The sequence below is a fragment of the Heloderma suspectum genome, chromosome 3 (assembly GCF_057233095.1).
Source record: "Heloderma suspectum isolate Gila_16-S chromosome 3, 16-S_ref, whole genome shotgun sequence".
Taxonomy (NCBI): Eukaryota; Metazoa; Chordata; class Lepidosauria; order Squamata; family Helodermatidae; genus Heloderma; species Heloderma suspectum.
Genome location: NC_139460.1, coordinates 21,250,174 through 21,391,483, shown reverse-complemented (window position 1 = coordinate 21,391,483; position 141,310 = coordinate 21,250,174). Strand labels below are relative to the sequence as shown.

Sequence of the window (141,310 nt, the reverse complement as noted above, 5' to 3'; positions counted from 1 at the left end):
CGCATTAGGTGGCCAAAATATTTGAGCTTCAGCTTCAGTCTCTGTCCTTCCAATGAGTACTCAGGGTTGATTTCCTTTAGGATGGACTGATTTGACCTCCTTGCAGTCCAGGGGACTCGTAAGAGTCATCTCCAGCACCACAGTTCGAAAGCATCAATTCTTCGGCGCTCAGCCTTCCTTATAGTCCAGCACTCACAGCCATATGTTACTACTGGGAAAACCATAGCTTTTATTAGACGGACCTTTGTCGGCAAGGTGATGTCTCTGCTTCTTACTATGCTGTCTAGGTTTGCCATAGCTTTCCTCCCAAGGAGCAAGCGTCTTTTAATTTCATGGCTACAGTCACCGTCTGCGGTGATCTTGGAGCCCAAGAAAGTAAAATCTGTCACTGCTTCCATTTCTTCCCCTTCTATATGCCAAGAAGTGATGGGGCCAGATGCCAGGATCTTCGTTTTTTTAATGTTGAGTTTCAAACCAGCTTCCTCTTTCACCCTCAACAAGAGGCTCTTTAGATCCTCTTCGCTTTCTGCCATTAGGGTGGTATCGTCTGCATATCGGAGGTTGTTGATAATTCTCCTGGCAATCTTAATTCTGACCTGTGATTCATCCAACCCGGCGTTTCTCATGATGTACTCTGCATATAAGTTAAATAAGCAGGGTGACAATATGCAGCCTTATCGTACTCCTTTCCCAATTTTGAACCACTCGGTTGTTCCATGTCTGGTTCTTACTGTTGCTTCTTGACCCTTGTACAGGTTTCTTAGGAGACAGGTAAGGTGGTCTGGTACTCCCATCACTTTAAGAATTTGCCACAGTTTGTTGTGATCCACACAATCAAAGGCTTTAGCGTAGTCAATGAAGCAGAAATAGACGTTTTTCTGGAATTCTCTTGCTTTCTCCATGATCCAGTGAATGTTGGCGATTTGATCTCTAGTTCCTCTGCCTCTTCGAAACCCAGCTTGTACTTCCGGTAGTTCTTGGTTCGCATACTGCTGAAGCCTAGCTTGTAGGATTTTGAGCATCACCTTGCTGGCATGTGAAATGAGCACAATTGTGCGGTAGTTTGAACACTCTTTGACGTTGCCCTTCTTTGGAATTGGAATGTAAACTGACCTTTTCCAGTCTTGTGGCTACTGTTGAGTGTTCCAGATTTGTTGGCATATTGAATGCAGCACTTTAACAGCATCATCTTTTAGGATTTTAAATAGCTCAGCTGGAATACTGTCATCTCCGCTAGCTTTGTTGTTAGTAATGCTTCCTAAGGCCCACTTGACTTCACTCTCGAGGATGTCCGGCTCAAGTTCAGTGACCGCACTGTCATGGCTATCAGGGACATTAATATCTTTCCTGTATAGTTCTTCTGTGTATTCTTTCCACCTCTTCTTAATCTCATCTGCTTCTGTTAAGTCCCTGCCTTCTTTGTCCTTTATCATGCCCGTCTTTGCACAAAACGTTCCCTTGAGATCTCTAATTTTCTTGAAGAGATCTCTAGTCTTTCCCATTCTGTTGTTTTCCTCGATTTCTTTACATTGTTCATTTAAGAAGGCCTTCTTGTCTCTCCTTGCTATTCTCTGGAACTCTGCATTCAGTTGGATATATCTTCCCCTTTCTCTCTTGCTTTTCGCTTCCCTTCTTTCGTGAGCTACTTGTAAAGCCTCATGAGACAGCCACTTTGCTTTCTTGCGTTTCTTTTTCTTTGCGATGGATTTCGTTGCTGCCTCCTGAACAATGTTACGGACCTCCGTCAGAGTTCCTCGGGCACTCTGTCTCTCAGGTCTAATCCCTGAAATCTATTCCTCACCTCCACTGTATATTCATCAGGGATATGATTTAGGTCATACCTGAATGGTTTAGTGGCTTTCCCTACGTTCTTCAGTTTAAGGTGAAATTTTGCAAGCAGCAGCTCATGATCTGAGCCACAGTCAGCTCCAGGTCTTGGTTTTACTGACTGTATAGAGCTTCTCCATCTTTGGCTGCAAAGGACATAATCAATCTGATTTTGATATTGACCATCTGGTGATGTCCATGTGTAGAGTCGTCTCTTGTGCTGTTGGAAAAGAGTGTTTGCTATGATCAGCGTGTTCTCTTGGCAAAACTCTATTAGCTTTTGTCCTGCTTCATTTTGTACACCCAGGCCATGCCTGCCTGTTATCCCGGTGATTTCTTGCCTTCCTACTTTAGCATTCCAGTCCCCTATGATGAAGAGGACATCTTTTTTTGGTGTTAGTTCTAGAAGGTGTTGTAGGTCTTCATAGAACCGATCAACCTCAGCTTCTTCGGCCTCAGTGGTTGGGGCAGAGACTTGAATTACTGTGATGTTGAATGGTTTGCCTTGGATTCGTACTGAGATCATTCTATCATTTTTAAGATTGTACCCCAGTACTGCTTTTCCCACCCTTTTGTTGACTATGAGTGCTACTCCATTTCTTCTAAGGGATTCTTGGTCACAGTAGTAGATATGATGGTCACCTGAATTAAATTCGCCCATACCTGTCCATTTTAGTTCGCTGATTCCCAAGATGTCGATGTTCAATCTTGCCATCTCATGTTTGACCACCTCCAGCTTACCTTGATTCATTGATCTGACATTCCAGGTTCCTAAACAATATTGTTCTTTACAGCATCGGATTTTCTTTTCACCACCAGACACATCCACAGCTGAGTGTCCTTTCGGCTTTGGCCCAGCCGCTTCACTCTTTCTGGCGCTACTTGGAAATTCCCTCTGCTCTTCCCCAGTAGTATACTGGACACCTTCCGACCTGAGGGGCTCATCTTCCGGCGTCATCTCTTTTAGCCTTGTGATACGTTCCATGGGGTTTTCTTGGCAAGAATACCGGAGTGGGTTGCCATTTCCTCCTCCAGTGGACCACATTTTGTCAGAACTCTCTGCCATGACCTGTCCATCTTGGGTGGCCCTGCACGGCATAGCTTATGGCTTCACTGAGTTACGCAAGCCCCTTCGCCACAACAAGGCAGTGATCCATGAAGGGGTAACATAGGTATTTCATATGTATTCATTGCTATGGATATATACAAATCCATGTATGTATATTTTAAAAAGGGGAATGTGTGTTTTTTAAGTTTTGCGGTGCCCGCAGCCACTGTGTTGGGAACCCCTGAGTTACACATTGCCCAAACAGAGGAAATTCATTACCAAAAAAGGAGAAATAAGAAGACATGGATTTGCATAAGGATTGTGCATGTGAAGGCTGAGATTCTCAGGGAGCTGAATTCTGCAACCCATGCCTCATCCTGCGCCTTTTATTTTACACTTCCACAGAATTGTAGCATACACACAGCCCAGGGCTAGAGCAAAGCTAGCCCAGCTCATCTGCTATCAGCCCTCTTTGTCTCCTCTCCTCGTGCTCCTGCCGTGCTGCTCTATATGCTTGAAATAGCCTTTCTTGTTTTCTCAGGGATGCTTCACACATGCATTCCTCACTCCATAGTATCTCGTCACTTGATGACTTACCACCCAATACTATGTATGTTTACTCGGGAGTGAGTCCTGGCATGTTTAGCACATAGGATGGCGCTGTTAATCTCTCAGTGATTTTGAACCAAGCGTGTGAACTGCCTTGACCAAAATACAGCATCTGGAATGCCGAGCAGTGTGGGTCATCCTTCTGTAGTGATATGAGCTGTGAGAACAGGCACCTGTATCTTTTCCCACACACAGAGAAAAACAGTTGGGTGTGTGTTTTGCCATTTTGAACAGACAAGTGGCAGAAAGGAAAGGATTAAGCTACATCACCACTCCATCCCCTCTGCTATTTCTCCTCTGAAACTTGCAATCTCCAGAAGCTGCTTTCTGTTTAAAAAATAAAATGCTGAAGAAAAGATAACGTATATAAATGTGTTGTCTGACCTTTGGAAAGAAGGTGTAAAAGGAAGCACTTTCCCATGAATATTCTTCTGCAATAAGAAAAAATAAATACAAAATCGAAGCGCTACACAGAGATTTGTTCAAAGGCAGTTAGTCCCATATCTCTTTAATTACAAAATGACTTCTCTAACCACATCCTCTTTCTAAGACCCATGATGTGAATCACACTCTGTAATCGCTCCTGCATAGAGGACATTATAGTAGATCCAGCATCTTTGGCAAGTTCTGTTTTAAAAAATTGCATAAAAATAATTCCCATCTAGCTGAGACCTCTGATAAGCTACTGGCAACAAACAACCCATGAAGAGAACCCATGGCTTGCTGCTGGGTTGTGAACTGTGGTTTGGTCATGGTTAACAAACCATGGCTTGTTATCGCGGCTGGGTTCAGACATGATAACCGACATTTCAACAACAGCCCATGGTTCATCAACTGCCCACACTCAACCCTTGAGTGTGGATTATTGGGTTGCCTGAACCCAGCCTTTGACTTGGCAGCTCATGAAACAGGGGACACCTTCAAATAGAGGACTGACCCTCTGACCGCTCTTCAAATAGAGGACTGTCCTCTGTAAAGTAGGACACCTGGCTACCCTAGGAAATTGTGAACGATACCATTTTAGCCTGCAGCTGGAGGAATTCATGCTTTATTTAGGGCACAATCCTATTATTATTATTATTATTATTATTATTATTATTATTATTATACATTTCTATCCTGCCCCATAGCTGAAGCTCTCTGGGTGGTTTACAAAAGTTAAAACGTTAAATACAACATAAAAAGTTTAAAAACCATATACATAAAAGCACACAGACAATATACACAAACAATATATAAGTAAAAACAACTTTGAACTGCCAGTCATAACTAAAGACACATCCAGGACTGATTAAAACTCATCATGTACTGCCAAACGCCTGGGAAAAGGGATATGTCTTAGACAACGGCTAGACGGCCAGACGACTGTTCAGTTTCAAGGAACCAACCTTGGAGCCCGCGCTCAGAGGCCGGTTCCTGGAAAACTGCCTCCCCACCCCCAACCACCTCGTAGGTGGCACAGCTCATCCCTGGGCTCAATGCTCAGAAGAGCAACGCGGAGCAGGGCAAAAGGGGGAGTTCCCAGGGACGGGGAGTGCGGAAGTGCTGGTACAACACTTCCTATGCATCATCCAGCCCACCCGCCCCCGCTCTGCAGTCCTGCAGCTAGACAGCTGAAATCAGCTGTCTAGCTGTGAGTGCAGGGCAGCTGGAGCACAGAGAAGATCCCCTCTGCGCTCCGCCCGCCCTGCATTGGATAGGTGGTCGCCTCCGGGATTCAGAGGCAGCCGCCTATCCTGATAGGATTGCTCCCTTAGGTATTTAAGGCTGAAATCCTATTTACACTTACCTGGGAGTAAATCTCATTGAACTCAATGGAACATAATCCTGAGTAGACATACGTAGGATTATGCTGTAGATTTTTTTTAAATGTATCTATATCTATACCACCCTTCAGCAAAATTTCCAGAGTAGGATAAAATACAAACTCTCAAAATGTTGTAGAATGTTAACGTTTGATTGCAGCCCCATAGAAAAAAGTTCTCTGGATAGACAAAATCAGCTTTTTAGGGAGAAAGTTTCCCAGGCATGTTGGTGTTTTGTTTTTCTTTTACAGGAGGGAGCATTCAAACATTCAGCCCCCAGCCTGTTAAGAAGAAATGGCATAGTCCTCGCTACTCTTGACTATGTGATTTGTCAGCATGTGCAGATCACCTGGGAGTCTTGATTCCAGGTAATCAGTGCTGGCATCTGGCTTTGCAGGATGGCCAGTTCATCCTTACCTGCCTGTGGTGGATTGATGCCTTTCAGAGCCTGGAATTATCATGCATTTGCCAGAACAGGCAATGTTCTCTGGGCTGTAATCATTCTAATTCCCTGCTATCAGTCCTCTGTGTACTTTTTACTGTGCACCTTCATCATTAGAGCACTTTCTAACAAGCCCAGAAAGTTCCTGACAGTTTTCTCTGGCATAATAGCCATGGGAAAGAACAATTTGGCTAGCGATTCAGAATAAGTATCTCTGCAGTAGAAGCATAAATTGCAATGATTGTCAAAGACACACTGGGTACCATTTAAAGAGCTATGACTACAGGTTATTTTCATATTGCTTGGTTCATTTGGCCCTGTACATGGAGCTAAATCCTTAACAACATAAGAAAGACCCTGTTGAGTTAGACCAAAAGCCAGTCTATTCCAGCATTCTGTTCACTGGAATAGACTGGCCCTTAGTGAGCCTACCTTCTCACCACCACTGGAACACCACTGTTCTTGCTTCTCACCGTTGCTATCACTTTCTTGGCAGGCAGGGAGCCAGCGAGCAAGTAGGCAGGGGCATCTGCCGCTGCTCCTCCTCTCCCGCATGGTTGTCTTGGCCAGAGTGAGAGGTAGGTTGCAATGAGATTGTAATGGTGACAAGGAGGAACAACTCCGGGGCTCTTGTCAGTAGGCCCCTGGTGGGGGGTGGGCCCTTGGCAGGTGTCCAGCCATGCCTACCCTTGATGCCAGCCCTGCACTGAGTGATTTTCATGCATGTTTGAATGAGCCCTGAGCAGTTAAATCTTGGTAGGCTGGTATTTTCCTCCATGAAGAATAGAGGAGGAAGTGATGATTTACATGTGACTCTAAAAAGCCCTTAGTTGCTTGTACGTTTTTGTGTTGCTTTATGAAACAGGCAGGACTATCAAGTCACTGTCCAGCAGCTGTGAAAAAAAGCACATTCCTTATAGAAATCCTAGTAATGTCTATGTTTTTGGAATACAGTGTAGAGTTTTGGTTGTCCCCATTTCAAAAAGGGTATTTTAGAGCAGGGGTGGGGAACCTGTGGCCTGCCAGGTGTTCTTGGACTACAATCCCCATCATCCCTTACCATTGGCTATGCTGGCTAGAGCTAATGGGGGCTGGAGTCCAAAAACATCTGGAGGGCCAGATTTGGCTTAGAGCCTGAAAAGGCGTAGAAAAAGGCAACCAAAAGGATCAGGAGATTGAAGCACTTTCTTTCAGAGGAAAGGCTAAAGCAGCCTCTCACCAACCTGGTGCCCTGCTGGCTGGGGATCAGAGGAGCTGTAGTGCAACAGATCCAGGAGGCACCAGGTTGGGAAAAGCCGAGCTAAAGCAGTGCAGGCATTTTAGTTTTTTTGGGGGGGAACAACTACAGGTGAGAAAAGTGGGGGGAGAGAGTTTTTCTCCTGCTCTCATAATGCCAGAACTCAGAATTATCCAGGCTTCAGGATAGGCAAATGGAAAGCGGTGAAGGCCACTGGCTTAAACTGGCTTTAAAAGGGGATTAGACAAATGAATGGAGGGCAGGTCCGCTCATGGCTGTTAGCCTTTATTGCTAAATGCATGGGGTGCATAACCTGCAGCCCTCCAAATGTTGTTGGATTCCAACTCCCATCAGCCCCAGCCAGCATAGCCTGTGGTCAGTTATGATGGGAGTTGTAGTCCAACATCTGGAAGACTGCGGGTTCCTCACCACTTTCTAGTAGATTCAAATCTACCTGTTGCTCACACCTGTTCCAAGATGTCGAGCAAAGGGCTGGATGCGCCCTATCTCGTCTGATCTTGGAAGCTAAGCAGGGTCAGCCCTGGTTAGTACTTGGATGGGAGACTGCCTGGGAATTAGGCTTCCTGCATTGAGTGGTTGGACTCGATGGCCTTGCAGGCCCCTTCCAACCCTGTGATTCTGTGATTCACTTTCTCAGTTCACAAGCTAACAGACCTGGCTAGTATCTTATGTGAACAGAGCATGTGTCCAGTTTGCGGTGAACCAAGAACCACCTGCATGCAGAGCATGTGCTCTGCCACTAAGCTATGGTTCCCTCACAAAGTGTGGCCCCTCTTCCCTTGACTACATGGAACTGAACCCGGGTCCTCTTGCTGCCTAAGCAAGGAGTGTACTCCTGGACCAGGGGTGCCTTCCAGGTGTTTTGAATAGTTTGGAGCAGGGGTGGGAAAGCTGTGGCCCTCTTTCTTGGACTACAACTCCCATCATCCCTAACCACTGGCCATGCTGAGTGTGGCTGATGGGAGCTCAAGTCCAACAGCAGACCACCTTCCCCTATATAGACCCAGCTGACTTTTAAGTTCTGCAGAGGCGGCCTTGCTGGTCATTTTGCGTCCAACAAAATGTCACCATGTAATGTCTCAATGGTGGGTCTTCTCAGTGGTGGTACCCACCCTCTGGAACACCTTCACCCCCACCACCCTGGTGCACTTTGGGAGGCTGAAAATGTGGTATGTCTCAAATGCCCCCCGAAAACACACTTGTTCACCCAGGCTTTCTGTGGCTTGTAATTAATTGCAATTAAACATATGCTGCTGCACCTTACCATTTCTTGCATTGTTTTGTACTGTTCTCATAGTTGGAAATGTTTTTAATAGTGTATTTTAAATGCAATTTGTATTGTTCTCATAGTTGGAAATGTTTTTAATAGTGTATTTAAATGTGATTTTAATATTTATCTGTGAACCACTTAAGATATTTTATTATATTAAGCTGTATATACGTTTTACTAATAAATGACTATGAAACTGAGCACACTCCGGGAGAGAGCGGAGGACAGGAAGGCCTGGTGTGCTATGGTCCATGGGGTCACGAAGAGTCGGACACAACAACTGAACAACAATAAAATTACTTGAAGCCCACATGGATTTGTCAAGAACAAATCCTGTCAGATGAATCTGATCTCATTTTTTGATCAGGTAACTTCCCCTGTGGACTGTAGGAATGCTGTGGACATAATATACCTCGACTTCAGCAAAGCTTTCGACAAAGTGCCCCATGATATCCAGATAAGCAAAGTAGCTCAAACAACAATCCAGTGGATCCAATCAGACCCAAAGAGTGCTTATTAATGGGATCTTCTCAAACTGGGGAGAGGTAACAAGTGGGGTACCGCAGGGCTCAGTCCTGGGCCCAGTGTTCTTTAACATTTTTATTAATGACTTGGAAGAGGAGGTGCAGGGAATGCTGATCAAATTTGCAGATGACACAAAATTGGGCGGGATAGCTAATACCTTGGAAGACAGAAACAAAATTCAAAGTGATCTTGATAGACTGGAGCGCTGGGCAGAAAACAACAGAATGAAATTTAACTGGGATAACTGCCCAGTTCTGCACCTAGGAAAAAGAAACCAAATGCACAGTTACAAGATGGTGGATACATGGCTCAACAACACTACAAGCGAGAAGGATCTTGGAATTGTTGTCGATCACAAGCTGAATATGAGCCAACAATGTGATGTGGCTGCAAAAAAGGCAAATGCTATTTGGGGCTGCATTAATAGAAGCATAGCTTCCAAATCCTGGGAAGTACTAGTTCCCCTCTACTCAGCACTGGTTAGGCCTCATCTGGAGTACTGTGTCCAGTTCTGGGCACCGCACTTTAAGAAGGATGCAGACAAGCTGGAGAGGGTTCAGAGGAGGGCAACAAGGATGATCAGGGACTGGAAACAAAGCCCCATGAAGAGAGACTGAAGGAACTGGGCATGTTTAGCCTTGAGAAGAGAAGTCTGAAGGGAGATATGATAGCACTCTTCAAGTACTTGAAAGGTTGTCACAGAGAGGAAGGCCAGGATCTCCTCTCGATCATGCCAGAATGCAGGACACGGAATAGTGGGCTCTAGTTACACAAAGCCGGATTCTGGCTGACCATCAGGAGAAACTTTCTGACTGTTAGAGCAATATGACAACGGAACCAATTACCTAGGGAGGTAGTGGGCTCTCCCACACTGGAGGCATTCACGATGAGGCTGGACAGCCATCGGTTGGGGACGCTCTGACTTGGGTTCCTGCATTGAGCAGGGGGTTGGACTCGATGGTCTTGTGTATGATTCTATGATAAGAAATAAAACATGTGGAGAACACCACGTTGCCTACCCCTGCACGGGAACCAACAAGCCTGAGCTCCCTCAAAGTTTCCTCAAGGTAGAAAGTCTGAGAACCACTGCCATGAAATTGGAAGGCACTAAATGCAGTTCATAGAAAACAATTCCACTTGGAGTGAATTAACACCATAACACATTCGCATGCAAATGCTTTATTATTGCCACATTGCACATTTATACACTTTATTAAAATGTCATCACCGTAATACTTCTTACACTTCAAGTTATCAACCTCCAACATTTATTTTACAGTTCGGTATCGCCCAATAGCTGAAGCACTTTGAATGGTTTGCAACATCACTTGCCCCCTCCTGCTGCAACTATTCCATGAATTCTAATATACTAAATGAACATGATCATATCATACATGAAGCTTATTCCTAGTCAAATCCTTTAACCAGAGAGCTGAGGTCCTTTAACTGAGATCCTTTTACCGGAGATGTTGGGACTTGAGCCTGGGACTTTCTCCATGCAAAGCATATGCTCTGCCACTGAGCTATAGTCCCTCCCTATATCATATGAGAAAGAAGAAATGCAAGTTAATATCTACACTGTTGCATTTCTTTTAAAAAAGACTACCACCACATGAAGGCAACAATTGGTAGGGCAAAGGTTGCTTTTAGCCCTATCATAGATTTCTATCAAATTCTCATACAATCTTAGAGCTGGAAAGGCACCTCAAAGGTCACCAAGTCCAACCCCCTCTGCTTTAAAAAAATGTAATGAAGGTCCACCACCTTCTGAGGCAGTGTGTTCCCGTTGGAACAGCTTGCACCATCAGGAAATTCTTCCCAATGTTTACTCAAAATCCTTTTTCTTGTAATTTGAACCCAGTGGAGCCAGAGAAAACAAATTTGCCCCATCAACTTATTTGAAGATGGCTATCATCTCTTCTCCAGGCTAAACACAACAAACTCTTCTAACCTTTCCTTATAGGATTTGGTCTCCAGGCCCCTCATCATTTTTGCCACCTTCCTCCTAACATAGGTAGCAATGTTGCTGAAGTTTGAAAATATCAGGATTGGAATGCTAATTTACACAGCTGGCAATGCGCTAATGTTTTCAAGTTGAGCTGCTTCCTTTGAAAATGGTCTTCTGCTTGTGATTTAAACTAAGAACATTATGAGTTTATGTGCATTATCTGTAGAAAGCAGACTGTGCAGGTGCGAATTATGCACTCAAAAAGGCAGCTGCTGTGTTGGTGATTGTTCACTGATTGTTGAAGTGGACTTGCATTTTGTTAAGAAAAAATAGGCCTGTGATTTATGGAACAATAGCTTGGCTTTATGGAACAATACCATGGCTTCTCTGTCCTCACTCAAGCAAATAATCCATAAACTAAGAGATACACTGCAGTGGTAGGGCATGCTTCATGTAAATGTAACCTTTTTAAAAAAAGAGCACAGATATTTTGGTAAAATCCAACATGAGTCCTACTTAGCATAAACTCACTGACATTACTAACTTAAGTCTCATTCATTTCAATGGGTCTACTCTAAATAAGACTTTTGTTGGCTTTAACCCTATGAGTCTAGTTGCTTGGAAAACAAAATGCACTACCTCTCAACCCCAATAAAACAGTCCCAAGTAGCATTGTAATAGGGCCAGTGAAGACATTTTGGGCCTAAGGTGAAAAATACAATGGTGGCCCCAACCCATTTCACATACAGAACCTGTCTAGAGCAGCCTTCTGCAACCTGGTGCCCTCCAGATATTTTGGGCTACAGGATTTTTGACTATTGGCCATGCTGGCCGGTGTTGATGGGAGCTGAAGTCCAAAATATCTGGAAGGCACTAAGGGAAGGCTAGACTAGAGTGATAACTGAATCTTACTTCGGTGCTGATACTGGGACGGCTTTGCCCTTCTTCACTTCAGTGCTGCCTCAATGCCACCCAGCATTTGCTGCCTAAGATGGCTGTCTCTTTTCTGCCTAATGGTAGGGCTGGCCCTAAATTGCAAGAATGCACATGCATCCAGGAAAGGACGCATGAATGTGCCATAATTAGGAGCCAATTTAGAATTCTCAGGAAAAATCTTCCCCTTCCAACACCACGTTTTCTGATGCTGCATTTCCAATCGTAGCCAAGAAGATGATTGCCCATCTCTAACCATATGGCTGTTTGTTGACATCTACATTAATAAATGTTTTCTGCCCAGGTGTGAATTAATGTACATGTGTTAGAACACATGCACAGTTGGACACTGAAATAAACTTCTCTACTCTTTGAAGTAGAGAAACGGGGAAGAAGCCCCAGCCAAACTGCCATCAGAGGAAAAACATCCAGACCAGCAATTGATACCTTCCCAAAACAGTAAACTGGTCTTGGACAGGCTGTAGGGCTGTCTTTACTGTATTTTTTGATAAGGGAACAGCAAAGCACTCTCCCTAGAAGAATGTAAGAAGAGCCATGCTGGATCAGACCAAGGGTCCATCTAGTCCAGCATTCTGTTCACACAGTGGACAACCAGCTGTGGATCAGGAACCCACAAGCAGAACACAAGAGCAACAGCACCTTCCCACCCATGTTCCCCAGCAACTGGTGTACATAAGCTCACTGCCTCTGGTACTGGAGGTAATACATAGCCATCAGGACTAGTAGCCATTGATAGCCTCCTCCTCCAGGAATTTGCCCAACCTGTAGCAAATGCCATAGTTTTAACTATTCTCTGTGTGAAGAAGTACTTCCTTTTATCTGACCTGAATCTCCCACCAATCAGCTTCATGGGATGACCCCAGGTTCTAGCATTATGAGAGAGGGACAAAAGTGTCTCCCTATCCACATTCTCCACACCATGCATAATTTTGTACACCTCTAGCATGTCTCCCCTCACTCTCCTTTTTTCCAAGCTAAACAATCCCAGCTGTTGTAACCGTCCCTCATAGGGGAGATGCTCCAGCCCCTTGATCATTTTAGTTGCCCTTTTCTACACTTGGTACAGTGCAGAATTGGTACAACATGTTCTGAACACTCGGCCCCTACCACCGTTTTTGCTGCTGCATTCTGTGCCAACTGAAGTTTCTGAACTGTCTTTAAAGCCAGCCCCGCGTTGAGCGCATGGTAATCCAGCCTGGATGTAACCAGAGCATGTACCACAGAGGAGAGGTCTACTTTTTGTAGATGGGGCCACAGGCATAGCTGGATTTACCACAGGGCTAAGGGGGCTGCAGCCACCAGCCCACCATCTGAGGAGGCCCACTAGCTACCCTAAACAGTCTCAGCTATTGTAACCTTCTCTCACAGGAGAGATCCTCAGCCCCCTTGATCATTTCTGTTGCCCTTTTCTACACTTTTTCCAGGTCTACAATATCTTTTTTCTTTTTTTTACTGACAGCTGTCTGGTGGAAGTCCTAACTATTCTCCATGCAGAGGATTACAGGAAATTCCTTTGTGGTTTGCAGAGGGATCTCTTGCATATATGTGCCTTGAACATTTACATCACCAAAATAGAGTACAGAATACAGGTATAATTGGAGAACTGTTTATCTGAGATACCTGAACTATTGCACCCCTACTGATCACAGTACCCCCATAGCTCCATGTTATCACATCAGTCGTTAGTGATGCTGTAAAATATTTAGCAGGTATATATTTAGCAGGCTCACATATGTGCTTCAATAAGAAACTGAAAGAGAATGATCCCTCTGCCCTGAAGGTTGTTTTTTTGCAAAGATCATGCAAGGTAGGGCAAGACTACAGACCAGCCTATCAAGTGGGGAGGGCAGCATCCAAAAAAGCATCTCCCCCATCTGCATGGTACACTCTGCCAGTTCGTTCTGCATCTGTTGACTGAAGCCTGTGAAACGGTTCCAATTGAAGTGCTCTAGTGGTTCAATAGCTTAATTTCAAGAGTACAGCAATTAAGTGCAGAGAAAGCAAGTATGTACATGCATGTAAGAACCAGACTCATGCTAGGATTTCCACCCGTCCAGCCCCACCATACCCCACTGGAGCCTGCTTGCCTTGACAGCATATGAGGGGCTGCTTGGTGGAGAGCCCGAGTAATATCAAAATTTGTGAGTGTAGGTGGGGCTTGAGGGAGAAGCAGTGGAGGCTGGTTGCTCCAATGTCAGCAGAGTGGTGAATCCGCTCCAGTTCAGTCAGAACTGGTCAGAGCTCTAAAGGAGTTATCCAAGGTATGAAAGCACCTTGGATAGCTCCTTTAGAGCTATGACTGAAACTCGGAGCAGATTCACCACGCCACTGACATCACAGCCACCAGTCTCCACTTGGGAGGAATGGCAATCTTTACCTCCCCAGGTGAGAGATGGAGAAGGGACTGTGAGGGGAGACCCAGGTTTGAGCTGGGTGGAAGACTGCCCTGAGTGGGAACTGTGGCTGCCAACCAATTTGTGGAGGTTAATTATGATGAACCTCATGTTGCCTTTGTGGAATACAGATCTATTTGACCTTGCAGGCCATGAATTTTTTATTCCCATGGTATTTTTTAATTTGTTTAATTATTATTATTTTTCCATGCTAGGCCTTATTCTCTCTCCTGTTTAGCTTTAAACTTGGATTAGGTCACTTTATTTGTACTGTTTCATACACAGTTATATGGACCAGTCAATATTTTTTAATTACGTGTTTAGTTATTTACCTGATGGCTATTTGTAATTGTTCCTGCTGTGTTTTTTAAATTGTTGTATTGATTGCTGGGCCTTTGATATGCCGTGAACAGGTTCTGGGCAAAGAGGTAAACAAACAGATGAGAGTGACAAGGAGTAATTAAGACATGGATATTCATTCACACATGTGTGAAACTGGTTCCAAGCTTGTATTACTCCTTTTTCCTTCATGTCTGTTTACTTCTCCCAGTATATTTCTCTCTCTGTCCCACTTACATCATGGTCTTTAGCTTTTTTCCACCCCATGGTTTGTCTCTAAAAGAGGTAATATAAATCACCTCAAAGGTATGTCTTTAGACACGGGAGGCTGGATAGGCATGTAAACATAGGCATATAAAAAGCTTGTAAACGATTATTTGCCCTCAGGTACAAGCTCCTGTCCTCTCAACAATAAGACAATCATCCTGTGTTTGATATGGCTTACACTGCAGTGTGTCTCATAATCAACAAATCACCAATTGGGTCCATCAGCAAGAAGAATCCAGAAGCCTCTGGCGAAGCTTGCCATCTTCTTTAACTGTTCTTGCTTCCTCGCCTGACGATGTTGGCTCTGTCAAATCTGAAGACCGGCAGGCAATGACAAAGGGAAACACGCTGTTATTCTTTTTGTATAATCACAAACAAAGCATCTTGTTGCTGTGAAACACATTGGCCAAATATGTTTTTTGCAGGGAGGGGGCGGTTGGAGTGGTGCTTTCAATCCCCTAAATCGGAGCCATATGAACATAATAAGGACCCAGGGTACGGGATGTAATACCAGCACTGGAGTAAGTGTGAATCAAGAGAAAGAAAGGACAGATGTGTAAGAGGCCTATGTGGCAGTCCACAGTGGTCTATGTAAGAGTTGGTATTTAAAATTAAAGATGTTAGGTTGGATCCAGACTTAGTCATACGTAGAGTAGACCCACTGAAATTAATGAGAGTTAAGTTAGTCATGACTGAATTGTCCCACTGATTTCAGTAGGTCTACTCTAAGTATTAGTAAGTCTGGATCCCCCACATTAGGGTTGTGAACATGCATAGGATCAGACTGTCAATTAGGAAAAATTGGTTCATGTGCATGTCTGATCCAGGATTTCAATTCCCAAACACTACCTTGAGCAAAATGCAGAACTTTGTGTTGCCTTTGTGTACCTGTGGGGTATGGTACTTCAGACCTATGGGCCAAAACTGGCCTGCCTGGGGTCCCAATCCAGCCTTCTAGGGTTCCTCAGATGGCCAAGTCCCTTCCCTGGCCCACCATCTTTCCTCCAACCACCAGTCATTTCGTGTTTTCCCAGCTTTTGTGTGTGTGTTTTTCCCCTGTTCCAAAAGGTGGAAATCCCTCTCCTAAGTCTTAGTTACTGGCAATAAGAACTTTAAGCTAAAATATGCTGTTAATTTTTTTGTATTTTTGCCTTGCCCTTTTGCTCCACCCATCACTGGAATGCGGCCCCCAAGAACTTCTCTGAACTTGAATTTTGCGCTTGGGCTGAAAGAGGTTCAACACTGTAGTGTAATATTTTAAAATACATAAACCACTGTGATAGATTTTATGGTATACAAACAATTGTTTAAGGGTGCAATCCTATGCATGTTTAGACAGAAAGAAGTCCCACAACTCTCAGCATTCCCCAGCCATGGCTGACTAGGGAATGCTGGGAGTTCCAGGATTTTTTTCTGTCTGAACATGCACAGGATTGCACCCTAAATGAAATTAAAGCAAAGCAGTCTTACCCTGTAATTCTGTTGCATTGTTGGCCACTTCTGCTTCAGCTTTCTTTCCACAGTCATTTTTGACAGCGGGCAACTTGCCATCTACAGCATCCATTTTAATTGAGCCAAGGTTCACCAGCAGCTGCATGGCATCAAACCTCTCTCCACTGCCTTTCAGGTTCTCCAGAACTTTGAGGCACTTATATGATTTAAGCTCGCTCACATTTTCCTCGAGGAAGAGGAGGTAGAGGCTCAAGTCATCATAGCGCTTGGTTTTGATTTTGAGAACGTCAAAGGTCGGCAGAAGCTCATACACTTGCAGGATGTCTGAGCTCTGCCTGAATGGCACCAGCAATGCATAAATCACAAGGGGTGTGAGCAGCAGGTACACGATAAAGTTGATATAACTGAGCAGCTGGAAGACACCGACGGCAATCAGTTTGCACTGAAACCGTTCCGGAATGGTTGTGTCATTCTTTAATATCCCGGTTTTGATGTTGCAGATAAACTCATCTGTCATTGAGGAAAGACTGATATAATAGCCCAGGCAGAGGCAAGCCAACAGTACAATGGTCAGTGTTAGCAAACGGCAAACAATGTACTTGATTATTAGTCTCTTTGAGCCTTTCTTCGACTTCAGGTACTGTTCCACAATGGGGTACTTAAAGTAGCTGTCAGATATCTCCCAGAAACTGAAAAAACACAAAAAGCCAGAATCCAGAGCTATTACATCAGGATTTTACGTGCCTTAAACACACACACACACACACACACACACACACACACAAACACACACACAAACACACACACACACACACACACACACACAGGAAACTGGGAAATGGCTCAAAATTCCTAGGCATCAGTGTCATACTTTGAGATACATTCTCGAACACCAGCTCTGTTAAGTCTTTGGCAGTGCAAACAACAGAGTGTATTCCAGCAGCTAAAAGGCTAACACCTTTATTGTGGCGAGCACTTTTGTAAGGCAGGGCCTATTTCATTCAATGAATGTGGGCAGCAAAGATGATGATGGTGGGTGAGTGAGTGTATTGTCGTTGGACTGCAGAACGGAGTGGAAGGACACACTGGCTTTGGCCACTGGCCATTGAGAGGTTGCACCTCCTCTCTCCATGGCAAAGAAAAGACTAGAAAACAGGGTCCTTCTCCTTCTCACTCATACTAGAAAGAACTCAATGGCTTGGGATTGCAGAAGATTGGGGAAGGACATTCTGGCCCCAGGGAGTGATTTAAAAAAAAAAAGTAAGCTGCCTTGGCAATCATGTGATCAAAAGCACAAAGCATACACATGCACAGTAGGTAGGGAGGACTCTTTGGCAAGGTGAGCTTAAAAAAAATGAACAGCTCATGAAACTAGAGATACCATATGTGAGGCAATCAATTAAAGTAAATGAAAGTCAACAAGCCCAAAGATGTAGATGGGTTTATCTACATCCATAGCTGGATTTTATTGCTGCAGATGGAGAAAACAACAATATTCCCAAGCAACGGTATTACATTTTCAGATGGATCTGGTACTTTCTGGCATATAACAACGGTGCCAGCATCCGAGAGGCATATATACAATTGCATGATGTGAAGGCACAAAAGACATTTTTTTCTTACAGAGGTAATGCAAAAGCTTTTTAGAATCATAGAATTATAGAATAGTAGGGTTGGAAGGGGCCTATAAGACCATCGAATCCAACCCTCTGCTCAATGCAGGAGTCTTTTTACTGTTATGAAGAATTTTACTGGCCTTGACTAGCATGAAGAACTTAATTTGTTTTTAAAGTCTGATCCTCGGAGGATTGAAGTAATGGAATCCTTGTTAAATCCAGGAAGACGTTCCAGGGATCTCGGCCTTAGCCTTTTGTAAAGTCTAACTTTTTTGCTCATACCTGCTGTAAGCAATTCCCCCTTTTTAACTAGGCTTTTTAAATACATGTAATTCTGGTTGATGTAATTTTTTTACAAGTTCCAGTAGCTTTTAATGTTTAGCCTCTCCTCCTGTCTTGGGAGGAGATAGGAGGCATTGGGACAGGAAACAAAGCCCTATGCTTACAGAAAACATGCTTAGAGAGATTCCTAGATGTTTAACTTCAACAAGTAGAAAAATAAAGGTGAGCCTGTCCTTAACAGTGGCCTGATGTCCGGACACCTGTTTTCTTTTGGAGAATGAGCTGCCTGTAACAAGCTCCATTTTGTGAGGAGGGGCTGGCCTGCACTCATTAAACCACCTGCGTGCGTTGTTATGTTATTCTAGTCTTCAGGCCCAGAAAGGCCAGAATGGAACTCTTGCCAAATTAGACTCAATGATGTCAGGTGGGCTGTGGCGGGAGCTCCCCCACACTCCCCTCCTAAAAGCCGAGGAAGTTATTTAGCCCGACAGTGACTAGCTAAGGAGGCTTGTCTCTGAGGAAACGATCCAGCCAGGCGCTTACCTCTGAAGAAATTGTCCAGCCAGCTATGGAGGTTCATCTCCAGGGTGGGCCCAAGATATTTTGCTGCCTGAGGCAAAGAACAAGATAGTGCCCCCTCCCATTCTATGTAGAAAAGCCAACTGGACTAGCAGCTGAATTCAACACGGGTGATGGGACAGCATCCTTCCCTGCACCTAAGGCCATCAGGCTAGCTTAGAGAGCACAAGGCAGGCCCAGTGGCATACAGTTCTTTCCTCCAACGTCGTGCTGCCATCTCCCAGAACCAGCTGCCTGAGATGACCGCCTCACTCTGCCTAATGAGAGGGCTGGCCCTGCTCACTTCACATTTGTCAAGGGCCTTGTGGGGGGAGGGGGAAAGTGAGGGCTACTGTTGCCCCTTGTCTTTGGTTTCATCTTCAACCCTGGTCTTCATTTTTGTCTTTGTCTACCTGTGCCAACTTGCTTCTGGGCTTGTGGAGTTCTTGGATCCTGGATTGGTTCCTGTCCTATTGGAAGACCCTTGCCTAGGTAAAGTATAGGATAGGTTTAGGTACTGCTTTGTTATTTTTGCTTGCAATATTGTTCCAAAGGGTGTTCCTGTTTTTTTCTGATATTTGTACACATTTTTACCCCTTTCCCTTCCCCCTATGTAAAAAAATGTAATCTCTAGATTGAGAGCTGTGTGTGCTTTCTTCCAGGTAAACCCTCAGTGCTAATTCTAGAAACCTTCTGTTTGGTCCAGCTACTGGTTAAGGTTTTAGGCCTAGAGTTCGGAATAGAGGGTGCTCACTTGGCTCCTTATTTCTGAAGCCCTAGATGGGTCCTGCAAGGTGTGAGAGTCCCCTAGCTCAGGTTGAGATGGATGTTAAGGGACGATGGCAGTCTACCGGTAACTGTTTGACCCTGCTTACACTGCAGGGAGTTGGGGCAACCCCCACTTCCTCCCTTCACTCCTGAGTATGAGTGACATGCCTACAACATACAGTCTTAGAAATGCTTTCCTTCTTCCCAAGAAGCCCTGGGAAGAATTACAGTTCTGTCAGGAGCACTATGGACATCTAATAGAAAATTATTAGCACCTCAGCAAACAACAATTCCCAGGATTCTTTTTGAGGAAGTTGTGACACTTAAAATAGCTCAACACTGAGTACATCCAGATGGACAGCTCCTAATGCTATCAGTCAAAAGATACCATGTAGCTATTCTATCTTTCCCTCCTTAACAGATTTTTTGTGATAAGAAAAAAAGATGGAAGAAGTGGTGGGAAAATATGAGAGTGTTATGGAAGACAACATCATCTTGACCTGTAAAATTCCATGAATGAGGCAGGGTGATTGCATGAAAATAAATAAATAAATAAATAAATACACACACACACACACACACACACACACACACATACACACATAAAAAAATAAAAAATGCATGTACGTACACACACACACACACACAGGTGGCTTATACAGATTAAGAATAAAAAACAAATAATAAATAATAAATAAGCAACAATGCAAAAATACAACCATTAAAATCCTTTATAACATCCAAAATCAGCAATCACAAAAGGAAATAATAATAAATAAAAACTAAAGCAGGAGCAGCAAATTTGCTGAACATTAAAAACGTGGGTAAAGGGCCTTAGGCTGGCCTCTGAAATTCATTTGAATGGGCTGCTAGGTATGCAGCCCTGAGGAGAGTATTCTGAAGTTGAGGTGCCACAACTGAGAAGGCCCTTTCTCTGATCACCACCTGCCTGAGCTCTGATGATGGGAGCAGCTGAAGAAAAGCCTCCGATGACCTTTGTGGAAGGCAGGCTCATGTGAGAGCAGGTCGTCCTTTAGATATAAGCTCATACTATAGCTAGGGTCCAAGTGTGCCTTTTGGACGCAAAAGTGACCAGTCACAAAACCTCTAGATGCTGTATCAGATCTTATGCTTTTTTCCCCATCTTGTGGTGCTTTCCATAGTAACTTTGGGGGAAACAGGTTTGCAACTCTCATCAGTGCTGGCTCCAGGTCTTCCCTTGGGCACAACACCTCCATGGGTCCCCTCCTTCAGGCAGTCTACCTTCTCACCACTATTTCCACCAGATGCTATCACTCCCCATCCTCATCCTCATTACTTGCTTGATTGACAGGCAAGAGCCAGTGAGCAAGTAAACAGTGGCATCTACTGCTCCTTGCCACCACTGTCTGGGCCAGAGAGAGAGGCAGGTGAACAAGCAGGTTGCAATGGTGCAGAGCAGGAGCTATTAGAGGGCTGCAGGGCTTTTGTCAGCCAGGCCCCTGCTGAGGGGTGGGCCCTCAGCAGGTGCCCAACCATGCCTACCCTTGACCCCAGCCCTGCCTCTCAATAGCTATCTGGCCACGGTTATCTACTTATTTTGTAATGTGGATGTGAGTGGTTTACATATTTTTCACTTTGTGTATTTTAATTTTTGTTTTAGACCTGGAAAATGGAAAGGAATGAGACTTTACCTCTGAACTACATTCTCATTAACGACTGGTGCTGAGCTCACAGAGTCTCTCATGTCACCGTTGCGGCAGCTGTTAGCGGCTTTGATTGCTCTGTTATAGGCCTTGTCGAGTTCTTCCATAATAAATTTCAGGTCTGAACAAAGGTGGGGTGCTGCGGTGAAGCGCCAGAAGAGACAGGGCAGGTACAGTAAGATTGCAACTAGCAGAAGGATGTATGGGAAAAACTGGGGAAGAAAACAATCAGGACAGGGGTTAGGATCCATCTACAAGACAATAGGACTGCTGTGACATTTTACAAACTGAACTCACATTCTAGCTAACGTAGGGTTCATTTCTTCAATGCAGATTTGGAAAATGCAACAACAACAAAAAGATTTTAGGTTTCAGTCCTATATACATCTTGTGGCCCTCCAGATGCTTTGGCCTACAACTCCCATCAGCCCTAGCCAGCATAGCCAATGGTGAGGTATGGTGGGAGTTGTAGGCCAAAACATCTGGACAGCGGTGGTGTAGCGGTAGATTTTGAAGTGCAGGTGCCCATCATGACAGCCCCCATAGCTACACCCCCCAAGAAGAGTCCAAACATTCATGCAGCTATGTCAATCCATATCAACAAACAAGTTCTAGCAGTTTTCACCTCCATCAGGAGCAGGTCTTTTCTACTTTTTAATACAAAAATTTATTGAATTTCAATAATATTAACAAAGCAAAATAAAACCAAACCAAACCAGAAACTAAAATAAAACAAATTCCATCAAGATTACATCTTCTTTCCATACAGTTATATCTTAATGGGTGTACAGAGGTCACAGTTAATTCTTGTCAGTGCTACTAGATATTTTATCAGACGGACTCAGGATTATTCTTCATCTGTTTTCTTCCTTATAAAAGCCATAGGGTTTTATAGTGCGAGGGAATCAAATATTGATGTTCTGTTCGTATATGCGAACAGGGCCTATTTTAACAGTTGGCCACCCTAAGTCATAGAAGGAAGACTGAGAATATAAAAATTGTGCTAGTAGCATTTTTATATTGCCTGAAGATCTATGCTGGGGCTGACTGGCGATATTCCTGTATCACGTTTGGTTGCTGATGACACGGCGATAAAGAACAAGACACGAAGCGTCAGGATGATAGATCACGAATGTGGGTAGTAAGTGCCAATTCGAATCTTCAGCCATGCCTTGAGAATTCTGGAGAGTGTGGAGCATCTGATGAAGCGGGCTGTAGTTCATGAAAGCTTATGCCGGGGTGCACAACCTTTTTGGCTCTGAGGGCCACACGTACTGAGGTGACATGCACACCATGCACTCCCTGCTCGGAGTGGCAGGGAAAGAGCAACTTGTATGAGGATCTCTGGGGGAGGGAGTGGAGAGTAAATGTGGCAGGGGAATTGGTGGCATCGTAAAGGCTTCATGGGGATCCATAGTAAAGGCTTCATGGGGGCGGCGTCCATGGGCCATGGGTTGTGCCCTCCTGGCCTATGCCATAATAAATCTCGTAGCCTTTAAGGTGCCACAGAACTCTTCATGGAGAATTCAGATTTCACTACCGTATAGTGAGATTGGCCTGAGGAGAGGAAAACATTAAATGGGGAGGACTGCTGCAATATGGGAATGCAGGAACGTACTGAAGAGGAGCAAAGGCCAGCCTGGAACCACTTTGGCTGGCTTACTCACACATTCTTTATTCCCCTGAGAAACAAAGCCAGGAAATGAGCCTGTCTCTGGGAAACAAGCTAACTGATCTCTGCAGCAGCCAAGAAATCAAATTAGACTCAAAGAGCTCATGCTTCGACCACAGCCAGGAGGATTTAAAAAAACGGAAGAAAAAGAAAGCCAGCATCTAGCTAGAGAATAAGATGATGAGAAAGCATTCACTCACAAACTTGCTTTAGCTCTAGATATGACCTGTTTTTTCAAGCCTCACCCATCTGCCTTTTCCTTAATTGCTTTAGCTTAGACATATCTGTGTTTCTTTGCTTTTGCATTCTTTATCCTTCTGACACTTGCTGCTACAAACTTGTCATCTCATATGAATAATGATGTCAGAATGAAGGCACTCCAAAAGGAAAGCTGGCAAAACAAACTGAGGGTCCTATGACCTCATGTGATGTAAGTTTTTGTGGGCTAGAGCAGCTTCCATTACGCACAAACGATGGTCCCTACACATCTCAAGGTACCAGCTCTTCAGTTGAGGAATAGTATAGGAGTCTCAATAGGAGTCTCCTCTTGTTCCAACAGGAGCTGCTGACCCGTATTGTCTACGTTGGCCTTGCCCAACCTGGCACCTTTCAGGTGGTGTCTGGACTAGAGTTCCCACCACCAGCCATGATGGCTAGAGACGATGGGAACTGTAGTCCAGACACCACCTGGAGGGCGCCAGATTGGGCAATGCTGGCTCTGACTGACAGTGGGCAGCTCCCCAGCAGAGGTCTTTCAAATCATCCTTTTATAAAAGGAGATTCCAGGGAATGAAGCTGGGAAGCTCTGCATGCCAAGCATATGCTCTTCCAGATAGGGAGGGATGCTGGAATCCTCGTGTGTCTCCAAAGTTAGGCAATGCCACATCTCACATTTTGTTTTCCCTGAAGTGCTTCTCTCTGGCCATTATGGTGCATTTAGCTAGGGCTACCAGATGGTGTTGGACTAGAACTCCCATCACGCCAGTTGCAATGGCCAATGGACACCAACGATGTGAATTGTAGTCCAACAACAACTGGAGAACCTAGGTTAGGAAAGGTGGACCTAAAGGTTTTTTTTTATTTTCTGTTGCATTAAGAATAGAGATGTTCATCGCTGGGAAATCTGGTTCTTCTTTTTGACTCAACAGAGATTTGTGTTTGTGAGCTGAGCTGCGGGGTTTTCCCTGAACTCCAGGAATTTTTTTGTGCATTTTTTCCACAGGTTCTGCAACTCGTGCAAATCTCTGAGCAATCCACTCAAATTTCTGAGCAATCTGGCAAATCACAGCTGAATTTGTGCAAATTTGGCAATAATTTGTGCAAATTGCTTAGACATTTGCACAAATTACAGAACCTGCAGGAAAAAAATGTGCGAAATGCCCAGAAAATCTGCAAACTGGCCTGATTCACTGCAGACCGAGTCAGGCACCACAGCGGGAACTGGAACGAAGCCCAGGGGGTGAACCTAGGAAAACTCATCAAATTCCACCCCCAAATGGATTTCTCCGACATAGCTAGTTAAGAACATAAGAACCCTGCTGGATCAAACCAAAAGCCTATCTAGTCCAGCATTCTGTTCCCTTATCTCCACCAGATGTGTGGCTGAAAGATAGGAAGGGCTACATTTCCCCCCATAGATATGATGGGGCAACCTGCTTTCTGCAGTGCACATCAGCATATGGATAGTACTTTTGGGGAAAAAGCGAACAGTGCCTACAGTTAGGGGCTGCCTATAGCCAGCAAGCGACAGCTGGGAAGGGAGTTCTCTTCCTCTTTCATGCTGCCAAAGTGTTAGTGGAGAGCACTCTTCTCGACAGCTGGAGTGTAATTCAAGTGCAGACTATATGAACAGCAGATGGCAGCATAAAACTTCATCTGCTTCTTTTCTACATGTCAGAGGATGTATAAGGGATAAGAGCAGAGCCAGTTAAAAAAGCTGGCCACCCACGGTCATAGGAGTAAGAGTGGGAAAGTGAAGATTGTGTTGGCAGAGTCATGTTGCCTGAAGACCTATGCTGCTGTTAAGTAGGACTCACTAGTGATAGTCCTGCATCAAATGTGGTTGTTAATGACAATGTGATAAAGGACAAGACTTGAACATCAGGCTGATGGAACACGAATGTGGGTTGTAAGTTCCAATTCAAATCTTCAGCCATGCCTTGAGAATTCTTGAATGCTTTGAACATCTGGTTCCTGGAGCTTTGAGGTTCCTGGATTGCACCACTTCAGAGAACAGATAGGGTCAGGGTCGCATGGCAGGGTGTGCTGCACACAGAGAATGGGTATGTCAGGGAGAAGGCTCAGGCTAAAGCTCTTCTCCCTGGTATTTTATTTCTATTTCCAGGGAGAGATAGATGGAGAGACAGATGTATATTGGGATACTCAATCATGCAATTCTTTCATCTACAATCTTAAGTGGTGCAGATTAGGAACACTTTTACCCCATAATTTACTGTTTGTGCAACTCTCAGATGGAAACAAGCAGATAGCATTGCTATGTGCCAAGGATTTATTTATTTAAGTAAAATACATCTTTTAGTGGTGGCCCCCTGATTATGGAATGATCTCCTTGATGAGGCCGGCCTGACACCAACATTGTTATCTTTTCGGTGCTGGGTCAAGACCTTTCTCTTCTCCCTGGCATTTGGCAGCATGTGATAAGTTTTAATCGATCCTGGATTGACTTATGGCTAACTGCTTGGATTTGTTTTTAGATATATGTTGTCTTTGTGTATATTGTCTGTTCGTGTGTTTTCTATGTAAATGGCTTTTGACTTCTGTATACTGTATTTTTAATGTTTTAAATCTTTGTTAACTGCCCAGAGAGCTTTGACTATGGGGCAGTATAGAAATGTAATAAATAAATAAAATAGATACGTTAGATTGACAGGTACTAGGAACAGGGCCTTCTCAGTAGTAACCTCCACCTTAAGAAACTCTCGCCCAAAGGATGTATATGCAGTTGGATCCTTCAACTGCAGTATTCAAAATGACTTTGAAAAACACCTTTTTAAAGTGGTATTTAATTGATGTGATTGCTGGATATGCTGCTGTTAAATAGTTTTAATTGCTGTGATTTGGAAAGGGTGTCATACTGGTTTATATTTTAATGTACTGTGTTCTCTCTCTCTCTCTCTCTTTCTCCCCCTCCGTCTCTCTCTCTCTTTCTACATTTTATTGCGAATGTTTTACTGCAACCTGTTTTATATTTATATGGGGTTAGATCCAGGATCTGGCATTGGTTGACGGAAGGGCTCTGCTCGCAGAAGGTGCCTCCAACCAATTTTCGGGGATTCCCCCCTCCCCACTGCAGCACAGCTTACTCATTTCAGCAGGGGTCACCCACCCGCTCTATGTAGCATTTTCAAGGGAGTGGAGGGGCTGCCGTAGGGAGGAGGGGACAAGGAAGTTACTCGTGCCTAAATCTGGATCCAACCCATAGTTGTTAGCCACCTTGATGGACATGGTCCAGAATGGCAACTTATACATTGTTAAATAACATTTAACAGTACCATATTTAGTGCACAATCTTATGCATGTTTAGACAGAAAAAAGTCCTACAATTCTGAGCATGCCCCCAGCCAGCTTGGCTGCTTAGAGGGCTGCTGGGAGTTATAGGACTTTTTCTGTCTAAATATGCATAGGGTTGCACCCTCTGACAGATTTAAACAAGACTATGCTTAATCAAAACACATGCACAAGATGGCTCATATATTACCATGAGACAACTGGAGGAGTGTTACAGCCTCAGATTTCTGAGCTGGATTTTCATGGAGGAGGAGGACGAAAAGCAAAATATAAATAGATCTATACAAACCTTATGCAGCCAGAGTGGAAGGTGACCCGAGTCACTCTGTGAAAGCTGCTTTTGCTGTACTGCTGCCCAGCAGTAGGAGTCCACATAAGCAGCCTGGCGCCAAGAAAATGAACTTGGAGAAAAGCAGCTCATCTGGGTACCTAGGAAGCAAAGCAGAACGTATTGCCTAAAAAAGGGTCAACATAAAACATACAGGGTGCAATGCAATGATGGAGGACTTAGAACTAGTTTATATAGAGAGCAGAATCAAATTGAAAAGTTTTCCCCGAAAGCACCATTTTATGCTGCAGGCACAGTGTGTGTGTGTGTGTGTGTCTGTGAGTGTATGCATGCATGCAAATTCCTGGAGAAGGCTATCCGTGGCTACTAGTCTTGATGTCTCTATGCTACCTCCAGTCTCAAGAGGCAGCGAGCCTATGTACACCAGCTGCTGGGGAACATGGGTGGGAGGGTGCTGCTGCACTCATGTCCTGCTTGTGGGTTCCCGTCGATAGCTGGTCGGCCACGGCGTGAACAGAATCCTGGACTAGATGGGCCCTTGGTCTCATCCAGCATGGCTCTTAAGTTCTTATCTGTATATTTGAACACTCCTCAAAGGCGGTGGCAGCAGCAGCAGCGGGAGAGGGGGGGAGACGAACCATACACAGAAAAGCAAGGTTCCTAGCCTTCTTCCTGACATGTATTTTTTCTGCACAGGGAGTTTGGCACTAGGAACCATGGTTAACCACCCAGAATCCGAAACCTAGGACCAGCCCAAGACATTCCGTTGCCTGAGGCAAAGGACAAGAAGGAAAACCTTCAGAAGCTGACTGGACTAGCAGCTGAATCTTACTTCAGCACTGGTGATGGGGCAGCTTCCTCCGTCTCACTTGAGGGCAGCAGAACAGTTTAGCGGGTGCAGGGCAAGTTGCCTGGAACTCGTAGTTCTATCCTCCAACAAAGAGGAACAGCCAGGGGACTGCCACTGCTGCCCTCCCCACACTACCCAGCATCTGCCATCTGAGGTGACCACTTCACTCTGCCCCACGGTAGGGCTGGTCCTACTGAAACCCACTATAAACCAGTTTGCTTATCATGAGTGTCAACTAACTGCTTGACTGTGATTAAGCAGACGAGGCCAATATGGTCTAAGGAGGGAAGGGACTATGAAGAGGGAATGCATATTCCTGAGTCTTGGTCCCAATTTGTTAACAGGGGTCAACAGGGAAGTAGTACTGTGACTGCACTGGTTAAATCATTTCCTATTGCCCTGTATATTCTCTTTCCCTCTGACCACATATTTCTAGTTTCCGCCTGCAGCCCACTGCAGCTTTACACACTACTCCCAAATGGAACCTAAGGGAGCAATCCTATGCATGTTTAGACAGAAAGAATTTCTATAATTCCCAGCATCCCACAGCCAGCATAGCTGGAGGGGGAATGCTGCAAGTTATAGGACTTCTTCCTGTCTAAACATGTATAGGATTGTGCCCTAAATGGGTCATGTTCTATAAAGGAAGGAAGCCATGTTGACTTATGAAGCTGGCCAGTTCCTGTGCCTGTTCTACGTAAATATTTTGGGGCTTTTTAGTTTAAAGAAAAGGCAATTGGGTGGGGGTGGGGGGGAAGGGGATGAGAAAGGTATTGGTGAGTGTGAAGAAAAAGGGTCAGTTTTTCTCCCTCTCTCATAGTACTAGAACTCATGGTTGTCCAATGAAATTAAGTAACAGTAGATTCCAGTCAGACAAAATGTTGCTGGGGGCCAACAGTGGGCAGACCCTTCATGTCCTGCATGTGGGCTTCCCAAAGGTATTTTATTTATTATTACATTTATATCCCAACTTTTTCCCTCTTGCATGGTACCCAAGGCAGCTTACGTGGTCCTCCTCTACATTTTATCCTCGCTACAACCTTGTGAGAGTCAGTGACTGGCCCAAAGTTACCCACTGAGCTTCATGGCCGAGTGGGGATTAGAGCCCAGGTCTCCCAAGTCCCAGTCCAACACTCTTAACCACTACACCACTCTGGCTCTCACCTTAGTTGGCCAATGTGGGAGGCAGTGTCAAGAGCTCCCTGGCGGCCTCTTTCAGTAGACTCTAATAGCCAACTCAAGACACAGACGAAAGGATTCTGTTCAAAGCTTTAATCCTTTTACAACTTAATGACTCTTTCAGATGCTAATCACCAGCAACTAAAGCAAGGAACAGCAGAGTGGCCTATGCTCCGAGTAGGCAGCTGATCCCCGTTTGAAGGACAATCACTTGAAGACCCTGAACTTATGGGCTAGGGAGAGATCCTCCCTCTTTCCCTTGGGTCCACAGGAGGTGGCCATTGCTTGCGCGTCAAACGGGCACTACGCCTCCTTTCCGTGCCCTCCTTCGCTCGCCGCTTCCTGCATCGAGCGTCTAGAAAGCCCCATTCCCGCACTTTCTCACTGCTAGGATCACTATCTATCTCAGGAATGCCGACAGGAGGAATCTCTGCCAGCTGCTGTGCCTGTGAGGGTTGAGCTGGCTCCTCTCCCGCAGATTGCTGATCCTCCTCAGAATCAGAACTGCTCTGGGGCTCTATCAGCTCAGTTTCCACCCTGACAGGCAGGATGGTGGATTTGATGGATGTTTATCTGATCCAGGACAACTCGTTCTTTGTGAGTTGGTGCTATACCTCCATGCCCTTGAACATGTAATACAGCCTTCTCTAACCAGTGCCCTCCAGATGTATTAGACTGCAGGTCCCATCATCCACACCAGCATGGCCAATGATAGGGTGATGGGAGTTGAAGTCCATCACATCTGAGGGCACCAGGTTGGGGAAGGCTGATGTGGTATATAAAAACAGAAACACCCCTTTTCACATTATACTACCACAAGGGTCTGCCAGTGTTTTCCATACAGTCCCCTCATCTCTGCAGTGCCTTGCATTTCTGGAACCATTATTGCTGGCAGTGTCAACACAAATCCAGATATGTTTATGGGCAAGATGATCCCCTTTTACAACAAAGGCCGAAGTCACTAAGTCATGGCTTAGTAACTGCAGTAAATATCCAACATCTGGTAAATATCAGCATTTGTGTGTACATAATGCCACAGTGTGAAACAAAGAATGTTTAGGATTCCTGTTGACAATGTGGATTAAAAAAACAGTGTGAGTCATGGCTGTCATTTATTCCAAAGGCTGCTATCATGCCAAAGTTGGAGTGGTCACAGGGGCTCCCTTATGAAAACAGTAACTTGATTATCTGAGTCACAGAGGGTTAAAATAGATCTAGCTAAGTTGGCAAGGACCCCAATAATTCTTTTCTTCCAAAATGTCAGGCAGTGTGGGGAAGGGAAGGGGAGCTTGCTACAAGCTTTGCTTTCATTCCAGGCATCAGCGTAAGAGCTAAACCATCAGAGTTGCCAAATACACAGAAACCCTCTTGTTAGTGCCAAAACATTAGAACAGTTACACTGCAACTCTACGCATAGTACTGCAACTAGGTAACATAAATCAATCCAAGAGAGAGCAGCAAAGGAAACAGAACATTTTAAAATATTATTGAACTGAACGACTGGCTCCTGTTACTCCAAAATAATAATATTAGCACAATCCTATGTGTGTCTACTTAGTCATAAGTCCCACTGATTTCAGTGGGACTTGCTTGAGTGGGACTTTGCCTACAATCCTATACACACTTCCCTGGGAGTAAGTCCCACTAAACTCAATGGGACTTACTTCTGAGTAGTCAAGCATAGGACTGTGCTAATATTAGTTTAGGGTGCAATTCTATGTACGCTTAGACAGAAAAATGTCCTATAACTCCCAGCATGTTGCAGCCAGCATGCTGGGAGTTGTAGGACTTTTTTTCCTGTCTAAACATGCATAAGTTTGCACCCTTAGAGTAATAGAAGCCAAATGTTCAGTTCAATTAATATTTTTAAATGCTCTCTTCCCTTGGCCTCCCTCCCTTTGTTTCAATTATTTATTTATATTTAAAACATTTATATACCATCCTTCATCCCATCTAGGGTTTAAGGGTGGTGTACAACCAAATGTGTCACAGTACAAATAAAAATAAGAAAAGAACAGATAAAAATCCTTGAAACAACTAAAATTACTACAACAAAAATGCCTGCCTTAATAAGAATGTTTTTGCCTGGCACTGTAAAGATTGCAGTATAGGTGCTAAGCGAGTCTCTCTAGGGAGGTCGTTCTGCAACCAGGGTGCCACTGCTGTTTTTGTAGTTAAACAGTGTACCTCGGATAAAGGAGGCACTTGGAGAAAGGCGTCAGCAGACTGATATGGGAAGAGGTAGTCCTTCAGGCATTTCCGTCCTCCCTAGCTGTTTTGGGGCTTTAAAGGTAAGTATCAGCAACTTAAATCGGGCCCAGAAATGGGATATGCATAAATTTTGATCGTACCAGTCAAAATTCTGGCGGACATATTCTGCACCAATTGAAGCTTCTAAGTCATCTTCCAGGGAAGCCCCACATCTTGCAGTAATCTGATCACTGTAACCAGACTATCCCTGCCCAGGAATGATTGCAGCTGGCAAACCAGCTGAACCTGACAGGGGCATTCTGTGCCACTGAGGGACCTGGTCCTCTATGGACCAAGCTGGATCTAAGAGTGCCTGAAGATATTTATATCCTGCCTTCCTTCCCATGCTACGACTCAAAAGGGCAAACATGAGGTTCCCAGGCAAGCAGACCTCTTAGGGTGGGCATTTGACCAGTCAAAAAAGATTTGCTCAATTGACCGGTTAAATGTTGGACAAGTATTTTTAAAGCACTGACTGTTAAAACATTTTTTATTTTTGGCTTTCCCTCAGTCCCTATAATTTAGGCTGCAATCCTAGACACACTAGCTTATGTAGGAGTAAATCCCACTGAACTTAGCGGGGCTTACTGTTATAAAGCAATCCTATACTCGTATACTCAGAAGTAATCCCCACTGAGTTCAATGGGACTTACTCCCAAAAATGTGCATATAGAATTGCAGCTTTAATGTGTTATTCACAGCACTGTTGTGTGTGTTTAACGTCACCACTATTTTCCATTATTTCAGCAGCAACTGTTTTTCTAGACCAGAGTCTAGGAGCTCTACGAAGCAGAGAGAGGGAGGTATTCCCTGGTACCCAAACCAAGCAAAATGGAGCCATGGGAGGTCTGAGGCAATGGCCTTGGCTACTAACAATGGTTTGTGTTCCTCCTCCTGTTCGGAGATGCCTGAAGTTATAGCACGTGGCCAGTAGGAGAAGTTTACCTATGCTGAGAAGTTTGTCCCTGATTGCTACTTGGCTGGGGAAGCAGCCCTCATTTCTGCCCTTGCTAGTGAATAATGCCACTATGAAATTAAACGGGAAGCTGCCACGGAAACAGTGGAAGGCTTGGTTATGGAATTTTTGACTGCAGTAAAATAATAGGTAGTCATAGGAACATAGGAAGCTGCCTTATACTGAGTCAGATCCTTGGTCTATCTAGCCCAGTATTGTCTACACTGCCTGGCAGCAATGGCTCACAAAGAGTCGGACACGACTGAACGAATGAACAACAACAACCTGGAGAAGCCAGGGATTGAACCTAGGACCTTCTGCATGCGAAGCTCGTGCTCTGCCACTGAGCTATGACAGTATTTGCATCATGTATTATTATACTATGCCCTGAAACCACAAAGTGCCCATTGCACTGTGATTCTGAACCCGATGAGGCTGCCTAACAATTCCATGTAGGCCTAAACACACCTAAACAAGCACACAGCCCATCTTTACTAGCTTGCCTGCCCACACTCACATATTATAGCTGTTGTGCTCTTTAAGAAAAAAGAGCCAACACATGTGAAAAAAGAGCGCTTCTGGATCAGATCATCTAGTCCTGTATCAGTTTTTTTTCCATACTGGCCAACCAGATGCCCACAAGTAGGACGTGAGTTCTAATTATAACACTCTCTTGCTCGTGTTCCCCAATAACTGGTATTCAGAATCATACTTCCTCTGATACTGGAGATAATATATAGCTGTCATGATTAGTAGGCACTGATAGCCTTACCCTCCATGAATGTGTCTAATCCCCTTGTAAGGGCGCAATCCTATGCATGTTTAGATGGAAAAAAGTCCTACAATAACCAGCATCCCCAACCAGGATTGCTGGCTGAGACATGCTGGGAGTCGTAGGCCTTTTTTCCAGCTAAACCTGCATAGGATTGTGCCCTAAAGCTATCCAGGTTGGTGGCTATAACTACATCTTGTGGAAACAAATTCCACGGTTTTGGCTCTGTGCTGTGTGAAGAAGCACTTATTTTTGTCTGTCCTGAATCTCCCACCAATCAGCTTCATGGGATGACCTGGGTTCTAGTATTATGAAAGAGGGAGAAAAACCTCTACCTATCCACTTCCTTCACACCGTGCATACTTTTATACACCTCTATCATGTGTCCCCCCACGCCGGGTTGTTCGTACAGATGGTACCAGTACAGTTGACTATTCCACTGGCTATTTACAAGCTGGATATAAGGAATATAAAACCAAAAACAGCTAAACAATTCCCCAAACAGCTGCAGCTCTATCAGTTGCACTCACTGCAGAGTTGGGTATTAACTATAGATACGAATGTGAAGCTCCTAAGAAACAGAGGCTGTGGGTATGAGGGTGAGAAGAACAGGCTAAGCACGGGCCACTGGAGAGGGAGGAAAAGGCAGCTTCGGTGAACTGAGTGTTGAGAAAAAGGTGGCCGTTATCAAATGTTGTGAAACATGGGAGCAGCTGTGGTTCTTAAGTCAAATGAAGAGTTTTGTTTTCTATCTGTTGGACCCTGTCTCCATGACAACAGAAGGAGAAGCAAATGGAGGAGTACCAGATTTTTTTAAAAAAAGTAATAAGTTTTGCTGTGCTTTGGTCCACGCAGGAGTCCATGAGCAAGTGCTCCGCGCCAGTAAAAACCACTTCACAGAACATACTTCCGGGTGGGGTTGGGGGTTGGAGTGAACTTCATCTGACTGGCAGGGGCTGCTCAACCAATAAGAGAGTCTCCCACCCCAGCTCCCCCCACTTTCTCCTTTCCCTTGAAGCTCCAGATGCACCTGCATTTCAGGAACAAGCCTCATTGAGCACAATGGGAGTTCCTTCTGAGTCGACACTAATTGTTTGTGCAGGGATGGGAAACACACAGGAAATACTCCTTGACCGGGGTCACAGTGAAAGGCACACCCCTGAGCAGGGCTAGCATACCCAAAGTCAGTGAGGGGGTTGGGGCACATAGCAACTATACCAGGGAGAACCTGCCTTAAGGAAAAGAATCGTACTTCAAGCAGTCTCAGAAAATCCAGTTTTTCTGTGATGAGCTCCGGGGTGATTGCTGGATGGCCACGACGTCATAAATCCCTAACCACCTCCAAAAGCAACCAGCTCAGAGTAAATCGCTCATGGAGACACCCCCTTGGAATCTGGAATTTCAGCCTCTCTCTTATGAAATATACACTCTGGCAGCTTCATCATTCCTAAATGATGGAAAGTCCCACTGCTTATTCTAAGCAGAGTTTTTAAAAAAAGGAAGTGAATATAAAAGTGAATTGGGCTTTCCATGTTTGCATGTTTATATATGCTTCAACTGAAAAATCAACTTTTGGAAGTGGAAAAAGTTTCCAGTGTTTTGGTGATTGCAAGGGCATCTGTGGTGATGTGGGACACATTGTTTCAGCAAGTTCTCCCTGAGCCCAGCAGACTCGCATAACCCAAAGCCTAACCCAACGTGGGCAAAAAAGCTGAACTGTTTGGGCAAACATTTTAGGGTAATTTCCCTCTGCCTGTTTTTTTATTGCTCTTCTGCCATTTGTTTGTATTGCTGTTGGTGTATCGGTTGATTATATTTATATTGTTTTCTTACTGTTTTGATGTTAAGATACACTTAGGGTGCAATCCTATGCATGTTTAGACAGAAAAAAGTCCAACAACTCACAGCATTCCCTTAGCCACCTTGAGGTAAGTAGGCATTTTGCCTAGAGCTCAGTAGGCTTCAGCTCAGTAGGCTTCAGCCTTTTCAGATCCTTATTTAACTGCAACCTGCAACATGGGACCTTAAAAAAAAACGTATCTCGGTTGTTCTCTACTCTTCTGCACCTCAGCATCTCTTTCTTCTCTTAAAAAAGCTTGAGTAAAAACAAAGTAAATGGTGGTGGTGACACTGGTGTGACTGGTGTCAGGGTTCAGCTCAATTGTGTGTTACAATCTACTGACTCAAGTCCAATGGCTTGACTCAGCCCCTCACCCCAACTCCCATAATTCCCAGCTACTGGCTTGACTCTTTTTACAGGCACCTGCTCTCTTCTCCTCATAGGCTAAATACAAAAGACAGACTCGGATGAATTGTTAGAAGTGTTTAGGTAGCTGTGAAATCCCACTTGGACTGGATTTGTGATTCCCCCCTCCCCAAGTGATTGGTTGAGAGCGCCATAAGTGAGTCACCAGAGTCTTGGGGGTGAGTCACTGGGGAGAATTGCAAACAATGGGGCTACCGTATCATATGATTTCTAAATCATAGGGAGGGACTGACAGCTGGTTTTTGAACAAAAACAAAACTTTTCGTTGGTGAGGCCATTGAGTCTGAGTAACACTGGACTAGATTCCCATTAGTAACCTGATAATCCTATGGTTTCCCACATTTTTGTCTCCATCTGTCTTCTATTTCAATATTTATTCATTTCTGTATTTAAAACAGACACCTGCTTCTCGTTACAGTAAAGGTAAGCTCCCTGTAGTATCAGTCAACAACCATTTTAAAACTAATAAAAATTTATCACTAGAATGATGCAGTTAAAACACCAAACTTAAGCTCGTTACTGGTGTGAGCTTACTGATCACTGAAGTCATCAAACAACAGCCCTGCCTGGCATTTACCCAGCACACAAGAAATGGCCTTATTAGAACCAGCACCTTGGCTCTGAAATGCCCTCCCATTTGGCTACCTCACCCTGCTGTTTCAGAGGACCTTTGGGGTCAGTGATAATTATTGTCCCTTTCTGTCTCGTGGCTTTAGTGCTTACATATAGAAGCTACAACAAAACGTGGCAGTGTGAAGTGCTCCTGTTCAGGGTTCCAGCCAGCCATGCCCTCCAGAATATTCCATTTCTACCCCCTCTATACCCACAGCGCATGTTCAGTCCTCACTGGGCTGTTGTTGGGGGAGGGGTCCCCCAAAGTGAAACTAAATGCAAGCAAAATCCTTCTCCAATGACATGAGGAAGAGGAGAGGGGGTGTTTTTTTTTTGGTACTTCTGCAAACTTCTGCGTTCTCCCAAAGCTCTCTTATCATCATGACCACTTATACAAGCCTGTGAGGTAGGTTAGGCTGAAAGATAGTGACTGACCCAAAGTTTCCCAGTGAGCTTGATGGCTAAGTGAGTTCTAGAACCTGGATCTCCCAAGTCCTAGTCCAATAGTTTAACCACTACAGCACGGTGGCTCTCATGCGTGGCTCTCATGCACGGTGGCTCTCATTCTCATGCTGCATAAGAATTGGCACTTAGAGAATTTAGATCACTATTAGTATATATGATTCGTGTGATTGTTTTAAATTATTTGTTTTTAGTGTTTTGTTGTTAACTGCTTTTGGGGTCCTTGATGGACAGAAGGACAGAATATAAATGTGATATTTACATAAATAAACTAATCTGTAACTGCACATATTTAGTGTTACTTTTTTTAATCCACACATAATCCTGGGAGGAGGAAGCAAGTGTTATGCAGAAATCATGTGAAGATATTAACACTAGGACAGAGAAGAGCAATTGTTGAACTGAAATTGTTGAACTGAAACAATAAGGATCACAACAAAGGATGCTGGTGCAGACATTCCCTGAAATGTTAGAAGTATTTGAAGCAATGAATTTGTTTTTGGCTTTATCAAGATGTTGATGTATATCTTCTTCTATATCTGTTCTATAGCTTCTATATATATAAATAGAAGTGTTTGTTTGTATGTCTTTGATGGATTTGAAAACCATACATCCGATTGTTATGAAACTTTTAGGATTTGTTCTACCTCTATCTGGGATGGATTTAGGCATAGTGAAAATTCCATCCACCATCTTGAAACAAAATGTCGGCCAATCAAAATTTGTACAGATTTACTGCTTCAATACCATTTGATTGATTTCAACCAAACCTGGCATGACGATTCAGCATTGCAGTGAGCAGATTTTAACCATACAAAATTGTGTCCGCCCTCTTGAAACAAAATGGCAACCAACTGAAATTTTAAAATATTTATAGCTTCAATACCATTTGATTGATTTCAACCAAACTCGGTATGATGAGTCAGCACTGCAGCGAGCAAATTTTAACCATACAAAAAGCACTACAAAATTAATAGCAATTAGTAGACAAAAACTGAAATTGGCTGAAAAGTAATATAAATACAATACACAGGTAACTCCATGGCAGAGGCCATGCCTAGGGGTTCCAGGTGTGGCTTCACTCGGATGGGGCAGGCACAACGTCTCCAACTCTGACAGGTGTGTAAAGCTTTGTTGTATCAAACTAAGGGTTCTTCCCAACCCAGGCAAAGCCAGGGCCGTTTGCTATACACACATTTTGATAAAGCCAAAAGCGTGTGTGTGTGCGCGTGCGTGCGTATCTCTCTCTCTCTCCTTTTACCCATTTAAAAATTAAAATGTTACAATATAAGCCCAATGTATTCATTAGCTGGAATCTGCTGTGATGTTAGAAATGATTGGTTAATAATGTAAATTAATGTAAATTAAAATTATTTATAGACTATCTTTCACTGTAAAAGATAACAAGGTGGTTTACAAGAAAAATCCACCGATACAATAAAAATGCAACAAAATATCTAGAATTCAATAAAATGACTGTGAGCGGAACTAGACTTTAAGATCAATGGGCAGCTGTGGACAGCAGCTGCTGCTGAAAATGGTAACTGTGCATCTAGTCCAGTATCCTGTTTCACACAGTGGCTGTCTCAGTGCTTCTGGAAACCCCACAACAAGGCATGAAGAGGTGAGCAGGCATCCCCTGTTCTTTGCCCTCTTCCCCAACAATTCATATCCGGGGAAATACTGCCTTCAGATCTGGAGCTACCATGGCAAATACTCACTGATAGGCCTGTCCTCCATAAATCCATCTAATCCCATTTCAAAGCCACCTAAGCCCATCACCCCATTTTGGCTAGAAAAAGAATACATGTGGATGCCATTTACCATAATGCCCAGTTTGGCCCCAGATGTGCCCACTAACTGTTCCCTCCTGGGCATGAAACATATTTCCAACCTGACCCTTAGCTCAGAATACATTGCATATCTCTTACCTATGTTATTATTAAAAGCAATTCACTCTTTTATATATTACCTGATTTACAGATTGCCTGTCAGGGCACAATTGTCCTTCCAAGGCAGTATAAAAAAATCATAAAAATACAATAATCAAACACAACAGTATAAACAACCAATGAAAACCACATTACACCCCCTTAAGATTGAGCAGTGGCAATTAATACTTCAGCAGAAAATAAAAAAACAAAGTGAAATAAAAGTTTCCAAGATGGGGCGACTTGTATTTCCTGGGGAAGAGATTTCCACAAGACCGGGGTCACCACTGAAGAGGTCCTGTCCTTAGTAGCAATCAACCTAATATCTCTTATCAATGAGCCAGAGCGGAGAGCCTCAGCGGCTGAACATACAGTCCAGGCGAGCTGGTATGGATACAAGTGGTCCTTCAGATAACCTGGTCCCAAACCATTAAGGTTTTAAAGGCCAAATCCAGCACTTTAAACTGCGCCTGGAAATGAAAAGGCAGCCAGTACAACTTGTTCATAAGAATATAGGAAGAGCCATGCTGGATCAGACCAAGGGTCCATCTAGTCCAGCATTCTATTCACACAGTGGCCAACCCAGTGTCGACCAGGAACCCACAAGCAGGACATGAGTGCAATAGCACCCTCCCACCCATGTTCTCCAGCAACTGGAGTACATAGGCTCACTGCCTCTGGTACTGGAGGTAGCACATAGCCATCAGGACTAGTAGCCATTGATGGCCTTCTCCTCCAGGAATTTGTCCAACCCCCTTTTAAAGCCATCCAAATTGGTGGCCATCACTACATCCTGTGGTAGCGAATGCCATAGTTTAACTATGTGCTGTGTGAAAAAGTCCTTCCTTTTAACTGTCTTGAATCTCCCACCAATCAGCTTCATGGGATCACCCCAGGTTATAGTCTTTTGAGAGAGGGAGAAAAATGTCTCCCTATTCACATTCTCCACACCATGCATTATTTTCTATCATGTCTCCCCTCATCCTCCTTTTTTCCAAGCTAAACAATCCCAGCTACTGTAACCTTCCCTCATAGGGGAGATGCTCCAGCCCCTTGATCATTTTAGTTGCCCTTTTCTACACTTGGTACAGTGCAGAATTGGTACAACATGGTCTGAACACTCGGCCCCTACCACTGTTTTTGCTGCTGCATTCTGTGCCAACTGAAGTTTCTGAACTGTCTTTAAAGCCAGCCCCGCGTTGAGCGCACAGTAATCCAGCCTGGATGTAACCAGAGCATGTACCACAGAGGAGAGGTCTACTTTTTGTAGATGGGGCCGCAGGCATAGCTGGATTTACCACAGGGCTAAGGGGGCTGCAGCCACCAGCTCACCATCTGAGGGGGCCCACTAGCTATCCAGGTTCCCAGTTTTCAAATAAAAAAAGAGTAAGTCTCTAGTCCTTGTAGAACCTGAGATATGAGACAAAATGTTCAGGCCTATTCCAATCATTTTGTGAGAAATGGACAATTGCTTTTTTCCAATCATTTTGTGAGAAACCTGCTACCACCTTTCAGTGTGTTTAGCCAATGTGTGAAGGGACTTCACTCACTGGGATTTCATTTTGAACCCCCCTCCCCTTTTTGCCTTCCCTCCAGGAATAGTGATTTTTGTTGTTCAGTCGTTCAGTCGTGTCCGACTCTTCGTGACCCCATGGACCATAGCACGCCAGGCCTTCCTGTCCTCCGCTCTCTCCCGGAGTGTGCTCAAGTTCATGGCATCGGTGATGCTATCTAGCCATCTCATCCTCTGCCGTCCCCTTCTCCTTTTGCCTTCAGTCTTTCCCAGCATCAGGGTCTTTTCCAGTGAGTTTTCTCTTCGCATTAGGTGGCCAAAATATTTGAGCTTCAGCTTCAGGATCTGTCCTTCCAATGAGCACTCAGGGTTGATTTCCTTTAGGATGATTGGACCTCCTTGCAGTCCAGGGGACTCGTAAGAATAGTGATTACCACCCATAGAAAATAACTTGGAAATGCAGCATTTTAGTGTAGCTTTGACTGGGCAGTAGCATATCTAGACCCAAACAATGGGTTGTAGGAATGACAGGAGTTCATGTTCTTTCTAGCTCGGGTCTTATTTCATACCCACCACCACCACCAGTTGTTTTTTTACTGTGTTTGTAACCATTAAAAAAAAGACTCACCTGCAAAGGTAAATAAAGTCTGCCATTACATCCATATTGTGAGTCAGCACCTATATTAAAGGTGCTATGGACTTTGAAAAGGGGCCGTGGTGGCTTAGTGGTTAAGATGCTGAACTGCAGACCGGAAGGTCGACAGGACAGCAGTTCGAGACCCGAGTGCTGCGTGATGGAGTGAGCTCCCGTCTTCAGTCCCAGCTCCTGCCAACCTAGCAATTCAAAAGCAAGACATTGCAAGTAGATAAATAGGTACCGCTTCGGAGGGAAAGGTAACAGCGTTCCGTGCGCCTCGGTGTTCAGTCATGCCGGCCACATGACCACGGAAGTGTCTTCGGACAACGCTGGCTCTTCGGCTTAGAAATGGAGATAAGCACCACACCCTAGAGTTGGACACGACTGGTTGGGGACACATTTACCTTTTTTTTTAATGGACTTTGAAAAAGCACGAGTACAGAGTACAGAAGCACGAGTACAGAGCAAAAGGGAGAAACGAGCTCAGAGGAAGGCACGTCAAGCAAAACCTCACCGTGACCACCTTCCACCTGGAAACCTATGTCCTCACTGTGGGAGGCTGTGTAGATCCAGAATCAGCCTTTACAGCCACCTGCAGACCCACTGCTAGAGATTAATGTGTTGATTGACCTATCTCCTATGAAGCTGTCTAATCCTTTTAAAGAGTTACCTATATAGACTCTAACTTTGGACGAAAATCTTACTCGGTCATGAGTGATTGCCATGATGATGATGTGAGTGTGCGTGCGTGCGTGTGTGTGTGTGGGGGGGTGTTGGCTGAATATGAGTTATGTCAGCCCTGCAAAGTAGTCCGTGGTTGTTATACTCTTATTGCTGGGAGGGAGAGTAGTATATGACAGCACTGCAGTGTAGTCCAGAGTTGTTATCTAGTCTGTGGGTATTGTTGTGTTTAGGGAAATGCAGTCTGGGCTGGCTGTAAAGCTGAGGGCTAGGAGAATGTTTGCACAAAGGATAAGGCTATTAATGGCTGCTAGTCCTGCTGGCTATATGCTACCCCCAGTATCAGAGGCAGCATGCCTATGTACACCAGTTGCTGGGGAACATAGGTGGGAGGGAAATCTGTTGTGGGAGGGTGCTGTTGCACTCGTGTCCTGCCTGTGGGTTTCCTGCGGGCAGCTGGTTGGCCACCGTGTGACTAGATGGACCATTGATCTGATCCATCATGGCTCTTATGTTCTTAAAGTTTAGTAACAGTGCAATCCTCTGCATAACCAGTTCAGAGCAGAAAGTCCCACTGAGTTAAATAGGGATAGGGGGGAATTGGTCACTGCTGACCAATTGCACCTCTATTCATGATTTACTTAAAGCATGAAAAAGTATTGGAAAGAAGTAAAGCCTACAAGCATGGTGTAGTTAAGAGCATTTTTTTCCTTTCTCTCCCTACCATTATTCTCTAGCAAAAACAAAAACGCTGCTTCAGGGCGTCTAAAATGCTAAGACGGTAGTGTTTTTTTGTTGTTGTTTTGTCAGAGGGAAGAACAGCTCATTGCCACCCACAGATATAAAAACAGGGAAACAGAGCTTTGAACTGTCATTGAAAGTGTGAACAAGGAGGGGAGAGAAGGAAAGCCATAAATGACCTAGGATAGGTAGTACTTGCAAAAGGCTAACAAAAGGCACCTCCACCTGTTTGAAATATGCTCATATCCATGTGCCTCCCAGCCCCTGACAGTTGCAATTGAGTAGAATGTCAACAAGGAGAGAGAATGATACAGCCATTGATTTCTCTACGCCACTTGGAACCCACAGTAATTTTTCCTGTCCTCCATTGAAGTGCCTAGCTTCTTCTTGTCTAATCACCTAACTTTTTCTTGTCCTCCAATGAAACACTTCTATGCTCATAATACTGTCAGAATCAAACATATTTATGGGCCGCTTTTAAAGGTTAAAAAACAACAACAACCCTCTCAATATGGCTTCCAGAATAAAAGACAGATAATAAACTTCAAACATTAATAAGAACCAGCGATGATGGTGATGCTGCTGCTAACTAACAACAATAACCAGAACAAGACTATCCAGCCCAGAAAAATACTAAAATCCAATAAATAATTACAGCTAAAACCACCAGCAACCCAAGAAAATATATCTTATGAGAAAGCCACAGAAATCAAAGGAATCTTTAAGCTCCCCTAAAAGCCTGTAGCAATGGGGCTTGGCTTACCCCAGTTGATAGTGTGTTCCACAGATGTGGGGCCACTGCCGAAAAGGCCGTGTTCCTCATGCCGGCAAGCCTTGTTGCTCTCACAGGCAGGTGTGTGAGAAGGACTTCAACTGCTACTCTTAGAGCACAGACAGGCTGATATGGGTAAAGCTGGTCCCTCAAGTAACTTGGTCCCACATTATTTAAGGCTTTAAAGGTGAAAACCAGCACTTTATTTATTTACTACTATGCTTATAACCTGCCCTTCTTCCAGGGAGCTCAAAGTAGCACTTTGAGATTCTCTTCTCTCTCTCTCCCCTCCCCACCCCTACCCCATTTTATCCTCACAACGTGCTTGTGAGGTAGATTAGGCTGACAGTGTGTGACTGGCCCAAGATCACCCAGTGAGTTTCCAGTGAACTGACTAGGGCTTGAGCCTCGGTCTCTCCAGTCCTAGGCCAACATCCTAACTGCTACATCATACTGGCTCAGAAAGTCACTCCGTCACAGGTGTAGCTCCTGCAGTACAGGGGTCACATGATCTGACTACCTGTTGTTGTTCAGTTGTTAAATAGTGTCCGACTCTTCGTGACCCCTTGGACCATAGCACGCCAGGCCTTCCTGTCCTCCGCTCTCTCCTGGAGTGCGCTCAATTCATATTCATTGCATCGGTGATGCTATCTAGCCATCTCATCCTCTGCCGTCCCCTCCTCCTTTTGCCTTCAATCTTTCCCAGCATCAGGGTCTTTTCCAGAGAGTTTTCTCTTCGCATTAGGTGGCCAAAATATTTGAACTTCAGCTTCAGTATCTGTCCTTCCAATGAGCACTCAGGGTTGATTTCCTTTAGGATGGACTGATTGGACCTCCTTGCAGTCCAGGGGACTCGTAAGAGTCTTCTCCAGCACCACAGTTCGAAAGCATCAATTCTTCAGTGCTCAGCCTTCCTTGTAGTCCATAAGGAACTTCCCATAACCATACGTTGCTACTGGGAAAACCATAGCTTTGATTATGCGAACCTTTGTCGGCAAGGTGATGTCTCCGCTTCTTACTATGCTGTCTAGGTTTGCCATAGCTTTCCTCCCAAGGAGCAAGCGTCTTTTAATTTTATGGCTACAGTCACCGTCTGCCGTGATCTTGGAGCCCTCCAAAATAAAATTTGTCACTGCTTCCACTTCTTTTCTCTTTCTTTCTTTCTTTCTTTCTTTCTTTCTTTCTTTCTTTATTTTCATTTTATTTTATATATATGCCACGAAGTGATGGGGCCAGATGCCATAATCTTAGTTTTTTTAATGTTGAATTTCAGACCAGCTTTTGCACTCTCCACTTTCACCCTCAACAAGAGGCTCTTTAGATCCTCTTTGCTTTCTGCCATTAGGGTGGTATCGTCTGCATATCTGAAGTTGTTGATAATTCTCCTGGCAATCTTAATTCCAACCTGTGATTCATCCAACCCGGTGTTTCTCATGATGTACTCTGCATATAAGTTAAATAAGCAGGGAGACAATATACAGCCTTGTCGTACTCCTTTCCCAATTTTGAACCACTCGGTTGTTTCATGTCTGGTTCTGACTGTTGCTTCTTGACCCTTGCACAGGTTTCTCAGGAGACAGGTAAGGTGGTCTGGTGCTCCCATCTCTTTAAGAATTTGCCACAGTTTGTTGTGATCCACACAATCAAAGGCTTTACCAATACTTAGGTGGTTGCGTTCTGCACCAGCTGATGTTTCCAAACCACCTTTAAAAGGCAGCCCTTATATGCAGTACATCACAAGTGAACATGTACCAACCTTCTCTTCCAACCTGGGTCCTGCCCAATGTATTACGTACAACATCCACCCATTGGCCATGCTGGCTGGGTATGTTGGGTATTGTAGTCCAACATATCCGGCAGGCACCAGGTTAGAGGAAGACTGGCAGAGAAAAACAAGGCAGGGTTATGAATTTATCCATTCATTCTAATAAACTTATCTCCTGCACCTGTTTGATTCCTGCTCCTTTACGGTCTCTGAAGAGGTATTCTTCCTTCCCTTTCACACAGGAGAGAACACCTGTTCTACGACCACCCCTGCTGCAACATATCCACACGCCATCAAAAAGAGAAGGAAGTATGCTCCCCTCCCCACCAAATTTGCTTGATTTATATACCAATTTGTAACTTGTCAGATTATATTGCCTCAATTAGAGCTCATCAGATTAATCCACAGAAACTGCCATCCTTAATCCCATTTACGAGGCAGTAAATCCCACTGAACGCAGTCAGGCTTACTTCTGAGCGCACTTGTTTAAGATTGCACGAATCGACTGCAACCCTGCGCCGCCTTACCTGTGACCAAGGCCTGTTGAACTTAATGGGGCTTACTTCTGAGTAAGCTTGTATTGGACTATTATTATTATACGGTAAGATTCTGTGAAGAAACTGTAAGACTCCACTGCAAGACTCCTTTGGCTGGGTGACAAGGCGCCCCGTTTTCAATCATCTAAGCACGCGCTGAGATGTTTCAGGCCCCGGCACCACCACTAACCCCCCCCCCCCGCAGTCTGAAGTGGTACAGTCCCCTCCCTGCCACCCCCACCTGAGGTTTACCCATAGAGGCTTACCTACAGAGATCTCCTGGGCGAACGCCAGCGAGATGAGCAGGAGAGGGAGGCCGACCGCGATGCAGGCGACCAGCTTGTCGACGGCCAGCTCCAGGCGCAGCCCCTTGTACTTGCTCTCCGACGGCTCCTTCAGCAAGAAGTCCGAGAAGACGTACTCGGTGGCGATGTGGGCGATGGCCATGGTGGCGGCGAAGGCGGCCCAGCGAGGCGCCTGGCGCGCTCCCTCACGCCTTCGGCCAGCTCGCCCCCATGCAGGCTGCGGCCGCGCCGGCTCTCAGCGGAGCAAGCCAGCAAACGTGCCGAGAACGGGAAGCGAGAGAGAGAGCCGGGCTCCGGCGCGGCCGCGCACAGCCCGCCTTTGTTTGGCGCTCGCCCAGGGCCCCTCGGGAGGGGGCGGGGAGCGCACTGGCGAGGCCGAGGAGGGCAGGGCGCCGCGCGCGCCTCCTCTCTCGCCCCGCTCGCTCGCGCCCTCCGCGCGCCTTTTGTTCAGAAGCGGGGACGTGCGGGAGGAGAGTGTGTGGCGAGGAAGGAACCCAGGGCAAGGGGCCTCGCTCGGCCTCCGATTGGCGCGTTCGCCTTGCTGTTTAGATTGTAAGGTCCTCGGGGCAGCGGCCCTGCATAATCCCAGGGCGGCCTGGTGACCTACGTTACGGAGCAGAGGACAGTCCTCTGTTTGAAGAGCTGTCAGAGGGCATAAGAGTACAAGAAGAGCCATTCTGGGTCAGGCCAAGGGCCCATCCAGTCCAGCATTCTGTTCATACAGTGGCCAACCAGCTGCCCATGGGAAACCCACAAGCAGGACAGGAGTGCAACAGCACCCCCCCCCCCAGCCCATGTTCCCCAGTAACTGGTGTAGGCATACTGCCTCTGATACTGGAGGGAGCATATAGCCATCGGGACCAGTAGCCATTGATAGCTTTCTCCTCCATGAATTTGTCCAAACGCCTTTAGAGCCATCCAAATTGGTGGCCATCAGCACATCTTGTGGTAGCGAATGCCATAGTTAAACTCTGTGCTGTGTGAAGAAGGCCTTCCTTTTCTCTGTCCTGAATCTCCCACCCAATAGGATGACCCCGGGTTCTAGTATTATAAGGGCACAATCCTATGCATGTTTACACAGAAAAAGCCCTATAACTCCCAGCCTTCCCCTGACAGCATGGCTGTCTGGGGAATGCTGGGAATTGCAGGACTTTTTTCTGTCCAAACATGCATAGGATTGCACCTTAAGAGAGGGAGAAAAATGTCTCCCTGTCCACTTTATCCCCACCATGCATAATTTTGTACACCTCCCTCATGTCCTCTCTGATGGACTGCCAAGTCAAAGTGTGGTTTAAAGTCAAAACCATAAGGAGGGAGAGCAGCAGAGGCCTTCAAGTTGCCCATCCACAGTTTGCCAAAACAAAATAGGAAATGCATTTGGTTTTGCTTGCTACTGGTTACCCCTGGTATTGTGGGATATTACAGTACAACAGTATTATATTTTTCTCTGTTGTGTTTTAAAGTTATGTTTGTAGCTTGCATAGATAACATAGTATTATCATATTATTTTCTATTTTTTATATTCACTATTTTGCCTCCCCCAACTGTTTTATCACCATCCACAGTTAGCAGCTGGATGGCAGACTGAGCAGGCACACAGGTCACCTGGTCACAGTCTTCCCCCGGACGGTGAGATGCATTGTATTTCTATTTAAGTTATAGCTATTATTTCTGCGTTTGCATTTGTACATATAAATTAGCATATGCATATGTAGCACCACTGCACAAAAGCCTGGAGGTACATTGCGCACACAGTTTGGTCAATATCTTTGATTCTAACATTTTGTTGTTGTTGTTGTTGATGTCCGACTCTTCGTGACCCCATGGACCACAGCACGCCAGGCCTTCCTGTCCTGCGCTCTCTCCCGGAGTGTGCTCAAGTTCATATTCATTGCATCGGTGATGCTGTCTAGCCATCTCATCCTCTGCTGTCCCCTTCTCCTTTTGCCTTCAGTCTTTCCCAGCATCAGGGTCTTTTCCAAGGAGTTTTCTCTTCGCATTAGGTGGCCAAAATATTTGAGCTTCAGCTTCAGTCTCTGTCCTTCCAATGAGCACTCAGGGTTGATTTCCTTTAGGATGGACTGATTGGACCTCCTTGCAGTCCAGGGGACTCGTCAGAGTCTTCTCCAGCACCACAGTTCGAAAGCAACAATTCTTCGGCGCTCAGCCTTCCTTATAGTCCAGCTCTCACAGCCATACGTTGCTACTGGGAAAACCATAGCTTTGATTAGACGGACCTTTGTCGGCAAGGTGATGTCTCTGCTTCTTACTATGCTGTCTAGGTTTGCCATAGCTTTCCTCCCAAGGACAAGCGTCTTTTAATTTCATGGCTACAGTCACCGTCTGCGGTGATCTTGGAGCCCAAGAAAGTAAAATCTGTCACAGCTTCCATTTCTTCCCCTTCTATATGCCAGGAAGTGATAGGGCCAGATGCCATGATCTTAGTTTTCTTAATGTTGAGTTTCAAACTGGCTTTTGCACTCTCCACTTTCACCCTCAACAAGAGGCTCTTTAGATCCTAACATTCTAACATCCCTCTTTCAAAAGAGTAGCATGGATGTTTGTATGGATGAACACCATCGCACTGAAAAGTGGACACAGTCCCAAGGCAGATGTTCAGTCTTTGCCATGCCACATGTGTAGGGCCTTAACACTGGGTTGCGCATCTGGGCCCAGCCCATGTGTACAGTTGCAATGATCATCATGACTGCAGCAATTCAAAAACCTCCAGACGTTCCAACCTTCCACCACGACAGCTAAAACTGGGCAGAGAACTAGACTGTTTATTCTTTCTCTGGTTGGAACGAATGGGTTAGAGTTTCTCTTCCTCTGTGGGCTGCGTATGTCCACCCCCCAGTCTTTTGTGCAGCCTGCCACTGAATTTGTTGCTTTTTTTGCTGCCAGATTTGGTGGGGGCAGGAGTGTGGCCCTGGCGAATTGGGGGGTTGCAATGCAGCCCCCTGATCCTCGTAGACTGCCCACTGCTGTGTGCAAGGAAGAAAACCCTTGGATCCACCCCACTGACTTTTCCCTCTATTCATTATTTTATTGATTTGTAAGAAGCGTTTGTTGAAAAACACAGGAAAATTAATAAAACCCTATAGAAGGTGATTTCTCACTACAGTTGATACAGCTATAAATGTTATGCATTTATGACTCTGATCTTGAAACAAATCACACATGGATAGCCAAGAAACGTTTAACTTATGCAACTTTATTGATGCTGTTTAGTGGTTACTAGCTGTACTTACAGCATACAGGTAATATATACACACCCATAATTTGATACTATTGAAAATTTGAGATTTAGTGGTTAACAGAGGGAAAGAACCTGTGTTTGGAACCCACACTGCTTTGAATGTTACTGAATTATGAAACCAGTCTTACAATAATTGTGATTTAAAGTGTTTATGGTTACAATTGCTATTTGTTACTTTCATTTCAGTCCTGTAGCCATACCACACCCACATTGGTGATTTTGGGTTGGATCCAGACTCAGTCATATTTAGAGCAGACCCACTGAAATCTATAGAGTATTTAAAGTAAACCCACTGTTTAAAACAAGTCCACTCTTAAGTAAGACTAAGTATGAATCTAACCCATTGTGTTGAATCAGTTTGTTAGTGAAAAAGTATGCAAGTTTTTCCAGTTACAGCAATATCTTAAATCAGATGGAATGGAAATGTAAGCTAATGTTTAGCTATATGCAGAGTTAGGCTATATATTTAAATTATTAAAAACAATGGTCTAAATATCATGGCCGTAATTCAGTGAAAAGACAGGGACACCTAAGGCGCAATCCTAAGCAAGTTTAGACAGAAAAAAAGTCCCACAACTCCCAGCATTCCTCAGCCAGCCATGCTGCCTGGGGCATGCTGGGAGTTGTAGGCCTTTTTTTTCTGTCTAAACATACATAGGATTTTTTTAAAAAAAATATTTATTTATTTACAATATTTGTATACTGCTCCACAGCCAAAAGATTTTGGAATGGTGAACAGCAAATAGGATAAAACAATAAAAACACCATGCTAAAATAATTACTATTTTTAAAAAGAAACAAAGGTCTGATAAAACCAAATTCTGGTAAAACTGCAGTCATTCATTCAAGGAAGGCTTCCTGAAATAACAGTGTTTTCAGGAGGCACCAGAAGCAACACAACATTGGCACCTGCCTTACCTCCAAAGGAAGGGGGCCACCACACTGAAGGCTCTTCTCCTGGTGGACTCCAGTCGGGCTATAGGTCCATGTGGAACCTCCAGTTACCTCAGTGACCACGCAAGTTGGTAAGGGAGAAGGTGCTCTCTCAGGTATCCTGGTCCCAAGTTGTTTTGGGCTTTGTACGCTAGTACTAGAACCTTAAACCTGGCCCGGTAGTGAATAGACAGCCAGTGCAGTTGCCTAAATAAAGGAGTTGCATGCTGAAAAGGAGCAGTTCCTGACAACAGCTGAGCTGCTGCATTCTGCCCTAGCTCCAGCTTCACGGAACAGCCTTATGGGCAGCTCCACATAGAGCGCATTGCACTAATCCAGTCTTGAGCTTACTAATGCCTGTACCACCTTGGCCAAGATATCCCTGTCTAGGAGAGGCCATAGCTGGTGAACCAGCCGAAGCTAGTAAAAGGCACTCTGAGCTACCGTGGCCACTTGGGCCTCCAGCAACAGCGATGGATGTGGGAGTCCCCAAACCATGAACCTAATCTTTCAGAGGGAGTGCAAGCCCATCCAGAACAGGCAATGAGTCTGTCTCCTGGACTCAAGAATCACTCACCCACAGGGCTTCTGTCTTGCCAGCATTTAGTTTCAGTTTATTGGCCCTCATCCAGCCCATTACTGAGTCTAAGCACTGGTCCAGGACTTGCATAGCCTCTCCTGATTCAGATGTCATAGATGATGGTGCTGTGTGTCATCAGTATACTGATGGAAATTGGCTCCAAATCCAATCCAATGACCACCCTCAACAGCTTCTTATAGATGTTAAACAACATTGGGGACAAGATGGTACCCTCTGCCCCCCCATAGCTCAATTATCACGGGGCTGAGGAATGAGTCACCCAATGTTACTCTCTGAGATCGGCCCCATGGGTAGGACTGGAACCACTGTAACACAGTGCCCCCAACACCAATCCCATGGAGTCAATCCAGGAGGATACCATGATTGATGGTATGTATGTATGTATGTATGTATTTATTTCTGTACTGCCCAATAGCTGAAGCTCTCTAGGCAGTTCACAAAAATTAAAATCAAAAAGCACAGGATAAAACAATATAAAATATGAAAATATTAAAACCACAATATAACAATACAACCAGAATAAAACCTATCAGCTATGCAGAGATTTAAAATACAGATTTAAAACACCAAAGCTAAAAGACTAGGAAGCTAAAATGCTAAAATACCGGGAGAATAAAAGGTCTTCACCTGGCACCGGAAGGAGTACAACATAAGATGCCAGGTGAGACTCGCTAGGGAGCTCATTCCACAGCTGGGGTGCCACAGCAGAAAAGGCCCTCTTTCTAGTAGCCACCTGCCTTACTTCCTTTGGCAGGGGGTCATGGAGAAGGACCACTGAGGATGATCTTAGGGTATCAAAAGCCGACGGGTCTAGATAATCAGTATCCTTCAAAAGTACCTGCAGTTGCTCTGCCACAACCCTCTCAAATACCTTCCCTAGAAAAGGGGTATTTGTGATTGGGAGGCAGTTGTTTGGTACCATTGGGTCCAAAGTGGGCTTCTTCAGGAGTGGTTGCACTACTGCCTCCTTAAGGACAGCAGGGGCCACCCCTTCCCAAAGGGAAGCATTTATCACTCCTTGGACCCACCCAGTCCTACACCCTCAGGTAGCTTTGATTAGTCAGGAAGGGCAGGGATCGAGAGGGCACATGGTTGGTCGCATTGCTGCAAGCACCTTGTCCACATCATCAGGCCGCAGCAACTGGAACTGATCCCACAAAATCAGGCAGATGGTGGCATTAGACACCTCAGCTGGAACTGCACTTGGAGACAATTGATTTTGTCCTCAAAGTGTGATGCAGAAAGGTCACAGCGGGTCCTTGAGGGGACCAGGGCCCCATTCACTGGAGGGGGTGTTAATAGCTCCCAGACCACCTGGAAGAGCTGTGCTGGATGGCTACTTGAGGACACAATGGAGACAGCAGTAGGTGAGAAAACTACAGCCTTCTTTCCTGTCTGTATTGCCATGCAATAGGCACGGTTATGTGCTCTAGAGCATGCTCGGTCATCTTCGCTTCAAATTTTATGACATTTGCACTATAGCTGACATCCAGCCTGTTTCATTGATCACAGCTCCTCAGTATAGCAAGGAGTGGAGTGGGCTTTGCAGCGCTGGAGATTGCACTCAGGTGCAATCAAGTCGATCGCTCTCCACATTTCACTGTTCTGCAGTGAGACTAGGGCCTTGGCTAGATCACCAGTCTCTCCACTGGAAAATCTCTGAGAGCATTCTGAAATCCATTGGATTCCATTAGTCTCCTGAGTTGGACCATCTGAATGCGTTCCCCACCCCTGCAGGAGGGTAGTAGCACCGTGAGTTCAAATCTCACGGGGAAGTGGTCTGACTGTGACAATGGGGTTACATGGACCCCCCCCCTGAATCTTCAGACTCCCCATCTCACAACTTGGAGCAAAAAACAAATCAAGGGTATGCCCTGCTTCATGTCGGATTGCACCTTTAAGCACTTAATTCTGTCTTTTATGTTGAAGGCAATACATTTAGCACATTAAAAAGGTCAGGGTCCAAAGGGTCAAACTGATCCAAATTAGCTTTTCTGGATCCCCTTCCTATCGTGGCCCTTCACACATGTACCAAAAGCTACTTCTGAATGTCGGGGGGCTGTCTAGTGGTATTTGATGGCATATGAAGGGTGTAGCTAGAAGTAAATAATCAGCAACCATCACAGACATCTACAGACACACTTTCCACAGAACATGGGGCTATCTGAATCTTGTTTAAAACCAAAATAAACCACATTCTTCAGCCAACAATCCCTGGTGTTTTAATGTTGTGATTTATGTGACGGAATATGCTAAATGTTTCGTGATTAGGCAACTGCCTACCAAATATAATCATGAAACTTAATATCATAATCTTATAGTAATAAGAAAATAACCCTTCTGTGCTTGTGCAGAGGAACTGGATTCTTTTCCATTCTGTCTGATAAAGAATTCTGTGTAAACAGAGAACTTGCATACTCCCAAACCAACAAAAGCTCACCTTTTGGGATCAACATAGCAGTAGGTGAGAAAACTACAGGTGCAGTCAGGGCAAGTGATGCAAACGAAGCATGGCTTTTTTCAACAGAGGAAGTTAAACACATACTTTAATCTACCACTGAAATCCATGAGATTTAAAAGTACTTAACTGTGTCTGGAGTGTATCAGCAGAAATGTGTCTGAAGTAACCAAAGGCCTAGGAACATTGTATATATTGTGATATGCAATGTTTTGAAAATATGTTGCACATTTCAGCAGCCTATAGATTAATACAAAACCCTGTAAAAAGTGAACAGTAAACAATAATTCTTTACAATGTTTATATTTTTAACAGTGAAACAGCTCTTTTGATTTACAACAAACTGGAAGAAAATATACAAGTCTGGATAATATACTTCACAGGGTTTTCCAACAGGTTTCCAAGGGAACCAAGACAGAATTGAACAATTTTGCCTCTTCTTGTCGTGCTAAAGCATGCAAAATGCAGCAGCTAAAGTGATTCTTTTAGATTTTAAACCAGCTTCTGACATATAGTAGTTTCTAAAAGGGGCAAAAGGCATGGCTCCTTTAGGTAAGCACATTGATTTTGTTTACCCTAGTACCATCTCTGGTCAAACAGGATTTTGGTGCTCTACCCCAAACTGTCAAAACTTGTTTACGACAGGTAATATTGGGCTGAGTGCATACATGAAAGACAACAATGCTACTCTTATACAACCTTCATCATTCAAACTACTATTGCCTGTCTCCAGTATAGTAGCCATAATATCACTGCTCATGATGGTCCTGTTACTCTGATACCTTCTACAAAAATCAAGACAACATTGGCCCAATTCAGATGTAATAACAGACCACAGATGTTTGTTGTGACAATGAGCTTGCATAACCCTCAAGTTCTCAAGCTCCCCCTCCTTGGCAAATCTGAGAAGGATATTGAAAACATCTGCTTTCACTTTTGAACTAACCATGGTTTCCTGTTACATTGAAACTCACAGATCTGCAGTTTATTCTAACTGTGGTTAGTTCAAACAAACCAGGATCATACTGTGGATTAAAATCCTGTTTTGTTAACTAACCACTGTTAGAACAAGCCACAGTTTCCCAAGGGAACCCTAATTAGTTCAAAAGTGGAAGCTTTCAATCTCTTTCTCACTTTCACAAAAGAGACAAGAGGGGAGGAGGCACATTTGAAGCAAAAGCTTATGAAGGCTCATTCTTATAACAACGAGCCATGATTTGTTACTGCATTTGAGCCAACCCATTGTTTTAGTCAGGGATGGGCAAGTTGTGACCCTCCAGATGTTTTGGCCTACAGCTCCCATGATCCCTCAACATTGGCTATGCTAACTAGGGCTGATGGGAGTTGTAGGCCCCCCAAAATCTGGAGGGCCGGCCACAAGTTGCCCACCCCTGGTTTAGTAGACCAAATTAGATTAAAAGGGTTGATAAGGGCAAGAAGTTATACTAAGCAGTAAATCCACCACACAATTCCTTCATTTGTCACATTTCTGTCCTGCCCTTCTGAGGAAGTCAGGACATTATACATGAGGTTATCCTATTTTATCCCCACAACAGTGCTGTGAGGTAAACATCTGGGAGAGCAAATTGCCCAAGGCCATCCAGTGAGTTTTACGACAAAATAGGGAGTCTTCCTGGCCCATGTGCCACACTCTACCACACACTGAATGTCTACCTCTCATGTCATACAATAAATTAATGAGGGGGGAGAGGAAATGTCTATCAATTTATTCTTATTTAGTCTGAAGTAACTATGGAAGTCAGTACATCCATATTTAATACCTGAGGAAAACTTACAATGATTTTCTTGAGGTGAGAGAAGTCCAGATCATGCTCATGATATTATAGTTTCAAATCATTCTATCCTTTCTCCAAGGAATTCACTTGTCACATGTTCGCTGTTGCCCCAAAATTAATCTGGCTTCTGGATTGAGTATAGATCTTCACAGGACCCAATTCAGATCTATTTTGGGCCCTAGATTTTGGGGGGCCTGGTTTAAAATAAATGCATTGGGGGTGGGTGTTCCCCAAGTTGGAATCAATTAAGCCAACAGCTCTAGTTTTTTCCCAACAATAATCCTCCTCAGATGTATTTCATCGTAGCAACAGTTGTAGTCTGTCTGTAAATATAACATGCTTGTTTGTTTTTGGTCTCACCTCAAGGTATACCAACATTCCTTTGTGCAGTCAGCTTAGAGGGGCTCCATTGAAAGATTAGATTTGTGATTGATGGAGCTATAATAGCCTCTTTTTTTCTGACAAACAATAACGAGCATAAGGATCAAGACAGCTGCCAAAAGCACAAGTCCAGTGAGAAAAAGAGCTTTGAGGGCTGAGCTTGCTTCTTCCAGGCCCAGAGTTTCCCCCAAGAATTCTACTCCTGCTCTACCATTACCTGTTGAAAGAAAGAGGCATTTGTGAGAAATGTATCACATCCCTAATTGTTTGGAATCTACGTCAGAAACAGTGAGAGGCAATTCACACATTTTTTAAAAAGTTGTCCACCTAATAAGTTTTAAATGTACACTTGGATAAACAAATTATGAACAAGAAGTGGGAACAAACTTGTAATTGCAAATGTGTGTCATACACATTCACTAAACGGGGTGTCATACCAGGCCTGTTGAATGCAGTTTCAGTGGCAAACCTGGGTTTGCTCCATGTAATGTGTGAATGGCCCCAAAGTCATACCTTTTATACCTTTTCCAGTCTTGGCGTTATCAGTAAATGCATCATATACTGTGGTTATGGCCACATGTCCTAAACCATCTGAGTAAAAAAAAGGAAAGAAAAATTGGGTCTTATTAATAAGTACAATTTTAGCATTTTGCTCTGCCAAGTGTATTGTTGTTTTCTAACAAGGCAATCCTATACATGTTTACGCAGAAGTAAGTCTTCTGGTTTTCAGTGAAGCTTACTCCCAGGTAAGGTATACACACTTACCTGAGAGTAAGCTGCACTGAAAACCAGAAGATTTACTTCTGAGAAGACATGAATAGGATTGCACTGATAGTGTCTTTAGTAGAAATCCACATTTAGGGCACAATTATATGCATGTTCAGACAAGGGGGAAAAAACCCTACAACTCCCAGCATGCCACAGACAATATGGTTGGCTGGGGTAGGCTGGGAGTTGGGAGACTTATTTCTGTCTAAACATGCACTCTCAATCAGTCTAGCTCTCTGAAGAGTACCCTTCCCAAGAGTAGCTTTAAATGCAACCCGTTTCTACCTTGATTTAAAAACAGTTTAGCTTGCAGTTGAACATGCTTTGTATAATTTCATGGCAATGAACAGAAGTCACATTGTACCAAGAAAATAATAAATCCAAGTTGTGTACACAGCCATTCAGCATTCATTTGTTTACAGTATTTCTAGACCACTTTTCTCCATGTACTTCCAAAACAGTTTAAAATATTAAAAAACCAGCATAAAAACAATTATTAAGCTAAGAACAATAAAGTAATATTCAACAAATGAAACAGCACAGCTGAAGAAAACTTCTAAAAGAGCTTAGCTCCTAAAAGCATGGTAAAAAAAAAAAAAAGCTTCACTTGCTTCTAGGAAGATGACAGAGAGGAGAAAAAATGAACATCTCCATGGGAGGGCATTCCAGAATTCTGAAGTCACTGCAGAAAAGGCTCTGCTTCCTGTGGAAGCTAATCTACTAGCATCAGCATAAGATGGTACTTCCAGCAAAGTACCATGAGGGACACTCACATAGAAGATGTTCCCTGAGTTAGCAGAGATAGCTGGATGTATTGCAATATGCGAATGAGGAACTGGACATATTAGGGAGGTAGATGCTGTAGATTAGACCAGATCCCCATGACGTGCCGATACAGCCATGAGGTTTACAAACTTGTACTTTAATTTAATGAAGGGATGCATGAGGAAAGGAGAATCTCAACTGATTCTGGCTCCCAGGTCACGTTCCGTGGCTTGCAGGATAATGGTCTAAATGAAGATTTCTTAGCCCTCTGACAACATGCACTGACCCACTGTTTTTCATCTGTGTGGTCTTAATTATTCACTTAGGCTCCAGTTCTGTCTCTTTTCCTACATGAAATATATTATGTCATGAGTAATCCCAGTGAATGGGCAAGGAACTCTTGAAAGTAGTTTATACTTGGAGCATTAAGTCAGGTCCTGTTGTTGGACCTAAGCGATGATGGGGAAAGGGTAAGTCTGAAAGTCTGAATTTCTCTAAGCTAAAATGTTCAGACTTTGGTTCACAATGTAGATCATGACTGTATCTTCCAGTCTGAGCAACCGAGCGCCGTTAAGCTGTTTTCATCTTTTGGCATGAGATGTAAGGCTGGACAGCTTTATGAGGCCTTACTCAGCCAGGAAGCCTAGCTAATAAATGGCAAAGAAGAACTGACATTAAAACTACCACGAACTCATAATCTTTGCTGATAACAGGCACCCGCTTTGTTGGCGCCCAGTAAAACTTGACAGTATAAAGAAAGTTACAAAATACTACCTTGGCTTGGTCATCAATTAAGTACAAAGAGCTGATATTTTTAATTGGAATATTAACATTGAAATTGGCTTTGATAAAATTAATTGAGATGGAAAAATAGTAAGAGAGGAATAAATATATGCAATTTTGAACAAAGGCATTTTAACCTTCAATTCTTCACTCATAGCTTTTAAACACTGCCTGTTTTGAGGCAGGGAGACAGAATTTCCTAGGAGGAGGGCTTTTTCTGCTGTGGCTCATTCCAGCTCTGGAATGAGCTCCCTAGTGAGGTTCGCCTGGCACCTACATTGTATTCCTTTCAGCGCCAGGTGAAGACCTTTTTATTTTCCCAGGCATTTTAGCATTTTAGCTTTCTAAACTTTTAGCTTTGCTGTTTTAAATCTGTATTTTAAACTCCTGCACTGCTGCTAGGTTTTATTGTGGTTGTATTGTTATATTGTGGTTTTAATGTTCTATATATTTTAAATTGTTTTATTGTGTGCTGTTTGGTTTTAATTTTTGTGAACTGCCCAGAGAGCTTCGGCTATTGGGCGGTATAGAAATGAAATAAACAAACAAACAAATAATAAATAAATAAATAAATTTTGGATGTATTTTTCTACTGTGAGTAGAATTTGGAATCCAGACTGATTTGGAAACAAGGGGTGCTCTGGGCTCATGCCTCTGGAACTGGCCTTGGTCAGACTTTACCCCAGGGTGGGAAACCTGTAGTCCTCCACAAGTTGCCACAGCCAACATGGGCAATGTTCAGGGACTATGGGAGTTGTAGGCCAGTGGTGTACAGCCTAAAGCCTGCATGTAGCCCTTTGCCATTCCTTGTGCAGCCTGCAGAAGCCCTGCCCATTTTCCCCTGCAGCTCAGCTGATCAACTGAGCTGCAGGGAAAACACCACTGTTACCGCGATGCTATATGCAACACTGGAACAGTGATCCTAATCAGGATTGTGGAGGGGGGCAGGCTAAGCCTCCTGCAGCAACCCGAAAGCAGCCAGGATAATTTAATTTCATTTATTACATCTCTGTTCCACCCAAAACCCAAAGCTCTTCGGGCAGTTTACAAAAATTAAAACCTTTAAAATACATTATAAAAACCATTTACATATAAACAGACAGCACACACAGAGACATGCATATATCACACAATTTTAAACAACCAACAGTTAGAAAAATCCAGGACCCGATTAAAACCTCATCATATGCTGTCAAATGCCTGAGGGAAGAGGAAGGTCTTAACCTGGCACTGAAAAGATAACAATGTTGGTACCAGGTGGGTCTCATTGGGGAGATCATTCCAGAATTTGGGGGGGGGTACCACTGAGAAGGTCCTTTCCCTTGTTGCCTTTGGAGGAAGAACCTGGAGGAGGGGCTTAGATGATGACCGTAGTGTACAGGTAGGTTCATGCCAGGAGAGGCATTCCATTAGGCACTGTAGTCCCGAGCAGCATATCATCACTTTATTTTATTATATTTCTATACTGCCCAGTAGTCAAAGCTCTCTGGGCAGTTCACAAAAATTTACTGCTGTTAATGGTGGTGAGAAAGCAACCCCGAAGTGGCCCATCCCTTGTGTGTGTGTACGTGTGCATACAGAATCATAGAATAGTAGGGTTGGAAGGGGCCTACAAGGCCATCGAGTCCAACCCCCTGCTCAATGCAGGAATCCAAGTCAGAGCATCCCTGACAAATGGCAGTCCAGCCTCATCTTGAAGGCCTCCAGTGTGGGAGAGCCCACCACCTCCCCAGGTAATTGGTTCCATTGTCGTATTGCTCTTACAGGAAGTTTTTCCTGATGTTCAGCCGGAATCTGGCTTCCTTTAACTTGAGCACATTATTCCATGTCCTGCACTCTGGGATGATCAAGAAGAGATCCTGGCCTTCTCTGTGACAACCTTTCAAGTACTTGAAGAGTGCTATCATATCTCCCCTCAGTCTTCTCTTCTCAAGGCTAAACATGCCCAGTTCTTTCAGTCTCTCTTCATAGGGCTTTGTTTCCAGTCCCCTGATCATCTTTGTTGCCCTCCTCTGAACCCTCTCCAGTTTGTCTGCATCCTTCTTAAAGTGTGGTGCCCAGAACTGGACACAGTACTCCAGATGAGGCCTAACCAGTGCTGAGTAGAGGGGAACTAGTACTTCATGTGATTTGGAAGCTATGCTTCTATTAATGCAGCCCAAAAGAGCATTTGCCTTTTTGGCAGCCACATCACATTGTTGGCTCATATTCAGCTTGTGATCGACAACAATTCCAAGATCCTTCTCACTTGTAGTGTTGTTGAGCCACGTATCCCCCATCTTGTAACTGCATTTGGTTTCTTTTTCCTAGATGTAGAACTTGGCATTTATCCCTATTACATGTCATTCTGTTGTTTTCTGCCCAGCGCTCCAGATCACTTTGAGTTTTGTTTCTGTCTTCCAAAGTATTAGCTATCCCACCCAATTTTGTGTCATCTGCAAATTTGATCAGCATTCCCTGCACCTCCTCCTCCAAGTCATTCATAAAAATGTTGAAGAGCACTGGGCCCAGGACTGAGACCTGCGGTACCCTGCTCGTTACCTCTCCCCAGCTTGAGAAGGTCCCATTGATAAGCACTCTTTGAGTCCGATTCTGTAGCCAACTGTGGATCCACCGGATCGTTGTTTCATCTAGCCCACTTTGAGCTAGTTTGCTCATCAGGATCTCATGGGGCACTTTGTCGAAAGCTTTGCTGAAGTCGAGGTATATGATGTCCACAGCATTCCCACGGTGTACAAGGGAGGTTACTTGATCAAAAAATGAGATCAGATTTGTCTGGCAGGACTTGTTTTTGACAAATCCATATGTGTGGCCCTTGGCCTGCTAGCCAACCAGATAAGGCTGTCAGGACTGGAAAGGTTGTGCACCCCTATTGAACGCCAAGAGCATCAAGAGGGCCACAAGTTCCCAGCACTCCTGGTTTACCCCAACACCAGCTGCAAACCAGCTTTTACCAGTTCTTATTACCTGATCTGATGATAGTATAGGTTGTTTCCATCCCAGCATGAATGTGATCGTGGACGTGACAATGTAGAAGCCATGTCCCAGGATTAAATGCTACAAGTTCTACCGTCTGAAAGGTCCCAGGAAAGAGGTCATACACATCTCCTCTGTGATCATGATCCATCTGTAGCAACATGGGAGAACATCGTCAAGGTCTTCCACTTCTAGGAAGTCAAACCTTATCTCAAGCTGCCAAAAGTAGTACTCCCAAGAAGCTCTGGAATTCTGTGCTGTAGAAATTCCAAACTTCTGCCACCTCTCCACTCTCAAATGAGACTGTGCTGACCAAATATGCAGATCTTTGGGCGCAGCTGCATGTTTCAAACCCCTTTCTGCACACAAGAATCTTTGGATCAGATGACCATAGAAATGATGAAAACTAGAGTATATCGTGGCACAAAAGGGAGGCTGGATGACTGAGGAGCACCCAGCATCCTAACAGGCTTTGGCTGGCTGCCCAGATGCAACAATGCAGAATCAGTGCCAGCATCTTATGGGGGTATCCTCTGAGGTTACTGCAAAGAATTGGGAGGAGGGTACAATCCAGCCTAAGGCTCACTGATTTCAACGGGAGACAGAACCACACTATTAACTCCCCCGTAATGGACACTGAAACAATTAACTTTGAATCATGCCCTCTGTTTTGTTTTGTTTCTTAGAACTCTGAGAAGATGAACCCTCCACCCCTTAGGGATTTTAAAACTAATTATTTCTTTCAGCTTTGAGGCAAAACACTCTGGCATGAAATCCAGAGGTGGATTTAGACTGAACACTTGTTAAGGAAAAAGGATTTGTCCATAATCGCTTAATTGTCTCTGGGGGAAAAAAGACCAGTTGTACCACTCAAACAGTTAAAAACCCTGAATTAAGAACTGCCTCAGATGACGTTTTTTAAATGATAGTTTGCAGTCTTCACTTTCTTGTAATTAATGACACTCCTACTGAGATATATTCTGAACCTGAATAGGGAAAATGTGTGAAGAGCAGGAGCGCTCCAGCTCTGCCCCTGTCCTCTGTCATGTTTGTCATCCTCAGCTTGTGGAGGGCGACTGTCTGAAGAGGAGAGCCTATTCTCCACCCAATCAAGAATGCAGATTTGCCCTATTCAGGTTCAGAACACCTGAATAGGGCTTATGAGTCCATCTGGAATTATCTGAACGTATGGGTTCTGATCCAGATATCGCCACAGCTATATAGTATATAGCAGTCCAAGCTGCATACAGCAGCTCAAGGCAACCATTGCTGTCATCAGCCCACAGCAATGGTTGAAGATGTGCATTCCCATCCACACTGAAGATATGCATCCACATGCCGTTTCTAATCCAGCAAAGGGATTTGCTCAAGGAGCCAGCTTCCACATATGTATCTCTCTTGATGGACTGAGATGATGGGATATATTCCAGGTTCATTATGCTTATTAAAAAGCAGCTCATTTTAGCAGTTGATCTAAAGGTTTTACATTATATTACTAATGTTAAACTGCTAATTTCCCACTTATTTCAAGATGTGTGTGTATATATCTGGTGCATCTGTAGAAACTTCAGTATCTCTCAGAAAGCTAGTGCTTTGTTCAGAAATCATTAACTGTAACGCAAATGGTACTTTATACCAACCTTGAAGAGAAAGCTCTCTCCATGGAAATGGACAGTATGGAGGTCAATTTCATTTCCCATTCCTATCAGGTACCAGTTTGTGTTTTCCCCTTCATTCATGGTTAATCCATGGAGATTGCCATAGATCTTTCCATTGATTGCTGCAAAGAATTGAGAGGAACAAACAAATTTATCACAATGTTTCACTGCACACTGAAACCAGGGTTGAAGAACTGGTGGCTTTCAAGATGTTGTTGCACCACAACTCCGATCATCTCTGAAAATTGCCCATGTTGCCTGGGACTGATGGGAGTTGTAGTCCAAAAAATCTGGAAGACCCCAGGGCCCCCAGCCCAGAGGTACTGATTATTCAAAATGTCTGTCCTTTCCAGAATGATTAACTTGGAGCCAGAAGTTGCATGAGAGGAAGGCACTTCCACTGGTGCAAGAGGCAGTCTGATTTCTCCCTTCTCCCAGTTACAGAGCCTTTCTACACAAAGCTTTATTGTGCACTCGTCATTGCTTACACATGGTAGTTTGTGGGTGCTTTACACAACATTGCCATCCTCCAGGACCTCTCCCATGTTTTGCAACCATCATTGCGTTTGTTTCTTAAGAGGTGTTGTGCCTACGTTTGGGATGAAGGAGGATGCAGAATGCCTTAGCCTGAAAGTGTTTGGGGAGAGGCCCAGCACATGGGCAGGCAGAAGACATCTGCAGCTTGACCTGGCTGGCCTCACTTACCAATCAGCCTCTGAATAAAAGACAAGTCTCAAACTCAGTTCAGGTGCTGGAAGCAATTCTTGATGCTCCTCCATAGCAGAAAATGTTGCTGAACATAAGAGAATAAGAAGAGCCATGCTGGATCAGACCAAGGGTCCATCTAGCCCAGCATTCTGTTCACACAGTGGCCAACCAGCTGTTGAATGGGAACGCACAAGCAGGGCGTGAGTGCAACAGCACCCTCCCACCCATGTTCCCCAGCAAATGGAGTACATAGGCTCACTGCCTCTGGTACTGGAGGTAGCACATAGCCATCAGGACTAGTAGCCATTGTTAGCCTTCTCTAGGAATTTGCCCAACCCCCTTTTAAAGCCATCCAAATTGGTGGCCATCACTAAATCCTGTGATAGTGAATTCTATAGTTTAAATATACGCTGTGTGAAGAAGTCCTTCCTTGTATCTGTCCTGAATCTCTGACTAATCAGCTTCATAGGATGGCCCCGGGTTCCAGTACTTTGAGAGAGGGAGAAAAATGTCTCTGGCTCTGATTATTCTCAAACCCAGAATGACTCTGACTATTCTTCAGCGTGTCCCTATATCTGGTTTTATTTTCCTTAGCTTCGGACTGATACTCTTGGCTTCTTGACCTTCGACTGTTTAGTGACTAATGCTAGCTTGTGCTTATCACTCAACTCAAATAATTTAAGGCAACAGGAAAGTCTGGTATTATTTAGAAATGGTGGAATGAGAGTCTTGTGTAATTGTGCAATTCTGCTATACCACAGTGCCATCGAGTGGTTGTATAATGAAGCAGATAGAAAGGCAGAGAAAGAAAAACGATGGAGAAAAGCACTTGTAAAGGGGCCAATCTTAATCCCGCAAAGAATCCGGAAGCCAAAGCCTTGGTAAAGATGCGTGATAAAAGCCTCAAGTAGAAGTGAGAGAGAGCTTCGGCTATTGGGCGGTATAGAAATGAAATAAATAAATAAATAAATAAAGTGCCCACAGTCCCATGCCACATACAGTGCCATTGTACAGGATCCCTTGACCCTCAGGAGCAGCTTTTCAAGGCACACAAGGTCCTGTAGGTCCAAGAAGGAGGCAGAAAGAAAATCGTTTTGCATACTTGTAGAACTCTACTTGCATGTCTTTGGATCTAAGCCTTTATTTCCAAGATCTGCTGTGAAGGTCTCTCCTCTTGTTTTCAACACAATTATGAAATAAAATGTAAAGTGGAGTCTGTTCAGATATTCCTTGTTTGAATGTTTTCCCATACAAAAGCTTCCCATGCATGGAAAACTAGCTTACCAGGGTGGAGGCCAGAACCGCTCTCCTTAGTCTCCCAATTGCATTGAGCACGCAATGTAAAGTGTTAAAGTAGAGTCCCAACAAAGCTGTATTACGTGATTATTTTGAATGTCTAGATTTGCTCTTGCTTTGTGAATAGTACATTGTGAGAGTGTACAATGGCAAACTTGAATGTTTCACAAAACACTATTTTAAAAAGTAATCCTCTTACTCTATATACTAAACAACGTACCATGCATGTTGTTCCCTTCCACAAAATCATCAGTGCCATTGAATTCTTTAGGATTCTTCTGTAGATATTTCTCAATGTTTTCATTCAAATACCAGGACTCATTTTCATCAAAGACCAGGAAGAGAAGAGCAAATTCACGGTCAATGTCTGTCCTTACACCCTTCTCATTTAGCACTCCTTTTCTGCAAATTATAAGTGGTCCAATCAAACCACTGTACATGTCCTGGAATTAAAGAAGAGAGAAGGGAAAACAGGAGAACGTTTTGTTTTTAGGAGAGATCATTATATATATATTCTTCTACTGCAATTATTTTAAAAAAACAATTTTTTTAAAAAACAAAAGGCCACTAAAATAACTGTGATAACGAAGAGCCATGCCTGAGAAAACAATGTGGCAATGCTTTAGAAGAGTATTTATTACAGTTGTTTATTAACGGCCCGATCCTAATGCTCTTGGATAGCTTTTCAAGGTGGGATTAGGATGGGGTGAAGGTGCCTTTTTGTTGGGTGTGTGTGTGTGGGGAGTCCTCCCTAGCAGCCCCCAGTATGCTTGAAGAAAGTTACACAGGCATAGGTCTATCACTGCTGGTGTTCCTGCTGGTGATAGGCCCCAAACCACAGCATGCCAAGGACAGCTCTGGATCTGCTGTAAAGGTCCCAGATTGGGCACAATAATCTGCCCTTGATTTCAATGGAAGGGAAATTCCAGAAATTGAGATTTGCCAGGCTGAAAAGCTCAGAAAAGACCCCCCCACACACACATCTGGCCCTGGCTGGTGTGATATGTCCAAGCTTTGGAAATGGTCGATTGGCCACTTCTGGGGATGGATGGACTCACCCCAGCCCGCCCGCTCACCAGATTCCTTCCGGCTGCCTGACCCTGCTTGCTGTGTGCAGTGAGCTGCCAGGCAGTCCATGGGCGAGTGGCGCACGGCCTCCTGATCCCTCACTGACCTTGGCCTTTTTCATAAGGGCCTTTTTATGCAAACGGCTGCTGTAAAGCAGCCCACTTATGCAAGATTACAGGCATAAATGGCCTATTAGACCATTTATGCCTGTAATTTTTGCGTAAATTGGCTGCTTTAGGGCCTCCATTTGCATAAAATAGCTCTTTATGAAAAAGACCAAGCCACTGTTTTGCAGCTCAGGGATTGAGGATCCCTGCGCTTGCCCGACTTGACATGAACTGAGTTGGGCAAGCTCAGGGATCTGCAGACTGGTATCTGGGGGGCTGAACCAGTGAGAAATTGCTAGGCCTTGAACCCCGAACAGATACCCACAACATCACTAGTCACTTCATTCCTCTCCCCTCATTTAGGATTGCTGTGTAAATCTTCAGTCCTTTGTACACTTCCATTGGAGTAAATGCCACCGAACACAATGGGACTTACTTCCAATCAAACGTGTATAGCAGCCTTCTCCAATCTGGTTCCCTCCAGATATGCTGGACTACAACTCCCGGCATGGCTAGCTAAAGCATGCTGGGAGTTGTAGTCCAACACATCTGGAGGTCATCGGGTTGGGAAAGGCTGATATATAGGATTGCACAGCATGTCACTTGTCCTCGTAGAAAATGTGTAGTTGAGTTGTTCAAGGCTGAATTGTGAAAAGCAGTGTTTGTTCTGATTGTTTCTTCCAATTTATTTCTATCTGTTTGTTAGAGACAAAAAAGCATCACTTGTGAAAGCACTGTAACAGAGTCTCGACCTCACTTCAGTCAAGCCCTTTATTTTAATACATAGACCTCAAGGAGAGGCATAACTACAGAAGCCGTGAAATACAATACGAAATTGTTATTTTCAAATAGGAGCAAAATTCCTGAGAGGAAAGTTCTTACATCCCATTAGGAGAAATGCTACTCTAGAGATAATGCCTGCATTTCATACTCCATGGCATAAAAGCTCTTGTTGTATTTTATAAGTGGTTCCATTACATAAACAGCAGGGCTTGCAGCTATGTCCAAGGATTTTAAAATTTCCATCCTATGTAAGCCCCCTCCTCTGATTTCCAGTTCATATGGAAGGGATGTTTAACCCCTTTCTCCCCAGCTGCAACCCCAACAAAAAACACCCCCACTTAAGACAATTAGAAATAAAAAGCTGCTCCCACTGGCACTAATTGGTGTTTTTTTTCTGTTGCTAATTGCAGTGTGAGAGAGGTGATTTTTCCTGGGGGAGAGAAGGGTTAAACCTCACCTCCCCATGGAATGCAGTCCTGATGCAAATCTCTCTCTCTCACATACACACACACACACACACACACACACACACGGCACCTAGGTTTTTTTTAATAATCTGACATGCCTCCAAGCCACACAATTGATGTAAGGTGTAGTTAGGCCCTGTATTTACAGGTTTGTTGTTGGATCTTGCTGAATGTTACCCACCCCTCCCATTCTAAAATCTGCAACGGTGCCCCCATTTCACTCCCTTAATACCCTTAATACTGACTGCCCTGACCAAAAAAAAAAGCCATTCAAGCACACAGGTCATACAATACTTCTAGAACAGGGATGGGGAACACATGGGTCTTCAGATGTTGAGGAACTACAACTCCCATCATCCCTCACCATTGGCTATGTTGGCTTGGGCTGATGGGAGTTACAATCCAGCAATGTCTGGAGGGCCAAATGTTCCCTGGCCCTGTTTCAGAAGTATTGTAAGACCTGTGTGTTTGAGCTGCTTTTTTTTTTTAAGGAATGCTGGGAACAGTAGGACTTTTTTCTGCCTAAACATGCATAGGCGTCTGCCCTTAGATACAAACAAGCCCCACTACAATACCTTTGTCATAATATCCCATTTACCTTTACAAAATGCACTGTCGAGTAGTAAACCCAAGTAACACAGTTAGGGTCGGAGACACCAGGGCCTGATCTTTCTGGGACATTCCATCGGTAAGTGCTGATTTCTCCTGGTATACATACAGGTATGACATTTATGGGAAGAGAGAGAGAAATGAAGTTGAAACAAAATTTTGTCAACAGCCAAAATTTGATGAAATAGATGAGATGGAAATTATTGAACTTGATAACTGGTGTAAAATCTAATCTTAAAAACTAAGTTTCTTATGGTCCCCGAGTTTACAGGTGCTTGGTAAAATTGCCGAAATGTCATCGTTTGCTTTAAAGAATTCATGTCAAAATTAAGTTTGTACTCCTTATGGGATGGGAAAAACAGTTTATTTAAAATATTTATATCCAACATCTCCATCACATATAAGAGACAGACAAGGTGGCTTCCAATCAACATAGTTTAAAATTAAATAATAACAAACCAGCAGGAACACACACATACACACCCCATTTACATAGGTGACCACAACTCAGAAATCCAGCAGTCAAAGGGTGAGAAACCTCTGGCCCTCCAGATGTTGTTGGACTGGCCAAGCTGGCTGGGTCTGATGGGAAGTTGAGTTCAGCAACATCTAGAAGGCTGCATGTTCCCTAACCTTGGCATTAGCAATAGCAAGAATTCTCAAGAACTGGGAACCAGGAGGCAGCTTAAAGAAATCCAAATTAGTTATTTTCCAATACTCTCCAGTTCTATCTCCATATAAGGTCTCTTATTTTATGTTTTTAATACTGTTAAAACACAGTTTCAGAACAATAACTCTTTGGAAACGGGTTCTCAAAGTTAGCAGCAAAGTAGAGAAAGGGTCGGTGGAGGCTGGTGGCTCTGATTTCAGTGAGGCTGTGAATCCATTCTGGGTTTCAGTTACAACCAGACAGAATTCTAAAGGAGCTATGCAAGGTGCTGAACCCTATCCCCAAAATAGGTTTAGCACCTTGGATAGCTCTTTTAGCGTTCTGGCTGGTTCTGACTGAAACCAGGAATGGATTCACAGCCCCATCGAAATGGGAGCCACCAGCCTCCACTGGAAAGGGGGCATCTCTCCAAACCTACAAGAGACGTTTTTGACCACATAAAGATTAGAGCCATTTGAGCTCACTTTGTGCTTTGAGATCCACAAAGGACAGGCCCAAGGAAATAAAAGACCATAAAATAGGTGATTTATCACTAGTCTTTAGATCATGGGTGGGAAACTTGTTGGACTCCAACTCCCATCAGCCCCAGAGATGCTGGGACTTGTAGTTACCCCTGCTTTAGATGGTCATTAAATCAAAGGGTCAAACAAGGAAATCAGTCACAGTATTGGCAAGGATGCCAGGGTTGCACTTTCCTTGGGAGAATGGCTTCCTACTTTGAGAAACATGGCTGTAGAATTAATGGAATATGGACCTCAGTTATAGTGTGACCCTGGGAATGGAAAATGTATGAACTTCATGCAGCTTTCATTAGCACTAGCAGCCTGTTGAAGATATTTTACTTGATTTCTTGATCAGCCCTGGAGGGAGCAATCCCATAGCCACTAGTCAGCAGCTAGATGGCCATAGGATATGTGGTTTTCTGGGAACCGGCCTTCCCCCACTGCCTCACGGAACAGCCCTGCACTCCGTGCTCAGAAGATGAGCATGGAGCAGCCAAAACGGGGCGTTCTGGGGAGGGGAAGGCGGAAATGCCGGTACGACACTTCCTATGTGTCGTCCAGCAGCCTCCTCCCCCACTCTGTCTTCCTGCAGCTAGACAGCCAAAATCGGCTGTAGTGCCGCAAATGCAGGGCAGGAGAAGCACGGAGGGAACAATCCCCTCCATGCTTCTCCTGCCCTGCATTGGATAGGCAGTCACCTCCGAGTTCAGAGGCAGCTGCCTATCCCCATAGGATTGCGCCCTAAAAGACTAAGGGTGCAATCCAGTTTCGGATTTAGGAACAAGCCAAATAAGCCATGGCTTGGGCCTCATATTATGAGGGGCCTCTAAATATGTTGGAGTTAACTAAGATGTATTATAATTTAGATCACTTCAGATTAAATATGTTGGGAAGTCCCGTGTGACTTACAGCAAAGTTACCTTACATAGAGTAAGCATGGCAACATAGCATTTAGTATTAGAGGCAATAAGCGTGGACTAGAGCCAGTTTAAAGGAAGTTCAAATCAACTTTATTAGTACTCTTATACACATCTTCAGAGAAGCCTATCTAACACCATTTAAGTACAAGCACCCCCTAACGCTGGGTGGTAACCTTTCATTACCCTTTCTATTATAATATAATAAACATTTTTCTCTTTATTTTTATGGTACAGGGCCTCTGAATCTTGACATGGCTTAGGGCCTCAGCGTGTCTTAATCCAGCCCTGGAGCAATCCTATTGTTTACACCATCGGATGCTTGTAAGCCTCTGAACTCAAAGGGTTACAAGCATCCAGTGCAGAGCAGAAGGAGTGGTGGAGGCAATCATTGTTTCCCCACTCCTCCCCCTCTGCATTTTTGCTGGACAGGCTTTTTTGCCTGTCTAGCTGGGTTGCTTTGGAGGGGGAGGGAAGGAGGCTGGGGAGGCCTCAGGATAACTCATATTCCGGCCTCTCCAGTCCCCTCCCCTCCCTGCCTATTGAAATGCTTTACTCCTCGCCAAGCTTGAGTTCCCAACCTCAGACAGGCAGCCAGCGTGGTTCTTTCCATGCCGGTTGCAAGGGGGAGGGGAGCAGAGCGCAGATTCCCTCCTCCAAGGTCAGAGTGCTGCCTCCAACCTCGGATCTGGGAATCCAAAGTCTCTTATGGCCCCCAGATGTTGTCTAGGGGCCATAGGATGGCTCTCTACCAGTGCAATCCTATACATGCCTACTCAAAAGTAAGACCCACTGGAGCTTACTCTCAGGTAAGTGGGCATAGATTGTAGAATAAATTGAAATAAGTATCCATTAGATTACATCTGCATGTGTGTGAACTAGTTTGAAGACTGCCATATCTGATGGATCAGCTTTGCTAGTTTTACCTAATTCAAAACTATTGGTAGTAGCATACCAATAGTTTCCTTGCAGCTGTTGTTTCCCAACCACAAAACAAGGTTTATCAAGGACCTGGCAGGTTGAAATTAAGGCTCAGGGGCTGCCAGGTAGTTCAGGTTTTACTCTAAACAGCACTATGTTGGAAGTCTTAAACAAAATCTTTTAATAAGCCTGAAGGCTGACTTTAATTGTTTGGAAATATGCAGGGTTGCTTCCCCCCCCCCCAATACCTGGCATAGTGATGCGTGCTTTACTCCCAACTCCTTCTTCTTCTATGCCATGGGCTGATACAGAATAGGGCCTACTTGCTTTGTTCTTAAATACAATTAGTATTGAGTCACCAACTTCTGCACGGATCAAAGGCCCTAAGTAAAACAGCAAGACACAGTTATGGAGAGTTACGTATCTGGTGTTAAAATGTAGGAAATCAGACAAACAAACACCACAAACTCATTCTAAAGCAGGGGTGGGGCACCTTTTTCAGCCAGAGGGCTGAATTCAGTTTTGGAGAAGCTCTCGGGGGCCGCATTCCAGTGGTGGGTGGATCCAAAGGCAAAAGGGGTAGAACCCAAAATACCAGCATACTGTAGCTTAAAGCTATTACTACCAGTAGCTTAGGAAAGGCATTTCAACCCTTTAGAATGGGAGGAAAACTACACAAAATCTGGGAAACCACAAAATGTTCAATGGTTGGTATAAAGGGGGTGGGGCCAGAGGATGGGTGTGTGGTCCTCTGGGGAATCCCAGAGGGCTGTATTGGGACCCCAGGAAGACGAAATTTGATCCCTGGGCCTCACGTTCTGCAAATTTGCTTTACAGGAAGGCTGTACAAAATGGATCCTTCACTTCAATTCCCTGGCTGAAATGATTTCTCTGTCCCTTATCTGGACAGAGACGGCCTACATACAGTTAACCATGCTCTGATAACCTCGTCTGGATAACTACAATGCATTATATGTGGGGCTGCCTTTGAAAATGGTCTGGCAAGTTCAGCTGGTCCAAAACAGGGCAGTGAGATTGTTAATGGGAACTGGCCAATGAGATCACAATATGCCAGTATTTTTGCAGCCGCACTGGCTGCCAGTCCATGTCCAGGCCTGATTCAAATTGCTGGTATTAACATTCAAGGCCCTAAACAGCTTGGGGCCAGGTTATCTGAAGGATCATCTCCTCCCATAAGTACCTGCTTGGACCATATGATCATCTTCAGCGGTCCTTCTCCAGGAGCCCCTGCCAAAGGAAGTAAGGTGAGTGGCTACCAGGAAGAGGGCCTTTTCTGCTGTGGCACCCCAGTTGTGGAATGAGCTCCCTAGAGAGGTTCACCTGGTGCCTACGTTGTACTCCTTCCGGTGCCAAGTGAAGACCTTTTTATTTTCCCAGTATTTTAGCTTCCTAGTCTTTTAGCTTTGGTGTTTTAAATCTGTATTTTAAATCTCTACATTGGCGCTCGGCTTTATGTTGGTCGTACTTTTATACTGTAGTTTTAATGCTTTTATATTTTATATTGTTTTTATGCTGTACTTGTGGTTTTAATTTTTGTGATCTGCCCAGAGAGCTTTGGCTATTGGGCGGTATAAAAATGTAATTTTTTTAATGTAATATATTAAATAAATGCCAGTTTCCAGAGGGGTATTTGTATGAGTCTCTTGAAGCAAAAACAACAAAGTCTTCTGGCACCTTCAAGACTAACAAATTTATTACAGCATATGCTTTCAAAGACCATAGTCCCCTTCATCAAATACATTAAATGTTAACACTTGATGTGTCTAGTCAAATGGAATATAGTCCACAGAAGCTTATGGTGTAATACATGTGTTCATCTTGCAGGTGCCAGAAGACCTTGTTGTTTCAAATTACTAATTCACACATCTTCCACCTTCCTAACTTGATCCAAAGATTTGTCACTGGAGAGAGACTCTAGTGAAGTGACGTTGCTCCATCTCCTGGTAGGAAGCTTGATTTGCCTCTGGTTAAAAAAAACAAAACACCTCTCTCAGAGAAGGTGTGTCCAGGTGGCAGTTTTGAAGGGAAACAGCTGTGCATTTAGTGCAGGGGTGGGGAAACTCTGGCTCTCCAGATGATATTGGATAGCAACTCCCATAAGCCACAGCCGTCATGGCCAATAGTCAGGGATAATGGGAGTTATAGTCCAATATCAACTGGAGGGCCACAGGTTTCCCACCCCTGATTTAGGAAGGGTGCAATCCTATGGAAGCTCCCAAAGTCAGAGGCTTCTGAAATTCCTATGTCCTGCTGGGCTGAAGCCAGCAAGGCAGGAGTGTGGAGGTGATCTTTGCCTCCCCATCCTCCGATCTTTGTTTTTTTCCACCCATCTAGCGAGGGTGCTTTGGAGGGGGAGGGAAGGAGGCTAGAGGAGGCTCAGTCTAAATCATATCCTGGCCTCTCCGGTCTCCTCCCCACTGGAACATCCCCTTTCCCCCCTCTCTAAGGTCAATTTTCTGACCTCAGAGAGGCAGCTGGCTGGGAGGGGCTGGGGTCTTCCTGTCTCCGACCTTGGAGCGCTATTTCTGACCTTGGAGGGCAGAATCCGAGCCAACCTGTGGTCCTTGGAACACTCTCCCCAGGGCCATAGGATTCCTAAGTGCCTCCATCCAATGCTGCTCCCCTGCCTTTTCCAAGTTACTTCCAAGACTTGGAAGTAACTAGGAAGGGTTAAGAAAGCATTTAATTACTTTACTTTTTTCGTAAGGCATGGAACCTTGACGCTGTCAGTTATGTCTTGCCGAAGCCATTCAGTAAGATTCAGAGCATCTTTAAACTCACCTGTGGCAGTGGGGATTGGGTAAAAAGGCCCTTAGACACTCCTGCCTATGATAATAACCTGGCTTTCTGCCTGGCACAAGCCTCCAAGGTTCACATAATAAGATGCTTACGTGAGTTTATGTATTTGCTGTTTTCCCTCCCCAAGGTGACGATGTCTGCCATTCCCTTGCTTTTCACATTGAGGCTGTAATCCCATGCACATCTCACTGAATTCAATGGGACTTACTTCTGAGTATCATAGAATAGTAGTAGGGTTGGAAGGGGCCTACAAGGCCACTGAGTCCAACCCCCATACTATATACATGAGTAGATGTATATAGAATTATGTTGCCAGTGTTTTAGAAGTTATAGGCTCAAGGAACAGGCCTTCTACTGCCTTTGGGGGTTCATTTGAGTTTCTCACCTAGAATTTGTAGGTGCTGCTCCTTTGCAGTCCTCTTTTGGTGCTCCGTGAACTCCCCGCTTTTGTATTCTCTATACACCACTTTCTTGTACTTTGAACCAATGAGATCTTCAGTCTGGCTCACAAATACATGCCCATAACTTGAAAACGATTTTTGAAAGGAAGAAAACAGTTAAATGTCCAAACATATTTACAAATATTAAACAGAATAATAAAAAAGAGATCGTGATGATGATCATGGTGGTGATGATGAAATTATGGTGTTATCTGGACACGCAAACTGCGTTTTGAATAGCTTGATAGGTAATTTCTTTAGCATTGTTAGTCCCAGAAGATGAAGGACACAAAACAGATGATAGTGGCTCCAATTCAGCTGAAATGATGAACAGTGCAATCCTATGGACTTACATTCAGATGTTAGTCCTTCTGTTTTCATGGGTTTTACTCCCAGGTCAGGGTGCCTAGGACTGAAATTCTAATGCTTTCAGCTGAGGCTCTCATTACGCAATTGCCCTGCCTTGTCCACAGAATTTTACAGAGAATTCAGGCAATGTCATGCTCAATTTGTTACCCTTTCTTGTCTTCCCACTACTTCTTCCATCTTTTGTCTTACCAGAAGAAAAGATCTGATGATGTAGCAGCCATATCGGGGGTCAGACTAAGTAGCTTCATGCAGTCTCATGCTTCATGTTCTTGCTGAGCTCTTTCTCCCTTGAATATATTATTGTAAGCTGACGAGACACAGGAATTCCTTATCTTGTCAAAGGTCATACAATTGTATATCTTGTTCTCTGCTGTTCTCTCCTTATCATAGCTACCCTATAACCCAGTTCTTGTATTATAAACAATGGTGCTAGGAGAAGAAATGTTGAGGACTGCAACCCCACATGGGTGGGAGAGGAGGAGCCGTTTCCTATGTGTCACAATATCTATAAAAACAATGTGCTAATGTAAATCGGGGCTTCTGGCTCTTTGGAAATGATTCCAGCCTTAAGCCCGCACGTTAAATAATCTCTTTTTCCTTCACTCCGTGGTCTCTCTGACTCTGGGTTCTGCAACATAAATGGTGCCGTGACTCGGATGTGGCAGGCTCTGAGACAGAGAGGTGGCAGTTGCCTGCTCTTAATCGCCGCACCGGGAGGGAGAGCTCGGCGCATGCTTCCCTTTCTTGGCGCCACCGACCTTTTTGTCGGGTAAATGGGAGAAAGCCTGCACCGGGATCGCCCAAACGGCAGTGAGTAGCAACAGAACCTTGGGAAGCGGAGGAAGGAACTTGAGCCCTGCCTGTATTGCAGCTGCAATTGAGTTGAAACCCACACTGGAAGCCTTCAGGAGAAAGGCAAGTATATGGGAAAAAGAGGGCCCTGCTTTTAGGGAGAAAGGCCACTGGGCAGAACAAAAGAGGGCCCCGCCTTATGAAGAAGGTCAGTGTTAGTATACGTATACGAAAAGAACCTACTCCTTGCGGGTAGAAGGGGGGCCTGATCACACCCCCGAGCGGGCGCCAGTACCCGCACGCCAGTACTCAGTAGGAAGCTGAGGAAGCTGGGGAAGCCACTTTCCGCTCTGTTTAAAAGTGGGAAAAGTGGGTGGCAGGGACATATGGATGCAGTGGAGAGATCGATGATTGTGTGAGTGGCTACTGCGGTTTCTGAAGCATACCGTTGACCGTCCGGGTGCCCAGGCCAGTAGCAAAGTGCGTGGTGTATAAAATCCTCTTGTGTCAGCCAGTGAGACCCCTTACTCACTGACCAATTCCCATTCCCTAATTGTGTCTGTCTTCAATTTAGGAGGGAGGCTATGGGTGGTGGGGGAAGCAAACCTTGCACCCCCTTGGGATGTATGCTAGCAAATTTTAAGAAAGGTTTTAGTAGAGATTATGGGGACCCCCCCATGAATCCTCAACGGTTGCAGACTTTGTATGAAATAGAGTGGCCGTCTTTTGGTGTAGGATGGCCTACTAAAGGCTCTTTAGAGCCCAGCAAAATCAGCCGTGTATATGCCATTGTGGTTGGGAGACCTGGGCACCCCAACCAATTTCCCTACATAAACTCATGGGATTCCATAGTCCGCGCTTCTCCTCCATGGCTAAAGAAATGCCTAGAATCCCAGGCAAAAGTTTTGGTGCTCAGAAAAGAAAAACTGGCCAAGAAATTACAACCAGTGTTAGAAGCCCCATGTGAAGATCTGGCAGAGCTAACGGCGTTTCCACCTGCTTATGCCCCGCTTCCACCACGGGCCCATGTTACTGTAAGACCGCCCCGTCGAGATCCAGATCCGGTGGCTCCTGAGCCCCTGCCATCCCCCCTGCAGAGGCATTGCCCCTCGCTTTGACTTAGAACTGTCGCCATCAGATTCAAGCCCCACCGGCAGTAATTCGCCAATTTCAGCTATGGTCCTCAACTCCCAGATATTGTCTGCCAAGACTTTCATCTCTACGGGATCGGGAGGTTCCCCTCTTACACCTCAATCAGCATTAATAAAAGAAACTGAAGAATTGAAGTGTGGGGCAGAAGATTTAATAAAATCGGTGGTGACCCTTAAAAAGATGTGTTCTCACAAAAAAAAAGAGGAGGTGAGCTCGTCTACTGCTCATCAGTCATCGTCTACTGCTCAAGACTTGCACCCCTTAACATGTACGTCCAAAAAAAAAAAAAAGGAAAAAGGTTTTTTTTTTTAAAAAGATTCAGAATAGAGAGAGAAAACAGCAAAAAGCTCAAGGTCGAGCTGAGAGAAAAAAAAGAACAAGATCTGAGGCCGTTAATTAGAGAAATGTTGCAGGACAGCCTGGCTTTTAACAAAGCGTGGGAGCGTGAGAGTGTAAGGCCGAAGAAGTAGCTGTTAGCCTAGCGCGCCGAGAGGGGGGGCAGGAAAATTGCCCACAACGTTCTGAGTTGTGCAACATCATCACCTCGCCTAATTGAGATGAAATCCCTAAGAAATAGAAACTGAAAATGAAGACCCAGAAGATGAAGGCGCAAAATGGAGAATAAAGGTGAAGAATCAGCCCCCAGGGCACAGGCTAGACCCCTCTTCGAGTGAAAAGTGTGCCATAAGACTGTCCCAAGGCAGAATGAAGCAGAAAGACCACGTTGAAGATCTCTGTCAAGGTAACCGTGTTTAGCTTTGAACTGTGTTAGAATTGCATAGCCTGTAGCTACTGACCATCAGCTATATGATTTCTGAAGAGCGTAACCATTAAGCTTTTGCCATGGGATTCCCTGCAATGAAGAAATCTCACTGATTTAAATGGCCAGTGTTACACTGCCTGAGTGTGTGTGCTGAAGAGACCGAGAAACCAGACAGCATGTTCCTGGCCAAGCCAAAATCACGCTACTACCATGCTCCTGGAAGCTGCAATAAACTGTGTAAGCTGGGAGACCCAACCTGATTGAGAAGAAAAGAAGATATTGGAGTAACTGTCTTGAAAAACAGTGAGATCTGTGTAGCTGGCTGGCTGATGCTATCAGTGATGTTACAACTTTGAATTAAGACTGTTTTCCTGTTTGAGACCCCAGCGAAGAAAGCTGACCTGAGTTATTTGTTGCCCATGCCAAAGCAAAGATTTAGCTGCCCTGTACCTCATCGTGTCCTGTTTTAAGCTTGGGATTTACAAATACAAACAAACTGAAAAGCTTGCTTTTGAAGTCCTGCAAATCACCCCACCGCCTCCCCGAAGAAGATTAATGGCTGCCTGGAAAAAATGCAAGTATAAAGTGATGCCCATCACCCCCCAGCGTCCTGGGTTTTGGCACTTTGCTATCGTGTACCAGGTTAGAACAGAAAAAAAAGAGTAAGTTTTTAAAATGTCTGTGAGAACCTGACAAAAGTAGAATAAAATTTACAGAGGAGTTGCCCAGGTTAAAGCGTCACGGCTAGAGAGCTGAGCTGTGCCGCTCTGTTTAGACAGAGGCCTTGCTAAAAAGTTAAAGGCCCTTGTCTGTCAGAAGGGGTGTAGGGCCACACTTCCCCTTTTTAAACTGATGCAAAAGTGGGGAGCCTTTGCTGGAAACATCTCATCTTCATTGCCCAGAGCCTTCTCTGTTTGCCTCCATCATTGTCTGGGCTTTTTAGAGACACTCTGCACATGGACTAAAATTTTAAATTGTCAAAGACTTGCCATGGACAGTGCTGTGAAGCTTTTGATAAACTTGAACTCTCATCGCTGTAGACCGTGTGTCTGTGTTTGCAGTCAGCTCAGTGTACAGCAGGCTGAGTTTGATCTATGACTTTTAGATTTCCTTCTGCTAAAACTCATGCAGCATAGAGTTGCCGATGCAAAAATGGTGACCTAGAACTCTTTGCGTGTGTAAGTATGCCCATCCCTTAATTTTGATGGGCCCTGAGCTTTCAGCCAGAAGAGCAGTATGACTGCTGGACCTGCTCCATCATGCCTTACCATGCAAAAAGTGTTTTCCATTCATTGTGTTAAAGTGCAGAAAAAGTTTGTTGTATATATTTTATGATTTCTTAGATATCATAAAATATATGTGATATTTGCAGATTAGTGTTAGTTGCAACTCCAAATAATACTGAGTGTGGTTCCCAATAGATGACAAGGAGAAAAGACAAAGTCAAGTAGAGAAAAGACAAAGGCAAGTAGAAAAGAGGGAATAGAGAAAGTAGCAGACAGATAGAGAAGGGAGAAAAAAGAAGAAAGAAGAGGCAAGAAGCAAAGAGAAAGAACATTTGTAGAGAAGAAGCGTGGCCATAGTTGCCCCCAGGATGAATTAGAAGCAGCTGACTGTGCCTGGAGCTTATTACCTGGGGTAAAGTAGCCACAATAATGTAATAGTTCTTTAAGATGGAGAAAATTGTAACCAGAAAGAGAAGAAGAGCCTATCCCAAATGTGTGTCATTGGGACTAGTGTAAGGCAGAAAGGTTTAAGTGAGTTTAACTTGAAAAAGACAAATAAAGGGACAAGGCTGGTGCATGGAGCAGAAAGTTTTATGTGAAAAGTTTGAAACATGATCTGCAATACAGGCAGATCAGCAAGAAAAAGAAAGTAAAAGAAAGATAAAAATTTATCTTCCCATACTAATAAATAAAAGTGTTATCAAGCACTTTGCTGGGAAGCGAAGTTGTTTACAGAAAGCTGTGCTTGAGAACCAAACACTTCTAGCCTATGCTGAAAATGCTTGCTAGTGTTGTGTTGCTTCATGGGTAACATGTATGGTATAAAACCCATTTAGCCCAATAGCTCGTAGTTCAGAGAAGCTGTCTGATCCAACCATTAGGTACGCCTGTGTGCTGTAAGTTACCCAATAAAGTCTCCTTGTAAGTAACCCCCCCCCCCCCGCTGAAATCCCAACACACAAGCGGGACTAGAGCACCTCACCCAGTATCAAACCCTGCTGTTAAAAGCCATGAGAGCAAGTATAAAAAAGTCAGTTAATATGACTAAAGTGTCTGAAGTGCTGCAAGGTGCCACCGAAGCTCCCAGAGCGTACTTAGAGCATCTTTTAAATGCCTATCGCCAGTATACCCTCGACCCAGAGGTCCAAGAAGACGTGGGTGAGGAAAAGAAGACCCGGCAGAGGCAAAAGATTCTTAAGAAAGAACCAGTGTGCCCAGTGTGGACAAGATAGACATTGGTGGCATGAATGCCCAAATAAAATGAATCAAATACACAAAAGAGAAAACCAAAGGAGCCAGAACAGGCGAAAGAGAAGACAGCTTGTGAGGAGCTGTGACATTGCCACTCCAGTGTTAATCATGAAGTCATCAAGAGCAAGCAAACGTTAGCCTTAAACAAAAAGTCCAAACACTAGGCAAAGTTCTTCAAGCCCAGCGTCGCTTTGTCTTAGAAAATAAGCCATTCCCATCACAGAAGTTCATCCTTTCTAACCAAGAGTTAAAGTATGAGTTAAAGAGGGAAAAATAACCCTTTGACTCCCAGATAGAGAGGACTGAAAACTGTCATACTTTCCACCCCCACAGCTATAAAAGTAGCTAGAGTTAAACCCTGAATACATTAGACACGAGTCAAGAAAGCGAGAGGGGGGAAGTAGAAATCCTGAAAATCCTCTAAAAAGTATTCTGAAAAAGCAGTAAGAAGACTCAGGCTAGACCTTACTGTGGACACACCAGGAAACTGTCCTCCCTGTGTACGGTCAGACCTGCAGCTGGAGAATTGAAGAGAGGGACTAGACCCTACTGCAGCTTGCCAGGTGAATAGCTGCCCAGCGTACGGTCAGATCCCAAAAAAGATTAAAGAAGATTAAATATACGTGTTGTAGTGTTAGTAGTGTTGCATTGTGTTTCCTTAATAAGGTGCGAAAAAGGGGGGGCAGCCCCTGAAAGGGGAAGTTTGTCCCAGCAATTCACTGATAATTACTGGCTTCATCTGGCTAACATCACTAAAGTAAAGCATTTTTGTTTGCCAAGAGATATACCTGCAAACAGGTTTTTTTATCTTTTTCTCCTCCATCATTTAATTTGACTAATAATAGTAATGCTGTAGATGTTCAAATCAATAATCTGCATGCATAATATAGTGGCTGACATAACAATGGGACAAAACAATTGGCTAAATTGGTTAACCCCTTGGCTTCCAGATCTTAGCTAGCTTAAAAGCATTGTTCATCCTAATTCTACCAGTGTTGTTCATAGAGATACTGTTATGCCTTTGCATTCCTTGTCTTATGCGCTGTTTAACCAATCTGTTTTATGTCTCGGCTAGTAAAACTGCCGCCCTCTACGCTCTAATAGCTCAACAAGCTATTAAGTAAGAGGGTTGCTATAAGAGTCCTGTGTTATGCTTCGCAAACCAGAATGTCTATTTGTGTAATGAAATGCTATAATTGTAATGAAATTATGCATTTAAGGGGGGAATGTAGCAGCCATATCAGGGGTCAGACTAAGTAGCCTCATGCAGTCTCATGCTTCATGTTCTTGCTGAGCTCTTTCTCCCTTGAATATATTATTGTAAGCTGACGAGACACAGGAATTCCTTATCTTGCCTTTTTAGCAGCCACATAACACTGCTGACTCCCCACATGGGAGGGAGAGGAGGAGCCGTTTCCTATGTGTCACAATATCTATAAAAACAATGTGCTAAGGTAAATCGCGGCTTCTGGCTCTTTGGAAATGATTCCAGCCTTAAGCCCGCGCGTTAAATAAAGAATCTCTTTTTCCTTCACTCCGTGGTCTCTCTGACTCTGGGTTCTGCAACAATGAGAAAAAGACGGTAAGCTGCACAATGTGTTTTGATTGGTAGCACTAGCAGCCCTCTGTCTTGAAGCACCCTCCGTGCTCCACTGAATCCCGTGGAACATACTTCCAAGTAAATATGCATAGGCTCAGGTTCCAAGTTCCACTGAATGAAATGGGACATGTTAGTCATGTAACTAGATTGTACCATTGGTTTAATGGAACTTAGTTGAGACTGGCTAGATTGGGGCCTGTACTTTAGTAGTTCAGTTGTTCTAATTACTGTAATTTAATTTATATCTTTCTTTCCAAATTCAATGACTTCCCCAAGATGGCTCACAATATGTTTGAGAGTGCTCCAGAATTCTTCCTGGAGTTTACTTTCTAAAGAGGGAAGTGCTAGGGTGGCCATGTGTCCTATTTTACAGAGAACAGTCCTCTATTTGATGGGTTGCCAGGTCAACATTTGGTTCAAAGTTGAACAGCCATAAGAAGGGAAAACAGCGGGGGCCTTGAAGTTGCTCACTGAGAGTTTAGCAGACTGAACAGGCACATAGGTGGTCACTTGGTCACAGTCTTTCCCACTATGATGAGATGTATTGCATTTCTATTTAAATTATAGTAGTGTTTTCTAAATTTTCATTTATACATAGAAATTTGCATATGCAAATATCATGCAAACTGGTGCCCACTTTTGTCCTCTTTTTTGGTGACGCATTTTCTGTTTGGGGGCCATGAGTAGGTAGCAACCTTAAAGGTGGCAACGTTCACATCTGCCAGGAAGCCACGCCCTTTGACCTGGAAACACAACTTCATTGGTCAGTACCTTTCCTCTTTGCTCGCCGCCTCCACCTTCTTCTCTGCCCAGTCCTTGTCAGGAGCATAGTCCCACTCCATTTCTTCCGCAGCGATGTAATATGTCTTCATAACCCCATAGTGCCTCCCATCATGTGACATCTTGCCACAGGGCTTAACTTCGTACAGCTGCTTCATCCCACCAGTAAAGTGATCGAATGTTCTGCAAACCACCTGGAAAGTCCCTGAAAGGAAATTAAGGCATTTAATCACAATGAAAGAATTTAGTGTTGTTATTGTTTTTATGATTGCACCTCAAATCACCAAGCAGTATCGCTGTGCAAAAAAATCAAAGAACCAAACAAGCCCACCTGCAAGCTTACAATCCAAAATTAAAGACAAGATACGTTATGGAGGAGTAAAAAGGAAGGACGTTCAGTTTGGAAAAGCCAGGGTCAATTCATGTGTGTTGAGGAGGCACTCAAATGTAAACCAAGGGAGGAAATCAAATCCTAGGGAAGTGGAAGGGCATTGCAATAGTAAGGAGCTGCAAGAGAAAAGGAAGGCTGGTAGGAAACAGAGAAGGAATCTTAGATTTAGCAAGAAGATTGGAACCCACAGTGTGAATGGTCCAAGCAGGAGCATGTAGCATATGCAAGGCATTTGGCAAAGTGTCGCATGATATCCTGATTAGCAAGCTAGTTAATTTTGGACTAGATGGCACTACAAGAGGTGGATCCACAGCAGGCTAGAGAATCGTACTCAAAGTACTCATCAATGGTTCCTCATCAAACTGGAGGGAGGTATTGAGTGGGGTGTCACAGGGTTTGGTCCTGGGCCCTGCACTCTTCAACATTTTAATTAAGGATTAGGAGCAAGAGGTGGGAGGAATGCTTATCAGATTTACAGAAGACACAAACTTGGGCGGGACAGCTAATACCTTTGAAGACAGAAACAAAATTCAAATCTATCTGGATAGGTTAGAAAACTGGGCAGAAAATAACAGAATGAAATTTAACAGACACAAGTGCAGAGTTCTTCATTTCAGAAAAAGAAATCAAATGCACAGGTATAAGATGGGGGATACTAGGCTTGACTGTGCTATGTGTGAAAAGGATCTTGGAGCTGTAGTCAGTTACAAGCTGAATATGAGTCAGCAGTGTTATGTGGCTGCTAAAAAGGCAAATGTAATTTTAGGTTGCATCAATAGAAGTACAGTTTCTAAATCACGGGAAATAATAGTAAGACATGAAATAATGGGATTAAGTTCTAGGAAGGCAGATTTAAGTCGAATATCAGGAAAAACTTTCTAATGGTAAGAGCAGTCAGATAATGAAACCAAGTGGCTAGGAAGATAATGGGCTCTCCATTGCTGCAGGTAATCAAGTGGAGATTGAACAGCCATCTCTTAGGGATGCTTTAAACTGGATTCCTGCACTGAGTAGGAAGACTTAATGGCCTAAATGGCCCCTTCCAGGTCTATGATTCTAAAGAAAGTTTAGGTTATTGTATGTATGTGTTCTATTTACATTGAACTGGCTTTTTTCTGTTGTAAACCAGTCTGGGTGTTTAGCTTGGAAAAAATGCGAGTAAGGGGAGACATGGCAGAGGTGTACAAATATATGCATGGTGTGGAAAAAGTGGATAGGGAGACATTTTTCATCCTCACTCATGATACTAGAACCCGGGGCCATCCCATGAAACTGACTGGTAGGACATTCAGGAAGAGAAAAGGAAGAATTTCTTCACACAGCACATAGTTAAACTATGGAGTTTGCTATCTCAAGATGTAGCGATGGCCCCCAATTTGGATGGCTTTAAAAGGGGACTGGACAAAGTCATGGAGGAGAAGGTTATCAACAGCTACTGATACTAATGGCTATATGCTACCTCCAGTATCAGAGGCAGTGTGCCTATGTACATCATGTGCACATAGATGTGTATATACATCTGCCTATGTACATCACTTGCTGGGGAACATGGGCAGGAAGGTGCTGTTCCACTCATGCCCTTCTTGTGGGTTTCCTGTGGGCAGCTAGTTGGCCACCGTGTGAACAGAATGCTGGACTAGATGGACCCTTGGTCTGATCCAGCACGGCTCTTATGTTCTCATGTTATTTTCTTGTGATAGCATTCTGTACTAACTGACGTTTCTGAGTCATTCTTAAGAACAGCCCCACACAGAGTGTATTACAGTAGTTCAGTCTGGATACAACTAGGGCATGGATAAATAATTGATTGAGGGACTGCTGCTTCAAAGTGGAGGTTCCAAGTATGGACAAAGTACAAACACCAAATCAACATCAGTACTTTGGTGTTTAAAAAAATGCTTCAGCATTTCATAACCAACAAAAATGCATTTTATGGCGCATTTTCAATTAACCCAAAGAGACAGCTTTGGTGCCCGGTAGGAGAAGGATACTGAAGTTCTGCTCCTACAACCTACCTACTCGGTCTGGCTGCATCAGGGCCGTTGACGCCGTATGAGGGAACAAAGCAAGGGTATCCCTTGTTGTCCCACTCAAGTGGATGGTGTTCCCTTGGAAATGAACACCGTGCATGTCCGTCTCGGTGCCTAGTCCAACCATATGCCAAGATACCTTGTCATCCTTACACATGGTGAGGCCGGGCAAGTTGCCAAACAAGTAGCCATTGACAGCTGAAGGGAGGAAGAGAAAACACTCAGCTTAGGAAAATTCCACTCATATCCTGCATTTGCAAATTAGAACTGCCTTTGCTCACAACTGTCTACTTGCCTCTGATGGGCTGTAGTCCACGGAAGCTTATGTCATAATAAATGTGTTAATCTTTAAGGTGTCACAAGACCCTTGGTTGCTTTTTGCAGCAACTGGCTAACACGGCAACCCTCTGGAAACCATCTCCTTAAGCCTTCCCAACGTTGGTGGCCTCCACATGTTTTGGACTGCAACTCCCATCATTCCCAGCTATATTAGCCGGGGAGGGCAGTAGGACCAAAGTGCATGGGCCATGCCTTTTTTTCTTTTTCTGCCACTCCCTCTTCTCTCCATTGACATCCCATTTCCTCTCTTTCCCCCCCTCTTTCCTAGTAGGCTGGCGGGGGCGGGGCGGGAACAGGAAGAAGACAGATCACTCTTGCCAGGGGTTTGAACAGACCACTTATAGGGCCTTTGAAATTAGGTCAAATTCTAGGGCCACAAATTGCCCACCCCTGAAATAGAAGAATGATGTGTGAAGCCCGCTGCAAAGCAGTGCCTTCTTTTCCCCAGTTCCCCTCCTGTCTTCACACACACACTCCAGTACTGCATCCTCCCACTTCTAGTTTACTGCTAAAGTTCTATTATCTGTGATAACTTCAGTTTCAGAGGATGCTATCTGATGAAGCTTAATTCGCCAGGTGGTGCTGATGGGAGTTGAACTCCAACAACCAGAGGCTGCCCACCTGTTGGCTCTCTAATACATAATCAACACTGTCCTCTGACAGTGCTGATCATATTTTAGGAAGCTCTGCAAGAATAGCATGAATGTTCATCCTTCTGCTACCATCACAGTTCCCTGGATAAGATGCAATCCACCCCCCACTGAGGGCATCTCTGCACCAAGGTTTTATCCCGCACCTTTACCAGGACTTCAGCTTCCAGGTTTTTTGCGGGATTAAGATTGGCTCCTTTACACATGCCTACACATGCTTTTTTTCAGGGATTTCCTTTTTCTGCAAGTTCTATATGTTTCGTTATACAGACACTAGATGGCGCTGTGGTATAGTGGAATTGTGCAATACATGCAGCCATTGTTGCGCTTCTAGAAAAAATGTCAGGCTTCCCCCAATCCTTAAAAAGAATGGAGATAAAGGTTATAAAGCATGGGAGACGCTGATGACATCATGTAAAGGACCTGCAAATGTCAGTGAGTGACAAATCATGAGCGCACAATAAAAGCTTTGGGTAGAGATGCCCTGAGATCAAGGACAGAGCTGCCATTATTTAGGGATGGATGGACTCACTCGCACCTGCCAAGCCACCGCTGCTGCCTGCCCCTGCTTGCTGGGCTGCACAAGCCCTGGAGGGCTTGACAAGCTGTCTGGGAGCACCCTGCAGCCACCTGCCCCTCGATGTGGACCACCATATTTACGCAAGATGCGGGCTCCATATTTCCATATATTTAATGTTACACAAAATGGCAGCCATATAGGGCCATTTCTGCAACATTAGAAGCAGGCTGGGGAACGCTAGGAGCTGTAGGACTTTTTTCTGTCTAAACATGCATAGGATTGCACCCTACGTTGCTCCGAGTGCATTATCCGAGTGATGTCTTGTTTATCATGAAATTTTATTTTATTTGAAAATAAAGTTAGCAAAATAAAGGCAACATAAAGGAGAACATAGATAATAATAAATCAAGATGACTAAAGAAAGAAAGGAATGTACTAATTATAATTCTTAAGTCTATGACTGATATGCTTATGGAACATCTATATTAAAACACCCTAAGTAGGAGCACAACGCCCAAGGAAATGGTAAAAATACCATTTATACAGCATATAAAAGGAGTGTGTGTGAGTGTGTGTTATTTTGTGTGTATCAGGGTGCAATCCTATGGGTTGTGCCCTCCATGATCATAAGCCCCTGAATTTGGAGGCTTATGATCATCTTATGCAGGGCAAGAGGACCATGCTGTCTCGCCCTGCATTTTTGCTAGATGGTCAATTTTGCCTGTCTAGCTGGGGCTGTGCAGAGGGGGAGAGAAGGAGGCTGGGGCAGCCAGAGGATTTTTTGTAAGCCTGCTGCCCTGGTCCCCTCCCCTCCCCGCTCACAGAACTGCTCCCTCTCTATGAGCTCATGTTTGAGAGCTCACAGATGCGGCCAGGGGTTCTCTCCCTCCCGGCTGCGAGAGGGAGGGGGCAGGGAGCTCCAGTTCCCAGGTCATAGTGATGTTGACAACCTCAGCACTGGGAATCCAAACAATGCTGTGCCCCACCCCCGACTCAGTCTAGGGGCCATAGGATTGCTCCCTAAGGGTGCAATCCTATGCATGTTTAGACAGAAAAAGTCCTACAGCTCCCAGCATTCCCAGAATGTTGGGAATTGTAGGACATTTTTCTGTCTAAACATGCATAGGATTGCTCCCTAAGTGTGCAATCCTATGCATGTTTAGACAGAAAAAGTCCTACAGCTCCCAGCATTCCCAGAATGTTGGGAATTGTAGGACATTTTTCTGTCTAAACATGCGGATTGTGCCCTAAGTCAGAAAAAATATAGAAACTCTACTTGGTTGGAATTTGATGGGCTTCACCACAGGAAATAAATGGAAACCATATCTTTCTTACAGTTAGGACCCCTTGCTTGCTGCACTTGCTGAGTAAATTTATACATAGTCATAGTTTCCCAAATTTCATCAACCTATTGCTCTTTAGTTGGTTTCTTCGGAGACTTCCAGTTATATGCTATACATGCTGTGTACAATTGCTTGAGAAGGTTTTCATGCAGGAATCCAGGATCAGTAGGTTCAAACAGATGAAGGAGCATAGCTTTGGGGGTTACCCTGGTCTAACAGGAAGAAATTCCTGACAGTAATCAGCAACCAATGCATTGTTATTACGGTGCCATTTCAGCCCACAGGAATGCTATAGCTCACAAAACTCAGCTCTCAGGTTCATAGGACATGCATTAAATTGGATGTATTAATTATCTGGTGGAGGCAGAGACTCCACCTAGAGAACACGATTAAAGCTTGCATGCTTTGAAATTAACAGTGCCCAAGCATCCCCTTCATGGATCACTGCCTTGTTGTGGCGAAGGGGCTTGCGTAACTCAGTGAAGCCATAAGCTATGCCGTGCAGGGCCACCCAAGACGGACAGGTCATGGCAGAGAGTTCTGACAAAATGTGGTCCACTGGAGAAGGAAATGGCAACCCACTCCAGTATTCTTGCCAAGAAAACCCCATGGAACGTATCACAAGGCTAGAAGAGATGACGCCGGAAGATGAGCCCCTCAGGTCGGAAGGTGTCCAATATGCTACTGGGGAAGAGCAGAGGGTATTTCCAAGTAGCGCCAGAAAGAGTGAAGCGGCTGGGCCAAAGCCGAAAGGACACTCAGCTGTGGATGTGTCTGGTGGTGAAAAGAAAATCCGATGCTGTAAAGAACAATATTGTTTAGGAACCTGGAATGTCAGATCAATGAATCAAGGTAAGCTGGAGGTGGTCAAACAGGAGATGGCAAGATTGAACATCGACATCTTGGGAATCAGCGAACTAAAATGGACAGGCATGGGCGAATTTAATTCAGGTGACCATCGTATCTACTATTGTGGGCAAGAATCCCTTAGAAGAAATGGAGTAGCGCTCATAGTCAACAAAAGGGTGGGAAAAGCAGTACTGGGGTACAATCTTAAAAATGATAGAATGATCTCAGTACGAATCCAAGGCAAACCATTCAACATCACAGTAATTCAAGTCTATGCCCCAACCACTGAGGCCGAAGAAGCTGAGGTTGATCGGTTCTATGAAGACCTACAACACCTTCTAGAACTAACACCAAAAAAAGATGTCCTCTTCATCATAGGGGATTGGAATGCTAAAGTAGGAAGTCAAGAAATCACCGGGATAACAGGCAGGCATGGCCTTGGTGTACAAAATGAAGCAGGACAAAAGCTAATAGAGTTTTGCCAAGAGAACATGCTGATCATAGCAAACACTCTTTTCCAACAGCACAAGAGGCGACTCTACACATGGACGTCACCAGATGGTCAATATCGAAATCAGATTGATTATGTCCTTTGCAGCCAAAGATGGAGAAGCTCCATACAGTCAGTCAAAACAAGACCTGGAGCTGACTGTGGCTCAGATCATGAGCTTCTTGTTGCACAATTTCGGCTTAAATTGAAGAACGTGGGGAAAACCACTAAACCATTCAGGTATGACCTAAATCATATCCCTGATGAATATACAGTGGAGGTGAGGAATAGATTTCAGGGATTAGACCTGATAGACAGAGTGCCTGAGGAACTATGGACGGAGGTCCGTAACATTGTTCAGGAGGCAGCAACGAAATCCGTCCCAAAGAAAAAGAAATGCAAGAAAGCCAAGTGGCTGTCTGATGAGGCTTTACAAGTAGCTGAGGAAAGAAGGGAAGCGAAAAGCAAGGGAGAAAGGGGAAGATATACCCAACTGAATGCAGAGTTCCAGAGAATAGCAAGGAGAGACAAGAAGGCCTTCTTAAATGAACAATGCAAAGAAATCGAGGAAAACAACAGAATGGGAAAGACTAGAGATCTCTTCAAGAAAATTGGAGATCTCAAGGGAACGTTTTGTGCAAAGACGGGCATGATAAAGGACAAAGAAGGCAGGGACCTAACAGAAGCAGATGAGATTAAGAAGAGGTGGCAAGAATACACAGAAGAACTATACAGGAAAGATCTGAATGTCCCTGATAGCCATGATAGTGCGGTCACTGAACTTGAGCCGGACATCCTCGAGAGTGAAGTCAAGTGGGCCTTAGGAAGCATTAGTAACAACAAAGCTAGCGGAGATGACAGTATTCCAGCTGAGCTATTTAAAATCCTAAAAGATGATGCTGTTAAAGTGCTGCATTCAATATGCCAACAAATCTGGAACACTCAACAGTGGCCACAAGACTGGAAAAGGTCAGTTTACATTCCAGTTCCAAAGAAGGGCAACGCCAAAGAGTGTTCAAACTACCGCACAATTGCGCTCATTTCACATGCCAGCAAGGTGATGCTCAAAATCCTACAAGCTAGGCTTCAGCAGTATGCGAACCGAGAACTACCGGAAGTACAAGCTGGGTTTCGAAGAGGCAGAGGAACTAGAGATCAAATCGCCAACATTCGCTGCATCATGGAGAAAGCAAGAGAATTCCAGAAAAACGTCTATTTCTGCTTCATTGACTACGCTAAAGCCTTTGATTGTGTGGATCACAACAAACTGTGGCAAATTCTTAAAGTGATGGGAGTACCAGACCACCTTACCTGTCTCCTGAGAAACCTGTACGAGGGTCAAGAAGCAACAGTAAGAACCAGACATGGAACAACCGATTGGTTCAAAATTGGGAAAGGAGTACGACAAGGCTGCATATTGTCACCCTGCTTATTTAACTTATATGCAGAGTACATCATGAGAAATGCCGGGTTGGATGAATCAGAGGTCGGAATTAAGATTGCCGGGAGAATTATCAACAACCTCCGATATGCAGACGATACCACCCTAATGGCAGAAAGCGAAGAGGATCTCAAGAGCCTCTTGCTGAGGGTGAAAGAGGAGAGTGCAAAAGCTGGTTTGAAACTCAACATTAAAAAAACTAAGATCATGGCATCTGGCCCTATCACTTCCTGGCATATAGAAGGGGAAGAAATGGAAGCAGTGACAGATTTTACTTTCTTGGGCTCCAAGATCACCGCAGACGGTGACTGTAGCCATGAAATTCAAAGACGCTTGCTCCTTGGGAGGAAAGCTATGGCAAACCTAGACAGCATAGTAAGAAGCAGAGACATCACCTTGCCAACAAAGGTCCGTCTAATCAAAGCTATGGTTTTCCCAGTAGTAATGTATGGCTGTGAGAGCTGGACTATAAGGAAGGCTGAGCGCCGAAGAATTGATGCTTTCGAACTGTGGTGCTGGAGAAGACTCTTACGAGTGCCCTGGACTGCAAGGAGGTCAAATCAGTCCATCCTCAAGGAAATCAACCCTGAGTGCTCATTGGAAGGACAGATAATGAAGCTGAAGCTCCAATATTTTGGCCACCTAATGCGAAGAGAAAACTCCCTGGAAAAGACCCTGATGCTGGGAAAGACTGAAGGCAAAAGGAGAAGGGGACGGCAGAGGATGAGATGGCTAGATAGCATCACGGATGCAATGAATATGAACTTGAGCACGCTCCGGGAGAGAGCGCAGGACAGGAAGGCCTGGCGTGCTATGGTCCATGGGGTCACGAAGAGTCGGACACGACTGAACGACTGAACAACAACAACAACAACAACAACAAGCAAGCATCATTTGCCTAGCCCAAGCAAGTAGCATTGCCCCCTTCTGACACATAGACCACGACCCCATTCCATCCATACAATCTCATGCATCACGAAAGAAAAACTTCTGTTTTAATTCTGAAATTACATTTTCTACATTTCTGAAATGACACACTGGGGCTTTTCTACTATACCCCAAAAGACCATTCCCACTTTGTGCTATTTTTATTTAACCTAATGTCCAGCTTGAAGAACAGTCCTACAAAGCCTGCTAACTATTTTGTAACGTTTTGGTTAGTCCTAATAAAAGATACCTTGGTGATATTTTGATTTTTTAAAAATTCTATTGTAACAACTCAGCTCAAACATTTTATAAATAGACCAACTAACTTTAAAGCTTTATTTTTGCATTTTTTTCCCTTGCAAATCATGTATTCTCTCTCCAAAATCAATTTATCTTGCAAGTTTCATTTCATTTATTATACTTCTATACTGCTGCACAGCCGAAGCTCTCTGGGCTATTGACAAAAATGTTCACAGACAATAGACAAAATAGCTAGGTAGTTTTTGCTTCTTTTTGTTCCCTTTGTTTAGCCTCCTCATGTTTTTGGCTGCCTGATTTAAAGCCAGATACAGCAGTATAGTGTGTGTGCGTGTGTGCATGCGTGTGTCTCTACTAGGCATTTATTCATATATAGTTTAGGTCTATAGATTGGCACCACTGGTCCCACTGTCAGTGTGTCTGATTATTATAGTGCAGGGTATGTAACCTGGTCCCTTCCAGGTGTTTGGACCACAAGTCCCATTAGACCCAGCCAAAATGGGCAATCTGTAGGAGTTGTAGTCCAAAGCAGGTTGCCTTTCCCTGTTATAATGCTTCGCCCCTCCCTCCTGTTGAGGAACTCTGGGTCTGCTAGTTCTTGAGAGTGCAAAGGGAAGCATCCATCTCTCTGTCTCTCAAACTACAAGTCCGGGGGGGGGGGGATCTTCATGACAACGGAATGAGAAATGTAGTGGGAGTATTATCTGGACTTTCATGGAATCGACTTTGATCCATCAGGGACACATGAAGCAAGGAAAGCCGAGTGTACTGTACTTTAAAAAACCACTTTTCACAGGTCACACAGCACTGGAAAGCAACATACTTCCGGGATGGGTCGAGGGGAATAGAACTGAACATCGTCAACCTGGCAGGTGCTGCTCAACCAATGAGGGAGGCTTGTTTCCTGCTCCTGTTTCCTGCCCCTGTCCAGGTTCCCCCCGGCTACCACGTTATTATCTTCAATAGCATCTGAAGGCTGTCCATGAGAGCACCCCACCAGTGCAATTTCACCTCATTCCAGCCAACAGTCAGGGAGTTAGAGCTCCCACCCCCTTTCTCCTTTTCTTGGGAGTAAATATGGGGATATAGCCCTTTACCCATTGACATTCTGCAGCCTGTTTTGCCCAGTCATAAAACCCCAGTTGCACACTTTCAGGGGGTAAATACAGCAATCTAGCTGCTTCACCTATTCTCAGTCCGCAGCCTCTGTTGCCTGCTTTCCCCCCATTGAGAATCCGTAGCGTCTTTTTTCCCATTGAAAAAATCAGAGTCGCGCTGTTTCACATACTAGCAATCTAGCGAGAGGAGGTAGCTAAGAGTGGGAGCCTGCAGTCCCAGTATTACGCTGTATCCCTATGGCGATACAGTGAAAACTAAAGAATGCAGGAAAGGGAGGAGAGGAGGCGGCCAGCAGAGGCAGCAGCAGCGCTACCAGAGGGAGGCAACTCGAGCCAGCCCTTTTCCTCTCCCTCTGTGCAGAGAAGCAGCAAAGTAACACAAGCATCAGAGAAGGCTCTCAAGGGGGACAGGTGGGGAAATGGAGGCTAGTTACTCCTACTGGCGAAAAGGAAATACAGCGCGACTCTGAAGGCACAGAAGAGTGCTCTACCGCTTTGATGAGTTGGAAAGGCAGGCTAGTTACTCTAGGTTACCGAGGTCACGGCCAGGTGAAAAACACACCCCCAGGAATGCCCGATCATACAGAATATAAAGCAGAGGGATAGGCACACAGCAGCTGAACTGTAGGGGAGCCGAATTAAAGAGGAAAAAAAAAACAGAGTAAAAGTACTCTGCAATTTTTATACGGCTTCCCCACAGGTAAAATCTGGGGTGGCTGCGGACTGGCCATGATGTCATGTGCCACAAAGGACCTCCAAATGGTCCCAATCTGCAGCAAATCACCCATGAAGACAGGCCCCTGGTTGGCTGTGGCTGGGTTCATGTGCCTTTCGTGAAAATGAAATGCATCTAAAGAAAGACAGCAATCAACTCACTCCACAAAATCCAAGGGCAAATATAATCATACTCACCCACTATCTAACCACAATTCCTTGTTTTGTATTCATATTTAATGAATTTAAAGTAGAGTCCTCCTGAACCAATGGCTCGAAGTGAACAGAAGAGTGTGTTATTCAGGCAATTATTTTTAATATAATTGAGCAGGAAGGTACTTACTTTCTAGTGGTATGGAAGAGTTTTTTTTAATAAATGATGCTCCAGGAATGGTTTAGAAACATTTGAGGCTACACAGGTGCTGAGGAGAAGTTGATCTGAACTTCTTCTAAACTGGCTGTAGCCTGCGTTTACTGTCTCCAATACTAAATGCTGTGTTGCCACGCTTTCTCTATATAAGGCAACTCCGTTGTAAGTCACATCAGACTTTCCAACGGGGCTAAAGTTGACATTTGGGGAAACCATGTGCACCTTAAGTCCTGTTAATCTATAAAATGGGAGTGGAAGGGTCTGCTTGTTACAGAAGGAGGAGCATGAAATCATGGATGTCTGCAGTGGGATGCAGGGGGTAGTTGCCACCTTAGAAAAAGCCATAATCTTAGGATTCCCCCCCCCCTCTTTCTTTTGAAAGCGAGTCTCTAGCCCAGTAGTCGGCAACTTCTACAGGTCTGGGAGCCAATTCCCTGCACTGAACCCTCCAGGGGCTACACCCCTCTCTGCCACTGCTACAGTTGCTGCCACTGCACAATCACATTTCAGCAGCAAATACAGCAGGGGTGACAGTGGGGCCTGCAAAAATAACCCTACCTCATGTTGCCCATCGCTGCTCTGGCTTTTATACATCCTGAGATACAAGTGTTGGGTACCCGGGACAGATTGGGGATTCTGTTGGTGTACCGCCCACCCCGCTGCCCATCAGACTCCCTGCCTGAGCTGACGGAGGTGGTCTCGGACTTGGTGTTGAGGACCCCTAGGATGATGGTCCTGGGGGATCTCAACTTCCATGCCGAGGCCGCTGTATCTGGGGCGGCTCAGGACTTCATGGCCGCCATGACAACCATGGGGCTGTCCCAACATGTCATCGGCCCAACGCATATAAAAGGACACACGCTTGATCTGGTTTTCTCGACTGGGCAGGAGGATGGTGATCTGAAAGTGGAGGAATTAACATCTGTCCCTTTGTCATGGTCAGATCACTTCCTGCTGAGGTTTAGACTCCTGGCAGCCTTTCCCCTCTGCAAGGGTGGGGGACCTATTAAAATGGTCCGCCCCTGGAGATTAATGGATTCCGATGGATTCCAGAGGGCTCTGGGGGATTTTCCTGCTGGTATGGCTGGTGCTCCTGTTGAAGCCCAGGTCGCTCTGTGGAATGCAGAGATGACTTGGGCGGTTGACACGATCGCGCCCAAGCGCCCTCTCCCTCTGAGCAGAGCCCGGCCAGCTCCTTGGTATACACCTAACCTGAGGGCAATGGAGCAAGAGGGGAGACGGCTAGAACGCAGGTGGAGGAAAACTCGTGCTGAGTCTGACCGAACACAGGTAAGAGCCCACTATCGAGCCTACTCTGTGGCGGTGAGGGTGGCAAAGAGACAGTTCTTTTCCACCAGCATTGCATCTTCTCAGTGTCGTCCAGCGGAGCTTTTCCGAGTGGTTCGGAAAGCCCTTCATGGCTTATTAAATCAAACAAGGAGGGGTTGTCCGGCTGGGTCCAGGAGGTTGTAAATTCCTCCTTGAGAGAGGGAGTGGTGCCTGCCGCTTTAAAAGAGGCAGTAATTAGACCACTCCTGAAAAAGCCTAACCTGGACCCAGAGGATGTTAACAATTATGGGCCAGTGGCCAACCTCCCCTTCCTGGGCAAGGTGCTTGAGCGGGTGGTTGTAGGACAGCTCCAGGCACTGTTGAATGAAACGGATTATCTAGATCCATTTCAATCGGGCGTCAGGCCTGGTTTTGGAATGGAAACTGCTTTGGTCGCCCTGTGGGATGACCTCTGCCGGGAGAGGGACAGGGGGAGTGCGACCCTGTTGATTCTCCTGGACCTCTCAGCGGCTTTCGATACCATCGACCATGGTATCCTTCTGGATAGGTTGTTTGGGTTGGGAGTTGGGGGCACTGCACTACAGTGGTTCTGCTCCTACTTGGATGGCCAATTCCAGAAGGTGGTGCTGGGAGATTATTGCTCTGTGCCATGGCAATTGTGCCATGGGGTTCCACAGGGCTCTATTTTATCCCCCATGCTGTTTAACATCTACATGAAACCGCTGGGGGAGGTTATCCGGAGGTGTGGGCTGAGGTGCCATCAATATGCAGATGACACCCAGCTCTACCTCTCTTTCTCATCAAAACCAGGTGAGGCAGTGGCTGTTCTGAATCAGTGCCTGGGCACAGTAATGGACTGGATGAGGGCTAATAAACTGAAACTCAATCCAGACAAGACGGAGGTACTGTTAGTGGGTGGTTCGTCTGCCCGGCTAGGTGATATTCAACCTGTTCTGGAGGGGGTTGCACTCCCCCTAAAGGATCAGATTCATAGTTTGGGGGTGCTGTTTGATCCAGAACTGTCACTTGAGGCACAGGTGAACTCAGTGGCAAGGAAGAACTTTTTATCAGCTTAGGCTGGTATACCAACTACGCACTTATCTGGACAGAGATAGCCGAGCTACAGTTATCCATGCTCTGATAACTTCTCATCTGGATTACTGCAATGAGTTATATGTGGGGCTGCCTTTGAAAACAGTCCGGAAACTTCAGCTGGTCCAAAATAGGGCAGCAAGATTGTTAACAGGGACTGGCCTGCGAGCTCATATTACGCCAGTACTTTTCCAGCTGCACCAGCTGCCAGTCCATTTCCAGGCCCGATTCAAAGTGCTGGTGTTAACATTCAAAGCCCTTAACGGCTTGGGGCCAGGTTACCTGAAGGATCGCCTCCTCCCATATGTGCCTGCCCGGACCTTAAGATCATCATCAGCGGCCCTTCTCCGTGAGCCCCTGCCAAAGGAAGTGAGGCGGGTGGCTACTAGGAGGAGGGCTTTTCTGCTGTGGCACCCCGGCTCTGGAATGAGCTCCCTAGTGAGGTTCGCCTGGAGCCTACATTGTATTCCTTTCGGCGCCAGGTGAAGACCTTTTTATTTTCCCAGGCATTTTAGCATTTTAGCTTTCTAAATTTTTATCTTTGCTGTTTTAAATCTGTATTTTAAACTCCTGCACTGCTGCTAGGTTTTATTGTGGTTGTATTGTTATATTGTGGTTTTAATGTTCTATATATTTTAAATTGTTTTATTGTGTGTTGTTTGGTTTTAATTTTTGTGAACCGCCCAGAGAGCTTCGGCTATTGGGCGGTATAGAAATAAATAAATAAATAAATAAATAAAGAAAGAAAGTTAAAAAGTGTAGGCACTATTCTGCCCAGTCACTTTGTGAGAAATGAGTCTGTTCTCGCCTTTCAGTGTTTTTAGCCAATGAATGAAGTCACAGGCAATGACTGACACAACAATATTCAGGAGACGGAAGCAGGACTGTGGCTGAGGGAGTGTTGGTTATGCCAGCCTTCCAAAATAGCCCAGTGTTGTGAAACCCATTTTGCTGGGGGGAGAGGGGAATTGGAATAGCATATGACAACTTTGCAATTTAGACCAGTGTTGTTATCCAGGCTCCTAGTGTGTAGTTTTGGGGGGGTGAGGAGTGGGGATGGAACTATGATGCTGATTGTAGCAGCACTGACATTAATTAATAGCTGGAAAGAGTGAAGGAAACCAGGGAAAAAACTGAGAGTTACAGCCAGAGGTGGAGAGACCACTGAGAAACAATGGAGAGATAGACCTGGTATAAAAATTTCTCAGAGATCAGGTCTACCCACCTCTGTAGACCTGATGCCCAGGCCTCGGCACTACTCTGTGATTAGATCAACCAGAAATGGGAGACCTAGGGTGGCCAGTTACACACTGTGACAAAAGAGGACACAGGGTTGCACAAAACGTACATATGCTAATGTATCTTATAGATGCAAATTTAGAAATAATTACTATAATTTAAATAGAAATCCAGTACATCTCACTATAGTGGGGGAGACTGACCAGGTGACCTATATGCCTGCTCAGCCTGCCAACCATGTGATAACTGTTCATGGCCCCCGGTTCTCCCTTCTTATGGTTTCTTATGGCTTTTTCTCTTTAAACCTGACTTGGACTGGACAGCCCTTCAAATAGAGGTCATATTTGAACAGAGGACTATCCTGTGTAAAGCTGGGCACCTGCCCACCCTAGGTAGACCTCTTCTCTGACGCTAATTACATCTATATATACTTTACTCTCACCAACCCCACACCAGGAAAAATTCCTGAGGATGCTTATGCTTGAACTTGACATTTAATTCTCACACTCCTTTTGCCACTGGAAGATGCGCCACTGGAATGTTGGATAATAGGAACAACTCTGCATACTTCCAGACACTAGGGGGTGATAAAGAACATGCTGCATCAACAGCCGCTTGTCATGTTCATTCCCCTTGTTGTCCTGTTCTTTTTTCCTGCTCCCTCCCCTTCCTCTGCCTCTGCAACAAGTGTTGTGTGGTCTCTCAAGAGAGGAAGCAAGTAACCCTATCTCATGCCTTTGCTTACTTACACTTATGCACCCAGAGCTAGGCAGTTCTTCTGGTTAAACAGTGTTAGATAGCCTTCTCTGATGGTGTGTATAAAAGCACTAATAAAATAAGCTGATTTGAACTGAACTGGCTCTAGCCTGTGTTTATTGCCCCCAATACTAAATGCTGTGTTGCCACGCTTTCTCTGTATAAAGCAACTCTGTTGTAAGTCACACTAGACTTTCCAACATGGAAGAGTAAATCTACATCACACCATGAAAAATGGGTCACGGATGTACTAGCACAGGCAGCCTTGCAATATTCAGCCTTCGTGAGACAACAACTTTGTGTAACTATATACAGTTTAGATGCCCTGCAGGTCACGCTTAAAGAAACACTTCTCATACTAGTACATACTTGAGTCCACTGATGCAGGAGCAAGACAGCCATAATATATTCATTGTGATGATTCATTTTGTATCTTGTGTTTGTACTCTTTCTTTTCTCTCATTCCTTTTATCTGCTATTGTATCTGAACATTGAAGTGGTGGCAAGGAAGACATCATAATGTTCCCTCCCGCACACATCTGATTTTACCATGACAAAAGACACATTATTCACCATAACAATATGGTTTGTTGTTTACTTTTAAGATCAGAACAAATTATGACTATGTTTGCAGGTAAGATGGAGGGAAGAGAATGAGGGAAATTGAGGGAAGAGAGGGCTTGGACAGTTTATTTGTATAAAATAAAAAGCCCTTTAATAAAATGTTGATAGCAAAAAAGCAAACAGAGCTTGAGGGGAAGGGGAATGGAACCCAACTCTCCCCTTCCTCATCTCAATGTGATCCATAGTCATAAGCAATTTTTTCCCTGCTCAGTTCTCCTCTGGTATCAGAACCAGGCTGGAGGGAAACTGTTTAAAAGAAACACAGCGTAGTGAGGTAAGGATAGGGAGGAGGTGGGTTTTGCTCTTCTGTCACAGACCCTGTCCGCATGTAATGACAACCCATGGCTTAATTAAAGGCATGGGTTTAATTAATTAAAATGTAATGAATTAATGAAGCCATGGGTTAGAATCATAGAATAGTAGGGTTGGGAGGGGCCTATACAACCATCAAGTCCAACCCCCTGCTCAATGCAGGAATCCAAGCCAAAGCATCCCTGACAGATGGCTGTGCAGATTAATCTTCTCACGAGGAGGCATGCTTGCGAGGGAGCCAGCTGTCTGAACATGAGGAGCCCCCGTGATGAAGTGTCTAAGCCCCAGTGACTAAGCATCAGCAAACAAGAGAGTCAAGCAACTGTGCACATTTAGCAACAAGACGAGGAAGCCAGGGCGGGGAACTCTTCCCTCCCTACTCCGTACTCACAGTAAGTAACTGTAAATAGCTATAAATAATTTCCCCAAATTCTAGTTGTTGTTGTTGATGTTCAGTCGTTCAGTCATGTCCGACTTTTCGTGACTCCATGGACCATAGCACGCCAGGCCTTCCTGTCCTCCGCTCTCTCCCGGAGTGTGCTCAAGTTCATATTCATGGCATCGGTGATGCTATCTAGCCATCTCATCCTCTGCCGTCCCCTTCTCCTTTTGCCTTCAATCTTTCCCAGCATCACGGTCTTTTCCAGGGAGTTTTCTCTTTGCATTAGGTGGCCAAATTATTTGAGCTTCAGTATCTGTCCTTCCAATGAGCACTCAGGGTTGATTTCCTTTAGGATGGACTGATTTGACCTCTTTGCAGTCCAGGGGGCTCATAAGAGTCTTCTCCAGCACCACAGTTCGAAAGCATCGATTCTTCGGCGCTCAGCCTTCCTTATAGTCCAGCTCTCACAGCCATACGTTGCTACTGGGAAAACCATAGCTTTGATTATACGAACCTTTGTCAGCAAGGTGATGTCTCTGCTTCTTACTATGCTGTCTAGGTTTGCCATAGCTTTCCTCCCAAGGAGCAAGCGTCTTTTAATTTCGTGGCTACAATCACTGTCTGCAGTGACCTTGGAGCCCAAGAAAATAAAATCTGTCACTGCTTCCATTTCTTCCCCTTCGATATGCCAGGAAGCGATGGGGGGCCAGATGCCATGAACTTAGTTTTTTTAATGCTGAGTTTCAAACTAGCTTTTGCACTCTCCACTTTCACCTTCAACAAGACGCTCTTTAGATCCTCTTCGCTTTCTGCCATTAGGGTGGTATTGTCTGCGTATCTGAGGTTGTTGATAATTCTCCCGGCAATCTTAATTCCGACTTGTGATTCATCCAACCTGGCGTTTCTCATGATGTACTCTACATATAAATTAAATAAGCAGGGTGACAATATACAGCCTTGTCGTACTCCTTTCCCAATTTTGAACCAATCGGTTGTTCCATGTCCGGTTCTTACTGTTGCTTCTTGACCCTCGTACAGGTTTCTCAGGAGACAGGTAAGGTGGTCTGGTACTCCCATCTCTTTCAGAATTTGCCACAGTTTGTTGTGATCCACACAATCAAAGGCTTTAGCGTAGTCAATGAAGCAGAAATAGACGTTTTTCTGGAATTCTCTTGCTTTCTCCATGATCCAGCGAATGTTGGCGATTTGATCTCTAGTTCCTCTGCCTCTTCGAAACCCAGCTTGTACTTCCGGTAGTTCTCGGTTCACATACTGCTGAAGCCTAGCTTGTAGGATTTTGAGCATAATCTTGCTGGCATGTGAAATGAGCGCAATTGTACGGTAGTTTGAACACTCTTTGGCATTGCCCTTCTTTGGAATTGGAATGTAAACTGACCTTTTCCAGTCTTGTGGCCACAGCTGAGTGTTCCAAATTTGTTGGCATATTGAGTGCAGGACTTTAACAGCCTCATCTTTTAGGATTTTAAATAGCTCAGCTGGAATACTGTCATCTCCGCTAGCTTTGTTGTTAGTAATGCTTCCTAAGGCCCACTTGACTTCACTCTCTAGGATGTCCGGCTCAAGTTCAGTGACTGCACTATCATGGCTATCAGGGACATTCAGATCTTTCCTGTATAGTTCTTCTGTGTATTCTTTCCACCTCTTCTTAATCTCATCTGCTTCTGTTAGGTCCCTGCCTTCTTTGTCCTTTATCATGCCCGTCTTTGCACAAAACGTTCCCTTGAGATCTCCGATTTTCTTGAAGAGATCTCTAGTCTTTCCCATTCCGTTGTTTTCCTCGATTTCTTTGCACTGTTCATTTAAGAAGGCCTTCTTGTCTCTCCCTGCTGTTCTCTGGAAATCTGCATTCAGTTGGGTATATCTTCCCCTTTCTCCCTTGCTTTTCGCTTCCCTTCTTTCCTCAGCTACTTGTAAAGCCTCATCAGACAGCCACTTTGCTTTCTTGCATTTCTTTTTCTTTGGGATGGATTGAGTTGCTGCCTCCTGAACAATGTTACGGACCTCCGTCCAGAGTTCCTCAGGCACTCTGTCTATCAGGTCTAATCCCTGAAATCTATTCCTCACCTCCACTGTATATTCATCAGGGGTATGATTGAGGTCATACCTGAATGGTTTAGTGGTTTTCCCTACGTTCTTCAATTTCAGCCGTAATTTTGCAATAAGAAGCTCATGATCTGAGCCACAGTCAGCTCCAGGTCTTGTTTTTACTGACTGTATGGAGCTTCTCCATCTTTGACTGCAAAGGACATAATCAATCTGATTTCGATATTGACCATCTGGTGATGTTCATGTGTAGAGTCGTCTCTTGTGCTGTTGGAAAAGAGTGTTTGCTATGATCAGCGTGTTCTCTTGGCAAAACTCTATTAGCCTTTGTCCTGCTTCATTTTGTACACCAAGGCCATGCTTGCCTGTTGTCCCGGTGATTTCTTGACTACCTACTTTAGCATTCCAATCCCCTATGATGAAGAGGACATCTTTTTCTGGTGTTAGTTCTACAAGGTGTTGTAGGTCTCCATAGAACCGATCAACCTCAGCTTCTTCGGCATCAGTGGTTGGGGAATAGTCTTGAATTACTGTGATGTTGAATGGTTTGCCTTGGATTCGTACTGAGATCATTCTATGGTTTTTGAGATTGTACCCCAGTACAGCTTTTCCCACCCTTTTATTGACTATGAGTGCTACTCCATTTCTTCTAAGGGATTCTTGCCCACAGTAGTAGGTATAATGGTCACCTGAATTAAATTCGCCCATGCTTGTCCATTTTAGTTCACGGATTCTCAAGTTGTCGATGTTCAATCTTGCCATCTCATGTTTGACCACCTCCAGCTTACCTTGATTCATTGATCTTACATTCCAGGTTCCTAAACAATATCGTCCTTTACAGCATTGGATTTTCTTTTCACCACCAGACACATCCACAGCTGAGTGTCCTTTCGGCTTTGGTCCAGCCGCTTCACTCTTTCTGGCGTTACTTGGAAATTCCCTCTGCTCTTCCCCATTAGCATATTGGACACCTTCCGACCTGAGGGGCTCATCTTCCGGCATCATCTCTTTTAGCCTTGTGATACGTTCCATGGGGTTTTCTTGGCAAGAATACTGGAGTGGGTTGCCATTTCCTTCTCCAGTGGACCACATTTTGTCAGAACTCTCTACCATGACCTGTCTGTCTTGGGTGGCCCTGCATGGCATAGCTTATGGCTTCACTGAGTTACGCAAGCCCCTTCGCTACAAGGCAGTGATCCATAAAGGGGTCCAACTTCTTGTAGTAAACAACTAAGTTTTCCAGGGAAACTCGCACCGTGGATGTGCCTCCAGTGGGCGGGGGGGCTTGTGGTAGTGGGAGATTCGATCATTAAACTCATAGACAGCTGGGTTTGTGATGGATGTGTAGATTGCATGGTAAATTTCCTGCCTAGTGAGAAGGTTGAAATATCATGCGCCATCTAGATAACCTAGTAGATAGTGCTGGGGTTGAGTCAGACATTGTGTTCCATGTTGGTACGAACAATGTGGGGAAATGTAGTTGTGATGTCTTGGAAGCTAAATTTAGGTTGCTAGGTAGGAGGTTGAAATCCAGGACCACCAAGGTGGCTTTCTCTGAAATGCTACCTGTTCCACGCACAAGGCCAGCTAGACAGACGAAGCTGAGGAGTCTCAATGCATGGATGAGATGGTGGTACAAGGAGGAGAGGTTCAGATTTGTTAGGCAATGGGGAATGTTTTGGGACAAGCCAGGCCTGTACAAGAGGGATGAGCTCCACTTGAACCAAAATGGAACCAGACTGCTGGCGCTAAACATTAAAAGGGTGGCAGAGCAGCTTTTAAACCACACCCTGGAGGAAAGCCGACAGGAGCTGGAAAGCATCCAGTTCGGGTTAAATCATCCCAAAGGGATGATGAAAATGTTTTTGATTGCACAGATGTAGAAGGGGAGGAAATAGGCCAGGAGTACATGTCAGATAATAGCCAATCAAAGGGGCCAACGTCCCATAGCATAAGATGCACACGCCAGAGGCATCTGGGGAGGGATGCCATGTATAGGTGTTTTTATGCAAATACTAGAAGCATCCAAGCCAAAATGGGAGAATTGGAGTGCTTGATTTTAAAGGAAAATCTGGATACAGCAGGCATTACAAGAAATTACAAGAAAATGGTGGAGAATCAGTGGGAAATGGTAATCTCTGGCTATAAATGCTATAGGAAGGACAGGGAAGGGTGTACTGGGGGAGGTGTTGCCCTGTACGTCAAAGAGGGCATAGTGTCAAGCAGACTAGAACATGTAAAAGGGGATGGCTCTTCCACAGACGCACTGTGGGTGACAATACCAGGCTCCAAAACTAATTTAGTGTTAGGAACATGCTATCGTCCCCCAGACCAGAATGCTCAGAGTGACCTTGAGATGGAAAACGAAATCAGGGAGGCCTCCAAACAAGGAAGTGTTACAATAATCGGTGACTTCAATTAGAGAAAAGAGAGCTTCCTTCAGAAAATGGAAGTCTAGTCAAAGCGAGGAAAACAAAAGGGAGCACAAGCTTGCTTAAAGGCAATGCAAGCAGACAATAAGAGATGCAAAAAAGCATTTTGAAGAGCATATTGCCAGCAAAATCAAGGCCAACAATAAAGAATTCTTTAAATATATCAGAAGCAGAAAACTAGCTAGGGAGGCAGTTGGACCACTGGATGACAGCGGAGTTAAAGGAGTACTGAAGGAGGACAAGGAGACTGCCGAGAAGCTGAATGAATTCTTTTAATCCGTCTTCACTGCAGAAGATATAGGACTGATACCTGTGCCTGAACTGATGTTTTCAGCAAGGGAGTCTGAGGAACTGAGGCAAATGGTGGTGACATAAGAGGGAGTTCTCAACCTTATTGATAAATTGAAAGCAAATAAATCACCAGGCCCAGATGGTATCCATCCTAGAGTTCTCAAAGAACTCAAATATAAAATTGCTGATCTTCTAACCAAAATATGCAACATGTCCCTAAGATCAGCCTCTATACTAGAGGACTGGAAGATGGCCAATGTAACACCAATTTTCAAAAAGGGATCCTGGGGGGATCTGGGAAATTACAGGACAGTTAGCTAACATCTGTTCTGGGTAAATTGGTTGAAGGCATTATTAAAGATAAAATTAGAAAGCATATAGAAGGACAAGCCCGGCTGAAAAAGAATCAACACAGCTTCTGCAAAGGTAAGTCCTGTCTCACCAACCTTTTACAGTTCTTTTTGAGAGTGTCAGTAAACAGGGGTGATCCAGTAGACATTGTTTACTTGGATTTCCAAGAGGCTTTTGACAAGACCCTCACCAAAGACTCCTAAACAAACTTAGCAGTCATGGAATAAGAGGGCAGGTCCTCTTATGGATCAGTAACTGGTTAAAGAACAGAAAGCAGAGAGTAGGAATACATGGTAAATTCTCCCAATGTAGGGAAGTAAATAGTGGCGTCCATCAGGGATCTGTATTAGGACCAATGCTTTTCAACCTGTTCATAAATGATCTGGAATTAGAAGCGAGCAGTGAAATGGCCAATTTTGCTGATGACACCACATTATTAGGGTGGTTAAAACAAAAAGGGGTTGTGAAGAGCGCCAAAAGGATCTCTCCAAACTGGGAGAATGGGCATCTAAATGGCAAATGAAGTTCAATGTAACCAAGTGTAAAGTGATGCACACTGGGGCAAAAAATTCCAACTTCGAGTATAGCTTGATGGGATCTAAGCTAGCAGTGACCGACCAGGAAAGAGATCTTGGGGTTGTGGTGGACAGCTCAATGAAGATTGAGCTGTCCACACAGCACATAGTTAAACTATGGAATTCTCTACCACAGGATGTAGTGATAGCCACCAACTTGGATGGCTTTAAAGGGGAGGAGAAGTCTATCAATGGCTACTAGGCTTGAGGGCTGTGTGCTACCTCCAGTACCAGGGGCGGTATGCCTATGTACACCAGTTGCTGGGGAACATGGGCAGGAGAATGGGGTGAGGAAGGTGCTGTTGCACTCATGTCCTGCTTGTAGTTTCCTGGTCGATAGCTGGTTGGCCACTGTGTGAACAGAATGCTGGACTAGATGGACCCTTGGTCTGATCCAGCATGACTCTTCTTATATTCTTATCTTGAATACCTGCAATGTGGGAGAGCCCACCACCTCCCCAGGTAATCAGTTCCATTGTTGTATTGCTCTAGCTGTCAGGACGTTTTTCCTTATGTTCAGCCAGAATCTGGCTTCCTGTAATTTGAGCCCATTATTCTGTGTCCTGCACTTTGGGATGGTCATGAAGAGATCTTGTTGTTGAATCGAGGATTGTCATTATGTCCAAATCCAGGGCCTATGGGTTAACTGTGGGTTGTTAACCTTGAAGAACCCTTGAAGAGTACCCATGGCTTGTTGTTGGGTTGTCAACTGTGGGTTGTTCAAGCCATGGGCTGTTGTTACACCCGTACCCAGAATGGTGGGTTGTTTCTTCGTAAGGCTATGGATGTGGCTCTTTGGTGTTGCAAACACTCTTGGGATACAGGCTGGGAGCCAGTAAGGGGGTGGAACAAAAAACCCCATGAACTGGAAAAACAACCCATGATGTGCTCGATCATCTGGTGACCATATTATGGGTTAAGTCAACAACCCAGGGCTTAATTACGCCATGGGTTGTTGTTACATGTGAACAAGGTCATTTACTTGTACAATCATAGAACTGGAAGAGGCCATTTAGGCCATTGAGTCCAACTCCATGTTCAGTGCAGCAATCCAGTTTAAGGCATCCCTGAGAGATGGCTGTCCACTTGCTGCCTGAATATCTCCAGCAACGGAGAGCTCACCACCTCCATAGGCAATTGGTTCCATTGTCTGACTGCTCTGACCATTAGGGAGCTATTCCCAGTGTTCAGCCAAAATCTACCCAAAGTCTTGGATAACAGAGAACAGGTTGTGTCCCTCTTCTGCATGACAATCTTTTAGGTACTTGAAAAGTGCTATCATATCCCTACTCAGTGTTCTCTTCTCAAGGCTAAACATACCCAGTTCTTTCCATCTTTCCTCGCAGGACTTAGCTTCTAGTCCCCTTATCATCTTTGTTGCCCTTCTCTGAACTTGTCTGTATTTGTCTGAATCCTTCTTAAAGTGTGGTGTCTAGAACTGGATAAAGTATTCGAGGTGAGGTCTGACCAGTGCCAAGTAGAATGGAAATATTACTCCCCATGATTTAGAAATATACTTCTATCGATGCAACCTAAAATTGCATTTGAGTATTTTGCAGCCACATCACACTGCTGACTCATTTTCAGCTTATGATTGACTACAACCCCAAGATCCTTTTCACACTTACTACTGGCAAATCTGGTATCCCCCATCTTATACTTGTGCATTTGATTTGTCTTTCCTAAATGAAGACCTTTGCACTTGTCTCTGTTAAATTCCATTCTGTTATTTTCTGCCCAGTTTTCTAACCTATCCAGATAGTTTTGAATTTTGTTTCTGTCTTTGAAGGTATTAGCTATCCCACCCAATTTTTTGTCTTCTGCAAATCTGATAAGCATTCCCCTACCTCTTCTTCCTAGTCCTTCATAAAAATGTTGAAGAGCACAAGGCCCAGGACTGAGCCCTGTGGCACTTCACTCAATACCTCCTCCAGTTTGATGAAGAACCATTGACAAGCACACTTTCAGTATGGTTCTCTAGCCACCTGCAGATCCACCTAGAAGTAGTGGCACCCAGTCCACAGCCTTGCACACTCCTTTTTTTGTCTCATGTAGACACTGTCCACATGCACCTGCCTATTTGCCCTTTTAAAATGTTGACATGATCAAATCCAAATAAATATACAACTATGAGTTTACTTGTGAGTTGACTCCTTGTGCATCTCTACACCAGTCTAAAATCCCGAATTTAAAATGGGGCTTTCTGCTTCCATTTTAAATGCAGGATCACAACGGACTCCCTTTACACGTGCTTCCTTTCCCCCCTCCCCCTTCCCCCTCCTTCTCCCCCTTATCAGAGTCTTCCATATGTTTCATTGGTCTAGCTCCTCTTCTTGCAGTTTTTCCTTTTTCATGGAGGGAACTCAAGTGGAACACAAGCGTGGTAATTTAATAGCTCATTATCTCCAATCTTTTTAACAATGGAATAAGGGCCATGGCAGGAGATGCCCTGGAGGTTAACGGCATCATCTAAAGGGCCCACAAACTTCCGTGAGTGAGCAATCTCAATAGCAAGATAAAAGCTCCATGAGAAGAAGCCCCTTGGCTCACCTTATATTGGCTCGGAGATAAGCGAAGCTACTTCCCTGCAAAACTAGGAAATACCTGCTTATTTTCAATCCAGTCTCAATTCAGATTGAATCAACACTCACCCAACCCTCCCTTCATCCATGCACCAATTACCCCAGAACTTAATTACCCACTTAATAGGCTAGAGTAGCAGCAACATTCTGGGAGCAAGCTACATTAAGCAAGGAGAGGGAAGGAAGGGACGTCCCCTTCCGCTTCTCCAGGGGTGGCGTTCCAGTGGCAATGGGATGCCGGAATTGAGAAGATAAGCCATGCTGGATCAAACCAAGGGTCCATCTAGTCTAGCATTCTGTTCACACAGTGGCCAACAAGGTGCCCATAGGAAACCCAAAAGCAGGACATGAGCACAATAGCACCCTCCTGCCCATGTACCCTAGCAACTGGGATACACAGACTTCTGATAATAGAGGTAGCATAGAGCCATCAAGACTAGCAGCCACTGACAGCCTTCTCCTCCATGAATGTATCCAATCCCCTTTTGAAGCCATCCAAATTGGTAGCCATCACTACTTCTTGTGGAAGTGAATTCCGTAGTTTAACTACGCACTGTGTGAAGAAGTACCTCCTTTTATCTGTCCTGAATACCATACCAATCAGCTTCATGGGGGGACCGCAGGTTCTAGTATTATGAGAGAGGGAGAAAAATGTCTCCCTATACAATTTCTCTACACCATGCATAATTTTGTACACCTCTTTCATGTCTCCCCTTACTTGTTTTTTTTCCTAAGCTTAACAATCCCAGCTGTAGTAACTTTTTGTCATAACAATCCCAGTTGCTCCAGCCCCTTGATAATTTTAGTTGTCCTTTTCTGTATTTTTTTCTCACTCCACAATGTCCTTTTTTAGGTGCAGTGACCAAAACTGTGGAGAATATTCTATGGGTAGTTGCACCATAGATTTGTATAAGGGGAGGAGAGATCTTCCCTTTCCCCTCTCTGTCATCGGGCACACTGCTCTTCAGCAGCCCATCATCACACAGCACATAGTTCCACTATGGAATTCTCTACCAGAAGATGTAGTGATGGTGACCATTTGGATGGCTTTAAAAGGGGATTGGACAAATTCATGGAGGATAAGGCTATCAATGGTTACTAGCCACGATTGTTATACACTACCTCAGATTTCAGAAGCTGTATGCCTGCATACACTAGTTGCTGGGGAACATGAGTGGGAGGGTGTATTGTACTCCCAACATGAGTGGGAGGGTGTATTGTCCTACTTGTACGCTTCCCATGGGCATTTACTTGGCCACTGTATGAACAGGATGCTGGACTAGATGGCCCTTGGTTTGATCCAACATGGCTTTTCTTGTGTTCCTATCCCACCTTAATCTTTTTTCTCTCTTATAGCACCTAATTCTGCCCTAATTCCTCTTTATTGACCTCTGCAGTATAACATCCAAGGATCCTTCCCCCCTGCCCCACTTCATACCATGCATTTTGTTGGATTCTTGGAAATCTTTGTCTTCCTTGTTAACCTTTGAGGGGTCGCCAGCAAATGCATCTATGTTTGTGTCAAGATAGAAACTTAGATTCTCATCGAAGACTGTAAAGAGCAGATAGAATTCTTTGTCTACACCTTTCTGTAGTCAAAACATAAACAACATGAATTAAAACTAAAACATTTCCAGCTTGTACTTTAAACAGGAGATCACAAATCATTGCGCTAAAATCTTCTGTCAATAAAATAACCCAGGTGGTGTTGTAATGCAGGCTGCTGCCTGCTATTCAGGATTCTGGCCATTCCATTCCCCCTCATTCCCCCTCCACCCCACAAACACACACAAAAGTGTCAGTCAGCATTTCATACCCGCTGAGCATGCTCAGTCCTCACTGGGTTCTTTTGGAGCTTTTTCTCTCTTCAGATTTCCCTCCAAAGAGTTTCCCCTACTTCTGTAAGCCCATGTCTGGCGAGTCCTTCCCCTTATGAACGGGTGGTGCTATTTTGGCGACTACATAAGCAATGGCACTCACAGCTTGAACATCAGAAATAGAGGGAATGGTTTTAGTGCTAAAACTTTGAGCTTCCTCTAGAAATGGATCCTGTGCTGTAAAGCAGAAGACTGGAAGATTGCCGTTATACTAGCTTCAGAATCTCTCCCATCCAGCGCTAAAGAAAAGTGACGGTAGCCCTCACTGGAACATATCCTCACTGTGGTCAGATTTGGAACCTTCATTTTACTCTGGTGCTTACGGATCCTTAAAGCATAATTTCTTTCATTATGCTGTGCTATAGATGATACATAAACCACGTTATATGTCATATTTTTATACTGAAAAACAAAATTGGGAGTATGCGCCTATCATGGATTCCCCTTCATGGATCACTGCCTTGTTGTGGCGAAAGGGCTTGCATAACTCAGTGAAGCCATAAGCTATGCCCTGCAGGGCCACCCAAGATGGACAGGTCATGGTGGGGAGTTCTGACAAAATGTGGTCCACTGGAGAAGGAAATGGCAGCCCACTCCGGTATTCTTGCCAAGAAAACCCCATGGAACGTATCACAAGGTTAAAAGAGATGACGCCAGAAGATGAGCCCCTCAGATCGGAAGGTGTCCAATATACTACTGGGGAAGAGCAGAGGGAATTTCCAAGTAGCGCCAGAAAGAGTGAAGTGGCTGGGCCAAACCCGAAAGGACACTCAGCTGTGGATGTGTCTGGTGGTGAAAAGAAAATCCAATGCTGTAAAGAACAATATTATTTAGGAACCTGGAATGTAAGATCAATGAATCAAGGTAAGCTGGAGGTGGTCAAACATGAGATGGTAAGATTAAACATTGACATCTTGGGAATCAGTGAACTAAAATGGACAAGCATGGGCAAATTTAATTCAGGTGACCATTATATCTACTATTGTGGGCAAGAATCCCTTAGAAGAAATGGAGTAGCACTCATAGTCAATAAAAGGGTAGGAAAAGCAGTACTGGGGTACAATCTCAAAAACCATAGAATGATCTCAGTACAAATCCAAGGCAAACCATTCAACATCACAGTAATTCAAGTCTATGCCCCAACCACTGAGACGTTTCTTCTCTGTGAAAACCTTTCAAGTACTTGAAGAGCGCTATCATATCCCCCCTCAGTCTTCAGTCAGTGTCTCCCATATACACCCAGTTGACTCCTGAGATCTTCTGGGGAGGCCTTATTCGTCATTCTCTGACCAATAGAGTGTCGCCAGGTAACAGCACACAAGTGGGCCTTCATCATGGTAGTGGCACCCACCATCTGGAACACCCTTCTACATATTGTTCAAGAGGCATTTAAAGGTCCTCTTGAGGACATATTTATTTATACGTATTCATTTATACAGCCTTTCTCTGAATTGTAATGGATTATGATATTGCTCCATTTTATTATTGTCTTGTTGTAATGTTTTTAATTATTTATTTCTTTATATTGTTCTTAAATGGTTTTTACATTGGTTTTATACCGTATTATATACGTATTGTGAATGACTTAGTGATTCACAGAATAATAGATTCATAGAATAGTAGGGTTGGAAGGGGCCTATAAGACCATTGAGTCCAACCCCCAGCTCAGTGCAGGAATCCAAGTCAAAGCATCCCTGACAGGTGGCTGTCCAGCTTCAGCTTGAATGCCTCCAGTGTGGGAGAGCCCACCACCTCCCTAGGTAATTGGTTCCATTGTCGTATATCTCTAACAGTCACAAAGGTTTTCCTGATGTTCAGCTGGAATCTGGCTTTTCAATTCTGCGTCAAAACCGAAAAGTAGATACAGCGGATTAACAGCCCTGTGTAGAAAAGCTCACAGACACCTCCCATGGTCCTCTCCTCCACACCTCTTCTTCTTTCTCTCTGACTACCTGCTCCACCACTTTGTTCCAGACAGCCTGCACCAAGCTTATATTGTGGTTCCTTGACCATGCTCTTAGGATATTAAGGGCACAATCCTATGGGGGTAGTTGTCCGCCTCCAAACTCGGAGGTAGATGACTATCCAGTGCAGGGTGGGTGAAGCACAGAGGGGATCTCCTCCTCCGTGCTCTGGCTGCCCTGCATTTGCCGCTAGATGGCTGATTTCGGCTGTCTAACTGCGGCGCCTCGGAGCAGGGGGTGGGGAGAGGCAGGACAGCTCATAGGAAGCATTGTAATGGTGCTTCTGCAGTCCCCTCTCTGCCCCCAGGAACGCCCCCTTTTCAGCCACTCCACACTGCTCTTCCAAGCACGGAGTTGGATTTCTGGGAGCCAAAAAACCCTATGGCCATCTAGATGCTGTCTAGCGGCTATAGGATTGTGCCCTAAGCAGTATAAAAGAAGGATAAATAAATAACCCTAAATAATAAAGTAGAGCTTGGTCAGGCTCGTTCCAATCCAACCATGCAATTCTTACATCCTTACATTTTTGGTGGGCCCAATCATTATGATTCAGTTCAGAACTAGATTTGTATAATATCCAACCCTTTGATTGAGCATATGCTCTCATAGGGGTGTACGAACCCCACTCACCCGTCCAGTCCGGGGCATCCACTGGAGGGGCGAAGCGATCTGTCCCTCCCCCCAGAATGCTTCCCGCCCAGCTCCACTCCATGGCGAGTCCGCGGAGCTGCTGGCCGGGCCTGTCTGCAGCTGGCCTTCTGGCCACTGCCACACAAATGGCGTCCAGTGTAGCCTTTGGCCATGATAGGCTACGCCGGATGCCATTTGCATCCGCAGCCTGGCAGTGGATGGCTGCGGATGGTAGCGGATGGACCCGGACTGGCTGGCACCAGGTAGGTTCCATCCCTACCAGACTTCGCGGGGTGGCGGGGGGGAGCAGTCTCTTCTGCAACAGACTTCGGGGGGCCAGATTCTAAAGAATCCGGCCTCACTGGAGTCCGTGGCGGATTTCTCCGCCATCCCTATGCTCTCATTCATTCAGCATGCATGGATCCATCAGGATTTGTACCTGTGTCCCATCAGGTTCCAGAGTATTCTTTTTACAGATTATCAGAGGCCCCACGAGACCAGTTTGGGTGTCCATCACTGGATCAGTTGCTGAATAATATAGGTAGGTGAGGCATGGTGGATCACTGTCTGTTGGACCAACACTTTCAGGAACTCTCCATTTGTACTTAAAGGTGTCACCAGGTTGAACATGAGCTCCCAGCTTCTGTTGCCCTTAAAACAAAAGGGAAGTAAAAAAGCACCCTTCAAATTTATTTATTTTATTTTATTTATTATTAAATTTATTAATTGCCCATCTGGCTGGTCACCCAGCCACTCTGGGTGATGTACAACATACCATAAAACAATTTAAAACAATAAAATTCTACCATAATTTTTTTTTTTAAATACCCTAACCCACCCCAAATGCCTGCCTGAACAACCACGTTTTTAATGCACGACGGAAGCTCATTAAAGAGGGGGCATGACGGAGTTCCCTAGGGAGGGAGTTCCACAGAGTGGGGGCCACCACAGAAAAGGCCCTCTCCCTCGTCCCCACCAGTCTAGCTGTCCTGGCCAATGGGACAGAGAGAAGGCCATCCGAGGCTGATCTTGTTAAGCGGCCTGTCTGGTGTTGCTGGAGGCGCTCCTTAAGATAGGCTGGGCCGGAACCATATAGGGTTTTAAAGGTCAAAACCAACACCTTGAATTTGGCCCAGAAAACAACTGGTAACCAGTGCAACTCCTTCAGCACTGGAGTGATGTGATCTCGCTGGCGGCTGCCTTTAATCAGGCGAGCCACCGCGTTCTGTACCAGCTGCAGCTTCCGAACCGTCTTCAAGGGTAACCCCACGTAGAGTGCATTACAGTAGTCTAAACGAGAGGAGACCAGGGCATGTACTACCGATGGGAGCAGATGGTCGGGAAGGAAGGGGCGCAGCCGCCATATCAGATGGAGTTGATACAGCGCTGTCCGGCTCACAGCTGACACCTGAGCCTCCATGGACAGCTGGGAGTCCAAAATGACCCCCAGGCTGCGGACCTGGTCTTTCAAGGGTAGCCGTACCCCATTCAACACCAGGTCAACATCCCCCAGCCTCCTCTTGTCTCCCACCAAAAGTACCTCGGTCTTGTCAGGGTTCAGCTTCAGCTTATTCCTCCCCATCCAGCCACTCACCGTCTCCAGACATTTGGACAGGGATTCTACAGCCAACCTTGGTGAAGATTTGAATGAGAGGTAGAGCTGCGTGTCATCCGCATATTGATGACACTGCACCCCAAACCTCCTGATGATAGCCCCCAGCGGCTTCACATAGATGTTAAATAGCATCGGGGAGAGGATGGAACCCTGTGGCACCCCACAAGTGAGTGGCCACAGGTCCGAAACCTCCTCTCCCAGTGCTACCCTCTGGTACCTGCTGGAGAGGAAGGACCGGAACCACCACAATACAGTGTCTCCAATGCCCAACCCCTCCAGGCGGTCCAGGAGGATACCATGGTCAACAGTATCAAAAGCCGCTGAGAGGTCGAGGAGAACAAGGAAGGAGCATTCACCCCTATCCAGAGCCCTCCTCATATCATCCACCAAGGCAACCAAGGCCGTTTCTGTCCCATGCCCAGGCCTGAAGCCCGACTGAAATGGGTCTAGATAATCAGTTTCTTCCAAGTTTCTTCTAGATAATCAGTTTCTTCTTAAACCCTTCAAATTTAAACTGTTACTAACACTAAAAGCCTAAAACTAACACTGAGAGCTTCTCCACATGGAGCTTTTATCCTGCTATTGAGATTGGTTACTTACGGAAGTTTGCAGGTCCTTTAGATGGCATTGTCAATCTCCAGGGCATCTCTCGTACTAAATAACCTTTATTCTATTTTTTAAAAGATCGGAGATAATGAGCTATCAAATTACAGTGCTTGAGTTCCCTCCTGAAAAGAGGAAAACCCAAAATGTGAGGAGCTAGACCACAGCGCCATCTAGCGGCTGTATAATGAAACATATAAAAGACTCGGATGAGGGGGAAAAGGGGGGAGGAAGCGCATGTAAAGGGAGTCCATCATGATCCTGCATTTAAAACAGAAGCAGAAAGCCCTGTTTTAAATGTAGGATTTTAGGCTGGTGTAGAGATGCTCTAAAACAACTCTACAGAAGATGTTTTCTCTAAGACATCTTGACAGAAGAATAAGAGATAATCTAAGTATGTCTTCAGATAGAACTCAGTGGGGCTGAAATGTGTAACTTTGGCTGGATCAGACCAATTTTTCCATGTGCCTTTTTTTTTCACTGCTGGATTTTAGGCTGTTCTTCACGCTAATATTTTTAAAAAAGAAATTGTATGCTACTTTTGGCATAGTTTTTCCAAGAAAAAGCAGTGTTAAAATGGGTAAATGAATGAATGCATCCATGTGTGTTGAAATTGCAGCTCATCTAGAAAGATTTCAGGTGAAAGTGAGCTGGGGAGGGCATCGTGAGTGGCTTCATCATGTCAGTATTATGTAAAAATGGGTGTTGTGGACTAGGCCTCAACTACATCACCGAGAGCTTTTCTCAATGGGGTATTTATTGTGTGCTTATGATTCCTTACTCACGGGTGTTTACGGGTTCTGTAGACCATGTCATGATCCTCCAGTTTCACTTCTGTTTTTTAAGAACACTTTCCTGGTTTGTTTTAAAGTGGGGAAAATGGGGTATTATTTCTGAAAGTGAAAGAACTACTTGAGTATTTGCGCTATTCTGCTATAGCACAGTGACACCTAGAGGTTATGTAGCAGAAAAGCAAGAAAGGAAAAGCTCTTTGTGTAGAGCTTGGATCTCAATTCTACGCTTAAAACATAACTGTCAGGGTGGACACTGAGCCCATAGAATCCCAGAGTAGTTCTGATTCTGAGGAAGAGCAGTCGCTCCTGGGAGAGGAGCGTGCTCCTCTTTCCCAGGGCCCACAGCTGACGGAGATTCCTCCCACCAGCATTCCTAGCTTAGATAGAAGTCCAGGGAGTGACAGAACGTGGGAAGCAGATTTGGTGGATGCGTGACGCCGACGCAGAGAGCGGCGCCAAATGGAGGGCGCAGAAAGGAGGCATAGTGCCCGGTTGGCGCGCAAGCAACGGCTGCGCCCAGAGGATCCAAGGGAAAAGGGGAGGGACTCTCCCTACTCCTTAAGTTCAGGGGTCTGCCAGTAATTCCCTTTCAAACAGGGACCAACTGTTCCAACTTAGGGCATAGGTACTGTGCTGCTCAGATCTAGTTGCAAACGGTAGAGTTGTTAAGTTGTAAAAGAAGAATATAGCTTTGAAAGGAATCCTTTTGTCTGTGTCTGGACTTGGCTACTGGATTAGACTGAGAGAGGCCTCCAAGGAGCCCTTGACAATAACATACAACAATTAACAGCCTCGTGTAGAAAAGCTCTTCGTACAAAAAATGATGATGAAACTCTTGCGCGACAAAGAAAAAATGTTAAGTTCATTATAGAACACCTGGCAATGGCTTAATAATACTGCTTCTATCAATGTGCTGTAAGGAGTGGAGAGTGCTGGGCTTTCAGCAGGGAGGCCCAATCATGAAATTTGCTCTGTGACTTTGGGCCAGTCACTATCTCTCAGTGTAACATCCTTTACAAAGCTGTTCTGAGGATTAAAAGGCCTGGATACGAAACACTGCACAACTAGTTCTGTGTGCCCAAGGGAAGTCCAGAACCGTGTTTCTCAAACAGCTTTTTACCTCATGCTCCATGGCAAAGATATTTTGAAATTAGGGTGGCCACTTACGCATTGCCAAAAAGGGGAAATGCATCACCAAAAAAGAAGACAAAACTGGACACCAATTTGCAAAATGTTTGCATATGCTAATTTATAAGTATAAATCTGCATTAAAAATAATAATTTAAATAGAAATACAATACAGGTAAGCACCTGTATGCCTGCTGTCCGGGTGGTAACTCTTCATGGGCAACATCAAGGCTCCTGCTGCTCTCCCTTCTGAAAGCTTTTGGACTTTAAACAAGACTTTGACATGGCAGCCCATCAGAGAGAAAAAAAGGTAAAGGTGTCCCCAACTAGTCGTGTCTAGGGTGCGGTGCTCATCCCTGTTTCTAAGCCGAAGAGCCAGCACTGTCCAAAGACGCTTCCGTGGTCATGTGGCCGGCATGACTGAACACCGAGGTGCACAGAACACTGTTACCTTTCCCGCCAAGGCGGTACCTATTTATCTACTTGCAATTTCTTGCTTTCGAACTGCTAGGTTGGCAGAAGCTGGGACTGAAGACGGGAGCTCACTCCGTCACGCAGCACTCGGGTCTCGAACTGCTGACCTGCCGACCTTCCAGTCTGCAGTTCAGCGTCTTAACCAGAATACACCTTCTAATAGTGGACTGTCCTCTGCCAGCTCTTCATACATAGGATTGTCTTCTGTAAAGTAGGACAGATAGCCATCCTATCTGAAATTGATGGCAGTTTCATAAGCTGTTTGTGACAGGGCACGGGAGTTTGCCATTCAAAAGGAAAAAAAGTTTAAAATTCAAGTAGCTCTTTGGAACCTATTTTATATATGTCATTTGAGCCTTTTGGGGGATGGGTGGAATACAAATACGATAGGACATTGCTACAAGGGGCCTTTATCCCGCACCTTTACCGGGGGTTCTGCTTCTGGATTCTTTGTGGAATTAAGATCAGCTCCTTTATACATGTTTTTTTCCAGGATTTTGTTGTTGCTGCTGTTCTATGTTTCATTATACAACCACTAGATGGTGCTGTGGAACAGCAGCATTGCCTATTTACACGAGGCTTCTATGGTGCGATTCAGAGAAAATATCAGGCTTTCCTCATTATGAAAAAAAAAGGTTGCAATAATGGTTGCAAAGAATGGGAGATGCCCTGAAGGATGACGATGTGTAAAGGACTTGCAAACTACCATCAGTGAGCAATCACAAGCGCACAATAAAGGCCTTGTGTGGAAATGCCCATAGACAGATAGCTAGCTAGCTAAAATGGTGCAGCATTTCACTAGCAACTTACCATCTGCATAAGGGGCTCCTTCTGATGATTTGTTGAAAGCTACTCCATGGGGCATCATGCTATAGTTCTTGTCAGCTTTATTGGCAAAAGTAACCAAAATGGTATCTCCAGCTTCAGCTTTGATAACAGGGCCTGGAAAATGGGATGAGAACTGAGTGGTTTAGGGAAAAAATGACAAGTTTAAAAAAAGGCTCTCCCTGCTTCCCCATCAGAGAGTCTATTTATTATATCTTGGCTTTTATTTTTAGAAATGGCAGAAAAACGTACATGAGGCTCCTAGTAAGCTCCCATCTAGGCACCGTTGAGGTCCGTACCTGTTTATCTTTTAACAAGTTTACAGCAATTGTGAGCACAGGCCTACGCTGAAGACAGACAATTGTTCTTGGGAGAGTTGAAAGTGGTTTGAACGAGGCATTGCTTCTCATATTGTACACACACATTTCTTTTGCCCCAGTATCACTTCTGGCGATGCAGGTTTCTCAGAAGTTGGAAGCGGTACACAAACCTTTTTACCCGAGGCAAATGTGGGATAGGCATACACATCAAGAGCAGCTCTCTCTTTTGTGAAACCACACTCAGCATTCTGAAAAACAGTTGCTTGTCTCCTTTTAAACTAGTGCTCTGCCAAAAATTTCTCCTACATTTTTTTCGACTGTTCTCATTTTGATAGAAAAGAAATGGCTTTCGAAAAATTCAAAAGAGGAGAAATTTCAGAGAAATTCTCGTGGATTGGGTTTGGGGTTCTTGTGCTTACTTTACTTATGAGGTGGCTGAGGAGTGTGCTGCCTGTCATTGTACAATAATCGCTGTGGCAGCCTGTAGCCTCCTCAGTTTCCCGCACTTCAGTTAAAGCCATCGTGAGAAAGACATCATGAGGTCATTCCTCCCATGGGGCTTTTTCATTTGAGGAAGTGCTGGTGGCCTGGGAGGCTGCAGAGCAATGGAAAGATATGTAATAGAAAGAGAAAACACACAACATCCTCGGCCACCTCACAGTGATTAGATAAGCTCAAAAATACCAGCAAAAGAAATTCAAGTTCTGCCTCAAAAAAGTGGAAGCCTCAATACAGTTGATGCTGTTGCCACCTACAGAACCAAAAACCGTTAGGAAAAAGAAAGCACCTGTGCTACAACCCCTGCCAATAGTGAGCCCTCTCTCTGAGAAACTGTTGGAGATTTTCTCCTCCCCTAGGAGAAATTCGGTGAAATTGTCCCCCCAGTTTCTCTTCCCACAAATAGGTTGGAGAATTTTGAGAGGTCATGTGTGCACAGCTCTATTTTAAACCCATGGTCTCCACCTCTACCACCCACATTTTAATCTCCTCATGCAAATCCCTCTCCCCTCACATTTGCCTCACTCATCACCTTCAAAAGGGATTAAAGACTCATCTTTTTGCTCCGTCCTTCTCGACATGATTTGTTTCTTTGAGCCTTTCCATTTCCCAGCTCCAGTGTCATGTCTCTTTTTAAACCCACATCCCATGGGTCAAATGCAGCCCCTGGTCCCCTCACTGACCCCTGAGATCAGTACAAAAAAATGTGTGTGTGGGGGGGAATGGCATCCACAGAGACTACAGAGTGCCAAAATGGTCAAAATTAGCTTGTCTGCAAACTCATTTTGAACCTCTTAATACTCCATAGCTGCTACAGATGCTGTTTTTAAATTATTTTTTAATGGGCCCTGGACCTCCAACAGTTGCCCACCCCCATTTTAAACAGTAAGCTTGTGGGTAGAGGGTATCTAGTCTCTTTTTAGGCATGCATATATATATATATATATATATATATATATATATATATATACACACACACACACACATACATATACACACATACATATACACACACACACACACACACACACACGCACGCACACACATATATAGGCTGAGCAAAGAGAAAGTATTCACCTTGGAACCCCCATTGGAAGCCTTGCCTTCGTTCATTTTCTAGAGCAGGGATGGGCAACTTGTGGCCCTCCAGATATTTTTGCCGGTAACGCCCATCATCCCTCAGCATTGGCTATGCTGGTGAGGGCTGATGGGAGTTGTAGGCTCAAACATCTGAAGGGCCACAAGTTGCCCATATCCATTCTAGAGCCTGGCGTGATTTCATCACTGACTATACTGGGAATATCAACAATCGCCTTTTTAGTTCTTGGCATAATTGAATGAAATTTGCAGGCAGAGTATGATGTAGTTTGTTTCTGAGGGGAAGAAGCCTGCCAAATTTCATCTATGCAATCTTGAGGGTGGGGCAAGGGGTACCTGGCTCACCTCCCTCCTTGCTACGCAGCCACTGGCACGGAGAGCACAATATGTTGTTCTAATTTTCTCCCCAGATCTACAGGAAATGCACCTGTTCAGCAGTTTCTGGGCTATTTCTCACTGGTAAAGCTGTGCCTGAGTGGTAGCGCTTCAGACTGCAAATGGTGGTGGTTCCCATGAGTGAAAGTTCCCTTCGTATAGAAAGCCAGATGTCAGGGAGACACATGCAAGCATGTGAGCCCTCACCTGCAGTCTAATGTGGTGTAACCGAGAAACAGGTTTAGTTTACTACCTCCGTGAACTAGGCCAGAGTTTCACCATAATTGGCTGTTGCTCAGGTGGAGAAGCACTCTCAAAATGTCTGCCCACAAATCCCATTCTGGGTGTGACTGAAGCCAGTACCATGAGAAGATTCAAAATTTGAAATTATCAACTGTACCAAGTATGCCAAGGTGAGCAGCAGCTTCAGGTTGCTCCTTCCTTCTGTCAAACTTTCCGTCGGTGTAGGACACGTAGTGAGCTTTCTGATATCGCCCTCCTATTCGTTCATCCCCTTGTATAAAGAAAGGTGCTGAGTCACTGTGAGAGCACAAGGCATTGATGGTGATTATAAAGCTATGGATTTGTAATGCTCAGTTTAAAGCAAAACGTCAACATTCTCTGTTTGGAACAGATAAGACATTCTGTAAAATAGCTTATTTCTTTGATATCCCACCTTTCCTCCCAGGAACTCTAAGCTGCAGTTTGAGCCTCACAACAACCCTGTGAGGAAATTTAGTCTGAGCGGTAACCCAAGGCCACTCAGGGGAGAAGTAGATGATATGAGGCAGGGCATATAGCTGCTGTTAAAAGCAACAACCCTGTGCCTCTTCCTTTTCTCTCCTTTGGTAATGCACAGAGGAATAAAATGCATCATTGGACCACAATGACATGTTTTATTTCTCTAATAGCTATCAGTGGAGCAAGGAGGAGGCAATAGGTTTCTGTTGTCAGCCATTTGTCTCTCGTATAATCAAGTTCCACCCCAGTAAGCTTTGTAACTGAGTGGAGATTTTAAACTTTTCCGATATACCAGCCAAACTCTATCCATTACCCCACATGGGTGTAAAAACAATGTCAACAACAAAACCTGATGCATATATCTGCACAGATCAGGGTTGGAGAAACTTTTCCATCCTGAGGGTCATATTCCCTTCCGTCCAAAGGCTGCATACCAGAGGTGGGTGCCCCATCTGCCAAAAATGGGCATGGTCACACCATACTCTCTTTTATAAACACATACACGCATGCATTCAAAGATAACACACTCATTCATAGACACACATCCACTCGTGTGTGTGTGTATGTGTGTGTGTGTGTGTATATATATATATGTATGTGTATATATATATATATATATATATATATGTGTGTGTGTGTGTGTGTTCCATTATATTCACAAGAACATAAGAACAGCCCTGCTGGATCAGACCAAGGGTCCATCTAGTCCAGCATTCTGTTCACATAGTGGCCAACCAGCTGTTGACCAGGAACCCACAAGCAGGGCATGAGTGCAACAGCACACCCCCTCCCCCATGTTCCCCAGCACCTTGTGTACATGGGTTCACTGCCTCTGGTACATAGCCATCAGGACTAGCGGCCACTGATAGCCTTTTCCTCCAGGAATTTGTCCAACACCCTGTTAAAGCCATGGCCAAAGTGGTGGCCATCACTACATGCTGTGGTAGCAAATTTCATAGTTTAACTATGCACTGTGTGAAGAAGCCCTTCCTTTTATCTGTCCTGAATCTCTCATACACACACTTACTCGCTACTGCCCAGAAAATCTTCCTCCATTGGGAAGGGTTATCCCTTCCATCCCCTGCAGCCATCACCCCTGAAAATGCCTAATTGCCATGCAGGTCAAGGGGAAGCGGCAGAGGGGAGGCCCTGTGGGCTGCATCTGGCCAAACAGAGTGGATATTCCCCACCACTAGTATAGTTTATTTGTTTATGGTGGGTCAGCCCCTATACTTCTGATTGGGGGCTGAAGCTATGAAAAAGTGGCTTGCCCAGTGGGTTTATGTCTAAGCTGTGATTTGAACCTGGAACTTTAAACAGCACATGGTGATTCTTGATTGGAGGATAAAATCAAATGATTTTATGTATGCTGCCCTGTGCTTCTTTCAGCAAGGAAGGCATGCAAGTGTGAGAAATAAATAATAAATATCATAAACTTCTTGGCTCATAGATAATGCTCCTAACTGCATCCATGTCATGTGGCCTGTGCTAATGAGTATTTCCATTTTCAGTTCAAAGAAAACATGGAAAAAATGGAATAAACTTATCAGGACACTTACCTGTCAGTAGCATTTAAAGCCTTCCCAGTGAATTTATCGATGCCACTAGGTCCATAATCCCATAGAATTCTTTCTGCGGCAATAAAATATCTTCTTTCCTGACCACTCTGTGAAGGCTCAGTAATATTTTGACCACAGGCCTTGATGTTGTATAATCCCATCATTCCAGCTGCAGTGCAGAAAGCACACATAAGAAGCATTTAATCTATGTTGGTCTCACCACACAACCAATTCTTCCATTGCTGTAGTTCCTAAACTGGCTCATTGGGGCATGTGAGTGTGCTGAAAGAGCATTGTTAGTGCAGGGGTTGTGAACACTGCCCATGAGCATCTTCAATCGCACCTGTGAAGGGGTCCCCAATGTAGCGCCCGTGGTCATCTGCAAAACTTTAAAAACATTTATTTGTTCCATTTTTAAAATATACACACATGGATTTGTATATATCCATAACAATGAATACATATGAAATACACACATACAAATTTCTAGCAATTATACATAAGCTACAATACAAGCGGACCAAATATCCAAATATGTATCCATTTGAAGGGGGTGTCTATATGCCACCTGTTCAAATATTGAAAGAGTTGTAAGGTCCTCAATCTTGTACCTGACAAAAGGGTGTGGAGAATCCATTTATGCTGACCATTTGTTAATTTCCATGAAGCAGGTAAATAATTTTAAAAGAGCGTATACATCAGTGAATTTTAAAGACTGTTCCAGGACAAAACTATCTTTGCAATAAGCTCCTCCCAAAAAGAAGAAACTACTTTAAAAGAAGCATTTAAAAGAAGCAATAGCTGTATTGCACTGCCAACAGTTAGCCAGGCAACCCCTTATTAAAGAGACGTTGTGGTATCCAATAAATATGAAACAAAAGTTTTTGCTGAATAAGATGCAGCCTAAGAGCCATAGACGCGACAGGTAGACGCCAAAGTGGCAATCCACCAATTAGACATTTTGTGGTGGTGCCCACTGCAGTTCTTAAAATTGCCAAATGTGCCCATGAGTCCAAAAAGGTGGGGGAACCCTGAGTCACAAGAAATAAATGAAATCATTAATAAAAGTTCCTATGAACCTGATGCACCCATCCTCAGAGGAGGATTCCTAGGGCATCTCGGGCCTTCCCATGAGCCTCTGCTTGGGGTGGCTAATTCTGCTGCCTCTCTGCATTCAGTATGATTGGGTTATTCGGACACTCCCAGCATAGATGGGACAATCTCAGGGCTCAGACTGTGGGCAGCAATAGCCTTTCCACACTGTTGTGGGTATTGTACTTTTAAATTGTATTTTAAATATTTTTTAAAGCACATAAACAAAGCTAGCTATGCTTGTTCATGAGAAAAATAAATAAAAAATCCACAGTTGCCTCAGATCAGAGTTACATCCGGACGTTGTGTTTTCAGAAATAGAGATCAACCATGGCTGATGCTCTGTCCCAAAAGGCACTGCTAGGTGTAATCTTGTACCACCAAAACCTACCACGGCGTAACTCATTCTGTCTGCAATCTCCATTTTGAGACTGGGTCGATCTAAACTCCAGACCTCATGGCTACCACATCTAGCCAAATGTGAGGGGTGGGTGAGGGTTCAGTTTCTTCCCCCACTCCCTGCTCTTTGCACCCTCTAACCCAGGGGTGGGGAATCCAGCCCTCTAAGCCTCAGCATGTACAACAGAAGCACCATATCTTATTTCCCCATTTACCCCTGTCTCTCCTTTCCACCCCTCTTATACTCTGTAAAGTACACTGATAACGCTGTAATATTATTGCGTGTGGCCTAACTGCCTCTTTGAATATCCAGTGTATTGCCGTTTCTTGAATGGTATATAAATATCGTTTCTATCATTGTGTACCTTTTAGGTGATGATTGACTTGACAAGTCAGAAGCCACTCCCCGACGTTCTCCGCGATCATTTCTGCTGTAACGAAGGTGGCTGGAAAGAGGCTGACGACATCAGCCCTGTGTCCTTGGTTAATGAAGGTGTGATCGAAGAACTGCACAGAGTGAATATCAGTCTCGGTCCCCATCCCAAACAAATACCAGGACACCAGTTCACCAGCACACATCTCCAGGCCAGGAAGGTTTCCGAAAACATAGCCATTAATTGCTACAAACACATAATGCAATGAGAAGAAAGGACACTCCATGAGTTATAGGAGCTTTCCCCCCTTCAGACATGTTGGACTAAAACTCCAGCTTTCTCCAGCCAGTCAGGATACAGGAACATGCCAGAGGTGTGTTGTTCCTCAAGCAACAAGCTCAAGCAAGGCTTAACTGAACCAGGAAAGTCTCTTTACTTCTTCCTGTCCAGGAAGATCCAGTAGCCAGCCTCGGTGGCTGGGGTCAGTTCAGGGCCTGTGGATACTAAACTGCAGGCAGATGCTGCATCCTGCAGGTCAGTGGCTCAACATACACAGCAGCTGCCCAGAAAACCAAAGGTTCCCAGTTCAGGCCCCAGCCAGTAGTGCAGCTAGGTGATTTTAGACCCTGGACTTCATGGGGCTTCTCTACACGAGGGTTTTATCCCACACCAGGGCTTCTGTTTCTGGATTCTTTGCAGGATTAAGATCAGGATTAATCCTTTGCAGGATTAAGATGCTTACACATGCTTTTTTTCCAGGGATTTCCTTTCTCTGCAAGTTCCATATGTTTCATTATACAGCCACTAGATGGCGCTGTGGTATAGCAGAATTGCACGACTATATGCAGCTGTTATCATGCTAAAAAGTGCGGGACTTTCCTTGATCTAAAATAAAATGGGATAAAGGTTATAAAGCATGGGACAGGCCTTGGAGGTTGATGATGTCATGTAAAGGACCCACAAATTTCTGTGAGTGACCAATCATGAGCGCATGATAAAAGCCTCATGTAGAGATGCCCATGATCTTATGACCTTTAGACAGAGAAGTGCATTACTTCAGTTGTGAAGCGCACAACTAAAATGTCTCTTTTCCCTGCAACTTGCCTCATCCACCATTCTATGCTTTACAACTGCTTCTACATTCCTGATAAGTTAGAACAATAAGAACGAAACTGTTTGTGAACCCTGATTAAAAAAAAATACACTGAGTGTGTGCAGTTTTGCATTTTAAGCTCACTTAAATCATACCACCATCATGACAACAGGAATAAAACAGAATTTGCTTCTGATGTCCTCTTCACGTGCCGCTTTCTGGATGGTCATTTTGGGGGGCCCTGTGCTGCAGGGCCTAGTTGCACCAGTGGCCCCTGCAGCGCCTGACAACCACTGATGAAAGGCATTTCACAATGGGTTGCTTCTAACATCGTCTCCCTTTCACCAGACGAGATGCTGAGACAGCACAGAGTTAAGCAATTTGCCTCTTGGTCAAACGTCAAATGAGAGGCACTGCTCAAAACTGAAGGCACCTAGTCCTGCGCAGCCTGCATTTGAAGCTGCAAGTAGACCAAGTTGAAGGTATTAATATTGTGACTCAAACCCAGATTATGTTTGCGAGGTTTTCAAATTAAGAGGTGTACAGCAAGTCACACCCCAAAACCTAGTTACAGCTGCAAAACAAGTTTTGTCTCCCATTGCATCAACTCACTGTGCATCTTATTGCTGAGCTGGAAATCTTCATCGTTTTTATTGACGGTGCTGGGATCTAAGCAGAAGGTGTTTATATTATCATCCAAGTACCAGCTGAGATTTTCATCTACAATGCTGAACATCAGGGCAAAGCCTTTAGGGTCATCGCCGGCCACTGACACTGAAGTGTTGTCTAATGATCCTAAAAAACCAAACCACAAAAGGATTTTGTAAAATACTCTTAAAGTAAATTTACTTGGAACCAGTTCAGATGTGCTCAAATTCTGACCTTTAAAAGTAGTGCCAAGTAGGATACAGTGTGCAGACTGAATAGAGCAAGGGAGTTGAACTGCAGGACCATGGGCCAAATCCAGCCTACCTAGGGTCTCAATCCAGCCCTCCAGCTTGAATTGTCCTCTTATACTCTATAAAGTGCCAGGCACATGGATGGAAAAACACTATTGGCTAAGACTTCTCAGTATGTATACACTCAGGGTGCTTCCAGACAGAAGGCTCCTAGCGCTACCAACAGAAAGATGTGCAGCTATTCCATATTTTCTTCCTTAATAGATTTTGTGTGGAAAGCAGCGGGAAAATACAGGAGGGTTACAAGTGGAAGATGGGGAGGGAAACCCTCAACTAAAGTCACTAAGAGCGCAATCCTATGGCCGCTAGTCAGTGGCGAGATGGCCATAGGTTAGGTCAGTTCCCGGGAACCAACCTCGGAGCCCGCACTCTGAGGTCGGTTCCTGGAGATCTGACCCCCGCCCCCTCCTGCGCTGCCTCGTAGGCAGTGTGGAACAGCCCCATACTCAGAAGAGGAGCGCGGAGCGGCGAAAATGGGGCGTTCCTGGGGAGGTGCTGGGGTGGGGAGGGCGGAAGTGCCATTCTGACGCTTCCTATGTGTTGTCTGGCGTCCGCCCCCCTGCTCCGACTTCCTGCAGCTAAACAGCCGAAATCGGCTGTCTAGCCGCAAATGCAGGGTGGCTGAAGCGCGGGGGGGACGATCCCCTCCATGCTTCTCCTGCCCTGCATTGGATAGGCAGTCACCTCCGAGTTTGGAGGCGGCTGCCTATCCTGCTAGGATTGCGCCCTCCGAGCATCTCTACACCAGCCTAAAATCTCGTATTTAAAACGGGGCTTTCTGCTTCTATTTTAAATGCAGGATCACAATGGAGTGTGCTACCTTTACATGTGCTTCCTTTTCCCCCTCCCCTTCCCCCTCCTTCTCCCCCTTCCTTATGTTTAATTGATCTAGCTCCTCTTCTTGTGGCTTTTCCTTTTTCACAGAGGGACCTCAAGTGGGGTAATTTGATTGCTCATTATCTCCAATCTATTTAAAAATGGAATAAAGGTCATTTAGTGCAGGAGACACCCTGGAGGTTCACGACGTCATCAAAAGGGCCCACCAACTTCCATGAGTGAGCAATCTCAATAGCAGGATAAAAGCTGCGGGTGAAGGAGCCCTAAGTGGAAGACAACTTTGTCTGGAACCCCCTCCCCAACCCCATAAAATTCTATGAGTGTGGCAGGGCGGTGGCACAATAAAAGTCTCATCTGGAAGTACCCCATGTGTACACTCGGAAAAAGACACTCAAGTATTTATTTGAGACCACAAGAAGAGCCATGCTGGATCAAACTAAAGGCCTATTTCAGGGGTCTCAAACCTCATTCAGCCCAAGAGGAGAATTCAATTTTAGAGAAGCTCTCGGGGGTTGAATTCCAGTGGTGGGCAGGACCAATGGCCAATGGGCAGGGCCAAAATAAAAAAGGGTGGGGCCAAAGCCCCCCTCCCCGCATATTTTAGCTTAAAGCTCCTCTGCATCAGGCATTTATCATGAGCTCGTGATTGTTCACTCACAGACATTCGCGTGTCCTTTTCACGATGCTGTCAACCTGAAATGCCTCTCCCACCATTTCCAAGCGGGAATCTGCCATTTTATAAAACCCTGAAAATGCTATAATAAACTGAAATTGTGCAATAAAACAGCATCATCTGCTGGCGATATAAATGAAACATATGGGAAGGAAACCGGCAAAAGCAAGGGGTGTAGGGGGAAGCTCATGTATTGTGCCAATCGTTAAACCCACGAAGACTCTGGAAGACAAAGCCCCGGTAATGCTGTGGGATTTTTGCTAAATGTGAAGAATCTCTAAGCCTTAGGAAAGGCACTTCGACCTTTTAGAATGGGAAAAACCTGTGCAAAAGCTGGGAAACCACCAAACAATTGGTAGTCAGGGGAAAGAGTGTGGGGCCAGGGGAAGGGAACATGGCCTTTCGGGGACCCCTGAAGGGCCAGAGATTTGGCCCACGGGCCTAAGGTTCAACACCCCTGGCCCATCTAGTCTAGCACACACAGGGACCAACCAGATGCCTATGGGAAGCTCACAAGTAGAACGTGAGTGCAACAGCAGCGTCCCCACTCATGCGCCCAGCAAATGATATACAGAAGCATACTGCCTCTGATACTAGAGATGATATAGAGCCATCATGACTAGTAGCCACTGATAACCTTATTTAGGGCACAGTCCTATGCATGTTTAGACAGAAAAAAGTCCTACAACTCCCAGCATTCCCCAGCCAGCTATGCTGGCTGTGGCATGCTGGGAATTACAGAAATTCTTTCTGTCTAAACACGCATACAGCTGCACCCTTAAAGTATTTTATTTTAACCCACTTTTCTGTGGTTTAAAGGAATGCTCCATGCAGCTGACAACCTATTTAAAACAACATCAACATCGTCACAATAAAAATTAAAAGTCACAGTTAAAAGCTGTGAAAACAGATAAATAGGAAATAGATAAAACAGATATAAATTCTGCAGATCAGTTAAAAAAATAAAATAAAACATCTTCAAGTGGGAAGGCCTAAAGCCCAATGACAGAGAAAAGTCTTTGTAAGGCAGCAGAGGGGGCCAAGACAAGGTTCCCAAGGTAGGGAGTTCCACAGCTTAGATATGGCCACTGGGAAGGATCTCTCTTGCATCCCCACCTGCTGTACTTCAGCTTCTGACAGGACAGGTTCAATGAACAGGCAAGCTCATAAGATCCTTGGCTATCCTGGTCCTACATCATTTAGAGCTTTAAGCAGAATAGCCCTTTGAATGGTCTGGATAGGGTGGTGTTGGTGGCTTTAGACAACCATTTGGATTACTTCAGTTGTGAAGCACAGAACTAACATTTCTCTTCTCCACCCTCCAACCACCACCCAAAGCTTTACAATTGCTTCTATAATACTTATATGTTAGAATAAAAACAAAAGAAATACCGTTTGCTAAAAAAAAAAAAAAAAGTGGAACACTCTGAGCACATGCAGTTTTGCATTTTCAGTTCATGTAAATCATGGCATCATCATGACTACACAAATAAAATGGAGTTTGCTTCTTCTGCCCTGATGTTAAACACATTGATTTGGAAATAAACACCATTTTGTTGTAGAAGAGGATAATATCGTTTTAAAGTACAAATAATAAATATTAGCATCTGTAACCATTTTTGTATATGCCCACCTGACTGTATCAGTGACTGTGCCCAGAATGTTCTACTTTCCTATCTACCATTGATTGACCCTGCTGAATATTACCACGTATTAGAATTCTTTAAAGCGGACCTGCGCGTCTTGTGCCCCAACAAGCCAAACTTCACCACCAGTGGGGCTTTCAGGATTCTAAGCTTCATACCTTTCTTACAAACCAGCAGTGGTCCGATTAACCCGGTGTTGATATCTTTTGGCGTGTCGATGTGCGAATGGTAAATCCAAGTCAAGCACCGTGGATCGGTCAAAGTAGGTGCAAACTCGTCAGTAACTGGCCACGTATATGTATAATTGGTACCAGGAAGAACAAAGTCATCTTCTTTGCTTTTGCCACTTGTTCCGTCACGGTAGAGGGCTCCTGGTGTTGAAAAGGTAAGAAGACAGTTTTAACTAAAATCTGCCATATTTCTCTTTAAAACCATAAAATCATTCCCTCTATTTCCAAAGTTTGGAGGTGAGTGAGTATGGATCCTTCTGCAGCCAAAAGAGATTCACTCCTGCACAAGAGGAATGTATCAGCAGGGTTGGGAGAACCTCAAGGTTCGTAGAAGTAAAAAACCCTGGGAATGCGGAGCTGAACAGCAGCACATGCTGGCCTCATCCGTCAGCCAGGGGACCAAGGGCCACTAGGAGGGTGCATTCCCTGCCTCTCAGGAATAACAGCATGTTAAGGGGGAGACAAACAGTAGCACTGGCCAAAAGAAAAGCAGCTTCAGGGAGCTTGCTTCACCCCTTCCTGCCAGAAGGAACACTTACAAAACCTTATAACAAAGAGCTGGTGCCTGAGTTAGCTTTTTTCCTCCTCCCTCCCAATCTTTTTTCCTTTTCTGTCACGACTTTTAGTTTGTAAGTCTACAGGCAGGGACTGTTTTATCATTAATCTTTGTAAGCTACTCTGTGAGCCTTTTTCGGCTGTAGAGCAGGGTGAAAATACTTTTAATAAATAAATAACTTTAGGAATGCTTCCAGATGGAGGACTCCTAGTGTGTCTAATTAGGAGGCATTGTACAGCTCTTCCATCTTTTCTTCCTTAACTTCTTTTTTCTATTAAGAACAAAGATGGAGGAAATGGTGGGATGGCTACAAATTGAAGATGACAATGTAAGCTCCCCTAACATTCTGTGAATAAGGCAGTGTGGTTTCACAGTAAAAGCCTTGTCTGAAAGCACCCTAGAGGGGGAAAAATGAAGTGCCCCCCCCCAAAAAAAAACAGTGTAATGGGGCTGAGTGTGCCCAGTGACCACAGAATACTAACTGTTACGGAAAACCGGGAGGGAAGGGAAATGGAATTTGGAGGAGGGCGTGGCTGGCACAACGGAACACTGAACAGGATCACTCCACTGAAACACTGCAGGTCCTGCTTGTATATACTAACAGTGAACTCAGTTCTCCAAGTGTCAGTCCTTCTGTAGCCAGAGCAACAGCAGCTACACACATAAGGAGGAATCAGCTCAGGGGAACTCCATAATTTGCAGAAAAGATTCCATGGCAAATATGCTATCAATGGCTATTAATCATGATGACGGCTCTATGGAACCTCCAAGTTCAGAGACAGTACGCTGGGTAACAAAAGCCAGAGAACGGAATTGCCTTCATGTCCTGCTTGCGTGCTTCCTGGAAGCATCTGATTGGCCACTGAGAAAAGCAGGAAGCTGGACTAAATGGACTTTACAAATGGCCGTCAGCCAGCGTGGCACAGCAGTTAGAGTGTTGGACTGGGACTCGGGAGATCTGGGTTCTAATCCCCACTTGGCCATGAAACTCACTGGGTGACTTTGGACCAGTCACTAACGCTCAGCCTAACCTACCTCACAGGGTTGTGGTGAGGATAAAATGGAGATGAGGAGGATAATGTAAGCCGCTTTGGGTTCCTTGCCAAAGGAAGAAAAGGCAGGATATAAATGTAATAAATAAATAAAATGATGGCTATCTGGAACCTCCGTGTTCAGAGGCAGTGTGCCATGGAATCCCAGTTTATGGGGAACAGCAATGAAAGACATCTTTTGCCTCTGTATCCTGTTTGGGGGCTTCCTGAAAATGTCTGGCTCATTGATGCGAGGCATATATTTCAACCCAGGTCCCCTCAGTCTAACTCCAACAGAGTATCTCGGGGTAGACAACCTGGTGCCTTCCAGATGTTTTAGACTACAACTCCCATACTCCCTCACTATTGGCCCTGCTGGCTAGGGCTTATGGGAGTTGGAGGTCAAAATATCTAAAGAGCAGCAGGTTGCCTAAGACTGTATTATCACCACACTGACACTCAAGGGTAACAGAAGGGGGGGGGGAAATCTAAAATAGTAAGAAAGAAAAGGAGCTCTTTGTTATACCTTCAGAGTCTTTTTTATAGGACACTCCATGTGGATGAATGGAATAAGGCCGGGAAGCAAAGTTCTTTAAATGAATAATAAAAGTATCTCTTTCTTCGGCTCTCAGCACCGGACCAAGAAAACCCAGCCAAGATGGTTTGGCAATCTCCTGAGCGTATGTTTCATCTGTGAATTGTCTGAAAATTGCCTTCTTGTAAACATGGCCTATCCTGTTGTCTCCTCTTTTCACATACACAATTGCTTCTCTGCAATGCAAAAGGGGGAATTATTAATACCCATTTTCAATGAATGAGTCAAAACTGGAATGGACATTACTTCACCTCTGGAAAGGGACCCCAACAGCACGGAAGTGAACTCAAAAGTTGACTTTTAATTTTATGTGTTTAATATAAATGCAATCCTGCAAATGTCTAACCCTTAGCCAAGGAACCTTGGGAAAATCTGAAGAAGGGCCGTAGATCTTAAACAAAGACTTCTCAGCCCAGCAGTAGTGTCGTGACAAATTCAGAAGTGCAGGGTCCCTTCGTGACAGTCATAGCCATGCCTCCTCACAGCCACACCCTCTTCTAAGATTATAAACCTTGTAAGATATACAGCCTTCAACTGGGATCCAAAAACAGTACAGCTGAGAGTAAAGCAGTGGTATTTCAACTGGACGTCTGAGAAAAAATGTAGGGGTGTTAAAATCTTTTTCACTCACTCACTCACTCACTCACTCAAACACAAACATTTTAGATTTTCAAAATATGATACTCAATGGAAGCTTTACCTTCTCAACTCAGCCCTCATGGACAGATCCCTTCTCATTTAAACAGCCCCCTTGCACACTCCCTTAGCACCCCAACATTACCCATTAGCCTTCCCTAAGCTCCTTCATTATATCTCCCCCCTCCCCCTCCAACAGAAACATCCACACACCCAGCTGGATTGAACTACACACACACACACACACACACACACACATGTGGTGTAGTGGTAAATCTGGAAATGCAGGAGCTCATTGTGACAGTCTCCAAGGGCAGTCCAAAAATTTCAGGCAGCTGTGTCGATCCATATCAACAAACCCATTCTAGGAATTTTCATCTCCACCAGGAGCACGTCTTTGGTAAAATGAATAGGTCTTAATTGCCCGTTCCAGACCAAGTCCTCCCAAAGACATGGAACAATACACTGTTGCTTGGAAAATTCATTCCCCCCACAGCAACAGTGAGGATCGCAGCTAAGCTCAGAAGGAACAGGGAATTCTGAGCGGGGTGGCAGATGACATCAAAACCCCTGCTCATGAAAAAGTGCCGGGGCTCCGGCCCTGCGAGCCCCGCCTCCACTACACCACTGCAGCACAGACAGAAGAGGCTGCGAGCTGTTGGTAGGAAAAGACGTGAAGAAGACAGAAGGCAGCACATTCAGGGATGGGATGCTGCTAAAGCTTATATAAGAAGTATTTTTTATTTCTACCTCCAATCATATCCATAAAGAGAGATTTAAATACAATGAAACAAATTCCCATACATCCCTAGTGTGGAGGGTAACTGTATGCATAAGAGAGCCATCTTTAGCCATGGAGGCTCTCCCAGGGAATTAGAACCCTGATTTCCCACAATTCTAAACTGCTGGGAGCCTTCACAGATAGAGGAAGCTCTCTGCTACAGATAGTCACCCGTATACATAGAGGGTGAAAATAACAGTGATGGGGGGGGGGGGAGAGTTAGTGCACTCATCTCCACTGCCCCTCCTTGTGAGCAGAACCTTCACAAGCTTGAAACACATGAACAGGGCTATAGTATTTTGACTTTTGTAACTTAGCTTGCTTTACCCTGACGCCCAAAGAAGTAGAATTGGCAGGTCTATATTTGATAATAACTGCCTACCAAGGACAGTCTTTGCAGACTAGAGCTTTGGAATTCTAAGAATTTGCTCTGCCCAACATTGCGTATCTCTTTGACTAGCAAAAAACAGACACAAACACTATGCAACAGCCTTAAAAAATTGAATGAAGAGTAAGAAGACAACGCACTATTTTAGGTTTAGATGTCTATTCAACTAAAGGACAATTAAACTATTGAATTAGGGCATGTGTAAGTGATGTGACTGAAGAATAATGCCTTGTACCATCACATATACATATTCTGTTTGATCCATCTCAATTCTAGTGCCCAAATAAAGCCACTTTTCACCGCTACTATAAAAAGCCACCTCTTCCAGATCAAAAGGTATGCTTGACAATGATTTCCTCCCCAAGGTGATCTGCAAATACTCAAAGATATGTGGAAATCAAGGTTTCTCCACAAAGTTAAAAAGTTGAAAAAACAAGTGCAACATAGGAAAAGTATTGTTTTCGACAGCTCCTGCTCCTGACATTTGACAAATGCTTCATAAATCATCTTCATGCCATTCATAAACAGAGCGTTTTAGAGCACAACCCTATTCATGTTTAGAAAGAAAAAAGTCCTACAATTCCCAGCATGCCCCAGCCATTATCTCTTAAAAATGGCTTACCCTCAGGGTCCACATTACTTTTTCCCATTCTGCCTACATGGGAAAATTCCCAAAAATATTATGTGTGAATAGCCATGCAAATGCTCCCTTCCTTTAAGAAGAACATAAGAAGAGCCATGCTGGATCAGACCAAGGGGCCATCTCGTCCAGCATTCTGTTCACACAGTGGCCAACAAGCTATCGACCAGGAAACTACAAGTAGGACTCGAGTGCAACAGCACCTTCCTGCCCCACCCTCCCACCCATGTTCCCCAGCAACTGGTGTACATAGGCATACCGCCTCTGGTACTGGAGGTAGCACACAGCCCTCAAGCCTAGTAGCCACTGATAGACTTCTCCTCCAGGAATCTGTCTACCCCCCTTTTAAAGCCATCCAAATTGGTGGCCATCACTACATCCTGTGGTAGCAAATTCCATAGTTTAATGACGCACTGTGTGAATAAGTCCTCCCTTTTATCTGTCCTGAATCTCCCACCAATCAGCTTCATGGGATGACCCTGGGTTCTAGCATTATGAGAGAGGGAGAAAAATGTCTCCCTATCCACATTCTCCACACCATGCATAATTTTGTACACCTCTATCATGCCTCCCCTTACCCTCCTTTCTTCCAGCTAAACAATCCCAGCTAGCTATTGCAACCTTCCCTCATAGGGGAGATGCTCCAGCCCCTTGATCATTTTAGTTGCTCTGTTCTGTACTTTTTCCAGCTCTACAATATCCTTTTTTAGGTGTGGTGACCAGAACTGTACACAGTATTCCAAGTGTGATCACACCATAGATTTGTATAAGGGCAGTTATCATATTGGCAGTTTTATTCTCAATTCCTTTTCTAATTATGCCTAACATGGAGCTTGCCTTTTTCACAGTGGCAGCACACTGGGTTGGCCTTTTACATCGAGTTGTCCACCACAATCCTTTGTCTACTCAAAAGACCCTTCCAGAAGTCTATTTGTGTTGAACCAGTGGTGTAGTAGTAAATTTTGAACTGCAGGCATTCATCATCATAATCCCCAACGCCATGCTGCCAAGAAGAGTAAACAATGGAGGCTTACATAGGTCTCTGTAGGTCTTTTGTAAAGCTAATGGGTCTTAATTCACCATTCAGGACCAAGCCACCACAAAATACTTTGTATATTGTTTCTGAGAAAATCCATTGTCCCATCAGCCCTTCAGCCCTATCAGTCCTGACTCTGCTACACCACTGTGTAGAATGAATTAGAAGGAACAGGATCACAAAGGAGGCTCCATCCCTGATCTGCATAAGTTTGATGGAAAGAGCAATCCTATGGCCACTAGACAGTGGCTAGATGGCCATAGTATATGCCGTTTTCCGGAAACTGACCTCGGAGCCCATGCTTCGAGGTCAGTTCCCGGAAGACTGACGTACCCCCACTTCCGCACTGCCTCTGAGGCAGCGCAGAACAGCCCCATCCTCCACACTCACAAGAGGAGTGTGGAGGGGCCGAAAAGGGGCATGGCTGGGGGCATTTTGCAGCAGGGACTGCGTAGCTGCGTGTATGACACATCCAATGCGTCATACAGCCGCCTCCTTCCCCACTCTGTGCTCCTGTGGCTAGACAGCCGCAATCGGCTATCTAGCCAAAAAAGCAGGGCAGGGGAAGCAAGGAGGCCACGATCCCCTCCATGCTTCTCCTGCCCTGCTTAGGCTAGGCGGTCGCCTCCGTGTTCGGAGGTGGCCGCCTATCTCGATAGGATTGCGCTTATCTTGATAGGATTCCAGAAGGTCTGGAAAAAGCTGCAACAACGATGAGCCTTTATCGTGCACTTGTGATTCCTCACTCATGGTAGTTTGCAGGTCCTTTACATGGCGCTGTCATCCTCCAGTGCCTCTCCCGTGCTTTGCAACCATTATCGTGTTTTTTTTCCTAATGAGGAAAGTCTAGTATTTTTTTCTGAATGGGGTTACAGAAACCTAGTGTAGTTGCACAATTCTGTTAAACCACAGTGCCACTTAGTGGTTGTGTAACAGAACATGTAGAAGGAAAGAGAACCGCCCCCCTCAAAAAAAACCACACGTAAAGGAGCCAATCTTAATCTCACAAAGAATTTGGAAGCAGAAGCCTAGGGTAAAGGTGCAGGTTAAAAGCCTCATGTAGAAAAGTCCTATATGTGTGGAGGGCTCTCTTAAAACAGTCAACCCCCCCCCCGGGGGGGGGGAGAAACCAAGATTCCCACTCGCATGGGGAGAGCTGTCCACTCGTACTGTTGTATGCATAGTGGCTGTTTTCAGACATTGTATTCAACATGTGGAGGTAAGGTAAATGTGACTCCACTCCCCTCCCTGCCCCACATTCCTTAGAATGTCTGAAAGGGGCTACAGTGGCTTCCCAATCCAAACAGCAAAAAAGGCACGCTTGTAGCCATTCACACATTACGTATGTGCAGCACAGTCCCAAGCATCTTTATTCAGAAGTAAGCCTCACTGAGCTCAATGGGACTTACTCCCTAGTCAGCATGTTTAAATTCCTGCCCTACCCTTTCTGATATAGCTTGATCCAAAATATGTCTATATGCCAGCTAAGTCCCATTAAATTCAATGGGCTTTATATCATAAGAACGGAAGAAAAGCCATGCTGGATCAGACCAAGGGGCCATGTAGTCCAGTATTCTGTTCACACAACGGCCAACCCGCTGCCCAAAGGAAACCCACAAGCAGGATATAACAGAACCCTCCTGCCCATGTTCCCCAGCAACTGGTGTACATAGGCAAACTGCCTCTGATACCGGAGGTAACATATAGTGATCAGGATAGCCATATCTTCCATGAATTTGTCTAACCCCCTTTTACAGCCATCCAAATTGGTGGCTGTCACTGTGTCTTGCGGAAGTGAATTCCATAGTTTTAACTATGCACTGTGTATGTAAGGATTTCATCAGTAGGGTAGTATCCTATGTTAGTCCTACATAGAGTAGACTCATTGCGATGAATGAGACTTGTTGGTCACAGCTGACTTAAGTCCCATTTGTATCAATGGGTCTACTCTATGTAGAACTAACATTGGATATTACCCAGTATCTTTGTGTTACAATGCAAGGAACATGAAATGGGTTTTCACTCCCGTGGAAGTCCCTGATAAGTTTCCAGTCAGTAAGTGCGGAAATTTGAAGCAGTGTCTTGACTATACATTCAAAACCAACTAGAAGCAGTTAAAAGAATCAAACTCCACATTACCCTTGTTGTTGTTAAAAAAAACAAATCTACATAGTCATACATCTTAAGATGCATTTTAAGGTCACTTAGAGAAAGTATTTCCTTGCCCAGCCATGCTTTGGGATGGGGAAGGAAAAAACAACCAACCAACCAGGAAACTTCTGAGTTAAACATGCATCGCAGAGGGGAAACAGAGAAGTGCAGAGTGAAGAAAATAACCTTAAAAAACAACATTCTCGACTCAGTGCAGGCGCCAGGAAGGAGCCCTACTTTGACTTACTCATCCTCTGTGAAGTTTTGTCCTGTGATGAGGTTCTTCCCAGTTGGTGCGTAGTCCCAGTTCTCTTCTACAATTCCAATATAGTATGTTCTGGTAGTTGCTTGTGCTAAGAGCAAATGCCAGAGGATTATACAGATTAGGATGCAGGGAACACGCTTTGAAGAAGGCATGTGTGTGCGCGTGTAAAACTCAGACTAGAGGCAGCGAGAGTGCGCTCACCTCTCCAGCCCACGAAAATTCCAACTAGTCAGACAGGAAGAATGGACAAAGCCATGCTCCACCCATTCAGCAATTTGGGGCTGATGAAGGGACAGGCCAGAAAAAGTTGAGCAAGCCGAGAAAGGGCCTGTGGTGTGGGGTTGCCATGCCGACGGGCCTCCTGCCAGGCTTTGAAGGCCTCCTGTGCGAAACTGACCTAGCGTTGTTTGTCCCTCGAGCTAAATGAAGAGAGTGCCTTATTGGTGTATTCGGATGCTTTCCGTAGACCTCTGTACTTCACGAAAAGGATGGCGCAGCAGTGTTATGATTACTCTTTCTTTGGCAGTACATTTGTTGTACGCCTTCATGTTCTGACATGCATGTCCTCGCCCGGTTTCCACTTACATGAACAGGTGCCAATATATTGTATCATGCCAGGCTGCATATTTGCTGGATGTAGATATGTCTCAAAAAACTCACCTTTGTCCCATGAACCCTGGGGCACAATGCCTGGGGCCTCATCCCTCCTTGAAACCAAGCCTGAACTGAATGTACGTTCTTGCCCATTTACTCCCCCCTCCATTCAGTGGCCAAATTACAGGAGGGCCGAAGGGGGTTTGCACCCTTACCTTTTGCCTCAGGCCCCCCCCCCCACTACGGTTTTTAAAAGGTTACAGAGGAAGTGTGATCTGGCAAAAAATGAGTGGGAAAAATCAGGGGGCATGGCTTGTTGATCCCATTTGGGATCCCCAAACTTTCTCCTCATAATTCAAGCATTGATTCTATGTCTCCCGCCTCCCCCACCCCCCAGTTTTAGATTGTATGTTCCTCAGGGCAGGGGGCTATCTTTTTTGTTGTTATTTCGTAAAGCACCATGAACACTGATGGCATTACATATGCGTGTGAATATTGAGGGAACTACGTATGTGTGCACACACAGACACCCACACACACTATACATGAACACTGGGCATTTATTATAGCAAATAACTTGTGTCCCTAAATTTTATATGAAATTCCAGCAAGGTTCTTAGAGCAGTATACACTGATATACAGATAGAGGTGGCTGTTGTTGTTCAGTCGTTCAGTCGTGTCCAACTCTTCGTAACCCCATGGTTAACTTCGTAACCATAGCACGCCAGGCCTTCCTGTCCTGCGCTCTCTCCCGGAGCATGCTCAAGTCCATATTGATTGCATCAGTGATGCTATCTAGCCATCTCATCCTCTGCCGTCCCCTTCTCCTGTTGCCTTCAATCTTTCCCAGCATCACGGTCTTTTCCAGGGAGTTTTCTCTTCACATTAGGTGGCCAAAATAGTTGAGCTTCAGCTTCAGTATCTGTCCTTCCAATGAGCAGTCTGGGTTGATTTCCTTTAAGATGGACTGATTGGACCTCCTTGCAGTCCAGGGGACTCGTCAGAGTCTTCTCCAGCACCACAGTTCGAAAGCATCAATTTTTCGGCACTCAGCCTTCCATATAGTCCAGCTCTCACAGCCATACGTTACTACTGGGAAAACCATAGCTTTGATTAGACGGACCTTTGTCAGCAAGGTGATGTCTCTGCTTCTTACTATGCTGTCTAGGTTTGCCATAGCTTTCCTCCCAAGGAGCAAGCGCCTTTTAATTTCATGGCTACAGTCACCGTCTGCTGTGATCTTGGAGCCCAAGAAAATAAAATCTGTCACTGCTTCCATTTCTTCCCCTTCTATATGCCAGGAAGTGATGGGGCCAGATGCCATGATTTTAGTTTTTTTAATGTTGAATTTCAAACCAGCTTTTGCAGTCTCCACTTTTACCCTCAACAAGAGGCTCTTTAGGTCCTCTTCACTTTCTGCCATTAGGGTGGTATCATCTGCATATCGGAGGTTGTTGATAATTCTCCTGGCAATCTTAATTCTGACCTGTGATTCATCCAACCCAGCATTTCTCATGATGTACTCTGCATATAAGTTAAATAAGCAGGGCGACAATATGCAGCCTTGTACTCCTTTCCCAATTTTGAACCAATCGGTTGTTCCATGTCTGGTTCTTACTGTTGCTTCTTGGCCCTCATACAGGTTTCTCAGGAGACAGGTAAGGTGGTCTGGTACTCCCATCACTTTCAGAATTTGCCACAGTTTGTTGTGATCCACACAATCAAAGGCTTTAGCGTAGTCAATGAAGCAGAAATAGACGTTTTTCTGGAATTCTCTTGCTTTCTCCATGATCCAGTGAATGTTGGCGATTTGATCTCTAGTTCCTCTGCCTCTTCGAAACCCAGCTTGTACTTCCAGTAGTTCTCGGTTCACATACTGCTGAAGCCTAGCTTGTAGGATTTTGAGCATCACCTTGCTGGCATGTGAAATGAGCGCAATTATACGGTAGTTTGAACACTCTTTGGCATTGCCCTTCTTTGGAACTGGAATATAAACTGACCTTTTCCAGTCTTGTGGCCACTGTTGAGTGTTCCAAATTTGTTGGCATATTGAGTGCAGCACTTTAACAGCATCAACTTTTAGGATTTTAAATAGCTCAGCTGGAATACTGTCATCTCCGCTAGCTTTGTTGTTACTAATGCTTCCTAAGGCCCATTTGACTTCACTCTCGAGGATGTCCGGCTCAAGTTCAGGGACCACACTATCATGGCTATCAGGGACATTAAGATCTTTCCTGTATAGTTCTTCTGTGTATTCTTTCCACCTCTTCTTAATCTCATCTGCTTCTGTGAGGTCCCTGCCTTCTTTGTCCTTTATCATGCCTGTCTTTGCACAAAACATTCCCTTGAGATTTCCAATTTTCTTGAAGAGATTGCTAGTCTTTCCCATTCTGTTGTTTTCCTTGATTTCTTTGCATTGTTCATTTAAAAAGGCCTTCTTGTCTCTCCTTGCTATTCTCTGGAACTCTGCATTCAGTTGGATATATCTTCCCATTTCTCCCTTGCTTTTCGCTTCCCTTCTTTCCTCAGCTACTTGTAAAGCCTCATCAGACAGCCACTTGGCTTTCTTGCATTATTTTTTCTTTGGGATGGATTGAGTTGCTGCCTCCTGAACAATGTTACGGACCTCCGTCCAGAGTTCCTCAGGCACTCTGTCTATCAGGTCTAATCCCTGAAATCTATTCCTCACCTCCACTGTATATTCATCAGGGATATGATTGAGGTCATACCTGAATGGTTTAGTGGTTTTCCCTACGTTCTTCAATTTCAGCCGAAATTTTGCAACAAGAAGCTCATGATCTGAGCCACAGCCAACTCCAGGTCTTGTTTTGACTGACTGTATAGAGCTTCCCCATCTTTGGCTGCAAAGGACATAATCAATCTGATTTCGATATTGACCATCTGGTGATGTCCATGTGTAGAGTCGCCTCTTGTGCTGTTGGAAAAGAGTGTTTGCTATGATCAGCGTGTTCTCTTGGCAAAACTCTATTAGCCTTTGTCCTGCTTCATTTTGTACAACAAGGCCATGCTTGCCTGTTATCCCGGTGATTTCTTGACTTCCTACTTTAGCATTCCAATCCCCTATGATGAAGAGGACATCTTTGTTTGGTGTTAGTTCTAGAAGGTGTTGTAGGTCTTCATAGAACCGATCAACCTCAGCTTCTTCGGCATCAGTGGTTGGGGCATAGACTTGAATTACTGTGATGTTGAATGGTTTGCCTTGGATTTGTACTGAGATCATTCTATGGTTTTTGAGATTGTACCCCAGTACAGCTTTTCCCACCCTTTTATTGACTATGAGTGCTACTCCATTTCTTCTAAGGGATTCTTGCCCACAATAGTAGATATAATGGTCACCTGAATTAAATTCGCCCATGCTTGTCCATTTTAGTTCACTGATTCCCAAGATGTCGATGTTCAATCTTGCCATCTCATGTTTGATCACCTCCAGCTTGCCTTGATTCATTGATCTTACATTCCAGGTTGCTAAACAATATTGTTCTTTACAGCATCGGATTTTCTTTTCACCACCAGACACATCCACAGCTGAGTGTCCTTTCGGCTTTGGCCCAGCCGCTTCACTCTTTCTGGCGCTACTTGGAAATACCCTCTGCTCTTCCCCAGTAGTATATTGGACATCTTCCGACCTGAGGGGCTCATCTTCCGGCGTCATCTCTTCTAGCCTTGTGATACGTTCCATGGGGTTTTCTTGGCAAGAATACTGGAGTGGGTTGCCATTTCCTTCTCCAGTGGACCACATTTTGTCAGAACTCTCTGCCATGACCTGTCTGTCTTGGGTAGCCCTGCACGGCATAGCTGATGGCTTCACTGAGTTGCGCAAGCCCCTTCGCCACAACAAGGCAGTGATCCATGAAGGGGACAGATAGAGGTACAATAATATAAATAATGTAGCATGATGACATAGCATAATTTCATCTGACTCCAGTGAAGGGCTCTTATTGAATGTTTTGCTGGCAGTATATTGAAATCTCTTATCTCACACTATAATCTTTGTGGGTATGGTAAGTGTTGTATCAGCAGTAAGTATCTGCTAATTCAGCCCAGTGCCTCCAGCCTTAGCTTCATTTTACCTAAGGTAATTGGTACATTGAGTCAAAAAAAGGTTTGCATATATTCATTAGTGTTAATTGCCCAGAAGCATACTTCAAATGATGCATGTTGCACATTTCTGCAGCAGAAGTGATTCAGAAGGTATAACAAGGCAGCAAAAGATCTGTACTTTCTTCCAAAATACTAAGAAATTCTTGAGATTTTGTTCTAGCAACAAAGCTGGGACCTTCGGCTGAAGGAAGCCATTCTTATTTGAATTGGCCATCTCCTAGATCTGAACTAATGCTACCCACTACATTATTTGTTAATAAATGTATATCACACCCTTCTAATCAAACTATTCAGGGCAGCTCACACAACAATTTAATTAAAATAACACAACAACAACAACAGCCGACAATGCAGTGTAAACCAATGCAAATTTAGGACTTTGCCTGGTGCCAAAAAGATCACATTGTTAGCATAACATCATCAGTGCCAGGTAAGCCTCCTTGGGAAGAGCAGTTCATAGGAGGGTGTGCTACCACTGAGAAGGCTCTCAACCTGGTCAATACCCTTCCCACCTCATTTGGCAGAGGCACTTGGAAAGGGTCCTCCAACCAGGACTTTAGTGTACCGTCAGGCTGATGTGGAGGGAGGCAACTCTTCAGGTGCTGTAAAGCAGCCTTCCCCAACCTGGTGCACTCCAGATGTTTTAGACTTCAACTCCCATCAGCCCCTACCAGCATGGCCAATGGTCAGGAATGTTGGGAACTGTAATATAAAAAGTCTGAAGGGAACCAGGTTGGGGAAGGTATTGCCTTAAAGTACTGTGAATGATTTTAGAAGTCAATAGCAGCACTTTGAATTGTCCCCCCGAAATGGACCGGGGAGCTAGTGCAGCTGTCTAAGGATTGATGAAATATTAGCGTGGCCATTTACACATTGCCAGAACAAAGGAAAAAAACATC

General features: G+C 44.6%; 2 protein-coding genes across 6 annotated transcripts; both read right to left on the bottom strand.

The window, feature by feature from the left end:
• Positions 1–9,927: 9,927 nt before the first annotated feature.
• Positions 9,928–45,179, bottom strand: PANX1 (pannexin 1). 4 transcript variants are annotated; one of them, XM_084842613.1, is made up of 6 exons: positions 44,449–44,658; positions 26,536–26,675; positions 21,035–21,258; positions 16,156–16,826; positions 14,864–14,998; positions 9,928–10,320 (listed from the first exon to the last, which is right to left on the bottom strand). In XM_084842613.1, exons 2-5 carry the CDS (start codon positions 26,665–26,667, stop codon positions 14,907–14,909), a joined length of 1,119 nt encoding a protein of 372 aa, XP_084698739.1. In that variant the 5' UTR covers positions 26,668–26,675; positions 44,449–44,658; the 3' UTR covers positions 9,928–10,320; positions 14,864–14,906. The 4 variants fall into 4 exon arrangements, with proteins under 4 accessions (XP_084698739.1, XP_084698737.1, XP_084698736.1 ...); XM_084842611.1 differs by lacking the exon at positions 44,449–44,658 and adding an exon at positions 44,724–45,108 and having other exon boundaries at positions 9,950–10,320; XM_084842610.1 differs by lacking the exons at positions 9,928–10,320; positions 44,449–44,658 and adding exons at positions 19,007–19,081; positions 44,724–45,179 and having other exon boundaries at positions 13,138–14,998.
• Positions 45,180–47,956: 2,777 nt separating this feature from the next.
• Positions 47,957–135,918, bottom strand: HEPHL1 (hephaestin like 1). 2 transcript variants are annotated; one of them, XM_084842607.1, is made up of 20 exons: positions 135,678–135,918; positions 129,730–129,974; positions 127,545–127,757; positions 123,884–124,066; positions 122,170–122,424; positions 120,314–120,482; positions 118,414–118,553; positions 115,708–115,839; positions 110,723–110,934; positions 107,251–107,401; positions 82,789–83,001; positions 80,374–80,587; positions 72,395–72,534; positions 69,438–69,572; positions 66,168–66,274; positions 63,365–63,587; positions 61,123–61,262; positions 59,474–59,633; positions 54,704–54,781; positions 47,957–54,407 (listed from the first exon to the last, which is right to left on the bottom strand). In XM_084842607.1, exons 1-20 carry the CDS (start codon positions 135,845–135,847, stop codon positions 54,205–54,207), a joined length of 3,483 nt encoding a protein of 1,160 aa, XP_084698733.1. In that variant the 5' UTR covers positions 135,848–135,918; the 3' UTR covers positions 47,957–54,204. The 2 variants fall into 2 exon arrangements, with proteins under 2 accessions (XP_084698733.1, XP_084698734.1); XM_084842608.1 differs by having other exon boundaries at positions 47,958–54,407; positions 54,713–54,781.
• Between the last annotated feature and the right edge of the window lie 5,392 nt (positions 135,919–141,310).

Bases quoted from the DNA above. Each gene is read 5' to 3' on its own strand.
- PANX1 (XM_084842610.1), bottom strand. From the start codon at position 44,904: ATGGCCATCGCCCACATCGCCACCGAGTACGTCTTCTCGGACTTCTTG. The intron at 21,259-26,535 runs GTTTGTATAGAT...TTTCTTCCCCAG, and splicing joins TTCCACTCTGGCTGCATAAG to TTTTTCCCATACATCCTTCT. The intron at 16,827-19,006 runs GTAGACAAAGAC...GTGTTTTTTCAG, and splicing joins CCAGAAGCAAGTTGGCACAG to TTTCTGGGAGATATCTGACA.
- HEPHL1 (XM_084842607.1), bottom strand. From the start codon at position 135,847: ATGCCTTCTTCAAAGCGTGTTCCCTGCATCCTAATCTGTATAATCCTC. The intron at 72,535-80,373 runs GTACTGACCAAT...ATCGTTTTCAAG, and splicing joins GCGGCGAGCAAAGAGGAAAG to TTATGGGCATGTATTTGTGA. The intron at 54,782-59,473 runs GTAATAAGAACT...TTTTTTACTCAG, and splicing joins CTATACTATCATCAGATCAG to ATGGTTTAGGACATGTGGCC.